Here is a 121,896-nt window from a genome sequence, read left to right on the forward strand (position 1 = left end):
CTGAAGGTTGTTTCAGTTAGTAATCATAGTTTCTTTACTAGGTAGGGACAGAAACTCAGTGTCAATGTAAGTTATCTTTATTTATTTGTAAAGCTGCCGACGTCCATGTGATTGATAGGATATGATTAACAAAACAATTTTGAAAATAAAACATGAAACATGTTTTGTAACAATGCTCTAGTATAGGAAAAAACGAAGAAACGGCGAAATTATGTAACCACTTTCATTATCCCCCTTAGAAAATTGATCCCAGGACCACTAAATTAAATGTATACGCTAACTCCAAACAAAGCACGTTCAAATCTGTACTTACTAATATTATAATGAAGGGGTGGTTTGTTTGTTTAGTAGATAGACATTTTTTTGTATAACATCGCCCTTAGCCAATAGGGGCAAAGCAGAAAAGAAAAATGTTGAAAAACGGGAAATATTATTTAAACTATTTTCACGCGTAAGTACGCCGTCACGGGCATAGCTAGTACAAAATAAAAGATACAGCTTTTTTCAAACTTGCTCAGCAGAATAATGAAACTGTAGTTCGGTCTCGACCTCACTTTTTATCACAACTCAAATACCTACGTAGATCGCTAAAGAGATTAAAGCACTTAAAATGTCTTTAACACTCATAGACATTATTAATAATAGACATAGATTAAGATCAGCGTTTTTCTATTGATAACCATGAGTTTACAAATCAATATAAACGATTAATTTGGCAATAATTTAAAATCGCTAAATGGTTAGTTATAACAATCATGATTTCTTGATGAGTTTTAATTGTGCCAATTAAAAAGATTTATTGATGTTTTATGCACTACAAATTAATTAACTTAGGTAACTAACTTTATTAGAACAGACTACTGATATAAAATAACACCAATAACAACTTTTGATGAGGCTTTTATCGATTTGCATGATATACATTTGTCGTAAATATCGTCGATAAGATTTTATCATGGCGCGCATCCTAGCCCGACAGGTCATTTTATATTAATGACTAAACTGCCAGATTACGGAGACCAAGTAATGGTCAAAACGAAGTAAGGTAAATAATAAATGAACACTAATTGACCATAGCAGCAGGGTTGCCAACTCTACGTATTTTTACGTAGATCTACGTATTTTAAGCCTTCCTTGCAAACCTACGAACTTTAGTCCCAGAATCTACGTATTTTCTATCAAATTTGGAAAATAGGCTGAATGGGCATAATTTCCTTTACTTTCGTGATAAAGTTAATAAACGTTCCGTTTCATACTAACGCACACCACTCTCCTCGCCACTAAACCATACACTCCTCAACACATCGCGTCAAAACAGATGGGATGAAATTTGAAATGTGACGTGACGTGACTGTGTGTACAAACGGTCAAAGTAAATCTTCACTATAAAAATATTTCGAAGTAAGATTGTGCTTAGATTTCGAAGGTGTTGTTGTATTTCGAAAATAATACGATATCCTTCCGTTTGGCCAAATTACTTTTCGCCAAATTTCACTTCGCAAACAACTTATCGCCAAAGTTTCATTTCCCAAATGAACTTTTAGCAACTGTACTTTTCGCAACTAATTAATTTGGTCAAATTATCATTTGGCAAAATTTTACTTGGCAAATGTTTATATAGCAAATGTTTTATTTTGCCAAATATTATATCCCAAATAATTTGTTTGGTCAAATTGACACTTCACATACTTATCCACCGTTACCCACAAATCAAAGCATAAGGCAGAGATCATGGTTTTCACAAGAATTTTATGTAAAACAAAGAGATTGCTGAAAATAGTATGGTTGCAGAAAGTAGGTATCGCAGAAAATAGTACGTTAGGTTAGGTTAGAACAGTGACCCTTAACGCGCGAAGGCGAGCGAAGCGCTAGAATCACCTCTATTGTTTAATGAATCATTTGGAAATTTCGATAAAAATAATGAAATATGAAAATTAATTTAGAACAAATTTTATATTACCCCACACTACTAAACTAATTACTACCCACTAAACAAAATAATAACCACAAGCTAATTTGTAGTCCATTCTATGCGACAATCAAATTATTTTGTAAATAGTTTATCGTGAAATATTTTTGCCAAATGAAACATTTGGCAAAACATACTTTGCCAAACAATAATTTGCTAAACAATAATATGCCAAAAACGACATTTGCAAATTAAAAGTTTGCAATAAGTTGTTTTGCCAAATGAAAACGTTTTTTGGCCAAACATTAGTAAAAAGGGAAACGTTTTTTGGCCAAACATTAGTAATCCAAATAATACACAATAAAGTATACTTTACTACTTTTAGGATAATATAAATTGTCGTTTTATTACTTTTACCTACGCCTACTCTCTTCATTTCATTCAGAAAAAAAAGTACGTAGATCTACGTATTTTCTATATGGAAATTGTACCAATTCTACGTAATTTTCTAATCTGTCCTACGACTTTTTCAAAATCCGAGTTGGCAACACTGCATAGCAGTGCCTTGCTCTTCGAGTATCCACGGAAGACTAGCGTCGTCATTTATTTAGATTAATGCCCGTTTTCACTATCAAACCCTATTTTTTTAAGTGGCCCCTATGAAAACAAAATTCCTGTTATTTGTTACCTTAAGGGTCACTCAAAAATAAGGGATTGGTGGTGAAAACGGGCATTACTTTTGTTTCATTATATTGATGTTGTTTTGTGTTGCTGAATATTTTTTTTCATTTTTTTTACTCTCCATTCCACCTTCATAGAGTCTAGTAAATGTTTTTAGACAACCTAGCTTGTTTTAGTCGCCATTCTAAAGATGAAAGTATGCCTTTAACCTTATTCAAACATCTAGCCCGATGTCAAAGGCATAGTTCCAGAACATGTTCCGGTCTCAGAGCACGCTGGAATTTTAAGCACGACGATATTCCAAAAAAACTCACTCTTTCGAAGGGTTTGTACGTTTCAAAGCGGGAAACTCAAAAGCTTTTTATTGAGCTTTTATATTGTCTGAATAATACATCAGTTTTATTTGTGAGACATGTTTAATAGCAGTAAATAAAGCCTGAAACGGATTGGGTTTAAACTGCGACGTTTATTCTATTTAGTTTATTGTATAAATAATAAATAGATTTGGAATTGACTTTCCTTTTAGTATAAAACGGTGGAATGGGCGTTTTGATTGTTGTTGGAGGACACAATTGGTCGTCATTAGTGCCTTCTAATTAATTATACTATAAAGAACTATGTTAACTTGACACTTTGATCCAGTTCTAAGAAAGTGGGAAAGAAATTCGATAGCCAGGTGGTTTACACATAGAGTTAAATAACTTTAAATTGTGTATTTGTTTCTTGTTTGGATATTGCAGGCTTGAAGAATATGGTTTAAGATATTTAAATTTTTTGTTTTCCATCCATTAGCTGAGAATTTTTTATGCCAAAGTATTTGCAGAGCGTAATCTGTGAAGAATTTTTGTCAATTCAAACTGCAAATTTCATCCCGCGTGGGTAGATTATGTACCTAAAATGAAAGTAGAAAAACAGACTGAAAGCATAGTTCTTTCTCAGTTTTTGTCAGAAGGTACAGTCAGAACAAAAATATTTACTTACTTTTTGATGTTTGAATTTCGGTGAATATTTGAATATTTTGGTTTTTTCTAGAACGATAAATGTCATAATATGAATATACCTCACAATAAAATTCTTGTTCGCATTTTAATCAATATTGACTAAAGTCAAGGGAGCGGCGGATGTGTGCATAATAAAAAAAAGCTTTAGAGAAAATTAGCATATTCAAACGGACGTTTTGTATTTATGGATATTTGATACCGTCAACTGTTCATTAGAAAACCTATTTACATTTAAATAAATCTTTTGTTTTGCCGTTAAAAATTTCTTGGAATTTGATGGAGACAAAAAAATATTATAAAATAAAAACCTAACTACATTTTTTTAGATAAAAAAATATTTTTTTCGCGGTATCTAAGTTATTCATATGAATAACTACCGCTTTATAATTTACCAAGAATACACATTTGCAAAAAAATAAGTGATGAGTCAAGGTATTAGACTGACGTGATTTTTGAATTTTCTGTTATAGCTATTTCTGTCGCTCTTATCAGCATCTCGTAAGGAATAAAAGAGACGGAGGTAAAGCTGACATTCGAACCTTGTCATAAGCTGGGCCTCAAATGCCATGATTAAAAAAAAACAAGTTGTCAAAAAAAATCTGACCACCTCAGGCTTGACCTTTATAGACCTCTACAAAATCGTTGGAATCCATCACGGATATACTTTTTAGGGTTCCGTAGTCAAACTATCAGACACTAATAAGGCTTCATTTTGTGTCTCAGGACAGTATTTTAGTAACGTGAAACGTATTAAAATTAAACTAAAAATTAAAAAGAATGACCAAAGACTTAAAAAACTCTGTTAAAAAATGTGTTTAATATTGAGCTGTGATACTTTCATATATCTTTGAAAATAAGCTAAAAACTAAAAAAAATCAATAAGCAAGAATAATGTTGTTGTACCTAAAAGTAGAAACAAATAAAAATAATTTTAATAATGGGTGGTACGGAATCTTGCATTTATGTACACCTACGAGTGTGTCTCGAACTTGACAATTTTTTTTTGCTAATTATAACTCACCTTGTATAGAACAGTACCTCTAGTAGGAAAAACTTTCGAGTTCGTTTCGTTGCGTATTCAAAGTGTCATCGAAAAATTTTGTATGAAAAATTAAACAGCGCCCCCTACATTATAGCCGCCCTAGGGGGCGCTGTTTAATTTTTCATACAAAATTTTTCGATGACACTTTGAATACGCAACGAAACGAACTCGAAAGTTTTTCGTACTAGAGGTACTGATTGAGAGTTAAGTGTGTAGCATCACTTATGACACACCTAGTGTATGCAAATCAGCCAGGTCAAGTAAATTAGTTTAGATATTTTTAAGACTCACTCTATTTAAAAATTTCATAGAAGAAAACACTATTTTGATGCACGGAAAGGTGAAAGGCGTTTACTCAAAAAGGTGCTGTATTTTGTACAGACAGTACCAATGAAAATTGGCATTCAAATTCAAGCGTCTGATTGGGGGACCTCCAATAGACTATTTGACACCATTCCCCAATAATTCGAAATCATAACTTAAAAAAAGTTATTTAATTGAGTTGACAAAATAGTGACGTCACTTCCTGTAGTGCCATACAAAATCTATGGTCGTATGCTAATTAAGTCTCGTTCTGACAGTTTTAAGAAGTACGTCAATTGATTGGCAAAATTTGAAAATTTTGATGCAGACTGTACACCATTGGTTCGCCCTTTCCTTCGCCACTAGTAGGCACAAAGGAAACCATAATGTTGTGAACCGTGAATTGATTCACGGGCCAGGAAGCGTGTTAACATCCATTTAGTTTCTATTGTGAGGTGGAAAGTACCAGTGTAAACAGGTTTCTAAAAATATCTTCGAGGCTGCAGGCTATGGGTATTCGTTCAATATTTTTTTGTGTTCAATATGTTAATGTTATGTCAGTCAGAACTTACAAGAAAACGAAAGTTTTCTCTCTGGTTTAAATCCTACATGTGGAAGTAGTTTTTTTATTGAATTTTACTTTTTCGAGTTTTCTAGTGCTTTTCGCACTTCACGAGGAAAATGTCATGTAGTACGAGTTCCAAATGAGACCAGTGAAATGAAAATGGCATATAGGTTCTGACTGAGACAATTGACAGGTAAAAGATCTTGCCAGGTTCTTGATATGGGTTTACTGTTTTATTTGGTCTGTGGCCTGGTCATGACCCTCTCATCTGATCAATTTGCATTGTGGTTCAGGCGTATGAATGTGATAGATGTAATCACGGTGGCATTTCCGACAAAGTAGAAGTGTCAAGCTTGTTAAGCTCAACACTGGTGTCATATGCAGTGGTCATAGGGTTCAATTTGCAATAGAAATGTATAGTCTGATGTGATATTGACTGTAAATTGACCATCCATAATAGTGTAGGTTTTATTTGTTTGAATTAAATATTAAAAAAAGATTTATCAAAGGAATAAGAAGAGCTTATGTCTCTGAAATGTTTTGCAATAAAAATGATCTATGACATATTGAAGCTTTCCTCAACCCTTTTCAGGATCTAGACAATATTTGAGAAAATAATTTATCAACCTTAAAGATAAAGCCGATTAGGATATTATTTTTTGGTGAAATAAAAGATTATAACCTTTATCAAGTTCTAAATCCATAAAATGTTTTCCAATTTATATCATGACACAGCATTTCTTTAAGCCACAATCTGTGAGGAAAATATCCCCGTATATCCGCTAGGCTTTATTTTATCATTGTAATGACTGTGCAATTTTTTTACTGACGTTTGGTTACTTAAGCCCGTATCACAAAACGGTGTTCGTGACTCAAGCTCAGACTTATATCCTGTGGCATACCAAAATTATTCCCACCTGTATTTCCCACCGCTGCAACTCCTGTGTTGACAGGATCTACAGCTGGACCGCCAATAAAAACCCAACCAGTGAAGGTCAAGTTTGTCCCGGGGGAAAGTTAAACTGTCATTGGACCTGCAAAGAAATCAATCAGAAGAACATAGGATGAGTTCGAAGTTAAGGTTCGACTTCCGTCCAGTACAAAGCGGACGACAGGTGATAAAACAAAGGAAGAAACCAGTGGCATACCTATGTTTTTTTTTATCAACAACGAGGAAGCTCTTGGGCTACATTTTACCTTATGGAATTTTATGATCAGACCGAAGCAAGGTGGAAGCGAGCTTCACCCGGAATCCTCATCCACCGAAGAACTGCTATCTTACCTCCAACTGCCAGAACACAACAATGCTTTTTACATTATTGTTATGGCGGCCGACTTATATGCATAGATGGTGGGTAGCTGGCTAGGAAGACTGAGAAGATGCCCTACCAAAAATAAAACCAAGCAAAACATTTTGCCTTGCCCCCACTGGGAATTGAACCAGGAACTTCTAGATCTGAAGCAGGTGGTCACTAGATCACAGAGGCGATTACCCACACCAATGACTATAAAGAGGAAAGGTTTGATTGTATGTATTGAAAAGGCTCCGAAACTACATAACGGATTGTTTCGAAGTTCAAGGCTGGGTTGCACCATCTTACTTTGACTTTAACAAACGTCAAAAATCTGTCAAACTCCATATAAAAAACACCGGTTATCGTTATAGTTACGGTCAAAGATAGGTGCTGCAACTCAGCCTAAATGGAGAACGCTGACTGAAGAAGGTTAAATAATTCTAGTTAGCCGATAGATGGCGTTAATACCGATTTGAAAAATTCTATCACCATTAGAGTCCTATTTCTGATAAACATAGGCGGGTCAAAGTTCCGGTTCAGCTTTTTCTAAATATTGGAATTCAACCAATCGAGGGCTTAAATCAATTCTTGAGATTGATTTAAGCTTTGAGTGACTTTCAATACGGGCTGAGATGTGGACATAATAAGATCTTATCTGGTAAGATGGAGTCGTACATAATTCATGAGTTTACAACTTTTTTCAACTGTTGTCCAAGTGAGTCATCATTATAATAAATTAAACACACCTTTGGGTTTGTCAATCTGAATGAGCTCAGCCGGTTTTGTTGAATACAAATAAATCTCTTCCACATGAAAATAATTCTTTAAGTATTGAATTTGCACAAAAGAATTATTGATGTCTCGCAAATAACAATGACAATGTTGATAACCAATTCGTAAAATTTCCCACAAAAATTAATCTATGTAAATCATTTATGATGCCTGGATGCGAGCGGCGTAGGACCGGTCTTTGTGGAAATTTTTGGCGGAGCGAGGCCTTTGTCCAGCAGTGGACGTTTTCCGGCCGAAACGAACAAACGAACGAACGAAATCTTTTATATTTTGAAAAATAGTATCGACTGACCAGCAGAGAATGTGGTTTTTGCATACAAATAGTCTATAGTAGGTATCGTATAGTAATCTAGTCGACCTTCCACACATTTTACGTGTAATAAATATGGCGTCGTGGTATATGGTATTGGCCTTGAACTTTTCGTGAACATTTATAGAATAGTATTACTTAAGCTGACAGGTTTGAACACCTAGTAATCACTGTAGCATCATCATAAGTGTGTAACATGTTGTATTTTGCGACCAAAATTAATGGACTAAAGGTAATAGACTAGTCTTAGAGCATTTACTTGTAACAGAACAACGAGCCGCTCTATGAGATGTTAGTGTTCACCCTTTCACATATTGGATTGAGAATGTTACCTGTATTTTACCATTCGTAAGAATGTTACAAAGAGATGTCTAGCTAGTCTATCTATAAGTATAGAAATATAGGAAATTGCTTTTATATGTAGCTATGACCTTACGGTACTTACCGTAAAAACAATTTTCCCACAAAAATTTCGTAGTCTTTCTTTTGTAAGAGTTTACCTATTGTTGCACAGTTTCAGGCTTTGGCTTGCATTTTTACAACCTATAAAAGGTACCCGTAAAAATATGGGGACAATCTTTTGGAATAAGGGGTATTTTGAGAGACATATTATTATTCTTAATTAAACTGTTAATTAACTGATCCTGCCAACTTCGTATCGGCTATGTTCATCGGAAATAATGTAGGATGCTAATGATGAAATAATTTTTCAAAGTCCTGTGCTTTTGGAGCCTATTTAATACAAACAAACATTCAAATCTTTCCTCTTTAAAATATTCTAGAGATTATTTAATGGAAAAACCGGTTTTCCGAAATACTTAAAATATTTTTTCTGATATTATTCATATTATTTCTTGCAAAATACGGGCCGAGGCAGATCCACGGTCATTCAATGGGAAGGGCCCGTATTCCCATGGAAAATCCGAACCCAAAGCTTTTATGTAGAAGCGTGCGACCTTTGTAGAACCTTTATTATTATGAATACGCATAAAGACCGATATTATTATTCTTCTCCGAGAAAAAATAGGAAAATCGAGGGGAATCGGCAGGTAGAGTCATTCCAATCACTATTCATGCCGGTGGATTGTATGGACAGCATGTAAGGGTACGTTTTGTTGAAAAATGGACCGTATTTCCACTACGTAAGATGCTACGGGGTTTGCCTTGATGTGCTAGTTCGTACAATCAGGGAAAAATGTTCAACGTTCTATTGAACACGGGAAATACGGGAATGGTGTCTGCTAACTTACATATACGTTCCATAATTATGAAATCAATAAAATATTATTTTAGCTAATAACACATTATCACTTTACAAAATCACAGGGTTTATTGAAGTATAGGTGAGCCGGCGAACTTTGTACCGTCAATAAAAAGTTGTCTTAAATTATTCTATGTTCATCAAGGATAATGCATTTTTCAAACTTGTCTAGTACTTGTAGTTTCGGAGCCTATTCAATTTAAACAAACAAACAATCAAATATTTCCTCTTTTTGTGTTCTGAGATAATACATTATTTATTTCTTTACAAACTGACAAAATGACTATTAGTCCAGTCAATGAATGCCTTAACGACGGTGTAGAGAGAAATCCGTGGAACACAATTTCTGACCTCGGGACTTTATTTAGCCTAGTTAGGTGGTGAACATAGCAAAAGTCCCCGCCCTTAGCCCTTGAGCCGGCGGGGAGAGGGGGGTTTAAAGGTACCACTTTTCGGTTTTTCGCTTAATCCTCGGAAACTATGCGTCCTAGTGACATGACTACTATGAACCAAAAAAAGCTTATTCAATTTGCTACAGGTGAGACCGTCAAGTTTTTCTATATCTTGTATAGTTTTTGCGGCATCTGCTCTAGAAGGTCTGTAAAATTGGAAATTTTATTGTTGTCTTACATGTTCCTTTCAGGAGAAAATCGACTAAATCAACATTGAGCAAACACTATAGACATGCGGGAGCATGTTAAGCCTAGTTCCATGGAGGTCAAAAGTGGCTCAAAGTGATTCGTCTAAATATACGCACGGTGTAGTCCCCTCGCTGGAACTAGGCTTAACATGCTCCCGCATGTCTATAGTGTTTGCTCAATGTTGATTTAGTCGATTTTCTCCTGATGGGAACATGTAAGACAAAAATAAAATTTCCAATATTACAGACCTTCTAGAGCAGATGCCGCGAAAACTATACAATTTATAGAAAAACTTGTCTTTCTCATCTGTAGCAAATTGAATAAGCTTTTTTTGGTTCATAGTAGTCATGTCACTAGGACGCATAGTTTCCGAGGATTAAGCGAAAAACCGAAAAGTGGCACCTTTAAACCCCCCTCTCCCCGCCGGCTCAAGGGCTAAGGGCGGGGACTTTTGCTATGTTCACCTCCTAACTAGTCTAAATAAAGTCCTGAAGTCAGAAATTGTGTTCTACAGTTTTCCATCTATAATGCTTTATTGACTGGACTATATCTTTTAACATGAATGTCCTAGTTGTGATGAATACTAAAGCATGTGGTAACAACGCTAACATCCATAATTTCTGCTTGAGCAAATATGCCAAACCAATTTATTTTTGATTTTCTATTCAGCCTATTTCTACGACTAGTGCTGGAAACTGGCCAGTAAAGTCTTCTTTAGATTTGAATTTAGAAATAAATCTTTTATGTCCATTGATTGTTTTATTTTTTGTTTCTATTGGTATCTAACTGGCCAGTAAAACAGCCTCCTTCAGATTTGAATTTAGAAGTAAATCGTGTATGTGTTTCGATTTTTTTATTTTGTTTTTTTATTGGATACTGGCCATTAAAAAGGCAGTTGTCACTTTGTTCTTGTTCAATATTGATTTCAACCCTCGTAGTTTCCATCTGCTCCGATTACTTCATATTATGTAGTTTCATACAGTCCAATCTGTAACTATAGACACAGTTCTTAGTTCACTTACGCTTAGGGTAAATTTATTCGTTTTCTAGTTTAGCTCTCTTAAGACTAACGATATAGCAGCTGTATTTTTTTTTTCAAATATTAACTCACACGATAGATAAAACGATTAAAAATCAATTGCAGATTTCTCAACTTCAATTAAAGGTGAAAATGATACTCAACTAGGCTTGAAGATTGACTATGAAAAAGAACACGGAGGTTAATTTCTAATTAGACTTAATAAAGTGCTAGACTAGCCAATTACTGTACTGGTGCAATGAAAATACACTTGGGATTAAATTCCTAACTCTGCTGACTCAACGGCTAACAAAATTGGACTAAGGCCAAGACCTACCTACTATTGCTTAGTTAAAAATCACTTCAGTCTCTCAACTAAATCGCAAACACTTGATTTGTGATGTCGACTGTACCTCTCAACACTAAAGTATTCGCCACACTCCGACAGAACTCTAAGGATTGGTCACACTGGATGCGTTCTTTGAGCAGCGGTTCGGTCAAATGAACGCAGCCCGCATATGTGAATAGCATTGTCGGTCTCTATACATTTTGTATTTATGCGGTTTGACAGTGCGGACACCAACCAGCTCGCACTAAGCGTTTCGATGACTCTTTAATGCGAACAGCTTGGAACTGGAATTCGCTGCCTGCTGCTGTCTTTCCCGAAGACTATAATCTGGGCCTTTTCAAGGCGAGAGTGAATAGGCACATACAGGGCAGATATGTACCATCCTAGACTGCATCCCACTTAACATCAGGTGCGATTGTGGTTAAATACCTGCCTTGTTATGCATAAAAAAAACATGAGTAAAGAACGCAAACCGCACCGCTGACAGATTGCCTTGTTAAGACCGCTGGTAAAGCCCGGTCTGGGAGCACGTAGAATTTTGTCCAATGACCCCAAGCTACCCATCCTTATCGCTCGCGCGTAATTATTTTGCTGTCGCGACTGTGTAGCTTGGGGTCATTGGACAAAATTCTACGTGCTCCCAGACCAGACTTTGCCTGGACTACAGACCGTTGCCCTGGCCGACAATGTTGTTCATACGATGTGGACTGCGTTCACCTGACGGCCGCAGAACGCATGCAGTGTGGCAAAATCCTTAGAGTTCTATCGAATGGCCTATACGGAACCGTTGAAGCGCAAATTCGGGCTGGCACGGTTTTTGGCGTTCCTTTGTCGTTCCCGCATGCACTGACTCGCTGGCTTTATTCCAATATAAGGCGGCACGCACATTTCCTATGAACCGAATAGATTTTTGGCAATATGTGACATTAGACAGCCCAGAATTTTTGCTGTGCCCAAAAGAGTGGGTCCATATTGTCTAAAATTATTTAAAACAATTTTTTCGGCACAACCCGATGGTAAACTGGATGAGAATGTCTTATGGCATTAAGTTCGCCTAATGTTAAAATTCTGGCATAAAGTATAAAGAAATAAATGAAACACTTGAAAAAGCAAATAAAGAATTTTGAATTTGTGTTAACCCTTAAAGCATTTTACTTTTAAAATAATATGTAAATAATCCACTCCACCCGTCCGTTTTTATTATATTTTTTATAAACCTACCTAAATAATATTATTATTATGTTCGTTTGCTTCAAATAACAAGTGTTGATTTAAATTTTGAGGGCGGGTTTCTAAATAACTATTAAGTTGAGCGTGCTCATTTCCTACTTAAGTGTGAACTTATGAAAAGTTCACACTGGTGTAAAATGAGGACACCAAAGCTTATTTAGAAATCAGGGGAAAGACACACGTATTTCTTAGATTTTTAACTCACTTTATCGGTTATAGGCTAGTCGGAAGTCTAGTAGAAACAAACTAGGCTCAAACTAGAGGCTAAAATAGACTATTTTTCGGCTTATCCCACTATTCCCCGTTGACAATCCCCGTCAACGTTCACAAAAAGTTCACAAATCTCCATTAACGCCAATTTGATGAACTAAAAAGTTCATTGATCCCCGTTATATTAGGATTTTATTTTTAAAGTAATGGGGATTAATGAACTTTTTAGTTGATTATTCCCCATTATAAGCTCCAATTTGGCGTTAACGGGGAATAGTGAACAAAAAGTTCACTAATCCCCGTTGACGGGGATTGTCAACGGGGAACAGTGAAATAAGCCTATTTTTCGGCTTGAAACGTTTAGATGTACCTTAAACTACGAAACGCGGGAGTAGGGTTGCGAGGGGCGCGGGAGGGGTTACTGGAATGAAAACTAGGTACGGGTTCTATTCCGTTTCAGACTGCACGGAAAAGTTGTGCATAAAGCCAATTCCGAGTCGACACTGCAGAACTGGCATGCTGGCAAACTGGCGACACACTAAGAAAAAATATAGAACTGTCAATTCAAAAATAGAAAAGGGAAACAAATGAAAAACTGTTTGTAGTTAGCTCAATAGGTACGATATTTTTGTCTTAGGTTTTGTATTAGAACTAACAATAATCCAGTTCGTAAGTCCCATGCATACAATTAAGTGTTAAATGATTTTTCCGAAATATACATTTCACAGACACACACAAAAACCTGTCAAAAAGCACATAATAAGTAAGGTTAATAATACCATAAAATTGCACTTACGTTTTTAGGTTCGTTCCTTCTATTCCCAGAACGGCTTCGCCGAAATGTTATTTGACATCACCGGCGTTTAGTTAATACCTGTAGACAAAATTGTAAAAGTTAAAATTTCGAAATTGTAACATCCTGAATTATGTCATCTTGTTCCAAATTAAGTAGGGCTTAATTTGGAGCAAGAAAAAAAAACAAATACCTATACATCACAAAAACATTTATAATGTGTGGAGATAAAACCCGGTGTCTCTGACGTAAAGCACCAGTAATATACAGGGTGTCCCAGAATGGGTGAATCAAACTGCTAGGGGAGGTAGCTCTACTAATGTACTATTACTATTAGTAGAGCTACCTACCTCCCCTAGCAGTTTGATTCACCCATTATGGGACACCCTGTATAGAAGTTTCCAAAACAATCTGGAAAGGTGCAGTCAGCCTTACAAGATTAGGGTCAGCTACTTGAACTTGAAATCAATTTCATGGATCCTGAAGGATATCATTTTCCCTTCACCGGCTCAGTTAACTGACGAATCCCTTGAGCGGCAGTTTTCTTCATGAGACAGTTTTATTCGACCTTTTTCTTAGAATGAGTTGCACCATCTTACTTTAACTTTGACAAAACGTCAAAAATCTGTCAAACTCTATACAAATACCACCGGTTATCGTTATAGTTTCTCCGCTTTCATAAAACTGCTGCATCGGCACCCTTGGAAGGGCAATCTTTGAAACTTCACTCAATCTGCTGCCCATCTCTTTCTCACAGTGGCACCTGCAAATGCGAACAAATCGAACAATCGGAGACTATCAGGTATCTGGGGGTGATATTGGATGATAAACTTACGTTCAGAGATCACATCGGTGCTATGTCAAGGAGAGTTAGGAAACTAATCTACGTAATGAGAAATCTTCGGGACTCAATTGATGGTACAACCCTGAAATCTGTATACATGGCTTTGGGTCAGTCTGTCTTGGGTTACTGTATTCGAGCCTGGGGTGGAGCGGCATCTACTACTCTTATATCTCTCGAAAGAGCCCAAAGAGCAGTTTTAAAAGTGGCGCTAAGGAAACCTATCCGATACTCGACAGTGGCCTTATACAGGGATGCCGAGGTTCTCAGCGTCAGAAGACTCTTTTACTTAAGGGTTGCTGTGTCCATGCACAAATCTGTTCTGAACTCTGATTGTTACGGCGAATTGCTCGAAAAGCGTGTTTTTAGAGTTCCCTGCCCCGCTGTAAAAACTTCATTTGCTCGGCGTTTTGGTAACTTCCTCTTCCCACACATCTACAATAAACTTGTCAGGTTGTGTGATTATAAATACTGCACGGTCAGAGAAGCAAAGGTTCTCGTCTCACGGACCCTGATGAACTGGACATATGATGAGTCTGAAGAATTTATTAGAATAAATAATTGAAGAAGAAAATACTCCCCCCCCCCCACACACACACACACACACACTAATACACAACACATCTACACTTTTACACACAACAGCACACACCCTACATCCATCCCTGATGCCTTTTCGTCTTCTGTGTACTTTTCATATTTTCGATTTATTGGTTCCTTAAATAACGCTTCAGCTTAGCCGTACTTAATTCTACCTGTTAATCGTTATTCTCTCCTCCACAGGACAGGCAATGCCTAGTGTGGAGGTCTGTCTTTTAGTTATTGTATTGTTTGATTCTGGCAATAAATATTTTCATTTTCATTTTCATTTTCATTTTCATTTTCAGTTACGGTCAAAGTTAGGTGGTGCAACTCAGGCTTAGAAAATTCACAAGTCTACTGCTGTAAATGAATAAATTACACAAAAAATAATGTAAATAACCAACACGTTATTGTTTTAAGTCATTATTATGCATTTATATTTGCATTTAAAATATATGTTTTCATCCAAGCGCAATTTATTTTACAGGGAAAATATAATATGAGTTTAATGGCAATAATTACCTACACTCGGTAGAGTTTTTCATGCGGTAGAGCGTTTATGTCGAAATATTTATACAACTTACTTCTTGATTCACATTTTTTTATGCATGACAAGGCAGGCATTTGACCGCAATCGCAGTGTTAATTGAGATGCAGTCTAGGATGGTACATATCTGCCCTGTAAGTGCCTATTCACTTTCGCCTTGAAAAGGTCCGGATTATAGTGTTCAGGAAATATAGCAGCAGGCAGCGATTCCAGTCCCTAGCTGTTCGCATTATAAAAGAGTCGTCGAAACATTATGAAACTGTTAACTAACTAGGTACCGAGAAGGGTCTCGGTTCAGTGGTATTTTTTTATAACTACTCATTATTTTTGAGCATTTTCAACACTAGCTACTTCCCCATGTCCCATTAAGTTCCAATGGCTCATCTTCTACTTAGTATGAAAAGTTCATACTTACTCGTGTAAAAAACGAATAGGTACGCTCAGAGTCTAAAAATCTAAATTAAAAAACCGGGGCATGATACACCAATTTTTTAAGATTTTAGCTGCTAAATCGGTCCAGTGATACGTTTTTATACTGAGCATTTTCGTTACTAGCTACTTCCCATGTCCCATTACGTTTCAATGGCATTATCATGGCGTGCCCTCGACAGTTAGGCGTTAATCTATGACGTGCTTTACTTCAAAAGGGGTTTGTCCTTGTTCACAGGTAAGATTACATTTTTCACGAAACTTGTTGGTTAAATCACAGGCTTAAATAGATAAGGAAGGAGGGATTATTTAAATCAGACACAAATTGGTTATTTTGTTGATGAGTTTAAATAATAATAAATAATAAATCTTTGGACACTTTTCACACAACGCCAGCTAGCCCCAAAGTAAGCAACTTAATGCTTGTGTTATGGGTGCTAGCTTAACGGATATACTACTTGTATACTTTTTTTTTTTTTAAATACATACATATTATACATAGTAACACCCAGACCCGTCACAGAAATTAAAATTCATCATTTCAATTTCTGCCCGGCCGGGAATCGAACCCGGGACCTCTCGGCATAGTAGTCCGTTCTGAACCACTACACCAAACGGCCGACTTCTACGTTTGGGCGATTATACATCGTCAGTTTATACCTTTAATTAGTTATGCTAATATTATTACGTGCGGAATAACCCTGTATATTTATTGTTTTCACGCCTAAACTGATTGGTATTTTGATTTTTGGTATATTATCCATTGGATAAATTACCATTATAGATGATTATTAAGCTGTTACTAGCATATTAAGTGATGATTAGTATATTATTGGTATTTTGCCAGTGCCGTATTATCCATAAGGCACTTTAGGCCAGTGCCTAGGGGCCCACTATGACCAGGGGCCCAGCACTCCCGATTAAAAAAAAGAAAAAAAAAACAATAATATGTTAAAGATTATTTTTATGCAACAAAACTCAAACCACCTCAAAACTTCGCCTTATTTTGGTTTACACATTCAGTCGTCAAATTTCGATATTGTGGAAGTTAATTCATTTTCGTAACGTTTAGGCCATAGAATTAGATTTTAAATCGAAAATAATTCCTACAAAAGATTTTATTGTTTTAATGGCTTCATTTGTTGCCCATTACTTAATACTATCCTAGGTTTTCGACTTCGGCGGAGTTGTGTTTAAGTGGTGGGGCCCCTCGACTTACTGTATCGATAATTAACTTTTAAAAAAAATAAAACCGACTTCAAATGCGTGAACACAAAAAAAAACTAAAAATTAAAAATATTGCGTATAAAAAAGTTCATCCCCAATTTTCCACCCTTGGGGGTGAAATATTTTGTTCAAATTCGCATGAAACCACCCTTTTGATAATACCTATTCAACAAAAAATAATCGTTCAAATTGATTTATAATCGGCGGAGATATTGCGTATAAAAAAGTTCATCCCCAATTTTCCACCCTTGGGGGTTGTTTTTTCTATTATTAAATTTAAATGGGACCACCCTTGAGGTATTACAGCCTTCTCTACCACAGCCCCTCCCGGCGATTGCCCGCCTACACGGCGGGCCCTACAAGCCCCCCAGGACGGGGGGCGGCAGGAACAGCTGGAAGCACACAGCTGTTCCCGTCCGACGGTGGTGGTGACCTGTGCAATGCAGGCGGGGGCGCCCCCACGCCCCCGGCCCGCTGGCCATCACCGAGGAGAGGAAACTGGAGGCGATCATATTGTCGCCTCCTCTGACCCCTCCGCCGTCGTCGGAGCGAGGGCGCGTTTGGATCATCCTCGCGCTCTCGCTCCGCGGCCTCCTTCTGAGACATCACGTCTTCACAGAAGGAGGCCATTGCCATCCAGGCCTCGTTGCTGTCCAGCATAGTTTTGACTATACTGGGCAGCACAATGTCCCGGCCCACCGCCGCGATAAGCGTATTGCGCTACGGAGCCCACGCCGGACATACCGCAAGGGTATGGTGCGCCGTGTCCTCCGCACCGCCGCGACACGCGTGGCAGGACGGCGTCTCTTCCCTTCCAATGCGGTACAGATATGAGCCAAAGCATCCGTTCCCGGTCAACATCTGTACCAAATGGAAGGAAAGGTACCCGTGCGGGCGCTCGAGCCACCTTTCTATGGTCGGCGCCAGCGCATCCAAGGTTCGGCGGCCCGACTCGGCAACGGCGAGGTGGTCTGCCCACTGCTGGACCACAGTTTCGCGAGCCTCGCACCGAACCGCCTCCCTCTCCTCGAAGGCGGGGTGTTCCCCCCGCTCTTTCTGGGCCGCCATCCATCTGTAAACGGCGGCCTGGACATGCGCTTCCAGCTCCCAGGGAGGGGTCCCCGCCTAGCCGTACGCCTGGTCCAAGGTTCGACGCCACAAAATCAACTTCATACGCGTGAAAATAGTTTGAATACTATTTCCCGTGCTTGCAACATTTTTCTTTACTGCTTTGTCCCTATTATTCGTAGCGTGATGGTATATATCCTATAGCCTTCCTTTTACGAGCTAGTACACACAGAACTAATTATTTAAATCAAACCACTACTTTCTGAGATTAGCGCGTTCAAACAAACTAACAAACAAACTGTTCAGCGTTTTAATATGAACCTGTTGTTGTTGATTTTTGGAGTCGAACCTTGGACCAGCTGTAAGACTTGGCAACGCAGTCGTGCAGGAGGGTGCAAGGAAGAGGGGCAGTCACAGTAGATAACACTAGAGTCGTTCAAGAGAGTGCAAGGAAGGGGTGCAGCAACCGTAGTAAAGGAACGGCTGCACTGGGATGAATAAGGATAGACGAATCCAACTCGCGAGGCTTGACAGGAATATGCTGGTTAAGGTGGCCCTTTTCAAGGCTTTGGAGCTTGCGGGTGACGAGCCATTGGACGTAGAAAGGGTTATTAATTATACGTATAAATAAATAAATAAATAAATATCTTTGGACAATCTCACACAGCGCCATCTAGCCCCAAAGTAAGCAATTAATATGCTTGTGTTATGGGTGCTAGCTTAACGGATATACTACTTATATACTTTTTTTTAAATACATACATACATATTATACATAGTAACACCCAGACCCGTCACAGAAATTAAAAACCCGGGACCTCTCGGCATAGTAGTCCGTTCTGAACCACTACACCAAACGGCCGACTATATTTTCTTCTTTGTCGAAGATAGGCACGAGAACGGTTTGTCCAAAATATATGAATTTGGTCTTATTCAATGCAGGATTAAATGCCCTTCAATCATCATGAAGATCAGTTTTCGATACTGCAAGTCCTTTACACGGTATACCGTAAAACCGCAGAAATGTCCCTTTCGGGGAGCTACACCACTTTTAAGCACAACTTCGTCGAAGTCGAAAACCTAGGATAGTCTTAAAGAGCAACAAATGAAACCATTTTACTAATATTATAAATGCGAAAGTTTGGATGTCTGGATGTCTGGATGTTTGTTACTCTTCCACGCAAAAACTACTGAACGGATTTTTATGAAACTTTAGAGTATTATTGTTTATAACCTAGAATAAACTATAGGCTATAATTTATGACGATCTGTGGCAACGAAATTTCACGCGGGCAAAAACAAGAAAACCTTTTGTAGGAATTATTTAATTTCCGAATTGTTTGATTTTCATGTCTTATTCTACTGGCCTAGTTGGCAATTTGGCATTACTGCTTTGGTTTACATGACTTTATGTACATTTTTATTTTTTAATGTTTATGTTAGTTTTATAAAAATATGCAAGATTTTCCTATTCTATTTTTCATTTTTAAATGACTCGGATACAGCGTAGGTACTAGATAGTGGCGAAAGTCTTTTCACTTGAAGGAAGGCGTATACCTTTGCAATGTGATGACTGAAGTCTGTTGTTGATGATAATGGTACCTTCATTCTATTTCGTAATGTAGACAGTAAAAATTTCCAAATTGCGGTTTTGTGGGGGGGCCCAAAACGAGCTGTGCCTAGGGGCCCCTAGATGGTTAATCCGGCCCTGTATTTTGCATATTTTTATACATATAAAATACCTTTTTATAGAGAGATAAATATTTCTCAAGTGCAAAAATTCAAAGTTATGATTTTGGATCGGAATAGTTCTGGGGGCACGGCAGTGCCCCCGCCAAGTCGAGCGCGAAGCAAACACTGCCGTACCATCCTTTACTGGAACCATTTCGCCGCATTTTCAGGCCCCTATTTGAGAACCTCTGGATAATACTAGAACGCAGAAATTTTCGTCATCTAGTAAGCTATGATCACATAGTTAAAATCCAAAATTTCAAGTCTGTAGGTCATTTAGTTCCGAAGTTAAGCGAAAGCAAAGTTTCGCATTTATGACACTCACTCACTGATGATCATCAAAATAGAACTAGTACTTCCCATTAACTCAGAGAGCTGAAATTTGGTACAGAGTTAGGGTTTAATGGCCACATAAAGGGAAAACTATAAAAACTAGGAAAATCGAAGATCTGGAGTAACACCACATTCATAATCAATACTACTAGCGCCACACCGGCACCGTGGTGTTCGCCTGTACCACTCACCGCTAGATGGCGCTAGCACTTTGAGCGTCGATTTTCTGCACCGCGGTGTCCAGATTTTTTTTCTTCAACGGCCAAGTCACACAACATTAACTATAATAATAAAGAAATCGCAGTAAAGAACCATAGACTTGGCACGACTTTGTCTAGATTTCATTACTTTTTAGAGATAAACAAGCAGCTTCATCGAGACTTGGCTAGTTTTTTACAGAATGTTTTTGGTGGGATAATTTTTACAGTAGCGTTTTCTGTGCTATATGATCCAGGGTAAAGCCAAGCAGAATCTATGCGCCCGTGTAATTTTTTTCTTAAATAATCTAACATTTAATATTGTAATCACAGATCTCGCGTACGATCAAAATCTCATACAAAAAAGATTATGCTAATCCAACTAAAAGAAAAAGAAAAAGAAATTACGAGCGCTTCGTTTTTACCCGATTGCGCCAGAAGGAGGTTTATGTTTTTTAAAAATCATGTAACAAACTTAAAATGTTGCATCTATAGCGTGACATTAGTGTTACCATTATTATTCTGTGGTGTTACTAATGGTAAATTTACAACCCACCCTAGACAGTATACAATTAGGTAAATTATGTGTCCTAGGCTTATACCGGGTGAAATTCGTTGTAAAATAATGTTTTCATTTAAAAACTCCATGAAGCGACAAATTACCATATTTTTTACATTAAACCAATAAAGGCTTCATTAAACTGCACATTAAATGCAACACCTCTAGTGTTTATATTGTACAGTAAACCATATAAACTTAATTTAAAGTGCTGCAATGTATTTTAGACTTTATGTCTTTTGGAGTAACGTTGAAAATCAATCGATGATTTTTTCACTCTGAAGTAATTTGATATTGTTGACTGTACTTTTAATTAGGGAAATGCAATAATGAGATTCAGTAATGTTTCCATCGTACAGGTATAATTTTATAATAGGTATTTCCAATTAGGAAAATTTGAACTGCTCATGATATAATTACGTATGATAAGCCGTAGGCATTATAAATGAACATACATGGAAAATTTTCTGTACTGTGTCATATTATTTTATAATCATACAGGAAAATTCACATGTTTTGCGAGCGGTTGGCATAATTATCTTTTTGCTGACCCTGTATTTGTTTTTATAGATTTGTTTTTATAGACCTGCAGCGACTTCAAGAAACAGCCAGTGTATTCTTTATGATCGGACCTCAAATAGCCTAAAATCTATATTAAGAAGATTCTCTTAAAACTGAATTAAAAGAAATCCAAGCGTGCGCGCTTATAGCTAATGGTAGGTACTTACTTAAAACAGTTATTGAGAAGGCTGAGTTGCACCACGTAACTTAAACGGTAACTATAACCAAAGTAAATACAAAAAATGAGTAGGTTATCTTCATAGAAACGCACCGAGCGCGGTTTGTATGTGAGCGCTCGCTAATCCACGCTAAATTTTGCATTTAGCGTGGATTAGCGGGGTGTTGCGCCGAATTTTTTCAGTGTGTGCGTGCGCGCCGCATACGTATTGGCACGCTCCTCAGATCATAGAAGGGAATAGATGTGAAACGGGGGCGTGGCGCGTGTCTCCGCGATATGCCCAGAAACGAACATCGCCCGCGACGCCAGGTTAGTCGCGATTCAGTCGTACTGAGGAAATGTTCTCCGATATTGTTGGATAATGCGTCGTAACGTGCAATAACATAAGTGAAACGAAGAACTACAGGAACAATGAAGTTATTTACCACATGTAAGTATTGCAAATCCATTGGTATTTTGCTTATAAATAAAAAAAACTAAACATTTTTACGAACGAATTCAGTGCCGTGACATTTACTGCGATATCGAAATTAGTGGTGATAAAAATTCAAACACGTTGTACATTGACGATTTAGTTAGCAACCACTTTATGTCATGCGTAACTACTGCGCAATGTATTTTATTTCTTCCGATATCCACTGACGCGTGAAAATACACAGTACGGCCGCATGTGCCGGTCGTAACATAGTGCAGGGCTCGTGTTCTAATACGGTTTCCTATTATCGATAAATAGAAGTAAATTATTATTTTCTATTTTCTAATTTTGAATGAAAAAATCATGAGTTGCTTGCGATTTTTAAGTTTTTACAAAAACAATAACAATAGTAGAAGGGATTAGTAACTGTCAACTATGTAATTACTATAAGAGCTAGTTGAAAGCCTAATATAGGCATTATTTTTGATAAACATAGGCGGTACGAATTTCGCCATAATTAAAAAGTTAATGCGCGATAGTAGTTAATAATAATTACAGTGATCCTGTTATTATTATTAAAGTAAATAATAATATATTACCAATATTGTAAATACTGGTAAAAATCGCAAGTACCTACTTAACCCATGACTTTTCATACAAACTTTGTCAGTCTATAACTTCTATACTCCATCGATAACGACATTGAGCTTTGGTTGGGGTAAATTAATATAAGGTAACTTCATTTAGTCCCAATAATTGATTCTGAGTTTTTCGTCCATACAAAATGGAACTGACTCCTTTATGCAAAAATCGTTAAAGAACATAATAATAACGTATAATAATAAAAAGGTTTTCATACAAGCATTTTTTAAACCAATTTCGAGCCTTGCCCCCAGGATTTAAAGTATCGATATCTTATCGACTCCATTTTATCTTTCTTCTCTCTAATTGCTTTTTTCAAAGTGTGCGTCACGTCACGCGGCCATTGATTGGCCATAAGGCACGCCTTCTGGCCAATCACAGCACTTTTAAGCCGGTTGCTCATGTGGTCGTAGACTCTCAGTCGCTTTGTTTTTACACAGTTGAATGTGTGTGTGGGAGCTGTGGTGGGGGAAATGTGGGGACACTGGTTCTCGTTGTAGTTACGCGCGACTTCATATCTATTCTCTTTCTATGATCTGAGGCACGCTCACATACAAACCGCGCTCGGTGCGTTTCTATGAAGATAACCTACTCATTTGTATTTACTCTGCTATAACGATAAGCGGTGCTTTTGTATAGAGTTTGACAGATTTTGACGTTTGTTAAAGTTAAATTAAGATGGTGCAACCCAGCCTAAGTGACTGAATGCAGCCTTAGGTATCCTCTTACCAATAAAACACAGACGTATAATGTCTATTAGTCTAATTAAAACAACGAGTTTTAGGTTAATACACTGAAATTTTCCTTCTCATTTTCCCAGCGAATTCATAAAGGCCGTGGCCACAACCTTTCCGCTAATGACTCTCATCAAAAAAGTTGCCTAATGCAGTGGAGTGGGCTTAATTAATAACGAAAGAATATTAAGAATGGCTTTTAACAAACGAGAGCATTGTCAATCCGCCATGATTAATGTCTGAATCGAAAGTTGTATCTTTTTGTGCTATTGTGACAGCGTTTAATGGCATTAAGTCAGTTCCGATTGTAGTGATGTGTCGAATATGTAACTGGAAAAGTTTATCGATGTTATTTGTTTTTTTTCTTAAATATATCTACACCTATTCGTATGCATGTCAAACGTTTTTTTACTACATCTCATAATCTTAGTAATGCCTTATTGTTTAAGTTAGATTAATCATGATTAAACAATGAAATGTTTAGGAAATTTTTTATTTTGGGACTGTACCGGCTTCCATTTCTTCTTCAGCTCAGATCCCCTCACAATACAAATATTTGTGTTATGAGCACACCTGTTACTGAAGTATACATTGGATTGGTCCGAAATTAAATATTAAAGGAAATAATATTTGTTTTCATGCAGCAGATAATAATCCTAAAATTGTACATAAATTATTGCTATACAACGTGCTCCTTTTGTTTTCCGGAAATTATAGGGGTATATTCTATAAATAAAAACTAGTTAAAGAGTCTTAGGAATATGTGTTTCTAAAAGCATATTTTTGAAGGTATTGTGGATTCTAGATTTAGAAGATACCTAGTTGAATTAGACTATAGTATCATCAATCTAGTTTTTTTTTTCAAAGTCCTAGTCTTTTTGTGCAGACTTTTTATTGATAAGTGTATGTAAATTATGAATTATTTCAGTGAAAAATAAAGTTTTTAAATAATTTCGTATGAAAAAATAAGTCGAAAAAAATGGTTGAATTTAACAAAAAATGTAATGCCATTCCATTCTTTAAAGTGATCTTATTAATACCCTAGAGTTCCAGAAAATCAAAAAGAGCACGTTGTAGAAAAGGAGCATCACTATTCCTAAGTACTATTGTAACAAGTTTGACATTGGCACACTTTTGAACTTTGTTTTTAAAGAAAGAAAGAATCATACTCGTAATAATAAAGACTAATATTTCAAATCCCAATTTCAGCTTGGGATTAAAAGTTTTTGTTATAATTCACTTAATCCAGGAGGATTTGAATGTTTGAAATGTCTACGTTTGTTTTAGAGTTACAGAAATAAAGTTTTTAAATCGAGTGACTGTATTTGCTTACTTCAACTAACTAGAAATAGGTTTTTTGTTTTTGTTGGATTTTGTCTCAAAGCAAACTTAATTATTTACTAGTTTTTGCCTACGGCTTTGCCCGTGAATGTTTTGTGACAAACGAGACGAGCCAGAGCCTTACTGCAATCTAATACAAGTGTCTCACAACTAATATTATAAACGTGAAAATAACGTCTGTCTATGTCTATTACATTCTCGCCTATAAACGCTGAAATATAAAAGACAGAACATAACGCTTTATTTGTGCCCGTTTTCAGCATCAATCCCTAATTTTTAAGTGATCCCTATGAAAACAATTATCCTGATAAGTGTTACAATACAAATGAGGGATTTATGGTGAAAATTAGATTACCTGATAGTTGCGATTTGGTTGGCACCAACAATTTAATTTCAGTCTGACTCTACTAAAGGAACTATAAAAAAGTTTCTCCAGGTAGATAATCCACTTAAACTGTTTCAGAGATAACAAAATGCATCCGTTGCGAAATATTATATTAAAAGCTAAAGTCTTTTCTCCAGGGAAGAGAAAATAGGATTGTGATATTCCATTTCTATTTTACACCTAAGAACGTTGCCATCTTGTAGTATTCTTATGAATATTTAACTGGGCTTTAGCGTAATACTCCTATTTTGGTATTATACGAGTTCATATAGGATTTTAAGCGGTATTAGATCGTTTTGCTTACAAAGCAGTTAAGTTTAGTAAGAGTTCACAACTTATTTATATTTAATTTGGATTGGGAGCCGTGCGGTTTTGGCAGAATAGCGTAGACCATCAAAACTCGAATGTACTAACACAGAAAAGACAATAAATGATTATCTTATCTTATCTTATCTAACTCTTCGCGTGTGAAACACAATCTACGACGATAGTTCGATTCAGCTAAAAAATGTCCGCTGCTGGACAAAGGCCTCCCCCAAACGACCGTACCTACATTTTAACAACCATCTTACTGCATCTATCATCTATCCATACAAAAAACGCCGGTTATCGTTATAGTTACGGTCAAAATTAGGTAGTTGAATCAGCCTAAGTGTCATATTAAAGCAAAAATATACCTTTAGGCTGGTTTACTGTGGCTTGTAACTCTATCATTTATTGTCGTCTTGTAGCAGACTAAAAATTAATCCTTTTGTGACAAATACCGCCTACATATTCGGCATCCGAATAACTTTAATCTTCTGAGAAGTTTCTTACTTTGAAATAAATGCCAGCAATACCTCCGAAAAGTACAAAACTTTATTACAATCTTATGCCATATTAAAACCTTTGAAGCGGTAAAATGAAATACCTAAGGCTCAGTCAATTTACCTGAAACCGAATACTTGAACATTAAGTTGAACATGAATAGTAATTTTCCTTGAAAATGTAATTGGACATAATTTTCTTTGAAAAGAGTAGCTATCTGATTATGGTATTTCAATAATAAACACACATTTGCCTGCAACATTATGGATGCAATAAAGAATTGAGTATTGAGTATTGTTTGCTTTTCTGAAGAAAATGAAAATTTCGTCGTTATGGAAATACACGGGGTCATAGGCTAGCCTATGACCCCGAGCCTCGTAGAGTTCGAGTGGTTTTCGATCGAACTTTTTCGATTGTGAACTTCTGAGAATGCACAAACGGTGTAATAGTTGAAAAAACCTAACCCTACCTTCTGAACGATCGACGAATTATTTTTCGAATGTGAACTTTTTTCGATTGCACGAGAATCGTCCCCCTGCAGTGGACGGCATTAAAATGAAAGAACCAACGAAATAATAGGTAGGTTTAATCTTGTCCAACAATGGACTCTCTTCTCACAGAATCACATACCTACAATTCAAATCTCGCGTTGAAATGGGTACACACGCGGGTAAAGTTGGGTCCTCCGATAACATCTTGGGATGACATACGGCCTGAGATATGGGTCTGTTACTGACGATGCGGACTGCAAACTTTGCACTGATAATATTTAACTCAGCCTTACATTTCAACCGAATTTGTGTTCTAGTGGGATGAGTATGAGACTTAGAGGTCCCGGGTTGGATTCCTAGTGGGGGAAAAATTTTCTGCTCGTTTTGGTGGTAGAACTTGATCTAAGTCCGCTTGGTTACCAAAATCTTACCTAAGTCTGTCGCCATAACAACAATGTTAACAGCATTTTTGTGCCTGTAGTTGAGGATTCCGCATGAAGTTCGCTTCCACGTTCATCATAATTTTCTATCAGATGAGATGTAGGTCAAGAGTTTTGTTGTAGATAAAAAAGAAATCACACTATCACATAATATTATATAGTATAATATCACATCACACTAATATTTTAAAGGCGAAAGTTTATGATGTATGTTTGTTACTTCTTCACGTCTAAACGGCTGGAGCGATTTTAACAAAATGTAGTATGGATTTAGTTGACACCCTGAATTAACAAATAGGCTACGTTTTACCGCAAGTAATACCGTGGGGCACAGCTAGTAAATTATACTTAAAACCAACGTCATCTTCTATTTTCGGCTGCAAATGCTGTATTATAAATACAAAGCTGAGCACCTCTAATGGACACAACAGGAAAAGTGTCTCACCTAGCTTATTAAGAAGCGCAACAGATATCGCGTTTTTGGGGCGTTTTCATTTATTTTAATAAATTCGGTAATTATTCGCCCGTTTAAGTCGTATCTTATTATGTTGCATAATATGAAATACGCCTGTAACGATAGCAACCAATTTGTAATGGGATTCGCGAAATTTGACGGGCTTTTTGTTCCCTTCTATTAAAACACAATAACACTTAAGTTTAGGGGCTTTTACATTATTGATGACTAATACTTTTCCGTTGAAACAACTTTATTTATGTTAGTTATCTACTTATTTGAAAGTTTATCAAGAACCGGTGAAACTAGTCTTTATACCTATTTAAAAATGCGTTATAACATGTTATTATTGTTGGCCTGTTTTTATAGCGCAGAATCGAGATGGCATTGTCAAAGTTTAGATTTCTGGTTGACATAATATAACTTGTGTGGGACGCAACATGCGCGGATACGCTTGCTCCGTCTCATACAGGAGGTACCTCCCTTGCCGCAGGCGCGGCGGCGGCCGGCCTCGGCTGAGTGCTCCTAGCGGCGCAAATATGCAGCTCTTAATGAGAGTTATATATTTGTGCCGTTTGGGGTTGAGACTATGGGATCATGGGGTCCAAGCGCTCGTTCCTTTTATAAGGAACTGGCAAAGAGGCTCACCGAGGTGACCGGTGATCAAAAGGCTGGCAGCTATTTCGGTCAGAGAATTAGCCTGGCCATTCAACGTGGCAATGCTGCCAGCCTTTTGGGCACCATTCCTGACTGTGGCGCTGGGGGTGAAGTATTTTTTATTTTGTAAATAGTTTTTATCATTAGTAATTTTTAAATTTTAGTTTTTAAGTCATTTTAAGTCAATGTATTATTATAAAATTTATTCTTTTTAAAAAAAAAAAAACTACCTAATTTAAAAAATGTTTGGGTGTAAAGATTACCATAGCCAAAGTTATATTTAAAAGTGAGACATTAAGAATTCACTAACACTAATGTCTCTGAAAACCAAAGATATTTCGTGCGTGTTTTCACCGCTGAAAAAACGCCAGTCTGCAACGACTCAGCATGAAAGCCACGAGTTTAATGGAGTGCCAACAAGCCCGGACAAGATAAAACGTTAATATAACTACGTACTTGTCTCCTTTCCCGCGAGCCCTGTAGTCGACATACACCTTAATAGGATATTTTATTTCCACAAACGAGTCCACTAATGTACAAGCTACTTTAGCAGTTTTGTTGTTTACATTAATATAGCTTACCTTCGACGAACCACTATTTGCTCTATTTATATTCTTTTGATTTATTTTGACGTTTTCTCGGATTAATTTGGTCTTCACTGTTGAATTCTGGCAGTCATGCTTTAGATTTTGGCTACATAGGAGTTGCAGTGGTGTGAATAGTGAATTAGCAAAGAGTCACTTTATTTTTCTGTTGAATAATTAGGTTCACAATTGATTTAGTAGTAGTACCTACTTAGTAGTCTCGTAGTTTTTTTGTTATGTATGATGCCCATTTGCACCATCAATCCGTGACTTGGTCACTTAAAAATTAGGGATTGATGGTGAAAACGGGCATTAATCTCGCGTTTGTAACTATTATTTTTATTTTTTATGCTAGACAAGGCAGGTATTTGACCGCAATCGCAACTGGTGTTAAGTGAGATGCAGTCTAGGATGGTACATATCTGCCCTGGAGTTCAAGGAGTCCACTGCAGGAGTGCTGGTAGTTATTCCTCCTAAGGTCATATTGTTACCTAAATGCTTGGGTGTGTTTACACATAATGCAACCATCCTTTTTTTAACCATCCTTATTATCAGACCTACGGCTACGTTGCTAAATATTCTATTTGATTTTCAAGGAACTCCTCAATTAAATTAGTATTGAGCAAATGTTACTGTTTTGTTCATTTTCCCTTCAGCTAAACACCGAAAGGGTGCGACAATTTTCAGAAATTTCGAAAGAGGTTCAAGCCTAAAAGGTTTACAAAAGTAAAGCAAGGGTAAAGCGAGTTTACTTAACATGTCTTTGTTGTTGTTTTATCGCACTTATTTGTTCTAAGAAAACGTTAACAAGGCAAATGGGTCACAATTAACTTAAGTACTTAAAACATAAATTGTTAACTAACTAAGGTTTAGGTGTGAAGATTTTTTCAGCAATTTTGTCATTATTGGTTTTTGTCTCGACCATAATTATATTGTGCGTTAATATTTTTTCCATAATAACATCGATTTCCAATTACGGCAGATGACAAGATAATGAGGCTGCGATTATGTTCTTTATGTGAGTATAATTTACATAAAAATAATGATCGTTTAGTATCGTGATACTGACTTTTGACCCGCCTTTAATAATGTTCGCAGGATACTACAATTGCCTATTTCATTTTAAATTCTGATGAGTAACATGATGAAGGTTAGATTTTGTAAATATGGTATGTGAGTCAGATGTAATATCTTTACCTTCCTTCCTATCGCCCTTCCATCATATCATATCTATTTGTTGTTTTATTTTGTACTTGCATCGAATAAATACTTTTTCTTTCTTTCTTTCTTTCCATCGTATGAGTCTATGAATCTACAGGAGTCTAGAAGTTTGACATAATATAGTTTCAGTTGGACTGAAATCCACTGCACGGTGTGCCTACGAAGCACTAAGTATTACCGTAGTACTTATTATTATTCTGTGGTATTACTACGATATCCTAGCCAAACTTGAATATCCCACCTGATACCTAAGCCTGATACTAAGAAATATGCATAGCTTTTAAAAATTGATCTATTTCAAGAGGTATTGAAATTGGATTGGAAATAAAAAATATACAAACAGTAAAATGTTACTTAATAACGAAACTATAATCTTATGTAGAGCCAAGCTTCTAACTCTTTACGCGCTAACTCTACAAACCTTAACAAAATAAGTTCTACACTTTAGTCAAAATATGATGTCAATATTAACACAATGCTCATTGGCTATTAAACTGAAAAATTTCGGAAGTAAAAGTCAAATTCTAACGCAGGCAATTTGCAAGCGTGACTCAAAATAATCAAAAGCGATGGCAACGCTTAATTTGCAGCCACTGCATCACTACATTTGACTTTATCTCTTAATTACGCTCATTCAGTGCTTAATTAACGATTTTAGAGGTTTCACGGCTGAATTTAAAGCGTCTGAGCACGGCACTGAAATTATACGTGATTGTTGCAAGCTGAAGTTACAGAATAAATCATGATTAATGGAGCCAGTATTGTGGAATGCAGACGATACTCATGAAAATTCCAAATCTAAGTATTTGATTAATAAGATATAGAAGTGTACGCCACCCACACACTTTCCCCCTTAGTAATAAAAGTTATTCACTTGTTGAACACTTGTTTAAAGTGACGTTTAGTAAGGAAATGTCACTTTAAAGTAGTAGTACACACACCTATACAAACAGTTTTATCTTTTTATTAGTATTCTTTTCATTAGTATTCTTAATAAACGTAGTCATATCATCCTTACCGATTTCCCGCCTTTTGTATTTATCTGTGCACTAATATTACTATTTATGTATGTTTATCTAGACAATTTTGTGCAGCTTTTTTATTTTTTATTTTTTATTTTATTTTACCAATGGTCCGTGACCCTCACTCGGCATGGGGCACACTGAAAACCAGCGCCGTGGCCTTCGTCACCGTGGGCCACGGCATATGCTGAGTGGGGTCCCGTTGCAGTGGGCATCTGGTTGGTGAATGGGTGGCACTGCTCAGTTTACTCTTGTTTTTATTTTTTCTTCTTTTATTATTATGTGCCACTGTCATGTCTATGTAATTGCCTGTATTTGTGTGATGTCCACTGTAATAAATGTATCTTTCTTTCTTTCTTTCTTCTTTCTAAAGTACTATTCAACGAGTTTGTAACGTTTTGTTAGTAAGGGGGTAAAATGCACCTATAACATTATTTCTTAATTGGATCCTGGTACATTGCAAATAGATTCGAGAAGATTTTGTCAATTTCTATTACATGTGCATTAAGATTCCTGAAAGAAAAAAATATCCTGTACATAATGACCAGAAAGCTTAGGGAATGGTTGACCACTTCTTGCTTTTACAGTGTTCAGGAATTTCTGGATAAAAAATAGTAGGAGTAGACAATAAGTAAGTAGTCGGATCTATGACCACCTCTCGTTCTCGCTGCCACTCCTGTATAGCTAGGATCTAAGTACAGCTTTATCCTCAAACTCAACCAGTGAAGGGCAAGTTTGCCCGGGTCTCAGTCGTTTCGTACTACGAGTGCGTGATACGGAGCGCGGTGAGAAACACCCAAATGTACGTACTCAGTGAAAAGTTAATCATAGGTAAAATGGTGACATGTTACAGTAGGTAGTATCACTATGTTCCGCCTAAAGAGCATGCAATTTGTCAGACAACAATAAAAATTGACAGTTACAAAACTAATTAGATTTAAGTATCGTCAAAGATTCAGATTTATTATAATAACATTTATTAATTAAATAAGTCAGTAAAGTTTTTTTAAATGGATTTAGATGTTCAATTAATCTAATGTCTTTACGTAATTTATTTATAATCTTGGGTGCCATGCCTACAATATTCTTAGCAAAAAAGTTGTCTTATAAGGATTCTTACATACCAAATTCTTGTCACGTGATCTGTGATGACTTCTGAATAATGTTAAACTGTCATTTGCCCCACAAGGAAATTATAGAATTTTGAAGTTAAAGATCAGCTTCCCTTAAGTGCGGAGCGACCTTATGTGCTTGTAATAGCTGTGATTTTCCGAATTGGACCTATAGCACGATATAATTATGTAAAGTACTTCGTATGAATGGGATCTAACAAGGCATTTCCTAGCAACAATACACCATTAATTATTACAGTTAATTACGTAGTGTAATTACCCAAATTCTGGATAGTAAATGCTCTCTATTGCATAATGAATAAGGCTGAAACTCGCAAATATTCCAGTTATTTTGTGTTGATGCGGTAATAGTTTAACTATTCTGCGGCTATGTACAAACAACAGCATTTTAAGCTAAACACTGCACCTTATTTAATTGTAATAAATGTTATTTTCCAACAAATTAGTCTGTGCTGTTGACTGTACTAATGGGGAGGCTTATTATAATGTCAACGCTGCATTATTTGGGATAGATTTAAATATTAGTCATAATAATTGTGATTGAACCACAAATGTAGAGCACAAAATAATACATTTATACAGGGCTTTTGCTATAAATTACTCCTTCTTAATTTACGAATTGATAACTTTTACTTTTCTAGGGCTCAGGGATTTACACTAAAGATTACATCATTGATTTAAAGTCTCTATTAAGATTTAAGGATAAACAATATTATAATGTAATGTCATTACATTATAATCGCATTTACTACCATATTTTCAACATTTGCTTTGTTGTTGTAATAATTGCATATTTAGAAACATAAGAAGCTTTTGTAAAGTCCCAAGCATTTAATAAAATTACTAAGTTTTCTTGAAAACATTAATTGTTCCATGTTTTTAAGTTGTTCAATTGTCAAGTTGTCTTGACTTTATACATATGTACATGTGCGTTTTATTTCTAAAAACGTGTCATTATTTGCCCTGTTTTATAAAAAAAATACACTTTTGTCTTTGCCGCGCTCGCGCTCTCTACCAAATGAAATTTCAAGTTTGTGATACTTTTTGAAATTTTGAATGCAAAACATGCAGTGTGCAAGTTTAATTTTATTAATGGTAATGTGGTTACACAGTGGCTGTGGATGTCCCGTTTCATGTCTGTGTGTAAAAATATGCCAAATTTTTTTAATTAGTACAAAAGCTAATGGTTGCCTTAAATAAAAACAAATGAAAATTTACCAAAAAGAAAGAACAAATCATAAAAAAGAATGGGTCTGCCATACAATGTTAGCAGTAATTGACTATTGAAGTTTGTATAGAAATTATTTTTTTGGTGATTTGCTTTTTATTTCATAGTTTTAAGTTTATTTCATCCATAACGGAAGAAAAGTTCTCGAATGGCGACCACGAGCCCGAAGACGTAGTGTGGGCGGGCAGGCCTCCCACTAGGTGGACCGACGATCTGGTTAAAGTCGCGGGAGGTGCCCGAATGCGGGCGGCGCAGGACCGGTCTTTGTGGAAATCCTTGGGCTCCCATCAAGAAAAACCTTTGTCCAGCTATGGACGTCAAACGAACGAACGGAAGTGACAATTTGACGTAACAGACAGATCACAGTATAGAAACTTCCGCATCTCTCTACCACAGGTAACGACTCAGTTATTTGCTAACCTGTATCAAAAGTAAACGTCACAATAAGTAATGAATTTTAGTTATGTACGTTACAGTAAGTAACGGAAATTCCTTTGTTAGATCGTTAACGTTTGATTGTGTTTCACCGATGGGTCATTCATCATTATCATATCTACTAATACTATATGTTTGTCTGTCCGAACGTCCATTAACGAACAAATAATGGCTAACAATACGGTCCATCGAAAGTACCTAAGTTTTTCATTTATAATTAATGGTTTTGTAATCGGCCTTGTTATGGAATCTAAATCTAGAAAACACAAGTTAAAGAAATTCTATTTTTGACTTGCTTCTGTTATAATTGTAACTGAGAACTCAATTTTTATTACGTCTTTTTTCCTAACCACTGAACAATTTTTATGAATTTTTAACGATATAATTTGGACGTTGAAGAAGGAAATAGACTAAATAAAAATAAGTACATACGTACAAATTAATGAATAGTGGGGATGAAAGTTTGTATGGGAAACCAGTTCTTAAATTGGGGATTGAAAATACATTTATGCTCTTGATACGAAATAAAATAGTTTGAATAGTTTTTATGGCCGTATTTATGACGCGAAATAAACGTTTTCTTCTCTGACCAATATGTGGATTTTCGTTTATCACCTATCCACTACTACTGTATAATTTTGTAGTTTGTTATATTGTATAATCAAAAACCCGTTATATATTTTGTAAAATGAGAAGTATTTCATTGATGTTTGTCACAAAAGAAGTCAAGAACTAATCAGCTGTGAACTTCTTAACAATTACTTACCCAATGCTGTATTGATTCCAGGTACGCCATGCCGCAGTAAGCAAATGCAAGGGAATTTGAAACTTGAGCAAACGAAACCGCAAACCTTTCATGTGCATCCATTGGGCAGTAATTTTACCTATTTCGAAATCGACAGTTTATATAAACGAGAGTACATCAAGTTCAATGCAATAGCATCTTGTTTCGTTGTAATAGATGCTATATTTTACAACAAAACCTTGTAAGTAACTGTAGTCTGTATGCACTAAGTATTTTTAAACCTTGGGCTGGATTATTCATAATCCTCAAATTTTCATCAATAAAACATTTCAAACTACTGGTATTTTTTAAATAAAATATGTATCTAGACGCCTAAGTAGGTGTGTAGTGTAATATCTTATGCTCTCACGTGTCTGTACCTATTACTGAACCTCCTATGTAATCATGATTTACAGCTTGGTCGCCAATTAAAACCTAATGTACGTTGAAAGTATGGTGCAAACGTGCTCTTGGGTAAAGTGTAGCGAACAGCGGAGTCTATCAGAGTATTTCCACCTTGTTAACCTCAAAAAGTCCAGATAATTATCTCCTTTTCGCATTTGCTGAATTACATTAGGGGAGACTGAGGAGAGTTGTGAACTTGTGACATTGTAATTTTTTTTGGTAAATACACTCGACATCAAATAAATCGCACCTCCCGCGACAAGCACTTTCAAACGTATGCATTCCGACAAATATTGGCACCATTTAAAAGCCTAGTTCTAAATTTTGTTTCATTAAACGAAAGGTTTTTACCCCAAAATGTGTCTTTAGAAGGATCCAGAGTCACATCTTCAAAAAATAGGTAGTTACGTTTGAGCCAACTTTTATGGCTATAAAACACACACGTGAGATCATTATTTGGTTTTATAACCATACAAATTGGTCTAATTGATCCCAGAGGAGAGCCCCAAGTGAGGTCTCTTTTTAAGTAACATTTATGGTATATGTTAATCGTTTATTAAGATATTAAATGTGTTTTTCTTTAAGTTTATTTATTGGGCTTTTAAATAACACCAATATTGTTTGGGCACTATGATTGTGTCAGAAGAAAATCTTTAAAGTTTGCGTCGCAGAAGGTGCGGTTTATTTGATGTTAAGTATACCTACATATTAACTACTAGTGAGCTGGAAATACTAGAACAGGTGTGCGTTTCTAGTTCAAGTTTCGAGCTAACAAATACGCGCTGTTGCGAGCTCGCTGATAGTTAATAGGTTTCCAAAAATCGACAATGTCACAACTCTCCTCGGTCTTCCTATGTCAGATATTTCAGCTTGGCACCCATTTAGGTCCTAAGTATATCGGCGAAGTCAACATATTCTTGCCTACATAGAATTCGGCTCTCATTTTATGTTTTACGGTACATCTGTCTTAACCCACAAGATGGACCGACGACCTCATAAAGGTTGGTCCTCAGGAAGGCGCTGGATGCAGGCCGCCATCAACCGGCCATTGTGGAAATCACTGGAGGAGGCCTATATTCAGCATTAGACGTCCTATGGCTGAAATGATGATGATGATGTCTAAACTATAAGCCAAATATGAACCATTTTTCAAATCCTTATACCACTGCTCATACTTGAATCATATCCAACAGTAGCAAGGCAAAAGGCAGCACTGCACTCGCATTTACATTCATAGGTTCGATGCCAGCTCCTAGCTCCTTTAGCGTTATTGACATTTCTATCAAGTATGAAGTAAATAATGTTGTTCGAAATTCTTCAGAAGTTTGCTTTTGAAAATTCTAACGTTTTCAGAATTAGTAGCAATAGGTAATGTAAGGTGATGATTTATTTTTATAATGTGAACAGCTATGGAATGGAATTTGCTGCAGCTGCTGCTGTCTTGGCTTGACTGTCACGTATTTTGACAGTCAAGATCTAAGTCGTCCCATTGAAAAACATTAATCCTAAATCCGTATTTGCAAGGGTGGGTCATTTTGATAGAACGGTTACTCGATAGGATCGCAACTCAGTGTTTTGTTGTCGTTGAAGTTTTGTTACGTGATTAAGGCTAAAGGGCCTTGTTCTGTATGAAAAAAATGTATAGGTAAGTCTAGCTACAATTTTTACTTTTGGCATTGTATTAATTTATCGGTTCTCTCATGTTCTTACTATTGGTCTATTTTTATTGAAACTAATGAGATAAAAACTGTGTCAAAGTTCATAAACTCTACATACAGGCGTGTGTGACATAGTAGTAACTTGGTTAGCGGTCTAGTACACATAAATATTTAATTTTAACCCTTTATGATCATAAACGTCAACGATACCGCCTATGGTTGTTTGCGCGCCAACTACCTGACGTCGCAAATTCGCGGGTTCGATCCCCGCATAATACAAATATTTGTGTACATGAACGAAACTGTTTGGATTAGACTGGGTGGTTTCTGTGATAAATAGACTGTAGCATATATGTACATTTTTACAAAAATATTATGTAGTATGTTTTTGAGTATCCTAATAGTACAGTCGGTCTCAAATAGTTCATGACACCCAAAGTAGCCAATGAGTTTGCAAGACGTCTTATTTACAAATTGGAATAAGGTTGTGTTATCAACATTGAATTAGTTGCAATTAGAATTTATGGTTGTGTTATCAATTGTCATAAAATACTTGGCGTTGACTGTACAAGATTTTGCTTAAATTGAGACTAGAAGACGCGAATATTTTCTAAGGATATTTATTTGATTATCTCTACCTATAAAGTTTAATAAAATATTTGTCCTTGTCCACCCATTTATGGTCTGACCAAGGTATGTCTTGCTTGACTTTAATTACCCCCTCATTATTTCGCATCGCTATAATGACACCAAGAATACAAACCTTAGTTTCATTGGGCCTTGTGTATTGTTCATACGTTTTTGTATGAATGTCATTCAAATTGTGTGAATATTTACCATGTTAACACGTCATTACTCATCCGACCGATTAGTGGATGTATGTCATTGTCAACGGAAGGAATTTGGAGTAATCTTCGATTTACATCATAAGTTATGGATTTCAATCTTTTATGACATTATTTGGATTCTTCGAGGCCGTTCCGCGCATTTTAAATAGAATATCGATGACAACTATTCATTGTGGTATATTTTCATAATAAGCAAACTACTTAAATATAATAGAAGATTAAAAAGAAGATTTGTATTAAAATAAAGTTTTACAATGAGCCTGAGCAATAGATATCAATTTAATTTAAAATGTGATTGTTAATACTTTATGTATAAGAAGAATGAGTGAAAAAATATTGTTATTTACATTTAAATAGCTACATTCAGCTATCTAGGATTCACTGTTGCACACATAAATTGCTTGTATTATTTTTTTTTAAATTGTACGTACATACTTATTATTACAACTGCATAAGATACTGGAATAAAATACCTTCCTGTTGGGATTTCTAATTGCGAAGGCGAGTGTTTTACTTATAATTTGGACTTTTTCAGGAGCACAATAAAACATTACTTTTTTATTCTTTTTATAGACCACAGAGTAAAACCAGAATCTACACTTTGGCCATAGACAAATAACGTTCAGAAATAACTATTAAATATTCAACACTTCCTTTAACTTGAATTTTCGTCGCGTCATCTGGAAAAAGGGCAAAAATTCCACAATGTATTCTTATGGTACTATATCAAGACCTACTTTATATCAGAACCTGCCGTAATAGACCGTAATTTGCGTCTGTCTACTTCTAAGAAAATCTAGATCTCGCGTAGAATACGTAACTAGACTGGCTTTGTAGAGTCGCGTGCTGTTTAAAAAGATTCATAATTACACCCCAGTAGTGGGAACACTGTAATTTCATGTTTTCTTAAAACCTTATTATGGTGAGGTCTTATTATTGCCGCTAAGTATACATTGGGGTGATAATTTGGGCTCCTTGTTCAAAATAATAATATAGGCAGTGGAGAATTTGTGCTTACTTAGTTATCTAGGGTGTGAAAACTGTTATTTAGATAATTATAAAGTAACAGCAATGGAATAATACATTTTTTTCTTGTATTTACTTACCTCTATAAAAAGGAAAACGTTACTTAACAACGCACCGTCCAAACCTCTGTAGAGCCCTCGAGACCCTCGATTTAGAGACTCCAAATTAGGCACATAGGTTCCTTAAGAGGTCTAGTAGGGGTGTGAGAAAGAGTTTTTCAAAATTCGTCCCCTAAGGGAGTCAAATGTTCTAATGGAAAAATTCTCGCGAGCAAAGCGGGCAAAAGCTAGTAAAATACAAAATTCATTGCTTTGACTCAATTTACACAAAAGATATAAATGACACGTACTCTTTTCAATGAGTTCATTTAGAATCCAGCGTCGTATCATCTCCAAATGGAAAAGAAGAGGTATATTTCTTCGTACATCACATTCTATTTCCGAGTATATTTCATACCGTCAGTGACGAGGTCATGTGAGCCAACAGGTGACATTTTAATCATTCGCGTGAACGCATTTATTATTTAGTGTTTATGTATTTTTATTGTCACAATTCTATTGTATCATAAATAACTAAATTTGCTTATTAAAATAACTATGAGAAGATTTAAGAGTGTTGGACTTGAATGAGACACCGTCACGCCCGTATTCACAAACTAAAGCTCACTCAGGGTCAAATGGGCGAACTTGTATTTTTAAAATGACCTTACCTATACACCCACGAAGTTTGTCTAACCTTCCGCCAAACACCCTGTATAATAGGTATTATGGATAGTTATAGCGACCTATTTTGCAATGCCTCTACCTGTGTAAGTGTGTAACAATATTCGTTATTGACTAGGATGGGCGCATAATTAAGTACCTACTTTAATTTTGAACATCAGTACTACGCCTGTTGTGAATTATAAATGGTTGAAATTGCTTTCTTTATTCGAAATTATTTGAGAACCGAACCGAACCCCCAAGGTCACATGGCAGTAAAATGGAATAGTATCTTGCATACTTGTGGATTTGCAAGCAATTTGCGTCCTTGCATCCCTGTTTATAAAAAAATAAATCAAAATGTGGTGGGATCTACTTGCTTGCCAGATATATGTAAGCGTATACCTAACACACACCCTATGGTGTTAATGCCATCAACAACAAGTGTACCAGTTAATGACATGTCTATCGCCGCCTTAACTATAGAAGTAATATTTTTTCCATAAAAGTGTTTAGTGAGAATAACAACGCACAATTAAAGCGCCATCTTCAAAGGAACTAATGTCTTCATGTAACGACCTCGTATTAATACGAGACAACCGTACAAATTGATTACTCAATTTCTAAACTTTTTGTTAGAGTACATGAGGAGATAATGTTGCTAGTGAAAAAAACGTAAAAACACCTTTAGATGTTAAAACTCGTACTTACATATTAAAAAAATAACTACTCTGGAATCGATGCTTGAGATTGAACCTGCCGACCCACCGACATGAGTGGTCAATTTTTAACATGTTCCTATTCAAAAGTCACAGAAAGTCAAGCAAAGCGTCACAATGAAGTTGTCGACATGATGGTGTCGGTGTTACTGTAAAAGCTCGAACTACGGTTAATCTTAAGATTTAAGTGTAAGTCTTAGGATTTACCGACCTGAGTTGGTAAATGTAAGTATTTCTAAAAATACGACGATTTTTTCGAGCTTTTACCATTCGAATTCAGTATATGCTAGGTTTTACCTCTCTTAGCTGGTAGATGAATGTTGGTTTTAGGAATAAAACAATGAGTAATTCTTAATGGGGAATTATAACACGATCGACTAAAAAATAACTTAGCGACTGATGATGGCATACTGACTGTTTTAATAACTTGAGCGTAATGAATTTGAGTAAGCGAAAAATTAACTTAACTAACGACGAATATTGATTAATATAATCAAATGCAGAACGAGCTTACAAAAAGTGGGTTATGTTTAATCCATTTTAGATATTAAAATTCTGTCCGTGCGACTACATTACTAAGTGAGCGACTAGAAATACAAAGAGGGCAATTTCAATATTAAGATAGATTCGATTTTTTCCAATTGAAGTAATTTCTGATGATGATGATGAGATGCGCTGAGCACGTTATGACATGTTTTGTTTTTCAACATTTACCGTGCCATTAATGTAAATCCTAAGATTTACCAACGAAATGGTGGTAAGAGTTCGAATCGCATACCTTTTGGGACATTTACCATTAGACATTGATAGATCTTAGGTTTTACTGGAATATCTTAGGATTTACTGCAATTCGAGCTTTTACAGTAACATCGGCTTGGTGTGTAAAGTCCTGTTAAATGTGAATTTTGTAAAGACAAAATGAATAAATAGAAAAAACGTAGGTGTATTGACTGAAATAACATAAAATTTTATACTGCTTTTTGATTAAAACGCAAACGAATATACGAAAAACTATTTCGTGATTCTGTTTGTACCTATTGCAGATAATGAGATCGTGGTTCTCAGAATTCNAACTATCTAGGATTCACTGTATAAATTGCTTGTATTTTTTTTTAAATTGTACATACTTATTATTACAACTGCATAAGATACTAGAATAAAATACCTTCCTGTTGGGATTTCTAATTGCGAAGGCGAGTGTTTTACTTATAATTTGGACTTTTTCAGGAGCACAATAAAACATTACTTTTTTATTCTTTTTATAGACCCAGAATCTACACTTTGGCCATAGACAAATAAGGTTCAGAAATAACTATTAAATATTCAACACTTCCTTTAACTTGAATTTTCGTCGCGTCATCTGGAAAAAGGGCAAAAATTCCACAATGTATTCTTATGGTACTATATCAAGACCTACTTTATATCAGAACCTGCCGTAATAGACCGTAATTTGCGTCTGTCTACTTCTAAGAAAATCTAGATCTCGCGTAGAATACGTAACTAGACTAGCTTTATAGAGTCGCGTGCTGTTTAAAAAGATTCATAATTACACCCCAGTAGTGGGAACACTGTAATTTCATGTTTTCTTAAAACCTTATTACGGTGAGGTCTTATTTATTAGTGTTAATTAGCTGAAATTGCCGCTAAGTATACATTGGGGTGATAATATGTGCTCCTTGTTCTAAATATAGGCAGTGTAGACATTGTACTTAGTTCTCTAACTAGAGGGTATAAAAACTGTTATTTAAATAATTATAAAGTAACAGAAATGGAATGATACAAAGTATTGTTGTATTATAAAAAGGAAAACGTGACGTAACGACGTACAGTTCTAACCTTTATAGGGTCTAGACCCTCGATTTACAGACTCGAAATTAGGCACGTAGGTTCCTTAAGAGGTCTAGTAGGAGTGCACTAAGAAAAAAAATTCAAAATTCGTCCCCGAAGGGGTTGAAACGGGAATTCAAAGTTCGTATAGGGAAATTCTCAGGGCAAATAGGGCAAAAGCTAGTAAAATACAAAATTCATTGCTTTGACTCAATTTACACAAAAGATATAAATGACACGTACTCTTTTCAATGAGTTCATTTAGAATCCAGCGTCATATCATCTTCAAATGGAAAAGAAGAGGTATATTTCTTCGTACATCACATTATATTTCCGAGTATATTTCATACCGTCAGTGGCGAGGTCATGTGAGCCAACAGGTGACATTTTAATAATTTTGTGAACACATTGTATAAGTACTCGTATTTTACTGTCACAATTCTATTGTGTCATAAATAACTAAATTTGCCTATTAAAATGACGATACTACTACTTACATGAGTGGGCGCGCGGTGAGCAAATTGCCGCCTGGCGTCACCTTATGGTGTTAAACTCCTGAGCGAGCCACAGTCTGGGGCGGAGCCGCGAAAGAATGTCTAGGCCGTCTAGCTCGGACAATAACTCGCAGCTCCGTCCCAAAGACTTCGGGAGGACACCGTCAGGTTTTAGTGAGTAGGCCCTGCCCATCTGGCAGGGAGAGCCTCACATAACCCACTGGTTCCCCCGGGCCAGTGGGTATGCAATTTCATGCATTTCCTGACGAAAAAAAAAAAAAAAAAAAAAATGGTGTTAAACTCCTCCTCAAGAGATCCCACATGCACTGAAGGTGTTCAGATTTTCAGCATGAGTTGAGAACGAATATAGGGGCAGCTACTAAAAAGCTCATAATTAGCGGGCAATTGCTTTACGAATTATTAACATTTTTTTTAAAAGGGCGGCAAAATGCTCATAGCGCGCTAGGGTTAAAAGCAAAGGTGCGAACTCAGCTTACTTATACTTGCTTGCTTGACAGACATGCAAGTTAGCGTATACGTACTACACCATAGCAGTTAATGGCACCAACAACAAGTGTACCAGTTAATCGCATGTGTATCGCCGACTTAACCATAGAATTTTTTTTTTCCATAAAACTTTTTAGTGAGAATTACAAGCATAATTAAAGCGCCATCTTCAAAGGAACTAATGTCTTCATGTAACGACCTCGTATTAATACGAGACAACCGTACAAATTGATTACTCAATTACTAAACTTTTTGTTAGAGTACATGAGGAGTGTAATGTTGCTAGTGAAAAAAACGTAAAAGCACCTTTAGATGTTAAAACTCGTAAATATTAAAAATGTAACTACTTACTCTAGAATCGATGCTTGATATTGAATCATTCAAATAATATCGCCGACATGAGTGGTCGATTTTAACATGTAGTCAATAGTCACAGAGTCGTCAGAATAAAGTCGTCGACACACCAAGCCGCCGTGCTTTCGGGCAATGTGTCATTAAGCTGTGAATTTTGTAAAGAAAAATAAATAAATGCAAAAACGTAGGTTGTATTGACCGAAATAAAATGAAACGTTCATACTGCTTTTTGATTAAAACGCAACCGAATATACGAAAAACTATTTCGTGAATCTGTTTGTACCTATTGCAGATAATGATATCGTGGTTCACAGAATTCGTTGCATTTGGTTTAATATACTTGCAATAAGTTAAAAATAACTTTCGCATCCCACTATGAAAATGTATAAATATTTTATTTACACAAGCACTGTTCTAAATCATATCTTGCAAAAGTTCATATTTACGGTGTTTTATACCTTAACAAAGTTCATCTCAAAAATACTTGACGTGTTTCATCTTCTATGCTTCTTTCTTTTACCCGAAGTTATGAGGACAGTTATGCTATTAATCTTTCCATGGAATCGCCTCCATAGCTAGGGATGAGCTCGTGATAATGACCATAATCCTTTATTGTGATGTCCTTCATGTATTCAAGCCTATTGATACTTTAAAAACATACAGAATTTTTCTCACCAAACACATTTTGCCGCCCGCGACTTCTTCGTACGCGTGGACCCCGTTTTACCCCTTAGGGGTGAAGTTTCGAGTTTTTTTAGGGTTTTCCCGAAAATAGTTCGAACTTTTCTCACTGTAAAAACCATCCTTGGACCGTAACAAACATTTAAAAAATAGAATTGGTAAAATTGGTCCAGGCATTGTTGAGTTATGCGCTTACCAACACTTTTTGCGATTCATTTTTATATTAAAGAGAAGATGACGCCAAAATGAGACCATAATGGTTTGCACCATGAAAAAGTTATCAGATCTCATGTAGAGTGAAGCTCCTAACTCTACTCGCCATAACTTTACAAACTCTATACCTTAAGAGCCCCAGCACACGCTACTTTTATCATCTGCTATCGGCGATTTAGCCAGTTTTTAGAAGCTGAATGCTGCATTCGCTGTGAACACACATTCCACACAGCACACTTAAAAATACCAAACGCGGCGATTGAGTCGTTTTCGGAAGCTCGACGCAGCGACAAAACGCACGATTCCGATTTTGCGTCTGAACGCGTGAAGTCGCGAAATCGCGATGTTGTATGGATACAATCACAAAATCGCCGATCGCTGAAGCTAAAAGTAACTCTTCGGTGGCTCTTATTCAAAATTTGTGGCATGGCCGGCATGTTTAGAACGTGTATAGGCCTAAAAAAGTGAGTGGTGAAACAAGCCGTAGAAGTTATGGTTATTTAATACGGCTGCTTTCTATTTAATTATAATTGAAGCGAGTATACGAGCGAGTCATCCCAACACTACGCGGCGGATCAAAGGCGCACTCCTGCGCATCGCTATCGCCTCTGGTAATTAATTCATCAGGCATTTAAATAAACATTTATCGACTGAGTGCGGATACTGGAAAGTGGTGCAGTGGGTTTTTTCTAGAGATGAAACGGATATCCGGTAACTATCCGGTAGGCCGGATATCCGGCCTAAATTTACTATCCGGCCGGATACCGGATAGTAACTCACTATCCGGCCGGATACCGGATTTTAAAAATCTACGACAATTTCTTATAATAAAATGAAATACATTCATCTTTGAGGTAAATATCAATAAAAAGGCTTATAATAATAACGGCTTATAATTAAAGTCCAAAAAGATACAAAAAAGCCATATTAAGGCCTTTCAAAAAACTTTTTTTTTTTTTTTTTTTATCCACAACGAGGAAGCTCTTGACCTGTATCTCACCTGATGGTAAGTGACGATCAGACTTTTCTTTTTCAGGGCTTATTCACTCTAATGACGAATCTATACTTCTATATAGCCTGACCAGGAACATAAAAACCCTGGCATAGAGGCGCGTCAATTGCATTTGATAGTGCAACACTGAGTACAGTCGTACCTGTGTTAAATTAATAGACTAACTTTATGTATCAGGATTCTGGATAATAATTAACTAATTTGATATTTTCATAAATTAACGAAAAAATATTATTATAGGTAACCTGGTTTAAATAAATTTAATGAAACCATCAATCGAGTTAGTAGGATTTATTTTATTATTCGTCAATAATCAAATTCAGAACTTGAATATTCAACTGCAATGTCTGCTCATGAACGCTTCAAACTCGGTACTTCTTTCCCAATTCCATAAAATTCAACACTTAGAAAGTGACAAAAAACTTTAAAATAGGTAGTTGAAACAAACCACAGCTAATTTTCATAGTGGACTGTACTATATGATAAACATGTCAGTCAATTTGACAACCTTTGTCGGAAACATTATTCAATGAAAATATTGTCCGAACCCTTAGTATTTCTCTTCGACAAATACTCTAACACATTGTGAACCACTTTTCTTTCACGACTATAAAAATATTTAAGCAATTTAATTCACAAAATCAATTAGGTACGCACATTTAAAATAAAGTTTGTTTACACTTTGACAGCAATAGACTGACATGCAAGGTGACATGTCAATGAAGTTTTCAGTTACTGTTGCCATTAAAAGAAATTAGTACCATTAGTTTTCCGCAACATGGAGAGGGTTTTTATGTTCCTGGTCAGGCTATACTTAATATTATAAATGCAAAAGTAATTCTGTCTGTCTGTCTGTCTTGCTTTCACACCTAAACCACTGAACCGACTTTGATGAAATTTGGCATAGAGATAGTTTCGAGTCCCGGGAAAGGAGATAGGATAGTAATTATTATCCCGGTTTTTGAAACAGGGACACGCGATAAAGTTTTTCTGTGACAGACAAAATTCCACGCGGGCGAAACCGCGGGCGGAAAGCTTGTACTAAATAAATAAATATCTGTTAATGTCGAAATATAGCCAATTAATTTAGGCGATCTTTTTTTCACTGATGGTCTGATGACATAATGCAGTTCAGTCAGATTACGCAGCAAGTAAACTAATTTAAATTTTCCCTATTCAACCACACACTCACGATGGCAACCGAAATCGCTCGAATTGATCTGCCCCCTAGACAAATGGCAAAATCTAACATTCTATTCGGACGGATACGGATTCGATTTTTGAAAAGTGTGACTTGTCTACTAGACCCACTGATCGCGTTCGATGCACCTGGCGGCGCTAAACTCGTCATGACATACAACGAGACAATGGGCCAACTATCCGGCCGCCGGATATCCGGCTATCCGGCCTAGCAGCTCGCCGGATATCCGGTATCCGGTATCCGGCCAAACCACTATCCGTTTCATCTCTAGTTTTTTCTGTAATGACTATTTAATAAACGAAAATTTGAAAATGACTAATGACGATTGGGCAGTTTTATAAAGTGCTGTTAAGACAAATAAGGCTCTATGTTTTGTACATTATGTTTTACGCTTAAGTAGAATACAAAATAGTTGCTTGACCAAATACCCATCAGAAGAGGTTGACTATAGCCCAGGTAAGTTACTAGAACTAGGTGAAAATTAAAGTTTTATGAGGGAAGTCATAAGTGCCAAATATTGGAATAACATTGAAGTAACATTTTTAATTTTGATTGGTATTTTCATGAAGGCAGCACTAACTCCCTTAACCTTTGACCACCTACCTCTTGTTTCAGTCACGTAACCACCTACTTGGGGTCTCTCAGACTCCAGTGAAGCATAGGGGTTAACACAAGCATTTATATAGAGTTGTTACACTTGCCATCCACAGTTGCGATACAGTGTGCTCACTGAAAGAAAGAAAGCAAGAAAGTAAGAAAATATTTTTATTTAGTCCAAACATCCTTACTGCGCCTTCTTTCATTATGTTCAGTTACGTTGCGAGTCTTTCAACATCGATGTCCAACATCGAGTCTATTTGTTGACCGCACACTTCGAGTTTCTTCTGTTTTGGGAGTTAAGAAATCGACCAAATAATCGCTGACTTGTAAATCGATTAAAGCGTAACCTCCTTGACCTCAAGTCTTCGCGTTATAGTCATTTTTTTATGCAATGCATGACAAAGCGGATATTTGACAGTCTAGGATGGACATACCTGCCCTGTGCAATGCCTATCCACTCTCGCCTTGATAAGGCCCAGAAGGTTTGTCTTCAGGAAAGACAGCAGCAGGCAGCGAATTCCAGTCCCTGGCTGTTCGCATTATAAAAGAGTCGAAACGCTCAGTGTTAGGTACTTATTATTGACTACGAGTTTTGTCGAAATCTGACTATTTTGATCATGGTTTATGTCATTTAATTGTAAGTACGCTTGACGTTTTGACACTCAAGGACAGATATTTCAAAACAAATTAAATATAATAACATACCGAATAAAACCAGCACTAGTCAATTGCGTACAAAAAATGAAATATTTTCATACTAAGTAGGTACTTATAGAGGGTAAAGGTAAAATGTATTTGTATGAACTTAATTGGTATTAGTTTGATGTGTGATAACTAGTAACATGTCCTATGCTATGTATATGTCGCAGTCGGATTGTATAATCCGCCGTTTTACATTACCACTAGGCATTTTATATTACAGCTCTGTTTTGTAATACGGCGGTTCAACGTTTAGGCGGATTGTCATTGCGATACGTTCTTCAATACGGCGGCCCACGTTTAGCCGCATCGTACTACTATTTAGATTGTAGGGTGACCATACTTACAAAATAGAACTATGTTTAATGAAAATAAATTTTAATAAGACAGATTTTAAGAATTATTATCTTCGTTACTGTATACTAAATAATATATTTAGCTTCAGTATTTTTTTTTACTTATTTATAAATCACAAGGGATAGCCATCTAAAAAAAGTAACACAAAACAATTAAACTTTTCTAAACATTTGAAGAATTAATTAGATATTTGGCTTTAGTCTTTTTTAGACATTAAAAATGATCACAGGGGACAGGTAACTCAAAACAATAAAGTTTTAGTCACTTTTTTGGGTTATTTTTCTTTAAGATAAAATAATTATCTTCACCGGCCACAGCCATAATGTCATATTTTTACACTAATACTTAGATTCTAATCTAAGCACTACTAATAATATTGTCCTAGGATTCCGCCGAACACCAGAATCCATAGCCACTTTAGCTGTTTTGATGTGGGTTATAACCTCTAAAACTCGTTCCCTTGTCCACGGTTTTTATACTGTTCCACATTGAATTATTTAATTGCACATTATAATTATTCTTAAAGCCACTGTCGACAGACATATTATTTATCACGTTTTCTCTGTTAAATTCACAAATGACTGCGCAATTTAGCAATACAATTTCTGTATCCGATGCCATTGTTGTTGTTATGTCAGGCAACGCCACGGNCAAACAAATTAAATATAATAACATACCGAATAAAACCAGCACTAGTCAATTGCGTACAAAAAATGAAATATTTTCATACTAAGTAGGTACTTATAGAGGGTAAAGGTAAAATGTATTTGTATGAACTTAATTGGTATTAGTTTGATGTGTGATAACTAGTAACATGTCCTATGCTATGTATATAATGTATGGGATGTGTGGAGGCCGATGCATTACATTGTCACTAAGAGCTTTAATTAAACCATTAAGACTGGCTACTATGCAATTAACTACGTCATAATAGAGTCATCACCTTTTAAACCTATTATGTAGAGTATTGTAGAGGCCTGTATTATTAAAAAATATAACATTTAAGTATAAGTGGTATATTTTCTACTCAATAAATAGATCCAAATGACGTCCACTGCTGGACAAAGGCCTCTCCCAAGGTTTTCCATAATGAATGCGTACTTACCTACATACGTACCTCATTACATATAAGTAGATTAATAAATTTTTCACTAGACAGCAACCCTAACAACGTAAGAAGAGTTCAGAGGCACGCGATAGAAAGAGACAAAACTTGTAGGTGAATAAAATTGTAGGTACGTAGTGCTGTGCGAGCTGAATTCCACTGTATCGCGTCGTAGCAAGACTCGCATTTATTTAAATCGTCTTGCGGAGTAATCCTTCTGTACCTGTACTATTACTTATTCTGTGCCTATAGTCTCCATCAACCGCCGGGTGGCCAACCGGTCGATCGCGTCTATTAGACCAGTCGATCGTGGCAAGGCAAAAAATACTACACGATTGTGTACTAAACTATGTTGTTTCATTTAAGATTTCAAGAAGTATGTAAGATCGCCCAGGGTTTCGTTAGTAAACAGTTGATCTTATGTCTAATCAAGTTGGCCACCCCTGGTCTACACCGTGAAAAGAATAACTTTTACGAGTAGCATGAATCATAAATCTTAGTAGAGCAAGCTACAGCATAATATATCACACTATGTTTATGACTTCTGACCACAATCTAGGTGGTATATAAAATAAAGAATTTACAACCTTGCCTCTGAATTACTGCTAGTGTTGTATGATTATAGATAGACGACCGATTTATCGGTATGCAAAAATCGAAATCTATTAGATGCTTAAAAGATAAAGTAACATTATCATTAAAAGTAGAAAAGTGTAAAAGTTCAAAATGTTGTTACTTTCGAGCACCAAAATCATTCCGACTGAGCGTTTCTTTTTGTTTATCTAGCCCTTTACCTACGGGCCCTTGGAAACCCAAAGTCGCCTCTCAATACGGGGTATTTTAACCTATAAAATTGTTTGCTCCACTTTACATCAAGATATTTTAAAAAGTATGAGACTTACGGTATTGAAATTTGGAATATTATATTCTGCAACTAATGTAGTTTCATAATTACAAGCGCATTTTACACTTAATTAGCAATTTTATTATTTTTTTGTCGTAAACCGTGATTTAGTATTGGCTTTGCAAAATAACAGTAGATGCCACCCGTATTGAGAACTGACTTTTGCTTGTGAACTATAGGTGCCTCCCGTAGGTAAGAGGCTAGTGTTGTGCAAATAATCCTCTTTTTTTATTCAAATACCAACCTAACTGACTGTTATCATAAAGGATTTTTATTTGAATTTCATAAACTGCCTTCAAGCTCCAAATTGATAATCTCCCAACAGATAGGTAATCTCAAATTAAGTACGTCCTTAAGGTACAGGGAAATAATGTTCCCTTTTTATTTTATTATCTTCTTTGTTACATTATGATGGCCATGAGCGTCTAAAGAAAATTTCTCGTTTCCTTTTTAAATGGTAATGGAATGTATGGAACTTAGTTAATAATGACTGAAAAGGGCCCAAATAACTGTTGAATTTAGGCAGAATACCCTGAAGCTCTTTGGTATATACTAATCATTATAAACAGTCTACTAAGGCTGGGTTGCACTATCTTACTTTAACTTTGACAAACGTCAAAAATCTGTCAAACTTCATTCAAAAAGCACCGGTTATTGTTATAGTTACTGTTAAAGTTAGGTGGTGCAACTCAGACTGAGAGTTCCCTTTTCTCATATACCCTGTATAAGATAATTACAAATAGTCCAGCGTTCTCTGGTTTTCATAGAGAAGCGGTATAAAGTCACTGTTTATAAAATATTTTGCTAACATACACTCGTATTCACAAACGATGTTTGCTTAATAAGTAAAGCAGCAAATCGAAGTGAACGCACAGCGTTGAATAGACCTCTGTGATTGGTTCGTGTGTCACCCTGGGTGTCCACGCGCACTGTGAGACCTCATAGTAATGTTTGTGAATACGGACGATAGAGGATGAGTTTTTACTTCGACTCTACAGTTCCAGTTAAGCTTGCCTTATGCAGTCTAATGCATGCCAAAAGACTGCTCTAACCACTGACCTATGAAGACATCGGTTGAGCTGTCATTTTTGACGCTTTTTAAGCTATTTATGTACTTAATAGTTTTGTTATGTTTCTTGGTGTTTTTTATTAAATACCAATGACCTGGGATAGCATTTCATTCGCCATTTCGACGCTCCAAATGTTACGCAATAGAGAGAATAATACTCGTTCAGCGTAAACATGTTTGTAGAATATCATTAACATAAGTATTATATTGTTTCAATTGTGTGTTCTATCTTAAAACAGAAAAAAGCAAAACTTGTTGCCCAGTTTTTTAATGTAGAGCCGCTATCGGCACATTTATTACTTAGGTACTAGCGGCCGCCCGCGACTTCGTACGCGTGGAAACTTCCAACCCCCGTTTTACCCCCTTAGGGGTTGAATTTTGCAAAATCCCGTCTTAGTGAGCACCTCGTTCTAAAATCAACCCTCATGCAAAATTTGAGACTCCTAGCACTTGTAGTTTCTGAGATTTCGTGATGAGTGAGTGAGTCAGTCAGTCAGTGACCTTTTGCTTTTATAGATTTAGATAATCGAGCTTTATATTATAGAGGAGCTTTATATAGTATAGATTACCTACCATCATCTTTGTCCTATAGTTATAAATGTAGGTGAGTACTTTTCATATTATGTTCTCTTTCAATCCTATTTGATTATATTATGACTATTTAACTCAATCGTTCACATCAAGCACATCGAAATAAACTCTATCATTAATTATCATTATCATTACATATGTAGTATAAAACAAAATCGCTTTCCGCTGTCTGTCCCTATGTATGCTTATATCTTTAAAACTACGCAACGGATTTTCATGCGGTTTTTATTAGATACTTAGAATTATTCAAGAGGAAGGTTTTTAAGTAGTAAATTGTACCTGTGCGAAGCAGGGGCGGGTCGCTAGTACCTATAATATTAAAGGTGCGATTTTGCAATAAAAATATGGACTGGTGACTCTACGATTGCCTTTACATCAACTAACCGCAGTTTTTCTCTAAGAAAAGATCAACTGGCTCTGGTGGTACAGTCAGCGTCAAATAGTTCGTGACATCCAAAGCAACACGTCTTTGTTACAATAATAATTAGAATAAGGTTGTGTCAACTTTTTTGCCACTTTGGGTGTCACGAAACTCACAAACTATTTGACGCTGCCTTTACTTTAATCAACGACATAAATATCGTTTGCTGACCCGATCTGGGCTATAAAATTCTACTTCGACAAACGTTACTTAAACATTGCGTAACCCCGACACTACTGAATATCGACATGACTTTACTTCGACACTACACACAAAGGATATTTGCCTTTGTCTAAGTAGTGTAGTGTCGAAGTAAAGTCGATATTCAGTAGTGTCCCAGTAACGTTTGTCGGAGTTTACTTAGGTAGCCCCCTATCTGATATGGAGACATTGGTGACCCTGTAATTTTCAAGTGTCTTTCAAGACGTAGACTCTCAGTTGAAAGGCGTTTAAGTTTTATATTCGTATGGTTTTTTTTAAATCGACATTTGCTCGTCCATGGCTTGTAAATATGTATAGACAGGCAAAGTAGGGAATTGTGCCCCAATATTTGCTGTCAATATTGATGTGAATCCATTTTCCTGTACAATTTGTAAAGCTTACATACATTTTACACATTGTTACTACTCGTATACCTATAAATATAATTGAATGAGAACGAATGTGAATGAATGTGAACCCCCAACATAATTGTTCCTTACTATGACTGAGAAATACTTATATTCAAATCAGTATATAATTATACAGGCTTTCCAAATAAAAGAATTGTCTTTCCAGCAATAAGTACCTATTTTATTAGCCAAAAAGAATCCAATAATATTATATTAGGTTGCCTATACCCACTTTAGTGTGATTATTGGCAATCTTTTAAACTAAGACCGACTGATATGTCTCATATTTGTAGAATGTACTTTTTTTATCACAAAAAGAGTTTTAAAAGGATGCCAATGATTTCAATTTCACCCTGTATATTCATTAGTAGGAAAACTGAAGTTTGAAGCAGCAGTTGAAGTTAATTTGACTCCTCGTGCTTAATTTAATCACAGCTACCTAACCCTGTGTAGGCGAAACTATTTCAATTGTTCAGTGACTTCAACATGGGTAAATATATAGTAACATATGTAAATTATTATGTAAGTTCAGTCCGCCATGTGCGAGACCTTTAAACCGTAATGGTGATGACATTGTGACATACAAACATCAGCATATAAAACTCTATTTTTATACAGAACTAGCGATCCACCCCTGCTTCGCAAAGGTACAATGTGTTATCCATAAAACTTCCACTTGAATCACTCTATCTATTAAAAAAACTGCATCAAAATCCGTTGCGTTGTTTTAAAAAATCTAAGCATACATAGGGACAGACGGACAGGAAAGCAACTTTGTTTTTATAATAAGTAGTGATGAGGCAGGCTTTGACTGTAATCGCACCAGATGTTAAGTGGGATGCTGTCTAGGATGGTAGGATGGTACAGTTCTTGCAACTAACGAAGGCGAGTGAGCTTTATGTACTTATGTGTGTACGTGCACATAACGACAGTGTAATGTGTCTCAAAACTTTTGAAAAACGAACAGTAGCGACCCACCACACATGTAAAGCTCACTCACCTTCGTGAATTGCTACAACTATACCATACTAGCCTTTGCCCGCGGCTTCACCCGCGTGAAATTTAGTGCCACAGATTGGCATAAATTATAGCCTATAATATGTTAATCTGGGTAGCAGTTTTTGCGTAAAAGAGTAACAAACATCCACACAAACTTTCGCCTTTATAATATTAGTAGGATCTGCCCTGTAAGTAGGTACTTATTGACTCTCGCCTTGAAAAGGTCCGGATTATAGTGTTCCGGAAAAATTGCTGCAAAACGGTATATGTTTAAGATGGCAGCGTGATAAGCTCTATGTGCCCGAATCTGTACCTTATCAGTAAATGTTATGGCGTTTTCACATCATAATATCGCGGGTACGTGTGTATGAACAGAAAATCGAATCAGAAAATCCAGTTAAGTCAAGCCTATCTTACCGAATGTTACCTATAGCTACAGATATTTAGAAGTGTTTTTTTTACATTTCACTGTCTTCTTTAACAGAATACAGTGAAGTGTAAATTGTAATCCAAAGTTCGATTTCCATAGAAGTTCTATTGGACCTTTGTTTGAAATTATCCAAATATAAATAATTTATTTTGTAGGCATGAAACTTATTATTAGTACCGAGTTTTATTTGGGAGAGCTTTCCAAATCGACTTTTGTCCGTTCCGGTAAGAAGCTTACGACGAAAGAACTTTTTTCGTTACTTTTCATATTAAAAGTTTGCGTTTCGATCACTCAAGGCGTAATTGCGATGGATATAAAATATTTCCTTTTCGTATTGCAATTTTATGTAAGATTTTCTTGGGTTCTTTTGATTTTTTTGAAGATGCCCGCCATGTTCAATAGGGAGGAAATGTATTAAAAGATAAAAGGGAAGGACCTACTTGTGATATGACCCGTGACGAAATCAATAACAATAATTATGTCCTAATTAGGGGATGTCATTAATTTATCAGGGAATGTTATTTATACCATAATTTTGTCCTCATTTCTCTGAATATATTTGTGTATTCGAGAGAACTACATATGTTTACTATTTAGATCATTTGTGATACAGTTCGAAATTATACTATTGAGGCAGTTTAAAAATTCAATTCAAAGAGCAATTTTCTAGCAACAATTTTGCCGCACGACTTCTTTAAAATGAAATACTTGCTTCTTTCCTGAAATTAATGCTTTCAGGAAATTAAGATATGGTCAAATTAATTACTTTATATCACAAAAACAATCTTGAATTTTTAATTACGAACATTAAATAATTAGATAAGATCAAAGTACAAGAATAGAAAATCTTTAAAAATAGTTTTCTCTCGCTAAAACCGCCATCATCATCATCATCATCATCATCATCAGGTCACTAAGTCTCCATTGCAGGAGGATGACAATCTCTACTTGGCTTTACCAGAATCAAGTCGAAAGTCTACACTCCCCACGCTGGCCTGACGGGCTGCACTGAAAAAAATCGTTTGGTTACTGCTTACACAAATGAGTGACTAGCGAACTGGAAAGTTACTACTAACTAGGTACTATGGTTATAAAGAATAAAATTTTATATTAATTAAACAAACTATTTTGTAGTGAGCTAAATAAAAATGACCTGGTTTTGTTACAGGTTAACACTCAGTTCGCTAGGTAGTCACTCGTTTGTGTAAGCAGTAACGAAACATTTTTTTCAGTGTAGGTAGGCTAAAACTTCTTTAGGCGAGAATGAATAGGCACTTTACAGGGCAGGTATGGCCATCCTAGACTGCATCTCACTTAACATCAGGTGCGATTGCAGTCAAATATCTGCTTTGTGTTGCGTAAAAAACCCTAAGGCTGAGTTGTACCACCCAAATTTAAAGGTAACTATAACGATAACCGGTGCTTTTTGTATGGAGTTTGACAGATTTTTGACGTTTGTTAAAGTAAGATGGTGCAACCCAACATAAGTATGGTTTTGTACTCGTAGTTTAGTTACGGAATAGAGCAAAACATAATAATATTAAGGAATGTAAAACCGACTAAAGTATAAATTACGGTTNTGACGGTTACGAAATAACCATAACATTCGTTTATTTTACTATTCTGCCAAAGTCACGGGCTCTGGTAGGGCCTAGTTGGTGAATTGCGTGCTGATGGAGACAATTATGTCATAAACGTTGGCAGTAAGGATGTTAAACAATCGATGGTATAAACATCGATATCGCTAATCGAATTAATAGAAATAGCGATTAAAACTTATACTTATTAGATTTAAGATCGGAGTGACAGAACTTTCTGCCTGTTAAAAACCACTCTTAATAAACAATAAGAGTTGTTTTTTTAAACAACGATAAGGTTTGTTTTTTAAGTAACTCTTAATAAATGATAAGAGTTATTTTTTTAAAGGCAAAAAGGTTGAAATTAAAAACCATGTTATGCCGATTTATCCTGCTTAAATGGTGCTTTATTGCTACATTTGAATACATTTTCATAAATTTTAAGGTATTGATGCGATTAATTGGTTTCTTATATTTGAATTTACCATATTTTAGAAGTTAGGTGAGGCTCTATGTGATTCACCATAAAAGGGAAAACGATTAATGTTTTAATTCGTGAAATAAAGTTCATAAACTATGTTTATAATTGTGTGATTTACTTCACACCAGTCGAGCAGTCCCCATAACTTGTTATTGATACTGATTTAGAAAAAAAATGTGACAATAATCGATTTGAATGTATAAAAAATATCGATTTATAATCGGTTTTTTATACTTAACGTCACGTCCCTACCTCGTAGGTAACCGCCAGTCGATTTATGTAACGTGCGTGGTCGAACGAGGTGAATGTTCCAATCCAAAGCTTCTTTTGAAATGTGCCAGATTTTAGGTATTCGCGAACACCTACGCTTGGCTTTTGTTTTGATAGTATTCGAAATTTGGATTCAAAATTTAAACATTTGTTTTTTTATTTATTGTAATTTTTCTGATAGAAGATCTGTTCGCGAACACCTACGCTTGCCTTTTGTTTTGATGTATTCGATATTGGAATTCCAATTTAAACATTTTTTTTCATTTATCATCAATTTTTCTTGTAGAGGATCGGACACTGCCAGTCAATCAAAATGCTTTTATAAGCTGTCAAAACTCTCTGCTCAATAAAGTAGGTAATTTATGGAAGTACCCAGGTTTGACGTCACTCTTGTTCATATTTAAATAACATCTTATAATAACATTAACGTCCTCTTTTAATTTATTTTAAACTACTGTCCTCCTTAAGTTGCCTGGAAGAGATCGCTTCTTAACGTTATAGACCGCCTAAATTGTGCCATCTCTTTTGGGTATTTCTTTCTCTCTAGTTTATACACATTCATTTTCAATTCACTAAATTGACTGCCCCACGCGGGACTCGAAGTCATGAACTCTCAACTCTCGGGTGTTTGCACTAAATCACTGAGTTGCAAAAACCCATGGTCACCCTACTGATGCAGGTGCGGTTTTGTTCCCCAGTCGATGAAGCACCTGATGTCATGCCCTGAGTGCCCAAGCAACTGCACTCAGGAGGATTTGAAGAGTGCTACTTTTGACAACGCCACTCTTGTGGCTGAGTTTTGGGCTGACACTGTGTAGGTTTGTGTCGACACGAAAAGAAAAAAGAAGAAGAAAACCCTACTGATCCTGGGTTTTGAATCAGCATTTTAAGCATTAACTTCTAATCGAAACATTATGATAAGTAGCTTAGTTAAAATATATTTCCAGATTTAACCACGAGAGATGGGAGATGAAAAATGACTATTTGTTAATGGAAAAGCATTAGAATTTTCTATCTACATAGTGATCATCCATCTTGGCTCAAACTTCATTTTTCAGAAACTTTGGATAGTCATCTTCTATGTCATAGTGCAGATAAAATATCTAAAGTTTGCAAAAGAAAAACTTAGAAACTAGCAGAACTAGTTTAGTATTATGAATCGTTTTAAAAGCCGGGTCTTTTGCACATTTTAATAATGTGAAAAACTAAGACAAATATTTAAACAGTATCTAGCAGCAGAACTCGAAATAAAACGACTAAAAACAGAAAACAGCCCCGTTTAGTTGCTCGTTTGTGAAAGAAATCTTAAAACAACGCTTTTAGAAGATTCTCTTAATCCTACTCGTTAAGCTTAAACTTTTTTGGTTAAAATTGCAATGAGATAAATGAACAAGTGTTGTATTTCATTTTATTATTGTTTTTGTCAGGATTACGATCTGGTTACAAATGATAATTAGAAAAAGATGGGTAGGTTTTGGCTCTACGTAGTTTCTTACTCTAGCTAGAGCTTTCAGGAAGGATTTGTAGGAGGCTATTTCAACTCTGGGAGGGTAAAATTATAGGTTAGATTTTAAAACATCACGAAATGAAAATATTTTTTGGTTTGTTTAATTTTGTGGTCATTTTCATTTGATCCTGTCTTTGAAAAATTTTACTATAAAAAAAGTTTTTCTAGCCACTAAATCATGTAAATTACGAATTAACGGTGTATTTCTTATTAATATAAAAATAAGAAAAAATACATACCACTTTTCAGCTTGTCCTCCAACAGTACAAAACACAAAACTTCACAAGTTTATTATCACCAAAAAGTAAATGCCAATTTCACCACAAACACAAATCGCTGGCCACGAAAAAGTTGTACACCATAAAAAAGAAAACGAGAATAAATTTCGAAAATTCAAATTGCTTACGAACTTCGAACGCGTTCGGAAACAGCGCCCGGCAGCGACCGTCCGCACCAACCGTCGAGCCAGAACTGGCGCTACATTATGCCATTCGGTCGAATCAAGTTTAAGGATCAACGAAACGACATATTTTTATGGCCCTTGCCTCTTTTGTAGCATCCCGTAATTATAATAAAAAGAAAAATACGAGTATGGCATGCAATCGGTATTTTATAACTTTACTACGCTTATTTGCAGTAAAGATTCTTACATTTTTGTTCGAGAAACTTTATACGAGTAAAGTTAACGTATTATTATGTCGTAAATCAATTTTTGCTACGAATTATGTATATTCAAAATAAAAAATAAAAACATAATTTATTGTTTTATTTAACATTTATATGTTTTATATGGCATATAATTAGTATTGCCAAAGGCTAAATTCAAGATGAATAGGTAGGTATAAAAATGGGTAAGTCTAAAAAATCTGTAGGTAATTAAATTATATCATACAAACTATTTAATAAATCCTGACTTAGGTTATTTGTGCAGTGAACTATAAATAAATAAATATCCTTGGACATTTTACACTGTGCTTCTAATCCCAAACTAAGCAAAGCTTGTACTATAGTACAAGACAACGGATATAAACATACTTAAATACTTTTTTTTGTAAATACATACATATTATACATAGAAAACACCCAGTCCAATACAAACAAATATGTTCATGCACACAAATGTTTGTACTGTGCGGGAATCGAACCCGCAACCTTGGGAATAGTAGTCCGTTTCGAACCACTACACCAAACAGCCGACTTAAAACTATGCTACGTATGCTGACTAATAAAAATTAATAAATAGTTATATACCAAATAAATAGTGACTTCTGTTTTACGCAACTGCGCCAGAAGAAGGCCTATATTTTTTGTCAATTTTAGTAAGTAACCAACTTTATTGATGAATATTTTTATTGATTTCACTTCACGATAGGCTAGTGTTTACGTAAATAATTATTTTATTAGTTAAACAGTAGTTAAAACACTAGTTGTAATTAAAACAGTATTTGTGTGTGCTGGCTTAAGTGTGCTACATCATTAAGTTGAAAAATAATATTCTTCAGCAGGACTACTAGCATTATGTTCTAGCTAATTGTAGGTTAGATATTATGTGATTCCGAGAATTAGAATAGTAGGTAATGGTTTTGAATCAATTATTCAGGGAGTTATTCAAATAACAATCCAGGTCGATTGTGCGCCCGATTAGGCTGAAGCCTCGAATATTCGTTTGAGGGACTAGGGTGACCATAATTTGTGATCTTCTACGGACAATTTCGAAAATTCGTACGCATAGCTTAACAGATTATATTATAATAAATTTTGCTGCAAAATCGACCCTAATTCCAAGATTAGATGTTACAGTTTAGTTTGATATACCATTGCACTGCTATATCCGGACTCGTTGCATAGTACTGTGGTCCTTTGGCTTGGATTCCACCAAGGAGAAGTGTTTTGAATATCCAATCAGATTTTATTACTTTCACTTCTCTCTCCGCTCCACACAGCTCCGCTCCACGCCGCCGCTGCTTTCAAATTCGAGAAAAAATTGTCCGCCCCAGCCCAACACTTCTCCGCTCTGCTCCGTCTTGGTGCAAAACGGGCCTTACCCTTACCAGCAAATGCATTAGACCCCAGATTCAATCGATTGTCTTGGGAATTCAGATGCTTCTAATCTGAGCCATTGGTTATACATATACAAGATAGCACAATGGCGTAGCTAACTATGAGAGGTATCGGTTTACGCTCACGTTACGTCGTAGCTAATGAGTGACAGGATCTGACTCTGAAAGCAACCATTGTGTGTCAGCTAGTCAAATCTCATGTTACTTCTATGAGCATGTAGGTTGTATCCTATTTGAAATATTCCTGGAATTATGGCACAATATACAAAATCAATTATATTAAAACACAGTCAAAGAATTCGTCTGAAAGATAAAGGCTTTAAATCCAAATAATTTATTGTTTCATATGTTCTTTTTAATCACAATTTCCAATATGAACTCTAAATTACACTACAAATACTCGTATGTTTTAATTAATTAATTCAAAAAATGTCATTATAAATAAAAAGAAAAAGATGCACAAAATATCGTCAAATTATTATTGAACTATAAAAAGTTTTTGTAATAAAATTGCATTTAATTAAGGATTATCCTACCTACCTAGTTGAATGTTGGTAACCCTATTCTTCCTATTGCCCGAGTTAATCCGATCCCAATTAGTTCTATCTAGCAGATAGCTCCTGAGATACACTGGTCTTAGTTATACGTAATTTAGATTTTGAGAGTACAAGTTCATTTATTAAACAGAGTAGTTTAATACCTAGATATAGCTAGGCCTATGTCAGTTTGGGCTTGTAGAGCTTATTGTATTAGCTGAAAGCACGTCGGAGTGAAAAGGGTTAATTTTTAAACACTTACTCGAATAAGATCTCCAACCCGCCTGCCAAGCGTGGGGATTATGGCGAGACTCATAGTCCAGCTGTGGACTGTAAAGGGCTGTTGATGATGATGATGATAATGACTCCAATAAGAAAGTATAAAGTTCATTACAATGAAATAAAAAAAAACTATTTTTTGGAACTTTGAACAAGATAGATAAATAGATAGAGACATACACAAATAGATCCAAAAAGTTGCAATCAATTCAACCAAAAGGATTGCTGATTTTGTGCTGACACAACAGTTAATGATATGCTGAACTGTCATAAACTGTCATATAATGATCACTATCATTCTAGAATTCTATTGACCCATGTATAATTATTATGGTTAAAAAAATTATACCAGAGCTAGAGTTGTGATTGTGACATGTTATAAAATTAACAAACACACACTTTCAGTTGAAGACTATCTTCAAACATCCTATAATCCCCTTAGTAAAAAAGGGTTTCATAATTAATTATTGATTTTAAATTAACAAATCTTTCAGCGACAGAAACAAGCCTAACTAGCAAACCCTATTAGTCACAGTAATTAATTTTAATAGTAATCATGTAATTAAGTTTAGAGTTATGGAAGCTGCCATGTCACCTTCGAGTTCATTACTTATATCGGATTATAACGTAGCTTATACAAAGTTAGTTGTATAAACGAAGGTATATGGTATATTGAAGACGGAAAGGAGCCAAGTTCTGAATTTATAACGTGGGAGATGAACATAAAATTCATCATCATCATCATTTCAGCCGACTATGACGACTAGGTGGACCGACGATTTGGTAAAGGTCGCGTGAAGATGGATGCGGGCAGCGCAGGACCGTTCATTGTGGAAAACCTTGGGGGAGGCCAAGCAGTGGACGCCATTTGGCTGAAACGCATGAATATCATTTCAGCCATAGGACGTCCCTGCTGAACATAGGTCACCTCCAATGATTTCCACAAAGGCCGGTGAAAATAAAATTGGTTTTTATTATCATAATATTAATCTTAGTCAAAAGAATACAAAAAGAAGTCTTCACTTGTTTTATACAGAAATCTTGTCAAGTTCTTTTACTTTGTACTAATTTTTAGAGCTAAAGTTTATTATTTCTAACCGACTCAAAAAAGGAGGAGGTTATATGATCGACTGTATGTATGTTTTATTTTTAACATTACTCAAGTAATTGAAACTTCTTTCTTTTGCCGAGTTACAGTAGCATAGTATGATTTACGTACATTTCCACCTACTCCATGTAGGCTAGGTACTATACTAAACTAATAATAGTATGATTTGGATTTCTATACCACCCACGACTCTAATTTAGATTTCAAGGCTTTCATCAATGAAGCTGTTATACAACTAAACAATAATATTACCTATCTATTACCGAACTCGGCCTAGTGTTTACAATTTTGCTGTGAATTGTTGTTTACGCACAAATACGACTCTATCAATAAGGTTTGAACCATTAAAGTTGTCACATAAAATGATCTCAAAATATTACGTAGCAGTATTACGCAAAAATTGAGTGAATTTATAGGCTGTTAATCATAACACTCAACATCTTAATGATCGAAGGCGTATCTTATATCTTCATTGGAATCTAAACCTTGCTACAGGGGAATAAATAACATACGTTTTGGTGCTCCTACAGTAACATTACTGCGCCCTTCGTCGCACCATTTTGAGTTAGCGAACGCGGCGATTTGATAGATTGACTGGTCTTAGTATAGAGGTTGCTTCACCAACTTTGTGACTTATGGGTTTAGTAGACAGACTACTAAATCTTTTAGCTTTTTCGCAGTTTTTGATCGATGGCCTGCCCCTAGATATAGTAATATTATATCAGTTTTGATTCCCAAATCGCTTCGCTTTGGTTTTTAACTTAGGTACTTGCGTAATGCAGTTAAGGGTTTTTTTTTTTAGTTTATTTTGGAACAACAAACAATTACACTTATAAATTAAGTATAAAACATGGACATAGAACACATATTAGGTAAAAGCGTAATCAGCCCCGTTGTCTACAGATAGAGTAACAAAATATGTGGAAAAGATGTCGGTATAAACTAAAATTTGTGTGCTAGTGCACAAATTATAATAGCCTAAATGGCACTCTGGTGTAATATAAATAGTTTCATCAAAATCCGTTCGGCAGCTTTCCATTCCGTTTGGTGCTTAACAAAACATTAGATTTAAAAAAAAAAAAATAAGTCTAGATCTAGAAAAACAAACATCAACCATCACAAACTCACATCCTCGATAGATTGGTGCAATGCTTTTCTGAACGAGGCAGGTAAGCCTGCGAAGAGTTCAAGTTCGGTGAAATGACAGGGTTTGAATCCCATGGGAGACTACTACGGGTGTGATGACGTTTATGTAATTATTTGTAGGTACCTTGTGGATAAGTCTTCAACAAGTTCCGTTTATTTTGTATCTATGTACTTATGTGTTTGATGTGATTGTACTCGTAGAACAATTTTTTTTTTCTTAATTTCAAATCTCTGACTTATAAACTGTTAAAGTTACTATTGATTCAAAAGTAGCTCGTCTGTGTTATCCTTACAGTTCAAATTTCGATACTTTGGAGATCAATCAAAGCAAACTTTGAAATGTTTAAAACTGTATAAGTCAAGTTTTCTTGGGAACTTGAGAAAATGCTCAACTTCTAACGACGAAGTGGGGTCGTATTTGACCGGTGGACTCGTTTACACGTTTGGTTTTTATGACCTTCTCCAGGTATAAAACTCCTTTTTCGGACATATTAAGGTAGGTAGGATGACGTCATAAGGACCTTTAAGCATTTGTAAAAGGTTAGTGACATTGGCTCTCTGTGACAACTTTTTCCCGCGGATTCGCCCGTGTGTAAAAAACTTAAAGCCTGTAAGCTGTCCTGTAAGTTATTATGATGTAGGTATTCGTATTTTAAACAATAATATTGTAAAGTTTCATCAAAATCCGTTCTGTAGTTTTTGCGAGTAAAAAGCGTACATCTATCCATTCACCCTCACAAACTTTCAATTTTTAATATTAGTAAAACGTTTTTAATAAAATTGAAAATATTCGTAAAATTATGTTCGGATGTTAATAATACGTTTTAAAACAAAAATATTGAGGATAATAATGAAAATAGTGTGTAGAGTATAATTAATATGTCAAGGATTGCTTATTTATGTAACTAATTAAAAGAATCAACGAAATTCTTTGAATTAATTTCCATAAAGTAAAACAAACGTAGATAAAGCTAGCTTTTTGGAATGTGTCGAGGAATATTTAATACATTTTATAGAAAAAAAAGTCATTCAAACAATATGTAGGACCTATTGGACTTAAGTCTCCATGATCCGTGAAAAAAATATTTTTACATATTTATATAAAGTAACATTTGACAGTGGTTTTAAAGTAGATTTTATTGTTGCAATTCACGATGGATATTATTACCGTGACGATGGTGAGTGAGCTTTACATAATGTATGGTGGCTCGCTGCTGTTCGTTTTTCAAAAGTTTTGATAGACATTACACTATCGTTATGTGCATGTATGTACACGTACACACGCAAGTAAAGCTCACTCGCCTTTGTGAGTTGCAAAAAGTATAATAATCATACTAAAAATTAATTGACTGACATTAATAAGGCGTTCAATTCCTATTCTTTTTAGCACTTGTCATTACTATGTTATAAAGCAAACTTGTAATGGGCTAAAAAGATATTCTCATTGTGTTCTTTGCAAAATATATTAGCTACGAGTATTTAAGTTCAGAACTAAAGCAATTAAGGTAGAGCTACCTCTCGATTTGTGAACTGAATTGCATTTGTAACACTGTGGTATTTTAAGCTGCTGTAAATAGGTGCTACTTATTTTGGAACAAAAACCTATATATGGTTTGTTACTTTATTTACCTTGGTACCTAATCTACATTTTCACTTCTTTATCAAAATACCTGCTTTTCAGGATTACCTAGTTTTGAATTTTGCCTTCAATGTATTTTCAGACCGTACAGTATTATCCAAAATCTGCCAGGGACTCCTGAAACAATAAACATACAAGATATTTCAGCACAGCTTCAGAGGACTGTCGATTTTTTATTAAACCCCGTTTTCTATTGAAGCATTAGCGACCTAAATTATTCTAGGTTTATCTCTTCATATTTCACAGTGATTTAGCCTGGCAAAACTTATTGCTTATCGCTGTGAAACGTGGCCTAAAATTTCCTATATTATTTCCTATTCTTAGAATCAGATCCGGTTTCGTCCTAAATGTAGCAAAATTTCCTATACTCGTTTTGAGAATCGGGTCCAGTTCTTCGTGTAAAGTTTATTTAGAAGATGAGCACAGTCAAGCAAAAAATCTCAAGTCACGAATCGGTCTACAGTCATTACCTGAGTACATAAAATCCAGTTTCAGTCACCGATTACTAAGTATTCATGAAATCTTTTGTCTCTCAAATGTAGTCGAAATGGATGCAATATGTAATACCTATTTAATTTTCAATGAAGCAAGATTGATTGCAATGAAGCAAGATTAGTACTTCAAGCAGTGTCGCATTAAATTGTAATTATAAACTAGATTTTCAATAAATGTTTCGAATGTATAATTTCGTGCTTTCATTTCTTATTCATAAAAGCCCTAAGTAGTTGTCAAGAAATCAATTCTATTATAAATTAATGTTGTACTTAGTTAGGTAGGTGCTAGTCTGAAGCTATTTCGAAATTAATTTATTATTATCTGGGTCTAATATTATTATTTCCCAGGCTAAAGCTAGGCTTCTTTAGTTGACTGACGACTGACAGGTCATAAAGGTTACTTATTTAGACTGACGTCATAATCAAATAGTCGTTAAGTACTCATTTCATTGACGCTTAATTGAGAAAGTCAAAAAGTATGATTTCTTAATTAGCCTAGGCGCAGACCATCAAATTTTACCAGAAAGCTTAGCGAATGGCTGACCACTTCCTGCTTTTACAGTGTTCAGGAATTTCCGGACAAAAAATTTGCATGTTAATGTATTTTAGCAGAATAGAGCACTTTGTATTGACAACACTATCTGTATCAACCTATTCTTTGCAAATAAATGTTTTTGTCTCTTTGTCTTTGTCTTTAGTTGGCCGATAGTTGGATCGACCCGACTCAACTATCGGCCAACTAAAAATCGGTGGTCTACGCCTAGGCTTAGTCAGCCGATAGTTTGGTTGGGCTGTTAATCAGTATGGATATGTATGAAAGTGCGCACATAACACCGATTTAGTATCGGCCAATTCCTCATACAACTTGGATACCAAACAAACAATTGGCCGACTAAAAGTCTGTAGGCAGGGCGTTTTCTTGCCGAAGAAGGAATTCTTTCACCAATATCTGGGGGCACGGCAGTGCCCCCNATTGAAACAATGTCAGTTAATTGCCTTATCTTTCTCACTGCAAAAGCTATACTAAACAAGTCAAAATACCAGCTTTTCAGGATTAGGACCTAGTTTTGAATTTTGCCTTCAATGTATTTTCAGACCGCACAGTATTATCCAAAATCTGCCAGGGACTCCTGAAACAATAAACATACAAGATATTTCAGCACAGGTTGAGAGGACTGTCGATTTTCTATTAAACCCCGTTTTCTATTGAAGCACTAGCGACCTAAATTATTCTAGGTTTATCTCTTCATATTTCACAGTGATTTAGCCTGGCAAAACTTATTGCCTATCGCTGTGAAACGTGGCCTAAAATTTCCTATATTATTTCCTATTCTTAGAATCAGATCCGGTTTCGTCCTAAATGTAGCAAAATTTCCAATACTCATTTTGAGAATCGGGTCCAGTTCTTCGTGTAAAGTTTATTTAGAAGATGAGCACAGTCAAGCAAAAAATCTCAATTCACGAATCGGGCTACAGTCTTATTATGTTATTTGATACCTCAGTACATAAAATCCAGTTTCAGTCACCGATTACTAAGCATTCATGAAATCTTTTGTCTCTCAAATGTAGTCGAAATGGATGCAAAATGATTACATTTAATTTTAAATTCTAGGTACTTTGAAATGAAGCAAGATTAGTATTTCAAGCCGAGTGTCGTATTAAATTGTAATTATAAGCTAGATTTTCAATAAATGTTTCGAATGTATAATTTCGTGCTTTCATTTCTTATTCATAAAAGCCCTAGTTGACAAGAAATCAATTCTATTATAAATTAATGTTAGTTAGATAAGTAGGTGCTAGTCTGAAGCTAATTCGTAATTAATTGTATTATTATCTGGGTCTAATATCATTATTTCCCAGGCTAAAGCTGGGCTTCTTTCGTTGACTGACGACTGACAGGTCATAAAGGTTACTATTTAGACTTTGACGTCATAATCAAATAGTCGTTTAGTAAACGTTTCATTGACGCTTAGACTAGGCGATAGTTGTGCCTGATTTTAAAATTGAATGAAGAATCGGCCAAATCGTATCGGCGTAATGTGCGCACTTCCATACATGCCCATTATTGCCCATACTGATCAACTGCCCGACTAAACTATCGGCCGACGAAAAATCAATGGTCTGCGCCTAGGCTTAATTGAGAAAGTCAAAAAGTATGATTTCTTAATTAGCCTAGGCGGAGACCATCAACTTTTAGTTGGCCGATAGTTGGATCGACCCGACTCTACTATCGGCCAACTAAAAATCGGTGGTCTACGCCTAGGCTTAGTCAGCCGATAGTTTGGTCGGGCTGTTAATCAGTATGGAGATGTATGAAAGTGCGCACATTACACCGATTTGGTATCGGCCGATTCCTCATACAAATTGGATACCAAACAAACAATCGGCCGACTAAAAGTCTGTAGGCAGGGCGTTTTCTTGCCGAAGAAGGAATTCTTTCACCAATATTTCTATTATTGAGAGGTACCAAAATAAAAATATCATTCAGGACAAATTAATGGTCCAATGCTGAAAAGAAACTGCAGTTGGAAAGAAGCAGCGCAATAAACTCAGACACTATTGTTACGGTTATGAAATTCCACACATTTTTGTCTTTAATACCTTCTACCACAAGATAGATAGTAACAGAAGGAAAATCTATAATGTACTTCATTTTCGCACACAGATGCAACGTATCAAAACGGGCGGCATTCGCGCTCGCACTGGTTTAAAGTGGTTTGCGACACTTTGTGTGTCCGTGATTGTTATCTATGTGTGCGTTACCCGAGTGCACTTTTTATGAAGAGTAGATTGTCTCCTGCTCTACCTCATGGTACCCCTTTTAAAAGAAGTGGCTATCTAACTTTCTCTGAACCAAATTAACCATAGTGAAGTCAGAGGCGAAAAGTAAAGTTGACTCCAACCTCGAGAACCTTTGTTAATATTCCCTTTCGCGGCCTACTTCTGATATCCCAGGGGATCGCAACTCAAAATGAATTTATTGAGCGTTGTTCCAACTTCATAATCACTTGGTGACGAAGATCAAAGTGAGACGTGAGTTCGGGAGGTATATTAACACTTTATTAGCTGCTTATAGTGTATACCCCTGTGAAGAAAGAATGATCAAAACGTTTGCTGAAAATGATAATAGATAGACAAAAAAAAACGTACAAAAGAAAAAAAAAAGAAATAAAGCGATACACCCCAGATTACCTAATTTCTTCACAATTCACGGAGTTAAAACATTATTTTGCTGACGAAGACAGTTTGTTCTATCGTGTGACGCTATTTTTTAGTAACCCTAAACTATCAGCTGTCGATTTGTTTTATTTTTAGGGTTTTTTTTATGAGTAGGTACTATTGACAACACTTTATTTTATTGCATAAATGGTGGCAAATTTAAAAGTTTATTTAATTTTGGGACCTTTATAATCATTGATCTTAAATCAAATATGAAGAAAGGATGATTTAAGGTTACAACAAATAATAATATCTGAGGTGGAATTGTGTAAAGCAATCGTAATTATTTGACAGTTCATAACGTACGATAAAATCAGTTAAACAAAGCGTTTGACAGAATAATCGTACGTTATGAACTGTCAAATGATTACGATTGCTTTACACAATTCCACTTCTGGTCCGTGATGTCGTTGTAAGATTGTTGAACTGTTTTAATCTAAAGACGACGGGATTCAATTCTCGGGTGGGACCACAAATTGAAATATCACTTAGAGGAAGGCTTAGATAAGCCTCCAAGATTGGAGGTCATCGTAATAGATATTATTCGAGACCTCAGACCTATAACCCAGAGATTGGATATTCACTTTCCCTTTCGGTTGTTCCCTGAGTTCTCTATATTAATATTGTCTGCTGTCTATAAGGAAATGTGATCTGTTAAGCTAAGAGACTGTGTGCTTACCATACCAGACCATACCATTGTGCTCGCTAGCGACTTGTACGGCGCCCCTAGTGGCTGCTTTAATTAACTAATCCCTATCGGTTTTCTACAGGCTACACTTCGGACAATGTGCGAAAGAATTACACGAATTAATTCCAGCAGCCCCCTTCCATCATCGGGGAACCAGACGCAGGTTAGCATACCATCCCTATATTGTTGACATTCCACCAGCTCGCACTAAGCGTTTCGATGACTCTTTTATAATGCGAACAGCTAGGGACTGGAATTCGTTGCCTGCTGCTGTCTTCCCCGAAAACTATAATCCGGGCCTCTTCAAGGCGAGAGTGAATAAGCACTTACAGGGCAGATATGTACCATCCTAGACTGCATCCCACTTAACATCAGGTGCGATTGTGGTCAAATACCTGCCTTGTTATGCATAAAAAAAAAGAAACTAAAATCTTCATAGATTTTTGACGTACTCGCTAGCGAGCACATGTGCTAACGCTCAGATCATTCTATGATCTGAGTGCTAAAGTAAACTTATGTTACGCACACAGTAGTGTTTATTAATTTTATTCTGAAGTAGGCTCTTTTAGCAACTATTAAATTTAAGAAACTTGATGCCTTTCTTTAGAAAGTCTATTAGTTTTTCCGGTCAAAAACATATTAATAATTAGGTAATTTAGTGTGAAAAGTTTCAACTGAAATAAGTATCCCATAATAGACAAAAACCTATCTAGGTACCTGTAATTTGACTTGGAGGAGTTTAAGTAAGACAAATTAAATTAGTCCTACTAATATATTTTACCTTACTTGAATTTACCTAAAGGTCTATAAAAACGGACGAAAAACAAAACTCGAAAAGCTAACCTAACCAAATAGCTCTTACGTAGACAGACTGGGGACCGAGGGTGCTCCATACGGGTTACTTATGAAAGTGGAGATTTTTTTGGCTTATTTTCCTTTTTTGTGTTACCTTGTCTGAGATAAAGGCTTGTGAACAAAATGCCGACATATGTAAATAATGACTAGAATTTTTTAAGTAGTCAATTTTTTAATTATAAAACTTAAATAATAACCTTGGTATGTTAGTAGTTGCAATTCACGAAGGCGAGCGAGCTTTACATGTGGTGGCTCGCTACTGTTCGTTTTTTCAAAAGTTTTGATAGACATCACAGTTCGTTATGTGCATGTGCAATGTGCATCTACACACACAAGACGTAAAGCTCACTCGCCTTCGTGAGTTACAAGAACTATAACTGGTATATTTGATTTACTAAATCCAAATAATGGCATAATATAACGTTAGGTATAACAAGTTTAGTGTATGTAGGTGAATCCCGTTATTAAACTATATGAGTGTTATTTTCTCGACTCAACCTTCGCAGACCTCGCGGCAAGAATGACCTTGACCTATTATTATTATTTTATTAGAATTACCGTATCACGCTTTTTTCCATCTATACAATGACATTTAATAACATGAGTTCCAAAAATAGACTGATATTTCAAAGATTTATGTTGTTATTATTGTTCTTGAGGACCGCAAACCATTAGACACAAAAAAATAAGTTTAAAATACAAAAACAAAGTTTATTTTTTGAGCTTCATTATATTCAGCTAATGAGCTCTTCTAAAATCTAGTTTTTAGACTGTCTTAATTCTAGTTTTTAGACCGACTTAATTAATGTCAAAACAAACTTTCTTGCTTTGAAACTTCAAATTAATTTATGCAACTACGCCTATAGCAAAAAGTTATAACAAAAGACGCTGTCTTGAAAATATCATTTTAAAATTAGTAAAAGAAACTTATAATAATTCAAAGTGCTATTAAATTCATAGAAAAGGTCATCATCATCATCATCATCATTTCAGCCACAGGACGTCCACTGCTGAACATAGGCCTCCTCCAATGCTTTCCATGTTGATCGATTGGTAGCGGCCTGCGTCCAGCGCTTCCCTGCTACCTTTACGATGTCGTCGGTCCACAGAAAAGGTCGTTCCAATGTGAATATTTGTTCTGCTGCTACGCAATTTCTTAGTAGCAATGTCTCTTTTTAGAAACACATTTTCATTAAAAAGCATCGTGTACTAATGTTGTCTTAATCTGAGAACAATAATCCCAACAAACACATAAAGGTAAAATGTTGCCAAGATGAGACCATGAAAACGTTACAAGCTCCCATGTAGAGCCAAGTTTCTAACTCTACTCGCTCCAACACATCACAAACTCTACACCAGTGTTCCACAACATTTTTGTGTTCAAGGTACATCTAGGAATAGGGAATTTTTTGGAGTGAAAATTTAAAGCAATTACCTTTATTAGTCTTCTTACCCTTACTTACTTAATAAAAATAAGTGTACTTATAAGATAATCTTATTTTTCCGAGGCACACCATCTAATGACCACGGTAAACCCATGTACCGCGGTACACCGTTTTCGTTTGCGGAACACCGTTTGCGGAACATTGCTCTACACTACACCGTAGTCAAAATATGTGGCAATCAATCAATAATTCAACAGTGTTATTTAATAAAATATAGTTATGTAAAATAAAGGAGCAAATTCTCCGCTCTAATTCAATTATTTTGTAATGATTCCTGAAAGTTTATTAACCTATTTTATCGACCATAACATCAACTTTATCTCTCACTAAAAACCTAGGCTAGTAAACCACACACATTTCAAAATTAATATCCACATAAAACGTGTTCCACCGTGAGGACAACAATAAAAAATCCGCCGTCCTTTGCAAAGGTGACAGTTGTGGTATAAATAAAGAAGGTATTTCCCTAGACGGGGCTCTTGCAGCCTCGTATCCCTTAATACGAGCCTTGTTCGGGTAAAATTTTCTTTTCATGACCCATAAAACATCTTCCCGAGATTGTTTCAGTTACGTCAATCATATGCTTAAGTAGGGATCACTTAGATGCCTCTCTACCTGTATGCGTCTTGTCTACACTGATGATAGAAAGAGGAAAGATTTGCTTGTTTATTTGTATTGAATAGGCCACTACTCAGTCAGTCAGTCAGTCACCTTTGAGTTATACATATATATTCAGATTTAGATATTCATTTAGATGACCTGATGTTGCTGAAGACTGAAAATAAAACACATGTAGGATGTCTTATATTGTTTTAAACTTTCATGGTCACTAACATTAAAATAGACATCTACGGGATTGCTACCATGTAGTACTATGTAGTGCCGAAATATCGGAAGCTCGTAAATAAAAAGGTAGGCATGGTAGCAAGTAGATAACTATTCTAACGTACTGTTTAATTTTATTCTAATGTATGTACGTCTTAAATCTCGTTAAATGGGATAATATTAATTTAAGAGTTAAGAAACTATCATGTATTACAAGTCGTAATTATCTTTCTTTCAAACTCAATCAATAGTAGCAGGCCGCTACCAATCGATCAACATGGAAAGCATTGAGGGAGGCCTATGTTCAGCAGTGGACGTCCTGTGGCTGAAATGATGATGATGATGATGATGCAACTCAATCAGATTGCTAGATTAAGTAATTTGGTAGTGATTTGTGACAGTACTTTAATTGTGTTATTATTTTATGTGGAATATGTGGAAACTTTTTAAACTTTTTAAAAAGTTTCCACGATTTCAATTACTCGAAATTGTAAAACGGCAAATTGGCGTCGCTTTAATAAATTCATTGTAATTAAAAGGTGTCAAAATGGCGCCGAAGGGCGTCTTAAAATGGCGGAACATCGAAAATTGGCGGGTATTTGAATTGCCTGAGGCCGATCGATCAATTAAAGCAACATCAATGACTTCATTCTTTAGGCATTCTGATGCAATGGCTATTGAAATATTTAGGTGTGTTGGTAATAATAGCATACTTAAAGTGTTTTTTCTCAAATATAAAGTGTTGTTTGGTTTGTAATTTGGTTAATAATAACATAGTAATCCCGACCGATACAATATGATTCATTACGTATAGTCCAAATCTCAATACACACTCACAACTACATAGGATGTTTAGATTGATGTCATGATGATCGTAAGAACGTAGTTTTTAGTAGAACTATGAGTAGTAGAACAGAAAGCTAGTTAGAAGATCACACGATTGAATAGACCATACTTAATCATCATCATCATTACAGCCATAAGACATCCACTGCTGAACATAGGCCTCCCCCAATGATTTCCCCAATGGCCGGTTGGTGGCGCCTTCCCGCTACCTTGAGGTCCACCTTGTGGGTGGACGTCCTACGTTGCGCTTTCCGATACGTGGCCTCCACTCCAGAACCTTGAACCATATAATATCCAATGGTCCTCTCCACCCAAGGATTTTCATAACAACCAGTTTCCCAAATCGTAGGCCAGAAAAGTAAGTAACTATCAGATTCTTGGTCGCTACTCAGACATTTTCTGCCCCAGCGGTCATCAGTGGCACGTGCCCCGCTCCCATAGAAATGTATTACAAAATTATATTTAATCAATCCTATTGTTTCCAACAATTTAAGCTTTCGTTCCGCTTCCGTGGTTTTATTTAAGCAAACTGAATTGGAAGTGGAAAAAATAGAAATCTGGNGTAAATTAAATTATTTAGTGCGATGGCCAAGTCAATATATTTATGTAAAACGTTAAAGATTTCCTGGCCTGGACTTGGTATTACATGGATCTCACAACTTTTTACCGTAGAACAACTGAGTTGCGAGACTTGGTTTTTTTGACAAGTATTGTTTTTGATGGGATTTCTATTATTGAGAGGTACCAGAATAAAAATTTCATTCAGGTAAAATGAGCCAATGCTGAAAAGAAACTGCAGTGGGAAAGAAGCAGCGCAATAAACTCAGTCACTATTGTTACGGTTATGAAATTCCACACATTTCTGTCTTTAATACAGCCTTCTACCACAAAACAAATAGTAACAGAAGGCAAATCACCTGTAGATACTTTATTTTTGTACACAGACGCAATGTATCAAAACGGGCGGCATTGGCGCTCGCACTGGTTTAGACTGGTTTGCGACACTTCGCATGTCCGTGAACATCTGTGTGCGTTGCCCGAGCGCACTTTGTATGTAGATTGTCTTCTGCTCCTATCTATTTTGTGCTTCTATCTCATGATACCCCTTTTAAAAGAAGTGGCTATCTAACTTTCTCTGAACCAAATTAACCATAGTGAAGTCAGAGGCGAAGAGTAAAGTTGACTCCAACCTCGAGAACCTTTGTTAATATTCCCTTTCGCGGCCTACTTCTGATATCCCAGGGGATCGCAACTCAAAATGAATTTATTGAGCGTTGTTCCAACTTCATAATCACTTGGTGACGAAGATCAAAGAGAGACGTGAGTTTGGGAGGTATATTAACTTTATTAGCTGCTTATAGGGGTTTGTCTAATGTGAAGAAAGAATAATCGAAACGTTTGCAGAAAATGATAATAGATAGACTTTAGACACACTTTATTTTACACCATAGGTACAAAAGAAATAAGAAATAAAGCGATACACCCCAGATTACCTAATTTCTTCTCAATTCACGGAGTTAAAACATTATTTTGCTGACGAAGACAGTTTGTTCTATCGTGTAACGCTATTTTTTAGTAACCCTAAACTAACAGCTGTCGATTTGTTTTATTTTTAGGGTTTTTTTTATGAGTGCTATTGACAACACTTTATTTTATTGCATAAATGGTGGCAAATTTAAAAGTTTATTTAATTTTGGGACCTTTATAATCATTGATCTTAAATCAAATATGAAGAAAGGATGATTTAAGGTTACAACAAATAATAATATCTGGTCCGTGATGTCGTTGTAAGATTGTTGAACTGTTTTTAATCTAAAGACGACGGGATTCAATTCTCGGGTGGGACCACAAATTGAAATATCACTTAGAGGAAGGCTTATCTTGGAGGTCATCGTAATAGATTGTATATTCACTATCCCTTTTGGCTGTTCCCTGAGTTCTCTGTTATAGCCTGACCAGGAACATAAAAACCCTGGCATAGAGGCGCGTCAATTGCATTTGATAGTGCAACACTGGATACAGTCGTACCTGTATTAAATTAATAGGCTAACTTTATGTATCAGGATTCAGGATTATAGGCTAATTTGATATTTTCATAAATTAACAAAAAATATTATATTATAGGTAAACTGGTTTAAATAAATTAAATGAAACCATCAATCGAGAAAGTAGGATTTTATTATTATTCATCAATAATCAAATTCTAAACTTGAATATTCAACTACAATGTCTGCTCATGAACGCTTCAAACTCGGTACTCATTTCCAAATTCCATAAAATTCAATACTTACAAAGTGACAAAAAACTTTAAAATAGGTAGTTGAAACAAACCACAGCTAATTTTCATAGTTGACTGTACTATACGATAAACATGTTAGTCAATTTGACAACCTTTGTCGGAAACATTATTCAATGAAAATATTGTCCGAACCCTTAGTATTGCTCTTCGACGAATACTTCAACACATTGTGAACCACTTTTCTTTCACGACTATAAAAAGATTTTAGCAATTTAATTCACAAAATCAATTGCGCACATTTAAAATAAAGTTTGTTTACACTTTGACAGCAATAGACTGACATGCAAGGTGACATGTCAATGAAGTTTTCAGTTACTGTTGCCATTAACACTGCAGTACACGCGCCCCTTTTTTTACACGAATACACGCGCGGCCTACTCTGGTAAGCCAATTTAAAATCACTGTAAATCAGTTTGTAAGCAATTTATGAATAGAATTATTATGTAAATGATAAAAGTGTTTATTATAGTTATTTTTTAAACAAATTTTCTTTATATAACTATTTGGGATCAAACATTATAAACAGATTTAAAAGTTGTAAATTTTTTGGACCCAAATTGCACTCTGAGACCAATGTTACCAAAAAAAAATTGACTGAAAAAATATGATTAGTTTTTTATCTGTCATAGTATTCATGACTTTCTACTAGATTGGTGCAATGGTGTCATGGAGCATCTGGTTTGGTACCCTTCAACGGCCAAGTCACACAACATTAAATATAATAATAAAGAAATCGCAGTAAGGAACCATAGACTTGGCACGACTTTGTCTAGATTTCATTACTTTTTAGAGATAAACAGGCAGCTCCATCGAGACTTGGCTAATTTTTTACAGAATGTTTTTGGTGGGATCACATTTACAACAAAAGGTCTAAAGGAAAATTGTTTGGAATCAAAAAAGCATATTTTCCCCGGTTGTCCGAAACAATTAGTTATTATGTTAACGGCTTTTAATGGACAGACGACATCACATCAGCCTAAACATTTCTGTTACAATATAGCTCCTATTGCAACAGACAACAAAGGTTACATCTTAGCTTAGGGCGCTTTCCCGCGCCCCCTTTTTTATCGGGTTTCAAACATACTTACCTACTTACACACGAACAATTTTAAATGCACACTTCAGTCAATCCAGTTTTGCGGGAACCAGCATACTGAAACTGGATTGCCGTAGGAACGGGCCCTTAGGCCCCTCGCCCACGGCGACTTTTTGTAGGTACTGATGCTGTAGCGCGTTTCGTAAACGAACGACAGGAACGCTACTAACGCGCGTTAGTCGCATTTGCATAGCGCTACAGAAAATGCCAACACGCTACTTAGGCCGTATACAGAAAGAAAGCTGAAAACTTATAAGCGCTTACCGGCGCTTGACAGCGCTGGTAACCCGCGCAGGAAAATATATGAGCGCGCACCGATAAGCACTGAACGGCGCCGACAAGTTTTAACACGCGCTGGTCAGCGCTGGACGCTGCCATATAAAATGTCATTCAACTCGCTTCCTTTGTGAATGAACGGACCAGCGTGCAGCGCTGACAAGCGCTGGTAAGCGCTTATAAGTTTCCAGCTTTCTTTCTGTATATGGCCTAACGCGCTACAGCAGCGCGACTGTATCGATGCAAACGCGCGACCGTGTCGGACGACATCGGGGAGAGAACGGAGGGAAGTTACTGAATCGCGTTTGCATCACGCCTGAATCGTATTTATATGTATACTAGCTTTCCGCCCGCGGCTTCGCCCGCGTGGAATTTTGTCTGTCACAGAAAAACTTTATCGCGCGCGTCCCTGTTTCAAAAACCGGGATAAAAACTATCCTATGTTCTTTCCCGGGACTCAAACTATCTCTATGCCAAATTTCATCAAAATCGGTTGCGAGTTTAAGCGGGAAAGCGTAACAGACAGACAGACAGACAGACAGACAGACAGACAGACAGAGTTACTTTCGCATTTATAATATTAGTTGGGATTTAGTGGTTGTGTACTTGTGTAGTGTACTTTAACTTGTGTAGTGTGTAGTGTAAATGTAATTTCAAGATCCTGAATTTCCTGGCGTTTTGACCTTCTGCCTCTGAAGATAAATTACACGATAAAATGAGCCTTAAAATTACTTCAAAGTATGATAAAACGTCTTGGGTAATCAAATTGAAGCTCTTGCAATTTTTTCACCCCACTTTTTATGTTCTCCACATAAAATGATTCTCATATGATTTATAACAACGATACATCTTTTAGAAATATGGCTACTTACGCGTTTTGGAAGAGTTTTATTGCGATTTTTTATTTAGATATCAGGGTACTGCCTACTCTCCATTGCAAATTATGTACAATTCAAATGTTTTTACCCGACTGCGCAAGAAAGAGGGTTATTAAACATATTATATTACTTACTCAAGTAAATAGGTCTAAATGTTTGCAAATAATTCAAACCAATAATAATCCTGACAGTTGACTATAAAAAGATGTAGGTATCACCTACCTACCTACAGTGGGATTTCTTAACAAATTGTATAGAGGAACAACATTTCGACAGCTCTTAAAAAGAATAGTAATCTGGTGCCTGGTGGTGGTCTAGTTCTTAAGCTATTGCCTGTTTTCACCATCAATCCCTAATTTTTAAGTGACCCCTATAGTAACACATAATATGAATTTTGTTTCATAGGGGTCAGGGTCACTTAAAAATTAGAGATTGATGGTGAAAACGGGTATAAGTCTCTTTTACACTTTTATAAAAAGAAAAGAGAGACATCGTAGTACTTATTCTTATCTATGGAGAGACATACTGTCACGTCACGGTGACAAAGGACACCCGTGCGCGCGCGCCTTTATTTTCATCTTGTAAGAAACACGCACTCTGTAGGTACTTGTATCACAGAATAATAATAAGTACTACGTACAGAAGGTTTACTTCGCGAAAGTATTAAAAAAATGTATGCTCAGTGTCATCAACAATATGGTGTAATTTAGCTTGTCTCAAGAGTCAAGCACCATTTTGTTGACAAACGTCAGTGATCGGTACTGCGCCAAAGCCATAGGGCTGACTTCGGTAAAATAATGTGTGACGTGAGGTGCCAAACTGCAGAAAATGGCGGAGGAAATACATGATTAAGCATAAATTATCATGAATAATATTAACCACTTATTTACCTCTCAGTGTCATCAGGCAACTTAAAAAAGTTAATTCTGTGTTTTTATTATTATTTAGACAGTTCGGTATTTATTTAGTACACCATTTTCTTTATTTTTTTCCATCATACACAAGAATACGCGTGCGTGAGTCAATGCTCGCTCGTATGTGAGGCCTTGTCGAATAGTAATCCTGTAGGGTGCCATGCCATCGTGCATGTTTTGTTTTCGATACACGGAGATGAACAGGCCTGCTTGTAACTCTGTAGATATTTATGTAGGTATGTATGCGATGTAATCAAGCCCTTAGCCCTTTGATCTTAACAAGCTTATCGCCAATAAATCAATTATTTTCCGCTCAATTTGCTGGCGCCGTAATAAAAGGGTTTTTATGTGAATTAGATTGATCGTAAGATCGTAAACATCAGCGATGACGTCATGCGGCTTATTACACCCTTTAACGTGACGTCATCGTGAGTGCAGGGTGTGCCAACTATTTGTGGACATAATATTAGGATCGGGATTAGTCTTTTGTCGTGTCTCATTGTCACCCTAATTAAGGGCAGTTGATAGAAGACCCGATGATAGATTTACTGGATGTGGTGGCACGTACATTTTATCTTTGTATTAGGTAAGATATTTTTATCATTTTTGCTTGTTTATAATAAAGCCCATTTGGCATTTGGGGCTTTAAGCGTTACGCTACTGCTAAAATATAAAATTTTGGAGTGAAAACATTTTTGTTTCTCGCAATGACACGAGAAATTGCTTGTAATGATACGAACTAATAATATAAAATAACAATTTGAGAGAGATGATGGTGAATACGCACTTTATGTATATAGTCAAGTCAAGAGGCAAGAGTTGTGTTTTTGTATCTGGGTAATTACTTTAAAATTATATTCGGAAGTAAAATAAATTAACCATTGACGTCAAAAACCATTAAAGCTCTGTTCGTAGAGGGAATTAGTTCGCTCAAAACCATGATGAGCTTGTAGTATTATGGCATAACGGATAATAAACATAATGACATGGGCACGTTATGAATACATAAATAATAGCTTAACATACACGATTACGAGTTTAAATGCTCGGTTATTCCACTAACAGTTGAACCCATGACCGCAACTGGAATTGTAATCCAGAAGCGAACCACTAAGCTTGTGTGATGTGATGTACTGAAAAGGCTGAAAAACCGCTTAACTAATTTTGTGCCTACTCGAAAAGTTGGTAATTAGCAATAAACATAATTAAATAATGGCTGAAAAAGCTGAACTTAATACAACCTAAATACTTAATATTTACGCAGTTCAATGTTGTGTTGAATGTATTGTTATTGTTTATTCGCTGTAGCTGTGCTGTGTAAAAATCAATAAATAAAAAATAATCCCCTTTTTGAAATGCAAATAAACCCTCATTATTTTTTTTAAAACCAGGGTTTTACAATATGTAATAACATTTATTTGTTATTATTTAATAATTTATTTTATTTATCGCAACATAGCACTTATTAAAACTGCAGTATTGATATTCTGTCGTTCCAAATATCACCCAATTTCGTACCAAGACCTTGGAATATGTTAACCGTCCGGGCCCGTACTTACGCCTTCGGGTCGCAATGCCAATGTTGTGGTTAGTAATAAGGGCCCAATCTAATTGAGGGGCCAATTACAAAGGCACTCTGATGTATACCGAAGGCAAGGATATGAAGAGAAATAGCAGGGATGGGCAAAGAATCCCAAGTAGGTATCAAGTAGGTATACGAGCAATAATTGACACACTTTTTGTGAGCTAAATTACGACCGACCGACGATCTGGTAAAGGTCACGGGAAGAACCTGGATGCGGGCAGCGCAGGACCGTTCATTATGGAAAACCTTGGGGGAGGCTTTTGTCCAGCAGTGTACGTCATTTGGCTGAAATGACGAAATTACAAGTATTCTAGTCACTTCGCCCACTTTTAGCTCGGTCCATGGGCCAAGTGGCTGGATTAAATTTTTAAATATTTTTTTTACTAGCAACTAGCACTCTAAGATTCTAGAGTAGACATTTGTTGATTTGGTGTTTAATTTATTAATAGAAACATTCCAGTTGCTGGAAGATAAAAAATATAAATTTTCAATCCAGCCACTTGGCCCATAGACCAAGCTAAATGTGGACCAGGTCACTGAACGACTGAACAAAATGGGAGTCCCTCATATTTTATATATAAAATTGACCTGTAACGTCACTACTTCGCGAACTCTTTGATCAACATTGAGTGACTTCAAAGCTACTAAAATCGAATTTTACAGTAAATTTAAGGCTTCGTTTTCAGGGATATAAAGAAATTGTTTCAGAATTATAGTCATCAGTATCAGGTATCTAGTTTGTCGACTAAAACCTTCGCGGGGTAAAAAAAACTTTACTTCACACCCTTTAAATTTATTATCTGTTACATTTCTATTTCAAAGCGTGAACTCATTTACGTTTATGTTTTAATATATATATCTATGTTTATTAGGGTTATCGTTAATTAAATCAAGTTAACGTGAGAACATCTAAACTTCATTGCACTTAAAATTGAGATAAACTTGTTAATTACACTTTTACTTAAAGATAACCGTCACTTATTTATCTTTACTTATCATATGAAAGGAAATAAGATGTTTCTTATTAAACGCGGTCCCTTTTCGGGGAAGAAATATCTACGAAGATACATATTTATGTGATTTTGTTCTGAGCCGATTAACTTTTGTGGATTTACGCTTCCCGGATTATTTCGATATCAATGAGGAGTAATAAGACAAAAGGACCGAAGCAAACGGAAAAAAACATAAAAGCAGTTTTAAAAAAAGTTCGTTTCATATCCGCACTCACGCGAGAAAAATAAGTTTGTGCCAACAGGTAGGCAATAAATAGCTGGAAATAGCATAGGCTAATCAACATTGCAATGTAGGCGAAATCCTTCATTTGCCTCAGGTGCTCCAACACTGAATACTAAATAACTTAATGATGATAATAATTACATTTGGTACTTACAATTCCATAGGTTGCTACCTTTAATAATACACTCCAGGATCATTATTAGGGATATGCCAGCGAGAAAATCCAATATGTTATCTTCAGACGTAGGTATCGATTTCCCATTAGGCACCAATGAACGGGAGTACCGTGATGGATTGACTAAGCAAAGGCAGACACAGTGCACTGAAGACACTATGCTGGATTAGGCAAGATGACGTCACAAAATGGAAATACAATGACGTCATATAGGTTTCCGATAATAACGAAGAAATTATTTCTAATTTTAGGCCATCGTATAATTCTTTTAGTGTTAAGCCATCGTATAATTTTTTTCGTAATCATGAAACTTGAACTAAAATTAGGAAATGATAGCTCACTCATTCAGATATCGGACTACCGTTTCTAGACGATGTTAGTTAGATCGGTCGATCGCTGAACTATTTGTGGTTAACCAACTCCTCACACAATTTAATTAAAGGTCAAGAATACCGGTATAGCTTGGTGCTATTAGGAGTAGGTAATTAATAAATGAAGTACGAGTAATTTATGAAGAAAAATATTAATCACTAGCTTTCCGCCCGCGGCTTCGCCCGCGTGGAATTTTGTCTGTCACAGAAAAACTTTATCGCGCGCGTCCCTGTTTCAAAAACCGGGATAAAAACTATCCTATGTTCTTTCCCGGGACTCAAACTATCTCTATGCCAAATTTCATCAAAATCGGTTGCGAGGTTTAAGCGGGAAAGCGTAACAGACAGACAGACAGACAGACTAACAGACAGACAGACAGACAGACAGACAGACAGACAGACAGACAGACAGACAGACAGAGTTACTTTCGCATTTATAATATTACTAGTTGGGATTAGTTGGGATTGGGATGATTCCTAATGACTTAATTATGGTATTATGTCCCCTAGATAGGGCAAAGGGCGTCCAAAATACCTAATACTTTTCCTAAAAAATCCGCAGCAAAACGGGACTGCCTACGTCCCCCAACCAGCACATCAAAAACATGACGCTTCTATGCCTTTTCTATCACTTCGGTAAAGACCATAAATGAGTGAAGTCTTGGAAATTTCCCCTCAGGGAGTTCCCATTGGAAATGTAGGACAATTAACAGGATAAACTGATGAACTGAAATGAGCCCGCAGTTTAACCCGAATTTACGATTATAAAAGGTAAGGTTTGTTAGTTATAGGGCAATATCGATTTCGTGTCTCCAAGGACAAGTGATTAGTTATTTATGAAATTTTTGAAGCTACTTTTATGTTTGTTTGAGGTTCAAAACACTTAAAGTAGAGTTCGGGGTGTCATAAAACTTATGTACCTAACAATCAGTGTAACAATTTAGTATTCTTCGGTTGAGATTGTATCTTTATTAAGTAGGTCTGTTTCGTTCTGTTACAGATAGCCCTCGCACCCTATATTGCTTACTTGACATTCCGCCTTTTGCCGACTCATCCTNGTTATATGTATAATTTTAATATTTTGCATTTTAAAAATGTTTTTATGCATTAAATCGCGCAGCCGTCTAACTTACCTTTTCCCGAGATCCTCTCGCGCCAATCCTGAAAACTTACCTGTAGAACCAGCTCCGGCACCTCCAACTCCCGAACCAGCCATTCCCTTGAAGATCATTAAACTTCATCCTGATGCAGAAGAAATCCCATCTCCTAGTATACGCAGAAATGTGTAAAACCTAGATACTTACCTTTTTCCGTTTTTCCTAAACATCGCTCATTTCACCCCGATGTTTAGTCTACCCCCGGGAGGTGTTACAGATAGCCCTCGCACCCTATATTGCTTACCTGACATTTCGCCTTTTGCCGACTCATCCTTTTCTATCCATAGCCTGCGATCCCTCGCATCTCCACGCCAGTCTCATTCCACCATCCGAACTAGACGGCTGTCTTATCCTTTTAAGAGCGTTGTCACATTTTTCATTGGCAGATTTCGAAATGATTTTAGTCATATAATTTATTGTTATAGCTTCTTTTGACTTATATCATCGTAATTATCATACATTTTTACGNAAACTTGATTCAATCTGTAAATTGAGTTTCGGCGTCGCGTCGTTTCGTATGTTTATAGAGGTCGTAGAAAAATAAACTTATCGATATGAAGTAGACTTAATAACAAGCAAACTGCATTTTTAAGTATTTTCTTCTATCTTTCTTCTTTTCACATAAAGCCTGATAAAAATATCTTCGAATCGTCTAGGTATAAGTAACTTGAATAAACTTGTCTTTGTTCGCAAAATGAACAACAAAATTGACTATTCGTTCATGAAGAAATATGAAAATATTCTCTAGAAACATGCGAGGCGCAAAGCACACGTAGCAAGTTCAGTAAAAGAAACTTTTAACTATCTACATACGAGGTTCACAGTAAGTCGTCAGTTGCGGCAATAAAATCTTGAATCGTTGGTTAAAACATTTTAATTTAACAACAAAGAGCCCTGGCTGAATCTATTTTTTTAAAGGTCACTAAACCTTTGTTTGTCACCAGTCATCCGCTATGCAATGGAGGGAAGTCAAACCTTAATTGCGAACTTCTCCAATGTCCTTCTGATTAATTTCGTTGCGGGTCCAATGACAGTAACTTTCTCCCGGGACAAACTTGACCTTCACTGGTTGGGATTTTATTGTAGAACTAATAAATCCTGGCTACACAGGAGTTGCAGCGGTGGGAACGAGAGATGGGAATAGTCCCGTTACCTATTTATTTACTCGATTATTTTAGGTGGAAGTCTTTTCCTGTGATGCGGACTTAGGTACGCGTGCAGGTTTAGTCCTTTCTTTATTTGATACACGCACGCGGAATGCGGATTGATTGCGGGCACACAATACGAAATCTTTGTCCTGCGTGCAACCAGCGGAGTGAAAAAGGCGCTAAGTACTTACTTGATTTTAACATAGAACTAAAATAAATCATGATCTGTGATTGGTTCTTGAGTATAGAATAATTTCGTTTCAAATCAGGTTTTCACTTCAAATGAGTCCCACTTAGATCACAATTAATTCGTACATCTCCAGACGTAATTTGAAGAGCAAAGAGAAAATAAACATTTACGAAATCAACATTCTCTTTAATAAGAAACATTCTTATTATCTGTGTCAAGAGACCTTATATTCATTTACAGATTTAATTAGAATAATCCAAAGTGTTTGTTTGTAACATGAGTCTCTATCGACCCGTGTTTGATAGGTTTTTTCCTATAATTAAAAGGCTAGATAACCTTGTGATAAGGTGTTATAAATAGCTAGCACACTACACAAAAGTGACAATAAAGGGCCGTCTCACCAAAGCGGCAAAGTGGCTAGATCTGGGGACACGGCAGTGCCCCCGCCAAGTCGAGCGCGAAGCAAACACTGCCGTACCATCCTTTACTGGAACCATTTCGCCGCAGTTTCAGGCCCCTATTTGAGAACCTCTGGATAAGACCAGAACGCAGAAATTTTTGTCATCTAGTAAGCTATAATCACATACTTAAAATCCAAAATTTCAAGTCTGTAGGTCATTTAATTCCGAAGTTAAGCGAAAGCAAAGTTTCGCATTTATGACACTCACTCACTCACTCACTCACTGATGATCATCAAAATAGAACTAGTACTTCCCATAAACTCAGAGAGCTGAAATTTGGTACAGAGTTAGGGTTTAATGGCCACATAAAGGGAAAACTATAAAAACTAGGAAACTCGAAGATCTGGAGTAACACCACATTCATAATCAATACTACTAGCGCCACACCGGCACCGTGGTGTTCGCCTGTACCGCTCACCGCTAGATGGCGCTAGCACTTTGAGCGTCGATTTTCTGCACCGCGGTGTCCAGATTTTTTTTCCAAAAACATTCTGTAAAAAAACTAGCCAAGTCTCGATGGAGCTGCTTGTTTATCTCTAAAAAGTAATGAAATCTAGACAAAGTCGTGCCAAGTCTATGGTTCTTTACTGCGATTTCTTTATTATTATAGTTAATGTTGTGTGACTTGGCCGTTGAACAATCTTTATCAAGATAATCAATAATCATGCATAAGTATTATTGAAATACGCAGCTTTATTAAGCCAACAATTCACTGGTTATTAAATCAACGTTTTCCAAGTGGCAATTTTCCATCGTCAATGGGTAGCGGTTCTGGCAACAGATTGGTGCAATGGTGTCATGGAGCACCTGGTTTTGTACCCTTCAACGGTCAAGTCACACAACATCAACTATAATAATAAAGAAATCGCAGTAAAGAACCATAGACTTGGCACGACTTTGTCTAGATTTCATTACTTTTTAGAGATAAACAAGCAGCTCCATCGAGACTTGGCTAGTTTTTTTACAGAATGTTTTTGGTGGGATTATTTTTACCCAAAGTGGAGCGAAGCTCTGCTCAACAGTTTCCATGGAAGCTGAGCGGAGAGATGTGTATATTTTATGTTACAGTCAAAACTCATAACCTCATAACTATTTTTGACTGATTTTTGCATTTAAAAGTGGTTTTGACTGATGCCCTTGGTCAAAACAAGCTGGTAAAGAATATTTCTAAACATGGTTATGCTTTATCATCATCAGTTCCTGTAGTCACCACTGGATACGACCCTCTCCAATTTACCAGAGGCAAATGGAGGTTTTGCTCTGTACTCCCCACGCTGGCCAGATGGGTTGGGTAGACTTGATGTTCGCATAACTTGTTTTACCTAATTAAGTATGACCAGGTTGATAGCACTTCAACCTATCACAAAAACACAAAGGACTTTAGTTTATTTAAATTAAGGTTCAAAATCAATTCTATCGTAATTGATAATGAGAAGGTAGAATCCAATTCCATATATCTGAGTTGTCTTTGATGAATGGTGACATAGCCAATTATATGAAAACATTAATATCTCAATTAACGAGCTTGGAAATTTTATTAACTGCCCTAATAATATAATGTAATACCTACACTCACATAAATATGGATGCTATCAAAAAAGCGATTTTGATTACGTAATAAGATCAAATAACTCACTTCTAATTATAGGTACCTACGCAATTAATTTTAGTTCTTTATTGATAATAACTACCTTTCTATTCTATTAGAATAATATGTAGGTAGGAATTGAATTAATTAGCTTAACTAAGTACTATTTCACATTGATTAGGTATGTGGACGAGACGATGAATCTTTACATAATAATATTTAAGTAGGTACCTACATACTCGTACATAATATGTTCAGTTTCATAATTTTCTAGATTTTCTAAATTAGACTTAGTTTTAGTGAAAACCAATCATCCATCATCTCACTTGATGGAAAGTGATGATCAGGCCGAAGATGGAAGCGAGTTTCACCCGAAATCCTCAACCACAAAGGAATTGGCTATCTTACCTCTAACTGCCGAAACACAACAATCTTGTAAACAATATTGTAATGGCTAAAGACTTAGGTAAGATGGTGGTACTTAACTAGCCAGGCAGACTTAGAACAAGTCCTACCACCAAACAAACCGAGCAAAGATTTGAGAACTGGGAATCGATCCCCGGATCTCTGGGTCAAACAGCAGGTAGTCATTACACCACAGAGGCGGTCAAACAAACTTTACTTGTAGACAAACAATTAAGTAAAGTTCAAATTTTAATTACTAAGGGAATTGAACCGTTACTCAAGTACTTGTCAACTTCCGAAAGGGCTATGACTTCTGCGGGGTCACTCCAAAAAACGTTATCCGAAGTTTCGAATGTTGCCATCTTTCTCACGCAAAGCGAGATGCTAGTACGAGAGACTGTGACAGATAGACCCAAAACTAGGTGAACAGCGTTTCGGAGTAGACCTTCTGTCCTTGACACTTCGGCCTTGGAAGCGATATGTCATCACTCTTCATGAAGCACTTACAGGGTTGGTCGCCATGCCACGTCACGCACAAATGTTAACAATGGTATAATTAGTTTTTATTCCATGAATATGGAAATTAAACTGCTATAACGTAACTGACCTACGTTTCCGTTCATTTAAGTTTTTCTAACAATCTTTGTTTTACGTTTTTTAACAATGAATTAAAAAACGAAAAAAAAGTTGCCTTAGCACTGCTTTCCAGATCTCATAGTTACAGTAGGTATAATGGACATTGGGAACTTTAATATGAGAAAATGCCCCACGGCGGACAAAGATGAAACGTATTTTATTTCGCTTTAAGTGAATATACCTACAAGTATAAAGCTTATACTTGTAGGTATATTCACTTAAAGCGCTATGTTGTGAGGTATGGGAATTCTGAGATATGACGAGTCTAAGTTGAAAATATATTTGTCTAAAATGATTTGATATTTTTACATGTTATGTTGTTTGGCATTGCAGAGTAACCAATAAAAGTAAATAAAATAATATAAATAAATAAAAAATATAAATAAAATTATATAAATAAATAAAATATTATAAATACTTAAATTAACATTAGACAACATCTCATATATTACTTCAACCCAAAATAAGTAGCTAAGGCATTTGTGTTATGGAAATCGGGAACGACGAACCACAACACACCCAAACCAGAGACAATGTGAAAAGATCGTTTTCTATATTGTCCCGGCCGGGAATCAAACCCGGGACCTCAGGATTGGCCCGGCACACCTTGAAAACCGGTGTGTGCGCCTCTCCGCCACGGAGGTCGTCAAAAATGTTACCTAAATGTAAAATAAAATAAAATATTAAAACTTCATTTTCTCAATATTCCCATATAAGAGAGATAAAAAAATGCACGGAAATTCATTGGATATTAGTATGTATCATCTGTGATAGGTTTCGTTTGTGTCCGCTACTTTTCGAAAAGTGGGGCAAAAAGTTCCCAATGTCATTTAACTTCTAAATAAACTAGCACCACGGTAGAGTAGAGTAGAGAACAAAAAATGATGATGATGATACTTCAGATGAATTTTTTATCAAGAATAAACTCATAATATACCTGCAATTTCATAGAAAGAACATTTCAAAGAATATTTGACACTATTAGAATTGTATTTTCAATTTCTCAATCTGTTATCTCGGCACACTCATTCAAAACGAAATTCCAATACCATCATTTCAATACTTCTATAATAGCTGCGTTGATTTCATCTATTCTAAGTAAATTTGCAATTCGCGCAGTTTTCAGTTCCCTCGAATTTCTCCGATACAGTTCGTAAAACTGAATAACTGCTGCAACCGCGGAACTTTTGACTTTAAAAGCTTGAAAGCTCACATCAATAAAGTTTAGAAACTGTCCAAATAGACTTTGTTTGTTGCTTTAGTGACATTTTGACTCGTTTTATTCAATTATTTAGCAGTAGAAAAAGCTTCACAGTTTTTCAGTGAAAGCCAAAAATGTCTTATTCCAAGAGAACCGCTATGTGTTCTAGTCGTAAGACCAACTACTTCAGACCCAAACGTCCTGGGTTCATTTCCCAGTGGGGGCAAAATTTACTGCTCGGTTTTCTCACACATTCCGTTAGGTGATATACAAAGCAAGAGCTTCCTCGTTGTGGATAAAAATTTTTACTAAGGTTAAGGCTGATTTGCACCGTCTTAGATGAAGATGGTGCAATCCACCCTAAGAGTTGCATACCTTACTTTAACCGTAACTAGAACCATGACCGGTGTTTTTTGTATGCAGGTTGACAGATTAAACAGCCTAATAGCTTCACAAGTTTTCAAAGAAAGCCGAATAGTAGTTACAAGAGAAAACTAGTACCAAAGTTATTACTACTCATAAAAATCCATTTACATTGATGATTTACGGTCTCGAACCCGTTAACGGCCTAGATGCCCATGTCCAGAATTTTACGACAAAAGAAATAAACAGATAGGTAAGAATCCAATTAATATGTATGCGGGTACTAATAAAGGTCCAATCAAAAACCAGGTGCTAGACGCGGGAATATTGTAATAATCATAGATGCAGTAGGCCCATTCCATACAAGAAAAAAAATCTATTACATGGGCGCAATGAAATGATGCATTTTGGTCCTTAGTTGACCTCCTAGTAATTTGTTATTTTTTTATTAACGAATTCTTCAATAATATACTCGTCTATTTTAGTTGCTAGATAGGTATCATGCTTAGTTGACAAAATATTGTGAAGAGGTTGATTGCCTGATTCAAAGAGTGAAAGGGAATAAATTATTCCTTAAAAATAAAGATATTCATAGATTAGGCGTAGAAAGAAATCGTATCTACAAAGCATTCCAGAATATCAGCATTTTATAACGCAAAGCTAAATAAATACAAGAAAACCATAAAATAATGGGATACGGTGGGCCTACTAGACAAAACCTTTGTCCATTATCCCGAGACGAGTGGTAATTACATCATTATCGTAAAAAAGTCAAATAACTCCCATAAAACGCGGGCCCTGTTCGAATATTAATTAAGAAAATCAACAAATCGTGAACTAAATGGCGCATGACTGGAATACGGTTTTTAATTTTGGAAAATATGTTATGGAATCGGCAGATGGGAGGCATTAATGTAATGCCATGACGCCGCCAAAGCCATCTGACCTCACGCTGGGAGGGGTCGCGCTGGAACGTCAATTTAAAGTGGTAATTCAAAATGTTTTCATTTACGTTAAAACGTTGTGATTTAGGAAAAACGTTCAAACCTGTGCGATATTTGCTGCCGCTGTGGGTAGAGGTAGGTAGGGGAGAGTTCGGTATATTGTACCGCCGGGTAAATTGTACCACCCTCATATTTCGTAAAGTATTTATTGAATGTCTGTAATTGCAACACTAAGCGATACACAACTAAAATCAATTAATATCGGCCATGTGGTTTTTGCCGTGACAACAAACACGTGTGTTTTATTTTGAAAAGAATTTTTTCATTGTTTTCAAGTAACTTTTGACAATACATGTTTAGTTTGTAATTTTGTTAAATTTAATCACATGGTGTTTCTAATATATTATTTAGAAGCGTAAATTAGTGTGGATTACAATTATTTGAAACATTTTTCGGTATTTATAAGCTATATTTTTTACCGATTTTTTAAAAGCACTATCACCTAGTCGGCTAAATTGTACCACATCAAGTTGTATGGAACTTTACCAAAGGATTTTGAAATTTTTTTTAGTAAATCATATTTTGAAGTTATAATAGCGTAGTTATGTTTGACTAACAATAAATGAAAGCAAAAGACTGGCAAAGTAGATTAGATACAAGTGTGCGTTACGATAATTGGAATTACAAAACTTGTACTCAAAATCGTGATAACGTGTAAAACAATATGGATTGTCTATGTTATTAACTACTGTTCCTTTTCGTTTCCTAATTTGTTAAGAATGTATCGTATAATATTTTGCCATAGTTTTTTATAGGCTTGAAATTTATTGAAATCCAATTTAGTAACCCTGTGGTACAAATTATCGAACCGGTTGGCTAAATTGGACCGAAGCTCTGAACTCGTACTTAGTTGATTTGTGCTAAATATACAATAATCATGTTAATTAATACTTATGAAATAGTAAGTTGAATATGTATCTTTTATTATATACCATGGACATTAGCAAAAACAAAAGAAAATTATGTGTAAAATGGGATTGAAAAAAACTGGTCCAAATTAGCGGACTCTCCCTTACATACCGCGCGGGTTTCGCTCAGGTATTTAGTATCAAGCATCGCGGCTAGAGCGACCTGAGCGATATTCGCTGCCGCTGTGGGTAGAGGTACATGATACCACGCGGGTTTCACTCAAGTATTTAGTATCAAGTACCGCGGCTAGAGCGGTTTTCTCTGCCGCAGACGGTAGCGAATACCGCTTAGGTCTGAACAGTTTTATTACCGCATCATACCCACTGGGTTTTCTCTGCCGCAGACGGTAGCGAATACCGCGAATAGGCCTTTAGGCTGAGTTGCACCACCTAACTTTAACCGTAACAATAATGATAAGTAGTTTTTTTTAATTTTTTTTGTAAAAGTTAAAGTACGATGGTGCAATTCAGCCTAAGTTTAGCCTGGTTGAAATCAGTTAGATTTTCAGCAAAGAAGACACGCTAGTTAGAAAATCAATAAAATAACAAAGTAATTTGTCATTCGTAAATTTCGATTATCCCAACTAATATTATAAATGCGAAAGTAACTCTGTCTGTCTGTCTGTCTGTCTGTCTGTCTGTCTGTCTGTCTGTCTGTCTGTCTGTCTGTTACGCTTTCCCGCTTAAACCTCGCAACCGATTTTGATGAAATTTGGCATAGAGATAGTTTGAGTCTCGAGAAAGAACATAGGATAGTTTTTATCCCGGTTTTTGAAACAGGGACGCGCGCGATAAAGTTTTTCTGTGACAGACAAAATTCCACGCGGGCGAAGCTGCGGGCGGAAAGCTAGTTAGGTATAAACACAGTCTGTACCTATGTACTTGTACTGATAACCGTGAAACTGCCCTTTGATGTACCTATGTGTAGACTGTAGAGGAACAAATTGTAGAAACTGTGATTAATTAACTAACATTAAATAGATAAATAAATATTATGTAGCCTGTATCAGTAAAGGACAACTATCTATAGACCTAGTGAAACAAAAATATAGCAAATTTTTGCCACTTAAGACCATTTCGAAACTTCAAATTGTTACTCGAAAGCATCCACAATATCTTGGGTAAAATTTATTGTATCTATTCCTCACAGAACTTCTGAAGTAATTTATAGCAGTTGATGCGCCTTTCACAAAAAAAGAGCTCCTAAATAAAATGCATAAGAATCAAACTCATATGGTCCCAAGCATCATATTTATAGAACCTTTGCGATTTAAAGGCAAAAGCCAAAAATACTTCAACAATACAACCTGCCAAAGGATTCAAGGTAAGAACTTCCAATAAAATATATTGACAATGATCTTGTATTGAAATGTTTGAAGAACCTCTTCATAATTGCTCACGTTGGCTTTATTTATAACGCAGCCTTCAAAGGTTCCATTTGAGATTATTACAGTAAAAGCAAGTTCAGTAGACTTAAGACCAGTTTCAAGTTTCAGTTCTCTTCAAGACGAAAGTGAATAGGCATTTGCTGGGAGGTATGTACCACCCTAGCACTGCACTCACTTAACATCAGGTACGATTGCGGTGAAATTCCTGCAGTGTTTAGCATAAAAAAAATTGAACCCCAAAGGTGTAGTTTAAAAAAAATTGGCTTTAAAGTATAAATAAATGAATAAGTTCCTTATGGATACCAGGGACTTTGTCAGTAGGTTTTAAAAAAGCCACTATACTTTTTTTGTATTTTCTGTTGCAAATTTTACACTTTCTGAAAATTCTTACGAAAAAAGGGAGGAGATTGTGCTTTGTGACACGAAGGATCCACTTGTTTTGTAGTAGGAAGTTTTATGTCCAGCAGTGGATTGCCATACTGAAATTAAGTACGATGATGATGATAATTAATTGATATATTATGATTTGCAAATAATCTTTACGACAACAATTCTACCGTATGCCTTCAAAAATGTACCCTCATCGATTTGATCCCGGAATTCGCTTGCCCCCTTTTAATAGTAACCGAGCTTTTCAATTTGCATTGTCTTCATTTATTGATAAGTGTATCAATGGACAGTGGCCCATCAGCGTTAATTGAAGTCGTTTCTAATTATGGACAATAAATACTCAAACGTAAGCCTATAAATGGCCATACCATTTCTGTCTGAATTAATTAATAACAGTTCTCAGTTCTATTAAATAGCTTCGAATATTAGAGTAATATTGTTAGGCCAATGGTAAGATACAATTCATACCACATCTATATACAGGGTGTTTGGCGGAAGGTTAGACAAACTTCGTGGGTGTATAGGTAAGGTCATTTTAGGAATACAAGTTCGCCCATTTGACCCTAAGTGAGCTACTTTTTTTTAAATTGATATTTTTGTTTTTATTCATTTTTTTCCGAAATTTGACCTAAAAACTGCTTCAATTCTTTTTCTCACCAACCGATTTTTTTATTTGGTATTATTATTATTTTTTTTGGTATTTATTCAATCAAAGGTGACTGACTGACTGACATAGTGATCTATCAACGCACAGCCCAAACCACTGGACGGATCGGGCTGAAATTTGGCATGCAGGTAGATGTTATGACGTAGGCATCCACTAAGAAAGGATTTTACGAAACTCCACCCCCAAGGGGGTAAAACGGGATCCACGCGTACGAAGTCGCGGGCGGCCGCTAGTTGTTATTAGAAAAGGGGAAAAAAATGGTCGTCTATTTAATAAGTTGGATTTGCTTTATTTACAGTCCTCAAACTAATTAAAGCTTGCAAACAGACTGTATCTATGTATAAATAGATTTTTGGGAAACGGTATTCACAGAGTGCCAGTGAGTTTCAATCGCGTTTCAAACAATTCCATATTCTTGGGAACTTCTCCCCCTCATCAATATTCGTACCAGTAGTTTAGTTTTAAACAAACACCTCCAGACTTCGTAACGCATTCGTATTCAGCAGTGGAAATAATACGAAATATGATAAAAATACTAGTTTCCGCCCGCGTGTATCTTTATCTTTTATAGAAAAAAATATCTTACGCGTATTTTCTCTCAACACACCGGTATAAAACTGTATGCTTTTCCTCGGTCGCAAACTAACTATCTCTACATATGGCAATGCCAGATTTTGTATGGAAGGTGGCGTCTTTTTTTTTCGCGCGGCCATTGACCAATCTTTGTTTTTTGATTACAAAATAGCGTAATAAACCTAACTTAGGGACATTTATACCTCTAAACTCAGTCTGAACTGAGTTACGAGCATTAGAAGTTTGATGATTTTACATACCTACCTACTAGATTTGCTTTTTGCGATGGCCGCGCGAAAAAAAAAGACGCCAATTTCCGGCATTGTATTTCATCTAAATGGGTTTAACGGTATTGATTCCACATACCTTCTACCCTTTTACCCCCTTAGGGGATGATTTCTGGAATAAAAACCATCCTAGTTATTCTTTCTTGGAACACAATACCATCTCATTTCTCAATAACATCATCTTTTAATTGGTTCCCCATAACACGAGACATAAGAATAAACTTGCTATTCCATCATTTAGGTTGCATAAGATAGGTAATTCATTCTTGGGGAAATGTATTACCATATTTAACAAAATACCACACAACCTTGTCGAATTGCCAATCAACAAATTTAAGATACATATAAAAAATACCCTTATGTCCAAAGGGTACTACAAGGTTCGAGACTATATTGATGACAAGGATGCGTGGTCAGTTCAGTCTGCACATATTTGATGTACTTAAATTTGACTATTCTTACCGTTAGATAATTCCTGGCAATAAGTGGTGACTGAGTTTGTTCCGGCGTTTCTTCTCAGCACTTGCCATATGTTTGTCTCGAAGCGCTGGTAGGGCCCAAAAGATAAGGAGACATGTAAAGTGCCCCATAAGGGCTACCTTTTCTTTTTTTATTATTTTCTATTGACGTTCATAAGTGCCACTTGTGGTCTAAACTGAATAAATATTTTTTGATATTGATTTTTTGATTTTGTTCAATGGTTGAAACGTGAAAGGTAACAGACAATCATACTTATAATATTAGTTAGTATGGAAGTATGGAAGTGTCCATTTCTGGTTCGAAAATTGCTCAAAGTAATGCCTTTGTGTCGTTTGCGGTTTTATTTTTAATCAAAGAACAATTTTTTGCAATCCAATTACCTTGAAATTCCATTTTTGGATTAATGATAATAACTGTCCCTGAGATTGGTTTTTATTGTTTTGATCATGATTCCATATGGTAATGAACTTCACTTTTGTATAGCGTTATACAAGCTCAGTTGCATCGTTTTAACTTTAAACTGTTTACTACTACAACGGTGTTTTCATATAGAATATGGATTCCGTGGAGGGTAGTTGAATGGGAAGCATGGTCGATCTGTTTTAATGGTTTCAATTTATTATTTAACGGACTTTAGTGTACAAATTTGGTGTTATTTTGTGTTCTAAAGTGCAGTGAAGTGATAAATTATAAAAAAACATTGAAATACTTCGAATTTGAGCGCGCATCGAGTGTCGAGTGGGTTGTCGTATGAACAACCCGCTTTGAACCTGCTTACGGGCATACTTAACTCCACGGAATCCATGAAAAATCAATAGAACTGAAACACCCACGTTCTATTGATAACTATGTCAATTTTCACTCGACATTGGCAGAAATAAACCTCCCAGAGAGGTTTGGTTGCCATTAAAAAATATATAATATAGAGTACTAGCTTTCCGCCCGCGGCTTCGCCCGCGTGGAATTTTGTCTGTCACAGAAAAACTTTATCGCGCGCGTCCCTGTTTCAAAAACCGGGATAAAAACTATCCTATGTTCTTTCCCGGGACTCAAACTATCTCTATGCCAAATTTCATCAAAATCGGTTGCGAGGTTTAAGCGGGAAAGCGTAACAGACAGACAGACAGACAGACAGACAGACAGACAGACAGACAGACAGACAGAGTTACTTTCGCATTTATAATATTAGTTGGGATGACAGACTTTTGACGTTTGATAAAGTTTGGTAAATTCTGTTTAAAAAATAAGAGTTTAGATTTTTGCCAACATATTTTCCCTGACGAATAGATGAATAGGTACGACCAAAAATATATTGTAGGTATTTAATTAACAGTACTTCGGTGTGTGATTCGGTTCCACACGATATTGCTGTTAAACAAAAACATAACATCATAAAATGTTCTATTCAGATTGTTTTCAATTTACTTCGTATGAGCACACAATTTTGAGCTTTAATTCAGAGCTTTAAGTTCAAAAGTTAATAACCTGATCGGAAACAGTAGGACGCTATCAAAAGTTTGTGTTTCATTAATTTTTTACCGTGACCACCCACCCATAATGTGGGACCGCTTTTTCTTAATTATTAATCATACTTGGAATATTGTTTTTGGCCTTAAGGTAACTATGAGATATATCCTTAATTGAAATTATTGGAAAGCCTCAATAAAAGCCTTCCGTATATGAAATTCTTGAGGCTGGGGAATGCTTTATAATTTAATGTATTTTGAAGTAGGCAATTCCAGATTGTTTTCACTATATTGGTTTTGACTTTGAAGTTATTAATGGATGGTAATATAATCGAAAGCAGTTTTGATTTGAGTTTTATTGTCTTTATTCTAAAAGGAAAAAATAACAAAAATTAAGACAGGAAAATGTTGCTATGTTTAGATAATAAACTTGGAATTAAGATTTTACAGCAAAATTTTCCCGTTTCGAATATTTTACTTTTTGTTTTCCCAGAAATTATAAATATTCATTTAATTCTTCATTCTGGATATTTAACAGCACTTAATTTTATTTTAGGGAATTCTTCTAATATTGCGGAATTTATCATAAAATATAATGGTGGGATATTCTCAGTTAACTTTGTTAGCTGTGTGACAGCATCATAATAAACTCGATATTAAGCAGGAAAAGTTCAAATATAAATAAATAAATACTGCAGCGGTTCACAGTAGTTTGATTTTAAAAATAGGTGGACATACGATCGAAAGTCATAATTTCACCGAAACAAAAATTGTTTTGGATAGCATTTTGAATGCTGATCAACATTTGTCATTATAAATTTTTCGATAAAACGAGCCTTTCATGCTTAAAAAAAATATGACATGGAAATTTGTATGGAGAAAAATCATTTTTATTTTTTTTCTGGCTACTGTTGCAAACTGTAGCGGGCAAACCTTATGTAGTCGTAAGTACCTATAGTGCCGAATATTACTACATAAATACTTTTTGCGGGCACGCGCGGCGAAGCGAGTAATGGACATGCAAAATTTTAAATATTTTTATTTATGGATTATTGATTTTAATGCACTTAAAGTAATTATTAATAGAAAAATATACTTAGTCTAACTTACTACAGCCCCCTATTACCTCATTTCACGCCAAAACCTTTCAAACTAGAACCTTCGTTTGTAGTCTGCATCATGTATCAGCAGTTTTTGTGTAAGTTAGTTGGCATATAAAACTATAGGTAGATGTGAACATAATGGATCTGCAATACGGCTCGGAAACGTGACCTCTCAATATAGGCCTTATAAATAAGCTCAAAATTGCATAACGTGCTATGGAGAGATTGTTCGATGTTTATTTACGAGATCGAATCAGAAATGAGGAGGAGATCCATAAACGAACTAAAGTCGCTGACATAGCCCAACGGATTAGCAAGCTAAAGTGGCATAATACGCAGAAGTAATGGCCGATGGGGCAGCAAGGTTCTGGAGGCCACGTACCGGAAAGCGCAGCGTAGGACCCACAAGGTGGATCGACGACCTCATTAAAGTAGCAGGAAGGCCCTAGATGCAGGCCACCACCAAGCGGCCATTGTGGAAATCATTGGGGGAGGCATATGTTCAGCAGTGGACGTCCTAAGGTTGAAATGATGATGGATGATGAATAATGTGTGGAGGAGGGTTACGGATATTCCCATTTATGATGGAATTATTCGACTAACTTGAATAAAGAGCCATAAAAATGTATTGTTTACTATATGGGTTGAAACTCTTACTGAACCCACTACCTACTGTAATCGATTATGTCAGTCAAAATGATTTAAGGGATCTATTCAGGACTACTCTAGAAAGTAAAAAAATCTTTCATAACCATTGAAGTCAAGGGTTCTTGCTTGAAGACTTATTTAATCATGTCTGTCGGTATTATAAGTGCCAAGAAGTAGGTATATAGCTAGGTAAAGGGTAGATATCTACCTAATCTACCTTACACCATAACCAGTAGACCAGTAGTGAATATTTTATTGTCAATATTCGACTTAGGCTACCTAGTCCCTACAAACGTAGGTTCTAGTTTGAAAGGTTTTGGCGTGAAATGAGGTAATAGGGGGCTGTAGTAAGTTAGACTAAGTATATTTTTCTATTAATAATTACTTTAAGTGCATTAAAATCAATAATCCATAAATAAAAATATTTAAAATTTTGCATGTCCATTACTCGCTTCGCCGCGCGTGCCCGCAAAAAGTATTTATGTAGTAATATTCGGCACCATAGGTAATTACGACTACATAAGGTTTGACCGCTACAGTTTGCAACAGTAGCCAGAAAAAAAATAAAAATGATTTTTCTCCATACAAATTTTCTTGTCATATTTTTTTTAAGCATGAAAGGCTCGTTTTATCGAAAAATTTATAATGACAAATGTTGATCAGCATTCAAAATGCAATCCAAAACAAATTTTGTTTCGGTGAAATTATGACTTTCGATCGTATGTCCACCTATTTTTAAAATCAAACTACTGTGCGGTTCCCTGATTATGTCACCATGTTATATGATAGTTGAGTAAGTTTTTTTATTTAAATTACCGTATTTTCTGCAAACAGATCGTATTTTCGGTATTTTCAACCGTGCTCACTGTCTCTAGCGAGGTGATCAGTGCGAACGCACGTAGTTAAGTTGATTTCGATTAGAATCACCCACAGTCTTCAAAGTATACTAGACAAGTGAGGAAAAAATCGCTAAAGTGCGGGTTTGCGCCGGTTACTTTAAAAGTTTTAGTGACTAGAATAATAAATAATAATAAAATAGTCTTTAAGTAGAAGTACCTACTTAACTAAAAGGCCGCTACCAATCGTTTAATAAGGAAACCATTGAGTGAGGCCTATGTTCAGTAGGCTCAAAATTAAATGATGATGAATGATGGTATGATGACTTACTTAAAAATTACAGAGTGTAAGTAATTACTTTTCTGTTGATTGTTTTCTTTTACATTTAAGAGATTCGTGGAACTTCCTTTTCTACAATTTTCCATATAGAAACCTTAAGGGAAGTTAATAGGGAAAGAATCCACTTTTCCCCAATTAATAAATCTTCAATGGGGAAATATAGAATGACCCCGGACGTTGTGATACATTTGTGCACGCTCGCTCGCAATCGACTAATTAAATGTGTCTTTGATAATAAACCACCTAATACTACTAATTATACCAATATACAGGATATGGTTTTGTAAAACAACGCCCGCGCGCCCATTTCAGGGGTGGTAGTACACTGATGCCAAAAATAACCTAAAATTTTAATTTTTCTTGTAATTAGGTACTTTTATGTGTACCTACTACGATGGGCGTAGTTTTACAAAACCACATCCTGTATATTACTGAAGAGTTTCTTTGTTTGGTTGAACGCGCTAATCTCGGGAACTGGGTTCGATTTCTAAAGCTATTTTTATGTAGAATAGTTATCGAGGCGGCTGTGGTCCCAGTCTCCGGAAGCCTCTACTTAGGCTACATAACATCACGCTATGACTACGAATGCGAGCGATGCATCAATGATTTTTTTTTGTAAAAACGGGAAAAAATATTCAAATAATTTTCACGCTGTATTACGCGTAAAAATAATTCAGTCAGCGTCAAAAAGTTCGTAACACCCAAAGTGGCCAAAAAGTTGACAGTAAAACTTATTCCAATTGTAACAAAGGCGTGTTGCAAACTTATTGACGCTGACTATACAAAAAATGTGTTATGTGATATAAATAATGCTCCACGAAAACTTAAAAGCAAATTATCGACAAATTATAATGTTTATTAGTATTTTATATCAATTCAATACAGCCTGTCTAGTAGTTTAGAAGTCTATGAAGTCACCCGATGCCATCCTCGGTTCTAGATTCATCGCACGTCCGCAGCTATCTGGATCTCAATTATAGTGTCTTTAATTCGCTAATAAATTGGACTCTGGCTCATTTTGGTGCACTTTTAAAGGACTTTTCAGATATTTTACTGCTACAAAAATAGTCAGATTGGAATTTTTAAACTAAGTTTGGTTTCATTTTCAATAGTAATAAGCTCTAATTCTAGACAATGGAGCTGACTTTGTACAACAGAAATTTCAGTTTAAGCTACTATTTCGCAATTTGTACACAAATTAAAAGAGCATCTTCAGACCGCCCCTATTCCACTGGAAAAACATTGACAGTGTAACTTACTCGCTAACCACAAAAACTTATTTTTTTCTGTACAAAATTGATAAAATTTGTCCCACAACAGTAGTAAAACTTATAAAAATTCCACAGTGAGTTATGGGAAAAGTGATTACCATAACACATTAAGCTGTTTCCCCGCCTTTTTAATAAACGAATGGTGGGTTGACACGGCATGCCATGGGGTTATAAGGCGGGGTGTTCACGAGTGGATCAAGTTACCACGAAAGCGGAGAGGAGAGAAGATTTGTATTACATACGCGAGAGTAGATGTCACTTAAGCGGAGCTAACTGAGTGGAGAGGTGATGTGAAATAACCAAATCTAATTGGTTATTCAAACACGTGTCTTCTCTTTTCCGCTTTGGTGGTTTTTTGTAGTATTTTAGAGTCTGCTCGTGCCAGTATCTTATCTTTGGATGAACATGGTTTTGTAATCAATTCAATCTAATAAACCTTTTCTAGTATTCCATAATATCTACTATTACCTACAGATCTAGCCGCAAATAGAACTAACTTTCACTACTGTACTGTAAAGACCATAGTAAATATGCATGCTGTCCAAATCCATGCAGTTTTTTTTTTCTATTACATTTATATCTTTGTTTATTTATCAGCAGACTTTGAATTTCTCCTATAGTAGGAACAACTCCCCAGAAACTATAGCACCATTATTTTGTCGATATTTCTTTTGAAAAAGGAAAAATGTCTTCAAAGTCACCGAAGTTCCTCGAAAAACAGTCGGCAACACTAACTAAAGGATCACTTTTGGTGCAAAAAAGCACCTTATTACAATATCTTATGGAACCAGAATTTAGCTTGATTTGCCGGATTTTTCAGACAAAAATACTACCACAGATACGCTAACACTAGTGACACGTGTCACGTAACTTTTGTCCCCTGTGAGTACACAGCTTAAGGTAAAAACAGTATGTCGACAAATTTTTTGATATCGATAAATATAGATAAAGGTATCGAATGAGTGAGGTCATCTGATACTCGCCGATAAACGGATGATTTGTTACTCCAGAGAATATCAATATTTCACGATTAATATCAAAGGTGTCGTTATTAATGTCGATTTATTTGGACTTAAAATTTTAGTTAATATAAGTGTTCATCATTTCTTCGTATTTGAGTAGAATACTAATGAAATTACGTTGAATTAATGGAAATGTAATTTGATTTTGGTTTTTTGGAAGGGAAATAATTGGTTGTGAAAATAGTATGTAGAAATATTATTGGGCATTCATTTGTAAAAATTATAGAAATCAATACAAATAATATAAAATTTATAGTAGGTTTGAGACAAAGTCACATCAAGCTTATTTACGTGGCACCTTCTGTACTTGTGATAGAAGCTATTTTGCATCAAAAGTTTGATGAGTTGACGACTCTACTTTGTCATTAATCTACAGACAGGACTTGAAGTTTCAATATCTAGATGTAGGTAATTGTAGGGCACTTTGATTTATGAGTTATTTTAGCATTCCTATTTAAAATTCAATTCCAAATAATTTATCTGCGTAGAATGTGTGGTTTATTTTTAATTATATACCTACCTACAATATTTAAGATCACAAGAATATTTTATTCTTTAAGGAAAGAGTTTCGCAAGATACAGTCTGTATTTATTCATTTTTAGCGTTATAGCCTGACCAGGAACATAAAAACCCTCGCCATGTTGCGGAAAACTAATGGTACTAATTTCTTTTAATGGCAACAGTAACTGAAAACTTCATTGACATGTCACCTTGCATGTCAGTCTATTGCTGTCAAAGTGTAAACAAACTTTATTTTAAATGTGCGCAATTGATTTTGTGAATTAAATTGCTAAAATCTTTTTATAGTCGTGAAAGAAAAGTGGTTCACAATGTGTTAAAGTATTTGTCGAAGAGAAATACTAAGGGCTCGGACAATATTTTCATTGAATAATGTTTCCGACAAAGGTTGTCAAATTGACTGTCATGTTTATCGTATAGTACAGTCCACTATGAAAATTAGCTGTGGTTTGTTTCAACTACCTATTTTAAAAGTTTCTGTCACTTTCTAAGTGTTGAATTTTATGGAATTGGGAAAGAAGTACCGAGTTTGAAGCGTTCATGACCAAACATTGCAGTTGAATATTCAAGTTCTGAATTTGATTATTGATGAAAAATAAAATAAATCCTACTATCTCGATTGATGGTTTCATTTAATTTATTTAAACCAGGTTACCTATAATAATATTTTTTGGTTACTTTATGAAAATATCAAATTAGCCCGTAATCCTGAATCCTGATACATAAAGTTAGCCTATTAATTTAACACAGGTACGACTGTACTCAGTGTTGCACTATCAAATGCGATTGACGCGCCTCTATGCCAGGGTTTTTATGTTCCTGGTCAGGCTATAAAAGTTACACGTCGAAATAAATTTTAAATAACTTGAAAAGGTGGGCAGTTCGATTTTTCCAAGTTATTAAAATTACAGCCTGTATGTTTCTAAAGCTCATCAACACTTCAAAACTTGAGTATAGCCGATGACACATCGAGTTTAACACTGTGGCATCTTATTCAGTTGTAATAAGTACGATATTTCGACAAAAATGTATAGCCTAATGTGCTGCCGACTCACAAAGAATGCATTAACCGGCTAATTTGTTGACAAGGATAATTGACAACCGATGTCAGTACACAGAGTTATTTTAACTCTTCGGCTACCTCACATTTACCCTTACAGACTACGAAGACCGAAATAGTCTCTGTGATAATGATGATAAAGTTCACTTTGTTTTGAAAAAGATGGAACAGTTAACTTTTTGTAAAAATAATTCCTTTTGTGATGTAAATTTTTAACCGCTTGTAGCAATTCTGAATCAAATATATTTTCGTTCGTTCGTTTCAGCCCAATGACGTCCACTGCTGGACAAAGACCCCAAATATAGTTTACTGTATCTTATTGCGTTGTTTCAAGATCCATTTTATGTGACACCCTGTATAATGATATTTGCAGAGCACTCGTGAACTCGTATGAAATGTAACACCGCGAGTCACAAAAGTTTAGACAAGTTTTATGAAATTGCAGAAGTTAGCGCACTTGTTAGTTGTCTTTTTAATTGTTTTAGCAGTCTTGTAGAAGTACAGAGCATAGAATTAACTGTCTCAACATAATTTAGTTAATTTGAAACTAGCAAGTTATTGTTATTTTCTATAGTTAGCCACGTCTAATAACGCGCGGTTCTAACAACAAGTTTATCAAATCATAAGATGTGTATGTTTTGATTGTTTATGACTTATGTAAATATAAAAGTAAAAAAGGTATATGAGTGAGTATAGATTGATGTTTGTTTTGTTACTGTAGGTACTGTTTTGTTAATGTGATGAAAATTTTACAGTGTTACCAGATTGTTTTTTTGTATAACAAGTATTTGACCACAATCGCACCTGATGTTAAGTGAGATGCAGTCTAGGATGGTACCTACATAACGTGTCTGCATCTGCCCTGTAAGTGCCTATACTGCCTATTCACTCTCGCCTTGAAATAAAGAGTTATCGAAACGCTTAGTGCGAGCTGGTGGAATATTGACAATGTAAGAGATGGTACACTATAATTTGACGAAATCCATGCGAGCGAAGCCAAGGGCATACCTAATACCTAAGCTAGTTTACTTATACCTAAAAATTCGAAATGAATTTTTGATATAGCCTAAAACTTACCTCCGCTGCCGAAAGCTGATCTTGGAACTGCCACCCTGTATTTCCGATGCCGCGGGCTAGTGTTTTTCATCTCGTTAAAGCTGCCTTTTGTATAAATTAGATTTAGTCGTTCACGTGGATTTTCCTGGAATATGAATTGAAATCAAAATGTATCCTTGTTTTATCGTACACATTTTATAAGAAAATTCGTTTATGGTCATCTCAGATCATAGAAAGAGAATAGATATGAAGTCGCGCGTAACTACAACGAGAACCAGTGTCCCCACATTTCCCCCACCACAGCTCCCACACACACATTCAACTGTGTAAAAACAAAGCGACTGAGAGTCTACGACAACATGTGCAACCCGCTTAAAAGTGCTGTGATTGGCCAGAAGGCATGCCTTATGGCCAATCAATGGCCGCGTGACGTGACGCACACTAAGAAAACGCTAGTGAGAGAACAAAGATAAAATGGAGTCGACAAGATATCGATACTTTAAATCGCTAGGGGCAAGGCTCGAAACTGATTTCACAAAATGCTTATGTATGAAAACCTTTTTATTATTATACGTTATTATTAACTACTATCACGCATTTACTTTTTAATTATGGCGATCTGCGTACCGCATATGTTTATCAAAAATAATGCCTATATTAGGCTTTCAACTAGCTCTTATAGTAATTACATAGTTGACAGTTACTAATTACTTCTACTGTTATTATTTTTTTTGTAAAATCTTATAATCGCAAGTAACACATCATTTTTTTATTTAAAATTACAAAATAGAAAATTATAATTTACTTCTATTTATCGATAATAGGAAACCGCATTAGAACACGAGCACGGCACTATGTTACGACCGGCACATGCGGCCGTACTGTGTATTTTCACACGACAGTGGATATCGGAAGAAATTAAATACATTGCGCAGTAGTTGAGCATGACATAAAGTGGTTGCTAACTAAATCGTCAATGTACAAGTGTGTTAGAATTTTTATCACCACTGATTTCGATATCGCAGTAACTGTTACGGCACTGAATTCGTTCGTAAAAATGTTTAGTTTTTTTTATTTATAAGCAAAATACCAATGGATTTGCAATACTTACATGTAGTAAATGACTCCATTGTTCCTGTAGTTCTTCGTTTCACTTGTTTTATTGCACGTAACGACGCATTATCCAAAATATCGGAGAACATTTCCTTAGTACGACTGAATCGCGACTAACCTAGCTACGCGGCCGATGTTCGTTTCTGGGCATATCGCGGAGACACGCGCCACGCCCCCGTTTCACATCTATTCCCTTCTATGATCTGAGGGGTAGCACCACCTTACTTTAACTTTGACAAAAGTCAAAAATCTGTCAAATCCCATACAAAAAACACCGGATAACGTTATAGTTACGGTACTTACGGTCAAAGTTAGACGGTGCAACTTAGCCTTAGTCCATACTGGAAAAGACGGCTCTCTAATTTACTAGAGGCAAGTGGAGGATTTCATCTAGGTATCTGCACTCGCCACGCTGGCCAAACGGATTCCGGAACTTCCGGACTAATGTTAGCACATTAGTATTTTTTTTATTTTTATTGTTAGGAAAACAAACAGCATTTATACCTCAATCGCCTTTTATTACTAATATTTTATTCACCTCCTCACCTTTTATTAATAAGACTAGGAGTGGTTCTATTCTGTTGGCGGAACTACTCGTATTAGCTACTTCGACGTCTATCCTTTCATCATCATCATCATCTCAGCCATAGGACGTCCACTGCTCAACATAGGCCTCCCCCAATGCTTTCCATGTTGCCTGCGGTTGGTAGCGGCCTGAGTCCAGCGCCTTCCTGCTACCTTTACGATGTCGTCGGTCCACCTTATGAGACGTCCCACGCAGCTTTTTCCGTTACGCGGCCTCCACTCCAGAACCTTGCTATCCTTCATTTATCCTTTATTTCTTAAACAAATACCGTGCTATGTGCTAGTGAAATTTATAACACTATCTGAAAGCGTCATGCGCAGGATCATTTAGAGTGGAGTCACGCGCCGAGTCTAACGAGCCGAGTGCGTTCCACTACGCGTATTCCCAAACACTGCTTCGAAACTACTCAGGTGTAGAGTATGCGATGCGTTGTAGTGAAGGAGCTTTTGATATGTGACGAGTTAGTTTAGATATGTATGCTTTAATGCAACAGTAGGTATTCTTTAGATGACTAATTACTTTGACTACAACAATGAAACGATAAATAGCTCAAACACTAACCGAATCAATAAATATTCAACAACCTTAAACACACTTAAGGATAAGCTCAGATCATTAATCTGAGAGGATAAGTTACTTACTGCAAACTCTATAGTAAGTAGCTTAGGTTCACTAATCTGATTTTATATGACTGGTTAATGAAATCAAACATTTCGTGAAATTATGCCTAATTCTTTAAATAATTTGTCTCTACAATAGCTTCCTAAAGCCCAACGACCTACAAGCTTTCAAATTGCATATCGGGGTTCGAATTACGCTTCCCCACCTCCATTGGTAGTGTTATAACACCACTGAGCGCATTTTAAAGTAGGCAATAGTTTTCAGGTGCATTATTTATGTTGTTACTATTAGATAATGGGAAATGTATTGGACGTAAAAACCTTCAAGTTTTCGCGTGATCGGGTTCTGTAAATTATCATACTAAATTGGGGCACACTGAAAACCAGGGTCGTGGACTTCCTCACCGTGGGCCACGGCATATGCTGAGTGGGGTCCCATTGCGATGGGCACTGCTCTGTACACTTTCTCTTCCATTGTATGTTATATGTGTTACCTCTGTCTTTTTTTATTTACCTTTTTGTCTTTGCATGATGTCTATAACAATAAATGTTGCTTTCTTTCCTTCTTTCAAATTAAACTTAATTAATGTCAAAATTGCCTGCCTCTGGTGGGGACATGAACGATGGCCCTTCATTTGCCAAGCGATTTCTATTATGAGCTACAGACATCAGTATAGATTATCAGTTTCAATGTGACCCTGTAAGTTAGAGTAAATTTTTGTAATGAAATATTTTTCCACAAAGTAGAATACAGTGATCGCTTAAGATTTTATTTACCTGCTCCTTATACCTTTCCTTTCATTTTGTAGGAATGTTTATTATGGCAATAATGTTAGTAGGTACAGTTATTACAACATACTTTTGTTGTAAAATCACTACTATTACATTGACTTAAAGTGCCAAGGGCCTTTAATGGCGCCATCGTACAATGAGGTTAAAATATTCCATCACAATATGAAATAGTTTAAGCTTCTAGCACATTCAAACTATTGGGTTAAAGTTGTGAATTTCAAACATATCCTAAATCAACTCAAGTAAGAGTTGATCCTGTATAATTTTAATACAAATTTCACTATCGAATTACGTCGACATAGTATGTACAAAACCGGCTGATTCCGTTTGAGTGTTCTCTGAATAATGTTTAACTACTTATACATGCGGATTTTCGTATTATACCTACATAGTTACAAGTGTTTGTTTGTGTTGACCTTGATTTTGCTTTCCTGAAACTATAGGTTTTAGACGGGTTGAAGGCAAATATTAATGTCATGAGCACGCTTATAGAGCTTATATCTGGAGTGATAGAAATTCTTATAGTAAGTTCCTCCTTAATTCTTATGTCCATATACACTACAAATATTGTATATCTAATCAAGCTCATTTGTTACTTTTCTAGCTGCCATTATAACAAAAGCTTTGCTTGGAACGTGGCTAAGTATCATTTTTTAATGTATTAGTTATTCCACTAAAACTTCTTCCTACAAAGATAACTCTTAATTAAAATACTTATTTTCTTACAACACTTCAGCTCTAATTTTATTTTATAAAGCCCTATAATAATGTCGCACTAAAATGCCAAAGAAATTGTACCTATTGTGTAGGTACTCTTACGTAGGTACAATGAAACAATAAAATTAGTGAGACTAATACATTTCTCAGCAAAAGTCGAGCAGTATTTCACGGGAAGTCACGTCGACGAGCGTGATCCCAACCCACGGCATAACGGTTACCCCAATCCAGGGTACGAACTAAGTGGAGGGCGCTGGGGCCCCTACACTCAAACACGGAACCCTAAAAAGAAAAATATTATCTCAAATTAGTCACCCAAAGTTCAATTCAAAATGTACAAAAATTATCTAAGCCTTTACAAAACTAGAAGGAAAAACTCTTTCTAGGCTGGCATGTAGCAACCAAGACTGTGAACACGCGCGCCATTCCATAACAATGGAGTGAAAAGAATTGGTCTCAAAAAATAAAATTTAGACACATGATATGAACAATGGAATCTAGCTAAACACTGTTTTGCTTTTTGTGTAGTAATTTGTAATAATAATGTTAGATATTGCAACAAAAATGTACTGTCTGACTTGACTGTACGACATACAATTAACTACTGTTTCACAATTAATTTATCAATACAACAGAAAACTCTATAATATAAACTCTACCTAACAGGTACTATCGGGGACTCTTCCGCCTGACCACTTTGTAGAAATTTTAGCGTAAGCGCATCGCTCCGGTCACGTGCTCACCCCGTCTCTAATTGGTTTTGCATTTTACTATATTTTTACTACGACCAATAAGAGACAATCAGGGCTAAGGTTGCAATACGAAATACCATTGTGCACTTTATTGTCATACGGTTAAGGTTTAAAACGAAATGTTTCTTTTTCTTCAATCTTTCTTAGTTTTAGGCTGAGTTGCACCACCTCAGGGTCGGACTGGGCCGGAAGGGCCCGGGTGGCTGATAGCAATCCCGAGGCCCGAGACTAGATCATGGTGATGGGATACTATCGAAAAATACTGAGATACACAAATTGAGATAAACAAACTGTAAATAATTTATTACAATACTAAAATAAAGTAAAATAATAAGCAGGTATTTACTAATAACAAATAATAATATAAAGCTAGCCAATCAACATTTATTTTAAAACAGGAGAACTTTCAGCTAAGCTGTTAATGACTCGATCGTAAAAGCTGCTGTTTTCGTAATCCTTGATTAGATCCGATTCTGTATTTAATACAGTGTGAGTTACGATAAAGTGCACATATGAAATTAGGTGAAACTAGATCTATTTTTATCTACAAAAAACAGGTCAATTTTTTTTTGAGATTTAAAAAAAAAATTAAGGATTTTTTTTCTTCCAATTACTTATTGTAAAGAAAACGTAATAACTTTTAAACTAAGAGGTATATCCTGTAAAAACAGTAATAATGCTAAATAACAGACGATACTAAAAAAATACATAAAATACTCAGAAAATCATTCAAGTTAGGTACAGTCAGCGTCAAATGGTTCGTGACACCCAAAGTTACCAAAAAGTTGACAACACAACCTTATTCCAAAGTTAACAAAGACATGTTGCGAACTTTTTGGCTACTTTAGGTGTCACGAACTATTTGACTGTAGATTAACTATTATAATAATTATGCACATACTCTAATGAGAAAGATAAACGGTACAACCTATTAAACTTGGGCAGAAAAGGAGCATAATTATTCTTCTTTATCAAAAACCGCTTTGTGTTGTCCTAATTCGCTTGATTAGATTAGGTCACGTTATAAATAAATTAATCTTTTTATTCGTCTGAATGGCAGACGGCTGTCGCGACTCGTCAAGATTAAAGTCAGACAGTTAGTAGGTAATAAAGTTTGGTTCTCTCTGAGCGAAATGTATGACAAATTCAAATTCTTTATTAGTATGTAGGCTCTTTTCGGGGCACTTATACACAAATTGCTGTATAAGGTTAAAAATACCTTGTAAGGGTTCTCCCACGGCAATCCAGGGATCCAGTAATGCCAGATCCCGCAAAACTAGGCTGTCGTGTGAACACACAAGGTTTCAAATTCTAATTCCAAATTCGTTTTTTGCGGGACACTGCACCAGTACAAACGGGATGTTCGTGAACAGTTCCTAATAATTAACGCCCGTATTCAAAAACGAAGCTTCAAATCGACGCACAGCGTTGAATAGAGCTCTGTGATTGGTTCGTTTGTCAGCCTGTGCGTCCACGCGCACTGTGAGACCTCATAGTAATGTTTGTGAATATGGGCGTATAAAGACACGTTTACTACTAAACGGGATCCTGCATAAAACAGGTCCTGGAATAAATGGGATGTCTTCGAGGGAAGACTCCTAAAGTTTGTCTTACGGTTTGGTTTTCCCGATAGTAGAACTGTTTGGTTGATCGATTGGTCCTCGTGGAAGGAAGCGGCGCAATTAATTAGGAGCGTCCAATTAGCCGCAATTGAGAGGTGGGCGACGTATTCCCTATTGCGATACATAGACAAGAATACTGACTGTATACGACGATAGTCTATTCTTGTGCCATATTTATTGCCTTGGTAGGATCTGCTGCACAAATTATGCAAAAGAACGCAGTTCAAAAGACAGATTGATGATACTGTGAGCCTGTGATGACAATTGAACGAAATTTTGATGATGACGAATGATATCAGCGCTAAAATTGACGAGCGACAAGCTACTAAACAATGTTCTTCTATTCAACCTTGAGCAATGCTAATCACGAAGTCAATAATTTTTTCACTGCAACAAATTACAGCGTAGCTGGAGCAGGATGAAATAATGGTTTTTAAACATCACCAATTTTCAAAACAAGACACGAGACCAATAGCAATAATGTGGCAGTAACATTATGAACATTTTAACCAGAATATAAATTAAAAACTAACTTTTCTCAAAACTACGGAGTACTTTACAACTGTTATAACGCCATCTAACAAAACTCTATGGAAGCCCCATAAAAGCTTCAGAGAACAAGCGTTTGGTCGTCGCTACGATCGTTCGTAGCATGGTGCCGTAGTTCGTACATTTTCCGCCAGGCGTCGCGTTTCAAAGAGTAAGCTCTACTGAATTTCAGTATCAACCAAAAACATATTTATATTGTATTGGAAGTAAGACAAAATGAAAGTACTACGGTGACTGATTCCTTGGTATTTTTCCAGATTCATAACGGAAAAAATACACACACAACGACGGCTTCTAGCCAATTTTATAAATAACAAAATGGCAGTCAACTCAATGGGCAAAGTGGAGGATTGCAGTTGCATAACAATGCAGCGAATGTCTGCTGGGGGCCGAGAATACGGTATCCTGATTAGGCGCTCGCGCACGCCTCGGACACAACAGGCGGCAAAGATTAATACACCGAGTTGACATTTCGAAAAGGTTTCGCAAAGTCGTAAGTCTCTAATGCCTGTTTTCACCATCAATCCCTAAATTTTATGTGACCCCTATGGTAACATATAACAGGAATTTTGTTTTCATAGGGGTCACTTAAAAATTAGGGATTGATGGTGAAAACGAGCATAAGAAAGTTTAAAAACAATTTTCTAATAGGCTTCAAGCAAGCAAAGAACCTTTAGCTTTAGCGTAGGTGGTAAATACCAAATCTGTCATAGTCATAGGATTAAATCAATAACTAGGAACTTATTGTCTAAAAGAAGTTCTTTGAATAAAATCCGTAATATTTGTTCAATAATTAAAAAAAATTATACCCCTTGGTTATATGTATAGAGGTGAAAACAGGCTTTGACCAACTACACTGTTGTATCTATGCAATTTATGTATTTGTATATTTGTGTATGTATATGCTGATTGTTTTCTGAATAAAACAAAATAAAATAAACAAAATTTGGCTCCCATCAAAACTTATATTGCATACTCTTTCTGTATTATATTCTGGAGGAAATAAGATTCTTAATCTCTACTTTCGTCTGATCAATGAAATTACAGTCCAGGACCTTGATTAGTTTGGTTTTATTGGTGGTCACGCTGCATATGCTGGCAACACATAAATAGGTAACAAACAATAGTAGAAACAAGAAATGGATATAATAATACTAACTGTCCATGTTGACCAATATGACCATCTGTGGATTTTATTCTTTGATCGTTGTATTATAAAATGTAGGTATGAAAATTGAGGGGGCTCGTCCGTCTGAGGCTATTCTTAGCGCTGGAGACATATTTCTGAACGTAATAGCCCAATCGTAGGAGGTGAGCCATTTTATGGGCACAACCGAGCTGAGTTCGGTAGAGTCGCTACATCATGGCCATCATGTCTCTATGATTAAAATATCACAGTTAAATCCAACTCAGAAGATGTAGTCTCACTTTCCCTTAGACTGGCTGAAACGACGACTAGTTATTTTATTGGTAGCATCCTAAAGTATTAAAAAAGAAACTCTAGGAATGCCTATGAGCTATCACTAAACTTGGAACACAAAAAAATATCGATTCAGATTAATGTTCTCTATCACAACATCGGCAACAGCTAAGTATAATGCATATTTCAGAGTATTTTTCTGTGTCTACTGAATGTATTAACTATTATTTTTATATAAATTTGTATATCATAAAAGATGAGAAGAAATAGGGCACACTGCTGTCTTATTATGACTGTAGTTTATGTGATGTTTGATAAACGATGGTGTTTACAAAAATATGCTTTATTTAATCCAGAACAGCAAGCTTACCTCTATCCTCAACACAGCATAAATATGCCCTAAGTTACTGATACTTTAAACTGTAACACAGTACTAACTGAAAAAAAAAAACAGTAAAACCCATTCATTAGTACCTACTCTTTACATTGTCTCAAATGAAGAAGTTTCTGAACATTGCATCCTGACCTTCCGAAATTGGTCCCTTTGATTTGTATATTGGTTCTTTTATGGATCTTCTAATTAGGTAAACAAATGCCAGCTTTAATATTACGTTCGAGTAAATGACACTATCCTATAAACATACTTTCAACAAGTAACATTAATCTCATATGCACTTGGCAAGAGCATACACTCATTTGCCACAGTGAATGTTGTTTGTAAACAAAACCATATGTTTGGATAACGCAATATGCGCGTTTTTAAATAATGATTAACACTTGAGAAACGGTAATTACTCATTATCTTAATGTAAACATGTCTTAAACAATAAATGCATCACTCTGGTATCCAAAATACGTCGAGATGACTGTATTGTGGCAGCGGTTATGTGGAGGTGGAGTACTTTTATTGCATTGTAGTTCTTAATTTGTTAAAAATATAACTTATGTCCAAGTCAGAAGATGTAGAGTCTCTCTCTTTCTCTTAGTCTTTGGATTGGAGAACAATTTCGAGGATTTGTATTACTTTATCACTTGGAATTCTTCTCGGCTTCTCTAGACAGGACTTATTGTCTATTTGCAAACGAGGGTTTTCCATTACTATGTCTACTAAAATCTGTTTTATAGCACAAAATAGCGTGGAATGGTCATCAATGGCTGTGGGCTGGGTCTTATAAATATAACGTTCGTTCTTAATTTGTAAAATAATTAGCATAGAATGTCCAAGAAGTCAGAAGGAAATGCACTCTTTCTCTCTTTACAGTCGTATTCTATGTGCCCCTATGGATCGTAACTTCATCATTCTCTTCTCTAGAAAGAATGTGGGTCGTAACATCTGTTTAAAAACGAGGATTACCCTTCATTGTCTCTACTAAAATCTGTTTTGTAGCACAAATAGCGGCAATACGTTAAGTGGTCATCAGTGGTCATCAGTGACTGTGTGGGCCGAGCTATAAATTAATTATTCGTGCTTAGTTTGTAAAATAGTTAGTATAGAATGTCCAAGAAGTCAAGAAAATGCAGTCTTTCTCTCTTTACAGTCGTATCCTATGTGCCCCTATGGATCGTAACTTCATCACTCTTTTCTCTAGAAAGATATGGGTCGTATCATCTGTTCGCAAACGAGGATTCCCTTTCATTGTCTCTTAAATCTGTTTTGCAGCACAAATAGCGGCAATACGTTAAGTGGTTGTCAGTGGTCATCAGTGACTATGTGGGCTGAGCTATAAATTAATTATTCGTTCTTAGTTTGTAAAATAATGACGAGTAGCATAGAATGTCCAAGAAGTCAGAAGAAAATGCAGTCTCTCTCTTCCTAACAGTCGTATCCTATGTGCCCCTATGGATCGTAACTTCATCATTTTCTTCTCTAGAAAGATGTGGGTCGTATCATCTGTTCGCAAGAGAGGATTACCCTTCATTGTCTCTACTAAAATCTGTTTTGCAGCACAAATAGCGGCAATACGTTAAGTGGTCGTCAGTGGTCATCAGCGACTGTGTGGGCCGAGCTATAAATTAAATATTCGTTCTTAGTTTGTATCATAATTAGCATTGAACGTCCAAGAAGTCAGAAGAAAATGCAGTCTTTCTCTCTTTACAGTCGTATTCTATGTGCCTCTATGGATCGTAACTTCATCACTCTCATCTCTAGAAAGAATGTGGGTCGTAACATCTGTTTAAAAACGAGGATTACCCTTCATTGTCTCTACTAAAATCTGTTTTGTAGCACAAATAGCGGCAATACGTTAAGTGGTCATCAGTGGTCATCAGTGACTATGTGGGCTGAGCTATAAATTAATTATTCGTTCTTAGTTTGTAAAATAATTACGAGTAGCATAGAATGTCCAAGAAGTCAGAAGAAAATGCAGTCTCTCTCTCTCTTTACAGTCGTATCCTATGGATCGTAACTTCATCACTCTTTTCTCTAGAAAGATGTGGGTCGTATCAACTGTTTGAAAACGAGGATTACCTTTCATTGTCTCTACTAAAATCTGTTTTGCAGCACAAATAGCGGCAATACGTTAAGTGGTCGTCAGTGGTCATCAGTGACTATGTGGGCTGAGCTATAAATTAATTATTCGTTCTTAGTTTGTAAAATAATTACGAGTAGCATAGAATGTCCAAGAAGTCAGAAGAAAATGCAGTCTCTCTCTTCCTAACAGTCGTATCCTATGTGCCCCTATGGATCGTAACTTCATCACTCTCATCTCTAGAAAGAATGTGGGTCGTATCATCTGTTCGCAAACGAGGTACCCTTCATTGTCTCTACTAAAATCTGTTTTGCAGCACAAATAGCGGCAATACGTTAAGTGGTCGTCAGTGGTCATCAGCGGCTGTGGGCGGGGCTATAAATAGAGCGTTTGTCGCGCACAATCGCTAGCGCGCGAGATGCATGCGTTATGGGCCGTAGACTTAGTAAATAGTTAATAGGATTCTAGGAAACCTTGGAAGATAGAAAAACATGTCAAAAGATATAAGGAGGGAGATCTTCTCAGCACTTGCAAAAAACAATTTTGTTTGACGCGCTGATAGAACAAAAAAATCATGAGACAAGGCTGATTATTAAGAGTATCTATCTACAATCTACATACAAAATACTAGCTTCTGCCCGCGGCTTCACCCGAGTGAAATTTAGTTTGTCACAGTTGGTCATAAATTATAGCCTATATGTTATTCTGTGTTATAAACAATAATACTGTAAAGTATCATCAAAATCCGTTCAGTAATTTTTGCGTGAAAGAGTAACAAACATCCAGACATCCAAACTTTCGCATATATAATATTATAGTAGGAGCACAGGTAGGAGTAGGATTTTGATATTGGGAGTGAGTATTTGAGAACTTTCAATAGCTGGCTAGACTACTCGTAGCTCGTGACAGAATGTATTCTTCATTCTTGAATACTTCAGTCTACCAGTTCAAATACCTACATTACAAAATCTTCTAAAATGCTCTATTAAAAACATATTTTGTTTTAAATATAACTACTTAAAATATTATTTTGTTAATAGTTTCGGAGTTCACAACGTCGCTTTGGTTGAAGAAATCTTTCACCTGTCAAAATGGTCGCTTACAGTAAGTGATGAATGAACCTGGCCTTGCGCGCGCGCACGTTGTTAGTTCTCGTGCGCGACATAGTAAACACAAGAGTTTATTTTAATTTCTTTAACAATATCACTAATTGCCCTGCTCTTAGCTAAACAGTACTCGTGATATGAAGGGAAGGTTTACGGTTCGGACAAAGATCTTAAATAGATACATTTTATGTCTCGTAGCATTAATGGCCATGCTCATTACATTGATATTTGGATCCCACGCGATCCAGAACGGGGTTGCCAAAAATTAGTTTAAAAAGTACCAGACACAAGTCATGATATGCACCTCCTGTTTTTAACTAATTTCAAGAAAGTTATTTATTTTTTTATTTGTATTCGTAAGATCCGTACCTACCGTAAGGTTAAAGGAACCCTCAATTCGCGACTGACTCGTACTTGCTGGATTTATTTTTTATGAAAGAAGAGAAGTAAATGTCAGTTATTAACTTATCTGATGATGCGGAACTCATATTTTTATGGATTTAAGAAAACCCCTTCAAAATATCTGGCATGTACCGGACGTACGAAATTGTCTGACAGATCGTAGGCGCCCGGACCAGGTGCGGGCAGCGGTCGGCCGAATGGCGCATTGTCGTAAATTAATAAATTCTACACATCGTAACTTATAACAATTCCCACCCACGTGCGGTTTTGCCGTAAACTTTTATATTTAATTAATTATGAAACCAAAAAGAAATGGGACCAGCAGGCCCACTCACGCAATTGTTTCAAAAATGCACTCGCGTTTTGCGTGTACTTTCCTACCTAAACACGAAGCACATCTCCAAACAGTCAGATAAATACAAAAATACAGGACACAAATAGACAGCTAACGTATCCACAGAAGTATGACTTTCTCAAAGAATATCCTTTATAAACGACTTCAAAAGAGGCAGTTCTCAATTCAATTGTAGAACTTTAGTATGTTTGTTATTGAAGAACTGCAACTAAATAATATAAAGATTTGAAGAAAATATTTCTTTAAAACAAATGACATGATCCTAGCAAACCCCGATTGAAGTTTAGTTAAAATCGGTTCAAGAGTTTTGGTAGAATCCAGGAAACAAAGCATGGAGAGCCTACTACTGTATTGAAGTAGGTACCTACTAGGTCTGCCAAGTTACGTCGAGCCCTCTGTCCCCAGTCCCATTGTCCCACATGCATGACTTTCAGCGCGAGCGCAACTGACGTCACTTTTACGTAACACAACAATATTAAGAATTCTTTCCGCCGATCGAGTCCGTCATAATAAAATGAAGACTTTTCTTTGAATAGAACAGGTTTGCGTCAAAGGTGTCACAGAAAATATACAAGAACAATAAAACACTTTTAGGCTGCCATTCGGTGATGACGTAAATATTTTCCAACAAAATTAAATAAAGAAGTTATGTGATATGAAGTTGTAGAGGAAAATTAATCTTAATCCGCGGATCTATCCCTGCCAGGCAGGTTAATCGTTTTGCTAACTCATTCTACACTATAGGTAAAAAATGAAAACATGGAACATCTACTTTTGCATTCCCTGAATAGTTATCATAAAGTTTTTCTTTGTTTAGAGTTTTTCTTTGAATACTACTTATTATGTAGTTTTTCTTGGCCTAAAAACCAATTTAAAAAGCAGGATACACGTTCCTAAGAGATCTCTTCTCTTAATAAAGAAGTAATTAAATCACCAGGACAAAGCTCAGGCACTTCGTGAATGCAATCCACACAAGCAAAGCCGCGGGCAAGTGTAATAGCAAACAATTCTGCGCAACAATAGCAATTATTTAACGGGCGTTATAAACGTTTTACGGCACGCACGCCGACATCAAATAAGATCCCGCAAACAAGGAACAAAGGAAGACAGCCATGAATCCAGATTCATAACTCTTTAATGGCGTTTAGTGCGCCTCATGTTTCACAACAAACTGAGTAAAGTCTAGAAAGTTTTTTACGGGAGACCGAAAACAATAACAGTCGTTTGCAATTATTTAGAAGTTAAGACATAAGTTCTAAAAAAGGATCAATAAAGTCTCCTCACATGAGGGTATAGGTACTGGTATTTTCCTGAAGTCTTGACAGAGTTTTCAGATAGTAATCAGAAGTAATAGAAAGAAAAAACTGGTGTTAGAATAAAGTGTATAAACCAGGGTCGGACTGGGCCGGAAGGGCCCGGGTGGCTGATAGCAATCCCGAGGCCCGAGACTAGATCATGGTGATGGGATACTATCGAAAAATACTGAGATACNTGTACAATTTTTTTGTACGACGCATAGTTTCCGAGACATGCACGTGGGCTACCGTAGCACAGGGGCCACGCTGCGCGGGCTCCCTGTGCTACGGTTGCCGCATGCCCCGCAACCCAGGCCGTGGGGGGCCCGCGCAGGCTGGGGCCCGGCTGGCAAATGCCACCCTGACTGTATGGCCAGTCCGACGCTGGTATAAACCCTACAAAAATAGTGACGAAAAATACCGACCAATGCATCAGTCTATACTTACGGTTAGTATACTCGTAGTTATGGATTTTGGAACTAATACATAATATGTAGTAGTTGAATATATGTAGTTCTGGACATTTAAATACTGCCATTAATGGAATAGGTGCCTTAATCTGATAATAGAAACGATAGCCATTTTCAGGTAATGGCATATTGATGTAGCTTTTTCGGGTTATCTGATGGAGATACGATGATTTAATTGCTGTTTTGTGTTATACCCTATCTGAATATCGAACCCGAACCGTTTGGATCAGAATAAACAATGATATTCTATTCTATCTGTTCAGACACAAAGTCAAAAGAATGCAGATTTATTTATCATTCGTTGAAAATCTAACGCACTCTGCCGGCGTTTATCAGTCATTTGTCACGAGCGCATCTAAGAGTGCGCTCGCGCATGACGTCAGTTGTCACCTAATGGCTGCCAAGTGACGGTGTGGAGACGTCTAGGTGTTTATGGGTGGTCGAATTGTGTAGAGAGGATACTACTCTATTCGATTCACACTACTCATCAATAGTGACGAATATGAATGTCAGTATCGAGGGGAAATAACATAGGTAGGTAAATACTTATACTTTAAGAGGAGTTTAACCATCAATGGAAGACAAAGTAAATTTTCTATGTAGGCTCTCAAAGAGACATATGTACGTCCAAACCCTTACTACTACTTCGGAATAGTAATATGTGCGATTCTGAAATGCAGTTGTACTAAAACGAAAAAAATAATTGTATGCAATGTTCAAATAATTTCGAAAACTTGTATCGCGCATGGAATTTATTCTTCTTTTTTCTGTTTGCGCTACAAGCTTTCGAAATAATTTGAACATTGCATTGCATACAATTATTTTTTTCGTTTTAGTACAACTGCATTTCAGAATAAAGCTTGTTTTTAAAAAGTTTTTTTTATTATTATTTTATTTTACACTTTTTAGTTGTATCTCAATCTGGACCCTGGTCATCATTTAGCACCAAAGTGCTCGGGAAGACGAATCCAACGAACCCAAACTCGATGAGTTTCCGCCGTTTCGTTTAGGAGTTCCTATGGCCACCTCCCGAATCCATCATCAGGACCCTGGACATCATCTAACACTAAAGTGCTCAAAAAGACAAATCCAACGAACCCAAATGCTATGCGATTCCGCCGTTTCGTTTAGGAGTTCCTATAGCCACCTCCTAACTCCATCATCAGACCAGTTCAATGGTACCATAACATTGCATTGTCATCGTACTTACATAAGTATACCAAATTTCAGCTCAATAGGTTGAGGAGAAGTGGTCTTAATTTCAGTTACAAGATTTATCCCACACATACTAACAAGTGAAGTCAATATAAAGCTTGTAATAATAATAATAATAAAAATGACATTAATCCGCGACGACGTGAATTTCACTTTCAGCTACGCTTTCTGTCTAGCTAGGCCTTAATACATAGTAGTCATTGTAAACTTTTGTTTATAAGATTCTGTCACCGCCTCGTCACACCAGACCTGACTGGTGCTAAATCTGTTGAACAATGGAAATATTGTTCGCGAATGTTGGCTCAACGAGCGAAGCGCACGCGATGATTGAGAGATAAACTTTAGCTATGCAATAATAACGGGATTAGCTACTCTGGTCAATTTACATAATAATATTGATATGCAGGACCGGTCTTTGTGGAAATCCTTGGAGGAGGCCTGTCCAGCAGTGGATAAACGAATTAATATATCTTTATAAAAAACTTAGAGCTAATTGTATTATAAAACCTGAAATTATTTTTAATACCAGATTGTTGTTAAATATGTACTGATGCTATGATATCCCCGCAACGAATCAAAAAGATGTGATTTAAAGGTAAGATGTTTTCGTCAAAATTGAGTAATTCCCTGTAACATGGCGGTTGGTGGTCTTGTTGTAAGTCCAGGCTAGTAGCTACGACCATCTTTCGTGATCATCATTCTTTCATCCTTTCGTTTCATCTAGATCTGTCGCAATAGCTACATGTTATTAGCATTGTTATGTTCCGGCAATTTGAGAGGTAAGAAAGGCAGTTGCTCTATGGTTAAGACGCTACGCTTCCACCTTCTCAGCTTGAGCACTTTCCATCAGAGATCCTTGAGATGCAAGTCAAGAGCTTTCTCTTTTTTATTATGTCTACACAGTGTACAATAAAGGTAAACATGTATCAAGAAAGTTTACTAACTCCAGTCTAGCACTAAGGCTATTCCTGACGAAGATGGAAAGTGCGTAGCAATTTTGATACGCTGTCAAAGATTGTTTAGTCTGCTGTGACCGAACAATGCTGGCCTCGCTGTGCATTAGGAAGCTATTAAAAGATCGATTATGTTTAACTTCACTTTATGAGACGACGAACGAACCAATGATTGGCGTCGATATACGTTACAAAGTTGTAAAATGCTCTTTGTCATGACATAAAATATCCTAATACCACCATCGTAGTAGCAACACCGTTCTACAAATTAACCCCCTTACTAATAAAACTTACACGCTCGTTGAACAGTGTTTTAAAGCAAAATGTTTACCTACTTTCTAAATAAAAAAAAAAGATCTCTTAAAATGTCTTCACATATAATAGTAGTCGATAAATCAATGAATGCATTTAAATATTGCTAAAGAAAATACAAAAAAATGTAAATTACACCAACAAAACAATAGACAGACAATACATTCACTTGAAGTGTTTACATACATTTACAAATACATCAATTAGTGTTCGTCATACATAACAAATAGCCACATAATTTACATAAAACATAGGCTAAGCTGTTTTGCGTAGGCAAGTTGCGCATAAATAAAACTGAAATAAACTTGTTAGACATGTTCCTGTACTTTTAAAACTGTGTAAGCACGAATTTTATATCTTTCCGTTCATTTACTGCTCACTTTTAACACAGGTAGGTATTACTTTACAATGAAGACAAATAAAAATTAATATGTACAAAAATGCATTGACTTTATCACTACAGTACAGGGTGAATAGAAATATTAGAAGAAATAAATTATGTACAGACGATATTCTACAAAAAAAAAATGTGCAAAATGCTCTTAATTTATTTTCCTTTTTAAATGTACCTACTAAGATTATGTAAATAACAAAGAACTGTGTCTCCAATGAAAACATTTATATTTTTTTTACTTTCTAGGTATACGGCTACAGAATAAAATAACATAATTATTATGTAAAAATTACATTTACAATAAGGGATAAGTTAAATTAATATTTTCCCTCTAGTTAGACTAGCTAGAATATAGCAGAGTTCGATCAGCCAGCCTTGAATTTGACTAAACAACTTCTGTAGGTTTCATCGATCTCATATTCCCACTCACCCTGTACAGTACGAAGCACAATGCATTCAAGTAACACCAACCAAGCCGTACAAAGCTAGCGTGGCGCGCGTAATCCATGTTCACTGTACCTGGTTACAGCACTTTCTGGGGCACGGTACCAAATGGTAAATGTGGCTCACCGGAGTCAGCGGGCTCGGGATACTGGAGGTTCGCAGCATACTAAGGCGCCGGCGCTGCTCGGCCGAGAGCGACGCGCGCCGGCTCCTGCCAACGCCATAGTCCGCTGAGTCCACGCTCGCGCCGCGGATCAGCGACGGACGGAACATTATTGTTTTAACGCTTTTGTTATTGTTATTTCGAAGCGTGATGTGTCACAATTTCACAATAAAAGGTTGAATTTTTTAGATCTGAATTTTTGGGATGGTTATGAGCGTAAATGTTTGCTGAGACAACGAAAAGTTTGATGAGAGCTTGCGCTGTGGGTCAAAACTACTTTTTACAATTGGCTTNCAAATTGACTAAAATGCGACGTT

General features: G+C 36.1%; 1 protein-coding gene across 1 annotated transcript; it reads right to left on the reverse strand.

Moving 5' to 3' along the window:
• Positions 1 to 17,746: 17,746 nt before the first annotated feature.
• LOC114352714 (uncharacterized) lies at positions 17,747 to 121,689 on the reverse strand. The gene is made up of 2 exons (XM_028304389.1): positions 121,543 to 121,689; positions 17,747 to 18,151 (listed from the first exon to the last, which is right to left on the reverse strand). Exons 1-2 carry the CDS (start codon positions 121,687 to 121,689, stop codon positions 17,747 to 17,749), a joined length of 552 nt encoding a protein of 183 aa, XP_028160190.1.
• Between the last annotated feature and the right edge of the window lie 207 nt (positions 121,690 to 121,896).

The sequence above is a fragment of the Ostrinia furnacalis genome, unplaced genomic scaffold (assembly GCF_004193835.3).
Source record: "Ostrinia furnacalis isolate ACB-3 unplaced genomic scaffold, ASM419383v2 OfSCF1431, whole genome shotgun sequence".
NCBI lineage: Eukaryota > Metazoa > Arthropoda > Insecta > Lepidoptera > Crambidae > Ostrinia > Ostrinia furnacalis.

What these genes read in the sequence shown, in the direction of transcription:
- LOC114352714 (XM_028304389.1), bottom strand. Translation starts at nt 121,689, where the DNA reads ATGTTCCGTCCGTCGCTGATCCGCGGCGCGAGCGTGGACTCAGCGGAC. An exon ending in TCCCGAGCCCGCTGACTCCG is followed by an intron (nt 18,152 to 121,542) that starts GTGAGCCACATT and finishes GCGTACGGCTAG; the next exon opens with GCGGGGACCCCTCCCTGGGA.